The sequence below is a fragment of the Anoplopoma fimbria genome, chromosome 14 (assembly GCF_027596085.1).
Source record: "Anoplopoma fimbria isolate UVic2021 breed Golden Eagle Sablefish chromosome 14, Afim_UVic_2022, whole genome shotgun sequence".
Lineage (NCBI taxonomy): Eukaryota > Metazoa > Chordata > Actinopteri > Perciformes > Anoplopomatidae > Anoplopoma > Anoplopoma fimbria.
In genome coordinates, this window is record NC_072462.1 from 10,359,968 (window position 1) to 10,470,464 (window position 110,497).

Sequence of the window (110,497 nt, forward strand, 5' to 3'; positions counted from 1 at the left end):
TATAAAATTGCAAGTGAGGGATGACAAAATCCAGCTACATAGTAAAACTATGAATGCTTTCCTAAAAAAGAAAGTTGTAAGAAGTGATTTAGACATGCAAATGATTGGATGAATACTTTGGATAATATTTTACATATTACATGATTTATTATTTCAGAAAAAAAAATTTGGCTGCAGCAGCTGATAGGCTACTGGTATTTGTGTTTTTTAAAAGAGTGATTTTCTCTGTCTTTGTGTAAAAGAAATACTGCTTTCATTATAACCTGGAGGAATATATAGCTATTCACAGTAAAAGCCCATTCAGAGAAAAAAGTTCAGCAAAAAGTGCTTTGTCAGTCTCAGTATATCTGTTGAAACAAGTTAGAACTTTATCCTCTAAGCCTTTTTGATGTTAGCCATCTCATCAGCGTGCTTCATTTAAACAAGGACACTTTATAACTTTTATTTTTCTATTGCAACCTTTACTTTTTCTCAATAAGAATCTAAGTTTCAGCTTCTTCTGAAGGAACATCTCAGTGACAGTTACAGCAGCTTTCCCTCTGATACATTCTCTAGCTGAACTCCAGCACACAGACAGCAGCCCTCCCAGTTAACCGCCAGAATCCAGTCACTGTTATCAAACAGAGGAGGGCCGATGCTCAGCGCCCACCCACTCATTTCAGATGCAGCTGTCACATGACTTCATTTCCACATAAACACCGGACAAGTTGCCTAGAAATATCAGTCATACGGGAAGTATGGCGAGTTTGCCCCTTCAAAATAAAAAAACCCGCTCACGTTACACAACTTCTGTCACAGGCTCTTTTGTAAGAAAATTTGCTTTTCATTACGTATATTCAACAATGTATGTTAAAAAAAAAAGAATAAAGTAGGTCTGTGTTTGTTGTTTGCCCTGTACTCGTGGTATTTCATTGACTAAATGAGTCCACATTTTAGCCTGGAGACCTGTCCAGGGTGGACCCTGCCCACGTGACCTTGACCAGGATAAGCGTTCATTTTTCAATTCAGTTTATTTTGTATAGCCCAGAATCACAAATTACAAATTTGCCTCAGAGGGCTTTCCAATCTGTGCACATGCGACATCCTCTGTCCTTCCCTCACATCGGCACAGGAAAAACTCCCCTAAAAAACCCTTCAACAGGGAGAAAAAAGGAAGAAACCTATGGGAGAACGACAGAGGAGGGATCCTTCTCCCAGGATGGACAGAATGCAATAGATGTCATGTGTACAGAATGAACAGCATAACAGAGATACAACACATTCAATGTATATGACATAAATGATTCATATAATAATAATGCGGTTGGCAAAGTTTGTTCGCCTTTCTCAACACCAACATCAAGTCCAAGGATGGATGGATGGATGGATGGATGGTTGTACCTTCTAGACTTTACATTTTTTAATCCAATCACTTTTCTTTTTGCTGCTATAAATCAGTTCGTAACTTGTGTTGCGTTGTCTGTTATTACCATGGTGGATTAGATTTAAATATTATAATTATATTAATTTAATAAATGTATAATACCATATTGGAAAGTTTTAAGTTCAAGTCAAAGATACGGTCTCCCGATCACTGATACTGGCAACTCACCCACTCCCCTGCTCCCAATTTCCCCAATTAGTACTGCAGCATATATATATATATATATATATATATATATATATATATATATATATATATATATATATATATATATATATATATATATATATATAGGTCTCTCTCTGCCTGAACCCTCGCCTGAACCACTGCCTGGTAACATTTGTATTCTCAGACTGATCTCCTGGATTTGACCTTTGTCTGTTTTGGGAATTAACGCCCCAAAACTCTACTTGTTTGTTGTGTGTTTGTGTGTTTCCGTTTATGAGTATGTCTGTTGTTGTTGTTGTTGTTGTTGTTGTTATCATTTGCATCTTATTTGTAATTCTTTCATAATCTACATTATTTTGAAGGCGTATTTCTCATGTTCCGGTCACACGTTGTGTGATATAACGTTTCTGGGCTGGCCGCTGGCTTACATCACGACAGCAGCCCGTGTTTATCACCTGGAACAAGTAGCAGAGGATGAAGTGAGCGGAGCAGTGTCCCCTGCCGTCTCCACAGTGTGTGTCCCCCACCCCACCCCCCCACCACAGCCGCAGACATGGCTCTGTCTCTGGGATGGCTCTCGGCTCTGTTTGCAGGTGTTTTCTCCGCTCATGTGTTGCAGACGCTCTGCTTTCCTTACTTTTGGAGGGACCTCCTCTTTCTCCTGAAGGTGATCAGGTACGGCGTGAGGCTGGAGCTGTCCAAGCTGACGTCCAGCGTGCACACGGTGCTGGACCAGTTCGTCCTGCAGGCGCAGCGCATCCCAAACAAGCCGTTCGTCATCTACGAAGGACGCGTCCACACCTACCGGGACGTGGAGCTCCGCAGCAACAGGCTCGCCAACGTTTTCCTCGAGAGGGTCAAGTTGAGGAGAGGGGACTGCGTCGCCTTGCTCATGAACAACGAGCCCGACTTCCTGTGCGCCTGGTTCGGGTTGGCAAAGGTCGGCTGCTCGGTCGCATTCCTCAACACCAACATCAAGTCCAAGTCTCTGCTGCACTGCTTCAACTGCTGCGGAGCCAAGACTCTGGTTGTTGGTTCAGGTAAAGCTCTCACCTCCTCTTGGTATCACTGTGGGGTTCACGCGGGTCATCACTAGTTCTCCCCTAATGCTCCTTTTTAAAGCACATCATAACTTAGAAGTTTAACTTTTAACTTGATTATCTTCCCTCAAACTGGTTATTCATAATCATATACAGTACCAGTCAAAAAGTTTGGACACACCTTCTCATTCAACTACTTTGAAGAATGTAAAATATAAAACATATTCTGCTTTGTTGAGCATTTGTTTGTTTACCACATAATTCCATATGTGTTCCTTCATAGTTTGGATGTCTTCAATATTAATCTACAATGTAGGAAAAAAAACCCATTGAATGAGAAGTTGTGTCCAAACCTTTGACTGGTACTGTATATTTATTCATTATGTTTGTTTGGACTCCTCAGCTTCCCAGACTATCTCTGTTACCCATACACAGGTATTATGTGAGAGTATGTGGCTCTCACTTATGGCTGTTCTGACCAAATTGTATCATTGAGTATTGATTAACATTTCTTTTGGTGAGGGGGACACAACTGAGCCCTGCATGAAAATTTGTTAATCATTTCTCCACAGTTCAACAGCTCTGCACTGCAAAAAACCCCAAATCTTTCTGGCTTTTTATAATGTTGTCTGCAATGATAATTGTTACAAGCAGTGTTTTGATGTTGTAGCTGCTCAGGACAGAGCTAGTTTTAACTGATTATATTCAAAACTATTTGATCAGAGATGTCAAACATTGTGCTGTGGTGTCCGTTTGTCCGAGCGGAGGAGCTGTTTAACATCACTGTGAAGTCTTTGGCTTGTAGACTGTCTGACAGACCTTTTTGGATGTCACCTCGGACTGAGATACCATGATTTACTTTTTTTCACATTTTTCTGACTTTATAGGGAAATAGCAAAGCATTGATTTTAAATTGGATTATTATTTTTTAATTCATTATTTGTTTTAATTAAAAATCTGAAAAGTTTCAAGGATTCTTTATTGTCATTATGCAATACAGGGACACAATGGAATTCAGTTGTAGTCCATTTGTAACACAACAAACACATGACAATCAAAACAAAAACAGTACTACATTACTGTAGTGTATTTTTTTAATTTGCATCATAAGAAACTCCAGCTCCTCTGGTGCCACCGGAGTCCTGCTCTCTGTGCTGCTGTCTGTCCGTCAAGTGCAGCTTGATCCAGGATGAACTATGGATCCAGGCTGGTTGGTCGGCCGTGAACGGTGATCGTCTCAAAGTCTGCTGCACTTATCCCCATGTTTCCTTTTCAGATGTCGATGAATGCATTCTGTCATAGGCAATTAGTGATAAACAAGAAAAGAAACAACAAATAAAGACAAAAATGTAGCGAAATTCATGGGAGCTACCTACCGCAGCATGTACATGCGGCAACGTTGGTAGCTAAGCAGTAATCAAAGCCAGCCTATCAGATAACTATAGTGTAGTCAAAAGTGTTTCCATCGGAAATGTAGTGGAGTAGAAAGTAGAAAGTAGCATAAAATTAAAATACTCCGGTAAAGTACAACAATTGCACTTGTGTAAATGACCTGAATAAATGTACTTTGTTACTTTCATCCACTGGTTAATAGCCAACACTGTAACACACTGTACAACTGTAACAACACTGTATTAGTCCAGATTTCAATCCAAATTGCAGGATGTAATCCTTCAATTATCATTGAAGGAGCAATATACGACAATCAGATTATTACTATAGCAATAAATAACAGCTATGAGCATGTAAAAGTGGAGTAATGTCTACCAGAGCAGAGAATGAAGTGTGTGTGTGTGTGTGTGTGTGTGTGTGTGTGTGTGTGTGTGTGTGTGTGTGTGTGTGTGTGTGTGTGTGTGTGTGTGTGTGTGTGTGTGTGTGTGTGTGTGTGTGTGTTGTAATATGAACTTTTCCTTTCTTTGTTGACGGACTTTGTTGACACTAAAATACTTTTAGTTAAATTTCTGAAATTCAATTCCATTTTATTTGTATAGCCCGATATCAGAAATGATGAATAAGCCTCAGAGGGCTTTACAGCATACAACATCAACTTTGGCTGGGAGGTAGAGTGTGTCTTAGTGTGGCGGTTTAATCCCCGGCTCCTCCAGTCCATGTCACTGGAGGTCATCTTGCATGGTAGCCCATCAGTGTAGGAATGGATGTGAATAGGTGAATGGCATGTATGTACAGCACAGTGTTGCAAGACTAGAAAGGCGCTATACGGATGCAATTCCATTTAGCATATCCATCTTCTGTTCTTGGATCGGATAGGGAAACATTACCCAAAGAAAACCTTTTTTGGTGCGCTGTCGTGCATGGGGGCTCTAGTTCATGGCTCTCATGTGGGGGTTGCACGCTAACGAAGTACCCGCTCTCCAGGTTCCGTCTCAGGTCCCCTCTCAGGTTAACACTGTTATCTCTGTCAGCACTGTTAGCTGCGCGCCGTCGGCTCAGCTGACGTCATGTTGATAGTCATTAAAAGGCACAGAATGCCATTTGTATTTCCTTGTATGCATTTTTACTGTGTCATAGTAACTAAAACAATGTTAGTCATTAGGACACAATGTTTTATTTGTTGTTTTATTTCGCCATTTAAATCTTCTTGAGACACAAATATGTCTCTGGAGAGGGAAGTAGGTCCTACAAGCACACAAATGACAATCATGTCAGCCTACAGTCTGTTAGATAGAGCTGCAACCAACTGTTACTTTCCTTAGTGATTAGTCTGTTGGTCATTTTTTATGATTAAGTATTTACACATTACAATGTTAGAATATAGCCAAACTTGAATCATTATTTTGTAGAACCCAAAATAATCCATATATAAAATGACAGACTCACATTGGAGAAGTGAGGTCCAGCAAAACATTTTTTTAGAACTATAGAAGAAAAGCATTTTTCACTCACAGGCTCATTAGAATCTATGCAGCAGTCTGCACTGGCTTTGTTTGAAAAAAAATCTGTTGATTAATTGACTCATTAATGATTCAATTTATTGTTTTTAAATACTGATGTCAAAGCGTATTTTTGGACTTTGCAATCTAAAACATTATAGAGGCAAATAGTGTGCTTTGTCTGTGCTAAACATGATAGGGTCATTCAAAATAATGTATTTTAACGATACAGTACGCTCCTTTTATTGTGTTATCATCCAATAGTGAAGCTCATTCTCCAAATGTCAGGCCAGGTCACATTTGTTATTTTCAAACTAAGCTGTGTGATGACTGCTGCACACTGAAAACTTCCAAACTTGCACCCAGCTGTAACATGATTTCATTTGTAATATTTGCTGTGTGTTTTGATGACACAACAACTTGAACTTTTGTTGAATAATTTTCTGTTCCCAACCATGTTTTACTGGAAGAATCCTTTTTTTGCAGTTAATAGGACTCACCAGGCTGCAGCCATGTGACAGGATGACGGATGGTTGCTCAAACAAACAAGCATGATATTGGTCAGGGACGCTGTCCTCACTCCAACCCCAGTGAAACAGTAGAGGATTCATGGAATAGCTGGAACAGTCAGAACACTGAGAGGAGATGTGGGCCATATATTAGCACTGTTCCCATAGGAAGGGCTGTACCTCCTATCGAAGCCAAGATAGTACTTTCTTCCTCCTATACTTTTAAGCACTTCACTGAACGTTCTTGGTATCAATTGTACACGTTCACTTCATTTTGTCTATCCGGATCTGCTTCTTGAGCATGACGTCCTGGAGAGCCTTCATGGTGAGATGTGAAGTGCTGCACAGCTTGTCTCTTTTTAACTCCCTAAAGGTGCTCCATAGGGTCAAGGTCGGGTGACATACTTTCACCTTGTTCTTCCTCACAGTGAGAATGCAGTGGTGGCCTTGGAAGAAAGTTTTTGGGTCATTGTCATGTTGAAAAAGCGCGTGGAGAGAGGGTAGTATCTTCTCTATAAAGATTTTGCAGTACATCTGCAAATTCGTGATGCCATCAATGAAGTACAATTCCATTTCAACACCTTCAGCACTCCTACATCCCCATAAGATAACTTTATCAACCTCACTGTGGGAACCGTGCACTTTGTGCTGTACTCTTCCCCCTTGAAATGCCACACGTTTAGGATGTTATCCAGTCTAAAAGACTGACTTTGGTCTAATCAGACCAGAGTGTGGAATCCCAAAAGTCTTCATCTTTGTCAGTATGGGCCTTGGCAAAGGCCAAACATTTTTTTCAGTGCCTTCGCCTCAACTTTCTGCTTCTTCCAGCAAGGACGACAGCCATGCCTCTGTGTAGCCATTATCTTATATTTCCACTTTGAAGTGATAATCACTTGCTCCACTGGATCATATTGGTTCTGTATATACGGCTATATTGAGGTAATAACAACATAGGTTATCGGTTAAGCACTTGGCAAATGGGCATACCTCTCCAAATGTAACTTTATTTCTTATCTTAGTTTGAATTAATTTAATAATTTGAATTGTTTTCAGATAGCTGGAAAGTTTTCACATTTTAATTGGATATTAATTAATTAATAAATGCGAAGGTTCTTCTCTCCCCCCCCTAAAAAGACAAATATGTGTCTGTGCAGGCCTCTAAGAGTTAAATAAAAATTAAAAGCATATTCAAAGTATCCGTGTCATGAAATATGGCTTTGCTGTCTCCATCTCCCAGATTTAGTGGACTGTCTGGACGGCATCCTCAGCAGCCTGCTGGAGGACAACATTCAGGTGTGGGCCATGAAGAGCCAGAGCGAGCACCCGCAGGTGCACACTCTGCTGGATAAGATGGAGGCTTCCTCCGACCAGCCTGTACCAGCCGTGTTACGTGCCACCAGCTCCCTGAAATCCCCCACCCTCTACATCTTCACCTCTGGAACAACTGGTGAGTGTGTTGTTTCTACTGATGTTTGATATCATGGTTCTCTTGTTTTAGTTTTGCACCATCGTACTAACAATACAATATTACAGTATGCAGTGTTGCTTGCAGTGCATAATGTGTAATGGTAGCCACAGTGGTCTTGTAATAGAGGGATAATGTTTCCTTTTGACAGCACAGTGTCCTCCACAAATGTGTTATATTTAACAAACGCTGTGGGAGCGCTGCTGAACAACGGATTACAGACCTACCCTCCGACCGTTTGAGTGTTCCGTCCGTGGGCTGTTACCACGAGATGGCTAATAGCAAAAACATGGGCTGTACTCTCTTTATACTTTCATTTCAGGCGGCAACCTATGGTTCTGAAGAGTGAAGCCAATGTGGAAGTGTATTCTTATATACAGTCTATGGTTTATTTACATGTGAACACTGCTGATGTTAAACTAGATGTGAGTAGCTTTCGTGTTTAATTTTAAAAGCCATTTAATAGCTTTCCTGCTCATTTTTAGGTATTGTTTATTTTAGTGTTTTTTAAGCCTGTGAAGTTATGTGAATTATTTACATGTTATGAGGAGCTATTGACACTTTGTTTAAATGTGGAATTTGTATGATAGGACTTTGTAGCTGTCATTTCCATCATTTATGTCTGAGGACATGTTATGTTTTAAGTAGCATTCAGTTATTGGGGCTGTCCTTCTGTGACATTTCAGTTTACAAAAATCAGTAAAGAGCATTCAACTTTCCTCCAGGCTCCTGTTTGCTCTTAAAGCCTGTTAGCTATCTATCCATCTGTGATTGGACTCACACATCGGGGACAGAATAGTCATAGTGTGTTCACAGGGTGTTCCCAAAAAAACATAAATTATTATATAAGCCAATATGAAATGAATTCTTTGATTCATTAACCTTGATGGACACAAATGACCATAATTATGAATAATCCTTTGTGCACATTATTATATATTGTGGTTCATTTACTAAATATAACTTCTCTATTATTCAGGACACATTTAGCATTATTAATGCCATGTAACTAACTTTAGGCTGTTTCTTAGCTACAAATCAATCCATCCATCCAACCAACTAGCTGTTTTATAGCGTCCTGTATTTGTCATGGTTGTGTTGGTAACGGGTTCCCAGAGGCCTCCTCCAGCTTCTCCCCTGTGCACTGTGTTCAGTGTTTGGGGATCTTTGCTTCTTTGTTGTGTTTGATTTAATGCCAAGAACATGAACACAGCGATCGATCTGCTTGAACAGGGAAATTCTGATGATAGCATGATGATTATTTTTTACTATTGATTAACCTATTTTTTTTAACTAATCATTTAGTGTATAAATATAAAAATCACAATACATCCTGCCCGGTTCAAAGACATGCAGGCTAGGCGTAGGTCTGATGAGCCTGCCTTTTTCCCAGTGCATGCTGGGATAGATTTTGACAAGAGCATTCAGTAAATTAGTTCAAACTCAGGCCCAACATATTTGTGATTTATATTATTTTTATATTTATCTTATATTATATCATTTTTTTTATAAATTAGCCATATTTTTGCCATTTGCTATATTTTGACAAAGTATTACCTTTTAACTTTTAAAAAAGGTTTAGAATTAAGGTGAACGTGCAAGGAAATGAGAGGATTAATGTTAACAGCTGCTGAATACTTAATATGTCAATTTTAAACACCACTGAGTTCATAGCATGGAAGTATTTTACTTGAAAAAACGAGTATCTGTAACGTAACCACCAGTTTATTTGTTCTGAAATTTTCTCTTTGAAATTCAATTGTGAAAATTACTTTTCAAATTCAAAAGCTGAATTTAAATATATGTTTTTCCCTGTGTAGAAGTGCAGCAGGGTCTTTGTGTTTATCACATTCAGGCGCTCTTTGGACTCTTCAGGTGTGCTCTGTTTATTCATTCTTGTGAAGGGCTCATTGTGGGAGTGGAATATGGTCTCAAATTTTTTTTGTAAAACAAGTAATAATCCAAGGCCCACTATAGGGTTTGTGCAACATTAGAATGCCTTCATTTTAAAAGATCCCTGTTGGTCGAAAGGCAAATACATATTAAATGTACAATAAAGGTGTTTTAATTTTGTACAAACCCTACAGTGTGCCTTGAATTATTATTGCATTTCCTACTTTTTTGAGACCAGATTCCACCCATTGAATGAGAATATTATTTCAGTGTTTACAAAAATTCAGATTCAATTTGATGGTAAAATTGAGGTCCAAAATTTCAAGTTGAAAAATGTCAAACAGCAACAACCAGGTTACCCCAGGCATGGAAAGCAGTCAAGCCTGAATGCAGAGCACAGTGTGTCAGTCATGTGACCGAAGGAAGTGGCTCGAAAATGAAGTCGTAACCTGTCCTGTCCCGAGCAGACTGGATTGTGCTTTTTGACAGTTTAGACTTGAATTTTTGCATGTGAACTTTAGACCAATTCTATGTGAATGTTCTATTTTAATTTTGAAAAACAGTTAATTTCATATAAAGTACAATATTTCAATGCCATGAACTCAGGGGTGAATTTCAATATTAAGTATTAAGTGGCTGTTACAACTCAAATACTTGTGTCTCTCATTTGCTTTGGTAGTTTAAGAGCTGCAGGTGAACCAGCACATATCATAAAGATAAATGTTACCTTTGGAAACATGGGAAATCATTTATGATAGCACTAGATGGAACGTCTGGGTTGAACACAGCTAAACTCATCATGACCCTTAGCAGATTAACGTGCATTAGTGACATTTTGGGTTTGGATATTTGCGTCATGGTTTAAATGGTTAAATAGATGGCATTTATCTGTCTGAATTCACCGTGAGATCAGACTTTGCACAAAGACACTAAAAGCTTGTTTCCACTGGACGTCATTCGTCCGTCAGAACAGAACAGAACAGGTCAGAACAGGCTCTGACTTCTGCTAATTCTGCTTTTCTTACATCTCTGTCACATGCGCATCACTGTGACCTGAAGAGTGTCTTTAAAACAGGGCGAGGGGGGCAACACGGAGGGGGAGTGAGAGGAAACCCAGAGGCAGAGGTGGACAGGACTGGAAGGATTACCGTACATGACTACAATACAGTGTTCTTTAATCATTAACGGAGTCAGAAACCTTAACCACAGTTAAATGTGTTGTTTGTTGCGTCGTCATGCAGGTAGCACATGCCTATGTACTCCCTCCCCATGCTAACTTTAGTTTCAGCAGGGCAGCAACGCAGTTAAAATGTTTATTTTGCAATATCATCCAATGCATAATTATGTCTTTTTTCATCTTCCACAGGGCTCCCTAAGGCTGCAGTGATCACTCACCTCCAGAGCTTGAAGGCAGCAGCAGGGTTTTGGGCGTTCGGAGCAACTGAGGATGACGTGATGTACATCCCTCTGCCCCTCTACCACAGCGCCGCTTCTTTGATCGGTATAGGAGGAACCATAGAGCTGGGTAGGTCTCAGAATATGTCCTCATTCTTTTAGATTCACTGTACAGTATGTTGTAAGCGTTTCTTTTAAAGCAACGTATCAGATAAAAATCCAAACATCTAGCAAACAGCTAACTAGATCATAGGTTGTTTTTCTGACAAAATTGAGAAACTTTGGCCCTGTTTCTTTAGCCTTTTAATGAGCCATTTACATTTTGGCTCATTGCCACAATTACAAGTTTGCAGGATTATCAATAAGCAGTTCCTGTTTGTATGGATGTGCAGAGAACTTTGATACTGAAGAAAACTTGAAAACCTGAGGATTCTCAGGCAAGTTCTGAAGTATGAGGAGTGTTTGAATATAAATATGTTTTTTTATGTCCGTGTTCAGATTTTTCTGATCTATGACTCCCTCAAATTTTGAAAACCGCTGATCTCAATATATCATTGTAGCCACATTTGTTTAGAGAGCTTACATGCGTGGGCTAGTTAAATCCACTTAAAGGGCCCTGTCTTACAAAGCGGCACACAACACAGTGCAACTGTTTTGTTTTTTTCGCACCCATCTATGCACCCATGGGTGTGTTGGTATTACAATGAGGTGTGGCCAGACACACAGCTATCTTGATGCAGAAGAAAGTCATTGAGCCATTGACAAACCCAAAAATATTCTAAAGTCAATGATCCAGTAAAGTATTACATTACATTACAGTCATTTAGCAGACGCTTTTATCCAAAGCGACTTACAGGAAGTGTATTCAACATAGGCATTCAAGAGAACTACTAGTCACCAGAAGTCATAAGTGCATCTCCTTTCTTAAACAAGCATCTTAAAGCATAAACCAGAGCAAAAGTATAGTGCAGAGGCAATTTACTACGAAAACAATAATTGCAACAGACTAATACGAATATAATAAGTGCTACAAACTACTACGAATAGGATAAGTGCAGTAAACGAATACGAATTCAATAAGTGCAGCGAACTGATACGAATACAGTAAGTGCAACAACTAATACGAATGCAATAAGTGCTACGAGGAAGGCTCAGGGTAGAAGCAGAAGAACTTGTTTTTGAGATGTTACCCTGCACAATAACAGCTGTACTGAGACACATTATCAGAGAGAAGGTTATAGACTCAGTTTGATAGCTGATTGACTTTGCAAGATCACTCAAATTTGTTTAAGAGTTGATCGGTGAGTTGGAGCCCACAGCCTACTTTGCCAGAAGGAGAGGAGACCTTTGGGTTCTAGCCTATTTTCTATTTCTATTTTTTGGCAGCTAAAGCTGTCAGGGTTTGAAGGTTTTTCACTTAAAACTATACAGTTTCACATCAATTTTGACCAACAATATTACTATAGACAACACCAAAAACGTTTAAAGACAAAACTCATTATTTTATTATTTAGACATATAACAGCATTCAGCTCAGCAGGACGTGAACATTGTATAGATAAATTAAATCCCCCTTGTTATATATTGTAACAGCAATATTTAATCGGCATACTGGTGTCAAATTAGTCAAAAAGATCTTGAAGATGATATGAAAACAAAACAAATAGCCTTTTCATAGCAGCACTTTTTGAATGTTATGTGCATTATTGAGCTAACACTTTGCTGAGCCACAGTGAAAATAAAAAGAATGTATAAGCTAAGTAGGGCTACTTTATTAATACAAAATATGGGGTTCCTTAGGGCTGTATACATGCATATTCAGCCATAATCTTGCTACGTGACAGTTTCCATAGACAAATAATTATCTACCTTCACAAATCTAAAACGGCCCTGCACCAGAATTCCAGCACAGTGCCAGAGGGCATTAAGCCCAACAACATTTTGTCGGTCTTGGTTACATAATAGGGACAGGACTGCAGACAGTGTCCACTGAACACAGTGTTACTGCCAAACAACAGTGACCCCGTTGAGGACCCACTGTTTCACTTCAACTAGTGGCTTAATTAGATGCTTTGGAGCAGGAAGTGGACACAAAAGACTATTATGGAGAATACGATTGTTTTTGGTCATGGTTGCTGTGTTTTCCCTTTTCATATAATGGCCCACTTTGTGAACCTTCACATTTTGGTTTAGATAACATTACAGTATGGTAGAAAAGACTTGTTTCAGCAGCTGATTTAGAGCTTAAAGGTAATGTTGCAGTTACAAAATGTTTTTGGAAAAGCAACAAATTCTAATCAGCTATCCTATTGATGAATCATTGGCTTCTGCATTTGATCCAACTGCTACCAAAGTTTAGAGTTCAACGTCCTCCACTGGGAGAGATAAACATCCCGACCTTGTCAAGGCCGGTGTCCCGACAGATTTAGATGTTGAAATGGATGTAGACACGTGGGCTGGCATTGTCACACCAGGTCTACACCTGCCTGGACTCACAAGTCAGTCTCTATAACGCTTCACTCATCTAGACACTGAAGACAGTGGAAGTTATAATAGAGTTTAAAAAAAAATTGATAGCAGAACCAATAAAAAGTATTTAGGTCAATTTTGAGTGTTAAACTCTTAATAAATAATAACTTTGGAAATTTTGTTTCATAATTGGCCGGTGACATGCAAGAGTCGTGTTCTTGTAAACACTGTCGTAGCAGAAACGCATTCACAGTTACATGTTTGTTACAGATCACTGGCTGTAACTTCTCGCAACTATTTGGACGAAGATACTCATTCAGTTTGACTAGCTTAAAGTGATGAACCTCATATAATCATTAGCCTAACTTAAAAGTGATTGTTTTTGTACCAAACAGTGACTGGGCATTTTGTCCTCACTCTTTTACAGTGTTTGGCTCTACAAACGTCTCTTTAAATGATTGCAGGGACCATTATGGCTTGTTATTAGAACCCGATACTTTAAGGGTATCAACCGAAATAACCCAGTACCAATTATTATCAAAACTTCTGCAATCCATCTAAGTTTTGCTCACATCCAAACACCACAAGCGTTCTTCAACGTGTGATTGGCAAACTACCGCAGAAGCCGCAACCCTTATGGCCTTATTGCCTGCCTGCACACGGCTATGAACACAAAGATGTCAGCTAACAGTGCCAACAGCGCTAACAAGTGCAGCGGTGCTGAAAGAGCTAACGGTTTTAACCTGAGGGGGAACTGGAGCGTGGGCATTACGCTTCCACAACAACACGGTCCAGCCACCAGGGGTCAATTATCTGCAGTAACCGCTCTATGAGCTACGCAGTACAGCAGCGATTAGCTAGCCAATGGGACACACACACACAGCTTCCATTCACATGATGGGTGTCCAATAAAGCACTCTGTTGGTAGTGGTACTACTAAGGTTACTGATATTGGTGCTGGTATTGTCAATGTATTGTCCACTGAGCTAAAGATACATGTAGTATACAAAATATAAGTTGAAGAACAAGCTAGCTAATTTGTTAGTTAGCTTGTTCTATAACTTGTATTTTCTACCTCCAAATACAAGACTCCCTTTAACTTTATTAATAAAACACAAATTACAGTCAACACTGTTATTTTGGCGTGTTGGAGAGGAAGAATGCCCTCTTAACACTGAGGGGAGCTGGTAGGACTGCAAGTCAGCAAAATAACATCAAGCGGTCTGTGAACCTTTACCACAAGGTAACATTGGCAGACACTGTGTGTGTTATTTGCAATAGATTAGTTTAGTAAGCCAAAGAGAGAGCCTCACTGGATACTTTGAACCTCAGTTTCAAAAAGACATAAGTTGAGCATGATGTGTTCTGTTTGAGGTATCTGTTTGTGCTACGAGTTAAACTTTGATCACAGCAGTATAGATGTCCCAAGTCCAAGTTCCCAACGCAGACAGGCACAGATCACATCCAGGTCTCTACGATCTCATATTAGGACAATCAAATTACAGAAGAGGCAAAATCAGTATCTAATCTTAGTGCTTATAGCTAACACCAGATGACTCATTCAGGCTAATTAGACACTGACAATGTGATGAAATAAAATGCTGGTAAGCAGCTTTCTCCATTAAGCTGATGTCCTAACTTTATTGGCAGTGCAAACAACCATTTTGAACGTCATCATTCATTCAACCAATCTTTAATTAACCTCCATAGATCATTGGAGAATAGACAGCACATAGTAGAAACGGAGCAATACAAGAAAAATTAATGAAATTAACAATGTAAAAGCAACTACAGACTCGGGTGAAATGTTTAGTTATTAAGGATCTGAACTGACCAATGAATACTTATGTATTGAGTTTTAAAGTACACTGTAGGATGTTCCACTTGTAGGGAGCATAGAAGCAAAAAGCAGATTTCCCAAGTCCAACGCTAACTCTTGACGTTTTATGCAAAAGCCAATCATTGGAACAAGTATGATAAGGTTCAGAGCTTCAGACCAATGACAAGGTGATATAAGGCTGATCTCCAACAATGGTTTTATGAAGAAAGATAAGTGATAATAAATATGCTAGTGCATACCACCCCTCTCTGCCAGAGAGCACCACACAACATAGTAGTACAGGGTACAATGGTGAGTACCATAAGTACGATTGAATGGGCGTTATCAGCTGTTATCAATACCATACTGATGCTTCAGGAGGGTCAAACTGCACCTGCCAAGTTGTGAAAGTGAAACTTAAAGTTGTGATTTGAAAGAAAACAATTTTAGTTTAGGCAACAAAACAGCTTGGTGAGGTTTAGGAAAAGGTCATGGTTTGGTTTAAAATAAGTGTATGGAGTAAGATAAGTACGCAAGTTACGAAAAAAAAAAACAGTAAACTAGTCTGACTTTCTCACGGTCTCCTGCTTGAAAGTCCTGTGTTTGGGTGACCTGTCCATCCACCCCTACCACCTCCCTACGCCGACTGTGTCACTCCTTATACTAAGTCACCTGAGTTCCACCTTCCTCTTCCACTAGAGGCCTATGTTGTCTTCTTGTATTCATATCAGTGATCAACCATGTGAATGGATGATAACGGCCTTGTGAACATAGTAGGAGGTGTAGCAGTTCCCTTTTAACTTGCTGATAACTGCTGATGACATCCATTCAATCGACTGATAACATTCCAAGCAGGTGATCTAAAGGTGCAACCTGTTCTTTTGTAATCGTTTTTAGGATAGAGAAACCTGATTTGATTGGGTAGATTTCTCCTGGAGAACGTCGATTTCTACTCCATGGAGTCATTGCAGCAGTATAGCTCAGTCTGTGGGGACTTGGCTTGGAGGGTCACCAGTTCAAGACCCCACACGAACCAAATACGGAGTGTTGACTGATAGCTGTAGAGGTACCACTTAGCCTCGCTGCCGATGTACAATTGTCTGTGACAATAAAGTTGATTTACGTTTAATTAAAATGTACAAACAGGTAATCAGGTTTCTATTCAGCTTTTCCAGCGTGTATACGGTAACGGCCATAAACATTTTTACCTTTTAAACGTGTTCGGACCACACTATCAACTCTTTAACGTTGTGAGTGAATCTTCTTAGAACAAAGAGATTTAAACAGCACATGGACCTGCATAGTAACACAACACTCTACAACACTCTTGTTCAAGATACCTCTGTCAGCAAAATATTTCAAATATATGGTACATTATATATGGGAATTAAATGCCTCACGGTATGATTTAAGGTTCTTATTAGAGAAATAGATATAGCTGGTATTGACAATAGGAGAATATGTTTTTTTTTATTGTTGTCTTTTCTATCACAGGTGCGACCTGCGTGTTGAAGAAGAAGTTCTCAGCCTCCCAGTTCTGGAATGACTGTAGAAAACATGACGTTACTGTTTTCCAGTATATTGGTGAACTCTGCAGATACCTCTGCAACCAGCCCAAGGTAATCTGCTGTTTGGCAGTCAACGCAAAGGTGTTAATAACCTCTTTCAAAAATGATGTCGTGTCTGTCTCTGAACAGACACACACCAAAACGCTTCATTTCTGGTTAATTTGGGTTAAAAATTGTGTTACCCTCCTAAACTAAAATATACTCTGTGGAAAACGTTCTGGTCCGCTATGAAACAAAAAGTCACTTTAGTCGAGTACTCCTACTCTGGCCTTGTAATTCCCTTGTTTCTGTGTTATTGTTGAATATGTATTGTGCTTAGTCTTCTTTCTGATGGACCGACACCCAAACCAGGAATCTTTAAATGACCATAAAAGTTTTATTCTTTCCTATACTTTCTGATCTATACTTGCTGTTATTATCTCACATGTAATTTACATTTAACACCAGGTTTCATACAGATAGTAATCATACATTGCCACTAAATTAATAACAAAACAAGTGAGTTAGAGTAAAGCAACGGGCAAAAAAAAGCATCAATGCTTTACACTCATTACAATCACACAGCCACTTCTGAATCGGTCAAGTAAAATTGTGCACAACTGTTGCCGTCAGACAAGCAGGACCTTTGTTTGTAATGACATGCACGCACACACAGTTTGAGGGCAGAGCTCATCGCTTCTTGAGGCCGGACTCAAAGTCCCCTTTGTCCGCTCTCCTGTTATTCTGCTGCGTGGGTGGAAGGCTGGCCAGGACCGTCCCTCGCCGCTGATTGGCAAATTAAAGATGGGGACACGCATGGCACTCAAGCACCTTTCTCACAAGGTCAACGTGTGCACACAAGCATGAGTAGCAATTGCCGCCTGCATGCTGTCATTATGCACAGTAAGCAATGAGCAAACGTGACAGATACCATGACGTCTTAGTCCCCACCTACTGGAGATGCGAGGATAAAGGAGTCAAAGCCATTTAACCAAATGAGAAGTCCTCGCCTCTGAATTTAAAGAGTCGTCAAATAAATAAGACGTGATGCACAGCTGTTTTGTTTTCATGTATTAATTGATCTCTGAAAGATGAGCATTACAGTTTCCATGTCCAACTTATGTTTATACCATCCATCCATCCATCCATCTTCCGTTACCGCTTATCCAGTTAAGGGTCGCGGGGGTGCTGGAGCCGATCCCAGCTGTCAATGGGCGAAGGCAGGGTACACCCTGGACAGGTCGCCAGCCTATCACAGGGCAGACATATGTTTATACCATTAATTCTATTCACAACAAGGATGTTTGGATGTCATACATTTACACACCCACATGCAAATATAAAAGGGCTATAATAAATATATAATAAAGCTTTTATATGTTTTATTGTGTAAAGCACTACAAATGTTTGGTATGAAAAGTACCGTATGAAGGTGAATATTAAGATGAGTTTATAACAGAGCCTTATGAGGCGCTGCACAAACGATGAAGGGCAGAATGTTTGGTTAATAACAACAACTTATGAAAACAAATGGAACAGTTACATTTGTAGAGTCCTGCCATGGTTTGAGATTAAACCAGCTGTGTGTCTAGCAGATAAACTATTGTTGCTTTGAAGCCCCAAATTCGGCGATTTGGCCGTCACCATCTTGGCTTTTGAAATCTGGAATGGAAATTACCATATTTGGACTGAGGAGGAGTGACATAGAGACGCCGTATACGGTAGTGGCAGAGACCTGTCAATAACTGTGTTGCCCCGCCCTAAAGCATACCCTGCTTTATGGTGTATTTGACTCTAAATGGACCATAATTTACTAAATGAACATCATGCTGTATTGAAGAAGACTTGAAACTAGAGATTGAGACCATAAACTCATGTTTACAATGTTTACTGAGGGAATAAATCAAGAGAGAAGTAGAGTCATTTTATCATAGACTTCTATACAACCAAAGGAGTCGCCCCCTAAAGGGTCAGTGTAGAAGATGCAAGTTAAAGACAATTATGCATTGACTTCACTCAGCAGAATCAGAGGTTGCTGCCTGGTCATGCCTCTTGTATATTCACTTATAGCTCCTCCGGCAAGCCTCCTAGAGGAAGCGAGGGAGTAGAAAACTGGGAAAATAGAAAAAGCCCTTTGTCCGGCCGCGCTGTAAACAGATACATCAGTTCTTCTTCTCCTGTTGTATATCTGACAGAGTTGTTGCTCAAGGTGTGTTGGCCGCCCCCGGTGGTCAATACATGTTGGATTACCAACCAAGGAAAATCAGGCAACTGCACCACTGCTCCAGACCCTCAGGGGCCCCAAAGGCCCCATGCTGGTTGTCTTTCAGTTGTTATCAATTAATTGCAAATTTGTTCAATGTGCCTCTATAAGTTTGTGTGTAGAGGTGCAGTTTGAAAGATCGTTGCCTAACTTAATCGAGAAATCATCAGTTGTCACCCTTGACTTCTACTTTGCTAATATCTCCGCTTCCCTCTCCCTCTGTCAGAAAGCTGAGGATAAGGTTAACAAGGTGCGAATGGGAGTCGGGAACGGGCTGCGGCAGGACGTGTGGCGGGAGTTCCAGAGTCGCTTTGGAAACATTAAAATGTGCGAGGTGTACGGCTCCACAGAGGGAAACCTGTGCTTCATGAACCACGTCGGCAGGATTGGGACTGTGGGCCGCTCCAACTTCTTCTACAGGGTGAGTACATGGTGACCTCGGAGGAAAGCTTCGCCCACAAGCATGCACAAACTGCTATCAAAAAGTGACTATATATAGAGTTTACATGGAATAAAGTATGATTTGTCATGATTGAATAATCATAGGACATGAATGGGTTCAAGCATGTGTCCTTTTGACATGCACCCTACTGTTCACAGCTCACAGTGGACATGTATGTGTATGCAAATGCTATTATGAATTGTAAGTGATGTTTTTAGGTGGAAAAATGGTAAAAAGCACTTATACAATTTGACTATTTGTCATTCCTATTTCCCCTGAAGTTAAACACCGGTGATAATCCAACAGAACTCCTACAATTGCTGTTATACTGCTCAGTTACCCATTTGAATGCCATGTCAGTTTGGTTAGCTTTCCAAATTACCGCCATGTCCTGCTGCTTTTATGTTTGGTAATCCTCTCAGGAAGATTATTAAGATCCTGAGTGGCTGTTCTTGACCAGGAACCATCCCCTTCTTAGTGACTACTCTGACAGGCTAACATGGGCTCTTGATATCGCTTGCATAGGGCTGTCCACACATAGCTGCAACCAGCAACCCAGGATATTTTAATGTCATGCATTCATCCAGAATTGCATTCATTTCTATATTACTCAGTACCACTAAACCCACACTTTTCCAGCTTCCAGCAGGTGGGGACTTTGCCCCAAATGATACATCACCTCTATGCATTATTTCAAACGTGATGGCAACCCAGGTGTCCAGTATGGTTTTGTTTAAGAGGTGCTTACAACCCACATTCACTCACCAAGCATCTTTACTAATCTTGTGGCAGAGGGATTGTGCACAAGACCACTAAGATAGTGCACGTGGTGAGCTAAGTAAACTGTAGTGAGGGGGGGTAACCAGCTTAGAGGAGATCTGTCAGGTCCTGGTCGTCCTCCATCAGAGGTCTTTCAGGGGTCAATCTGCAGACTGTACTCTACATGGCGTGGACACCGTGTCATGAACACCTGTGGTTGTCCAATCAAACAATGACTGTCTTTCTGAAGCATGACACCTTCAGTTTAGTGTTGTGTATGATAAATAGTATAGAGAGTATGAAGATATTATTATTTCATGCACACAAATTAGTCCAGCCTGCATTTGCTGACAAAACAACACAATATAAACTAGATCGAGAATATTACGAGCGGACACATTTGTGTGATTTCTACAGTCAAAAATTAAAAACACCAACTCGCATATCTTACTGTAAATTTTCAGACGAGGTCTTCAACAATATCCATGAATTATTAACCTCTTCCACTCCATCTCTCTTTACCATAGACCCATTTATGTCCTTTTAAGGGCTGACAAAGGGTCTTTTGGAGGAGATAGCAGGTCAACAGTAGAACTGTAGTTCTAGTCTTAAATCAGAAATTAAAACATATGAATCCATTAAAATATATTTTGAAAGTGTAAAAGGGCTTAGAACTTTATGATGGATGTGTGTGATGGAGATTTAGTGATAAATTTAATTATTTTTACTACTTGATCATAATCAACAAAAATCCCTCCAAAATACAACATTAAGACACCAAGCCAGCGTTGAGACAAAGAGGTCGATAAAGCTTTGTAGCTTGTAACCTACAAGAGTAATCCAAGGGAAGACTAATGAATTAGTCCACCTTATCCTCTTCTCGGCTTTTGAGATAAAGGTAGAAAACTTATATCACAAATGAACAACAAATAGTATTTTTCTGTTTTTGGTCATCTGTATGTTTTTATAGTACATTCTTTGAAATACAGAAGAACATCTGACTAACTCTCGCCTTACACAAAAGTTATCCAGCTCACATCAGCCCATGTATATTTTAATAAATTGTATACAAAACCTACTACAACAGAAAATAACAGGTTTTTTGTGGTCAATATAACAATATTATACAATGCAATAGATTTAATATAATATAAAATATCATAAAATAAGTTAATATAATGACAATAAATTGTAGTACAATAGTCGGGTGTTGTTGATATTTTGTGGTGGAGAAAATAACAGAAACTCCCTCTCATATGGAATCAGTGTGTCGGGGCATTAACGGTATTATGTAGCTGAAACTTGGAGGAAAAGAAAGTCTTAGAAAGTTCTAGTGACTAAGCTGGCCTTCTGTTGGACCAGTCAGGGAGGACGACCAGGGAAGTGGCTCTTCCTGAGGCGGAGGGAGGAATTAGCCCCACTAATGCTTGTCTGTGGAGCAGTTCATCAGTTACAAAAGAGCGGTTACATGTGTTTAGCTTTAATCTCTGCTATTCTTAGATCTGGCTCACTGCTTTTCCTGCTGGCTCACAAACCGTTATAAAATATAGTTATAAAAGTAAAGTTATAAAACAACACACACACACACACACACACACACACACACACACACACACACACACACACCTACACCTTGGTGTCCTGTTTTGTTGCATTTGGACCTGGAATTAAAAAATATATATTTGGATTTCATGTAATGGACCTACACAAAATAATTCAAAATTGTTTAATTGAAATGATAAAAAATAAAACATGTTTTCAAAAAATCTTTAAAAAAATGAAAGGTGGTGTTGGCATTTCGATTCACCCCCTTATTATGAAGCCCCTAAAAAAGATCTGGAGCTACCAAATAATCTACAGAAGTCAGATAATTTGTGGCATAATGTCCACCTAGTATCAGAGTATCTGACCTGAGACCACTTTAAGCCGTACACTCCACAGAGCTGGGGTTTATCCAAGAGTGGACAGCAAATTAAACAATGACTTAAAGAAAATGATGAACACGTTTAAAGTCTCCAACATGTAGTCCAAAAGTAGTTTGGTAAAGAAAAAAAATATCTTCCACCACTATTTCTGGGCCTTTCAGATGCATCTCACATTCTATCTCCATGACAACTGAGCAAACACCACTCACTGATAAAGACCGTAAGACACAAGTAACCTATATAACAATGTCACTGAACCCACATCAGTGCCAAGTGGGAAGTATTCTACATGGATATGGATGTAATCTTTGTTATCATGTTTGTTATCAATAACTAACCAACCATCATGTTCTTAAATTATATTTTATAATATTCAGGAGGGCTAGCCAGCTCTCTCCATAATGTTTCCTCATATTACCAAGATGTAGTGCTATTCACCAAATTATTTATTTTATTTCATTTATTGGTTTATTGGGTAGAGACAGTGCACATTAATATAACATTTCTGTAAATGCACCAGAGTTTTTTCATCTGTAGTCCCTAGACACATGTTAAATTCTTAATGTCACTATAAATCTTGACCAAAATTAGAATATTTACACAATGACGTAAAGACCCCTCCTTCTTTTATAGGTTCCTGGATGAGATGTAGAAGTTTTATATCATTTTTCACAGCAGACATTTTTACATGCTACAGCAGGAAAGACACAGCTGTAAATAATCACTTAAAAATAAAGACTTATTTTCCAGTAAGTGTCAGAATGCTTGCTTTGACAAGCATCTGATTTTGAATCAAGGTATAGTTTATAGTTCCATTCATCACTTTAGATTTAAATGCCTTTGCGTAATGGAATGATATTTTCTCTTTAATTTGTGTGCAGCTCTTGTTCAAGTACGATCTGGTAAAGTACGACATGGTGAAAGATGAACCAGTGAAAGATCATTATGGCTTCTGTCAGCGAGTGGAAAAGGGTAAGAGTGCAACTTCACAAAAGTTCTGTCCTTTTAAGATTATTAATTCTTTGAAAGTTGACTTCACCTGAAAAAATACTTCCTAAATCATTTTGGACTTCTGTCCTGTTTCTAGGTGAGACGGGGCTTTTGCTGTCCAAGGTGAGCTCCATGAGCCCGTTCTTCGGCTACGCTGGAAGCAAGCAGCTGACCGAGAAGAAGCTGATGAGAAACGTGTTCATAAAGGGAGACGCCTACTTCAACACGGGCGACCTCATGGCTGAAGACCAGGAGGGCTTCATCTGCTTCAGGGACCGAGTGGGAGACACCTTCAGGTACAGTGGGACCACATGTTTTCAGATGTCTTTACTGCCGGTACGAATGGAACACAGAGAGCTTTTAAAGAGCGTTGATGTAGTCTTTCATTGACTTTAAATGGTAACTTCTGTATTTTTTTACCTCGATCCTATGTTTCCACAATTTTCTTTCTAAGTGACTAATGGGGACAACCATTTTTTAAACTGGCTGCAATGAACTCATTTAATACTTGACTTCTTTCTTTAAAGGTCTTGTATAAAAATGAGATATGAGTTTACAGTTACAATTACAATGCCCCATCAACACTCGGACTATGAGTTTTGGCGGTCACACTTGTTGTCTTCTTGCTTCTTCACAGTACATTTTGTAAATATGCCCTCTGTTGCCACGGTGCCACACCGATTATAAACAAAGCTGTAGTGTGTTCCTGCTTTATAGGGATTCACAGGAAGTGATGCAGCATGAACTAGATGTGATTTCCATACAAGCATGTCAGACGGTCCTGTTGTATGCCCTCTTTATCTGCCAGCAACAGAAACCATAGATGTTGCCAAATCTACCAGAGCTGGACTCTAAAGCGTTCTATTAACGCATTATAACAGTATTATAATATAAAAAAAAGGACATGGAATAATGATGAGACACTTATTAATGCAGGCTCTGTATCACCAGTGTGCTGTGATGTAAGGGTGGCTGTGGCTCAGGGGGTAGAGTGGGTCGTCCTTTAACCACTAGAATGATGGTTTGATCCCAGGCTCCCACAATGGCAAAAATTGAGTGTTCTTGAGGGAGATAGAACTGAATGTGATCCAAAGCGCACTATACTAGCATGAGAGGTTATTTATGTTTTTTTTATGTTGTCATTTCCAACTGTTTGACATAGGTTAAAAGTGATCCTACAATTTATTCAATTTAGTAGAATTAAATTAGAAATTGCATCCCTATTTCTGTAAATGCAGGCAATGGTTATGTTTTAAATGTGGACTCAAGAGGGACCCGCGTTCGATCCCCGGGCTTATTTGCATGTTCTCCACCTGTCAGCATAGGTTCCTCTGGGTTCTCCAGCTTCCTCCTGAAGTCCAAAGACATGCAGCTTAAGTGTATTGATTGATTGATTGATTGATTGATTGATTGATTGATTGATTGATTGATTGATTGATTGATTGATTGATTGATTGATTAATTGGCTGTAAAAATTGACTGGTTGTCTGTCTCTACATTTCAGCCATGCGATAGTCTGGCAGCCTGTCCAGACTGAACCCGCGTTTCGTCCAATAGCAGCTAGGGTCACCTCTAGCACCCTCCCACCCCACCCCACTTCTCTGTTGATTTATTCCCTCAGTAAACATTGTAAACATGAGTTTATGGTCTCAATCCCTAGTTTCAAGTCTTCTTCAATACAGCATAATGTTTAGTAAATTATGGTCCATTTAGAGTCAAATAGTATGTATTTAGTACATACTGCAGCTGCTCTCACTAAGCACGTAATGCAGTTACATGCAGTTAGCATGTAACTGAGATTCCTCATAACATGGCACCTCCTGCTCATATATCCGCTGCACAAAGGATTGTGGGTCAGGATAGCCGGAAAAGCATGCTGGCTTTCATAGTGCAAAATGGGACAGGATGCAGTAAAACATCCTGGTGTTTTTGTCATACTGCATTTGACATACTATGTATTGGGACATACTAAACCTTTTTTGGGCATTATGGGTATTGGAACAAACAGGTAGTTTCCCGGTTGCCGATAAGGCGTGCAGGCAGACTTCAGAGAGGGATCACATGCTGGTTTGTCTTTGTTGAATACAGAAATAAAGCTACGCTATATTTCTGGCTGTTTTTATAAACAATATATTTTACTTTCAAATTCTCAGTTTCATATGCAGGGTCTAATTTTAAATCATCCCGTTTCTCTGATTCCAGGTGGAAGGGTGAGAATGTAGCAACGACGGAGGTAACGGAGACTCTCGGGCAGGTGGATTTCATCCAGGAAGTCAATGCGTATGGAGTGGAAGTACAAGGTATGTTAAAGACATCTACCTCTGTCAGAACAGTGCCACATATAATACCTTCATACTGCAGTATTTCTAGAAAAGTGAGCCGGTCTGTTTCTAGAACCGGTCCTGATAATAATGACCAACACAGAGCTGGAGAGTGATGACATTGAACCGTGTTGTCCACACAGGGCACGAGGGAAGAGCAGGTATGGCCGCTGTGATTGTGAGACCGGGCCTCGTGTTCGATGGCAAGAAGCTGTTCGATCATGTGATGAAGGACATCCCGGCGTACGCTCGACCTCTGTTCATAAGGCTCCAGGTAAGGAGTTGTTCTTCATGACGGGGACTGTAGAGGAGTTTACCTTCATTCTGGAAGGAAGAGTTAAGAAGAGGCTCATTAGACACCATGATCTCAGGAAAGTCCTCTGTCAGGGGGGGTCGGAGGGTTCAGGTGACCCAGTAGTGGAGTAAACACTACTTTATTTCCCTCTGAATTGTAGTCGTGGAGTAAAAGTATAAAGTAGCACAAAAATGGAAATACTCAAATAAAGTACAAAAACACTAGAATCAAACACAACTAGATACACAGACACTGATGGTTTTAAGTATTATCAGAATGTTGAGCGGGTCGCCCTCAATAAGATGAACGGCGGTTTGATCCCCGGCTTTTCAGGGAACGAAGAAACTCACTTCTATTGGCTAGCACAGCTCAATCTACAGATCTTTCAATTTTTCACAAAAACAAAATCACAAACACATTCCCTTCATGATACGTATGTGTTAAACCCACCAACTCAGATATCTGATGAATTCTACCCTCACAACTTAAAAGTAAAGTGTCACCTGGGTTAAACTGCCTATATGAATGCAGTCTGTTTACTCTGCACACTGGCAGCAGTGTGACATGGGCTTGGTCAGTTTGTGTGTTCCGCCATCTAGTGTCCATTAGGTGCCACTGCAGGACCTTACTGTCCTGAAAAAGTATTGTGAATGAGACTTATTGAATGCAATGAACACTGCCAGGGGAGACAGAGAAGTTCTGACTAAACTGATTTTATTTTTTTATTGTTATTGAGCTCACCGTCATTTATCACAATCCTTGATTCACATTTGAGGACAACAAACATAACTAGTTTTTTAAATGATAGAAAAACTGTCCTCACATTAGCAATGTTCTCAGTCAATGTGTTCAAAAATTACTCATTGAAGCAAAAGCAATCAAGGTTCAAGTTAGTGAGATTTATAAGCAAGCCACAACATGGGCGGCCTTCTGATGGGGAGGAAAAGAACACGAGTGGCTCCTCAAGCAAACACATCCGTCAAATACAAAATATGAAGAAGCCGGTCTTTCTCCTAAGTTCATGAGGCAAGAGCACCCACATCTGATGTTATCAGCCAATTCAATTAGCTTTATAAACAGTTATTACTACCATTGTAATGCTTCACAGGCCAAGCTGCACCTCCAACATTGTGAAAATGAAACAAAACAACTTTAGCTTTAGCCGAGAAAAGGATTTGGTTATTTTTAGGAAAGGATCATGCTTCGGGTTGAAAGAAGTAAGTCACTGCTCTGTGAAGAGACCTCATTAAATATCATAACTGTTTGTCCTATCTTATATCCTTCTATGTTAGCTTAACTTCAGAAATAATAATTATAACTATAAATGTGATTCTTCAATCAGCACTCCTCCTGTCAGCTCTGTATCTATGTTCAGAATACACACTACACTGCCTGTGTCTTTGATGAGAAGGTACCACAGGTCCCTCAAGATGGAAAAGCCGATATATCAACGGCTCTCACTTGTCACTGACTAGTTAGCTTGCTGTCATGGACAAAAAAAGGCCCACGTACAGTTTTAGCTCCAAAAAAACCTTTATTTGAATTGTCACATGCATGAAGTTTCCTAACATTAGGAGCACTGAGCTGCTGGAAAGCACCCAGAGCAACATGGGGTTCAGTGTCTCACTTAAGGAAACTTTGACCTGCAGACAGGAGGAGCTGGGGAATCGAACTACCGACCCTTTGGTTTAGGGACCCCCCCTTTTTTTAACTTAACTTTTACGAGGAGTCGGAGGTACTAATGTGCCGTGAAACCCACTATTTTTATATGAATTAATTCTCTTGGCAGTCGATATATATATATACACAGGGAAATTGAAAGTCATCATACGGTTTGCGTAGCCTTTCAGTTTTTATATATATCGGTGTTCATGTTGTTCACAATCTTCATTGACATATCCATGGAGACCTATCAACTGTGCTGCTGCCATGTTTAGCAGTTTAAAAAAAAAAAGAAAGTAAGATTTGGAAATCCCAAAGTTAGGACGATTCAGTATCTATTTAATTTCTGTCCTAATTGCAATAAGGAAACATGTTTGTGTAATACCAAAAATCTTTAATGAAAATAAAAACATGTAGACGAAGTCTCTGTATTGAGGTCCCTGAACTTCATAGTTGATGTCTAGAGCTGCAACTGCTACAACTATTCACCTTTTATTATTTTCTCAATTAATGAATTAACTTCCTTTGTCCCAATGTCAACCAAAAGTCTATTGTTTTCAAGTTAGCTTAAAGAAGTAACCAGTTATAAGAATTGTTTCTGATTAATATTAACTTGATTATCTAGTAGTGCGCCCCTCGCGGTAAAATAAATCAGCATAGATAAATCACCCGTTGTATCACTTTAGGTCCCAATTTATATTCCAACCATTGGACAGTTCATGTTCAATATTTGTTGAAATGAGTCTGGTTGTTGTTGTTTTGTCCTCTCAGGAGGTCATGGAAATGACGAGCACCTTCAAGCAGCAGAAGTTCCAGCTGGTGCAGAGCGGCTTCAACCCCTCTACGATCTCTGACCTCCTCTACGTGCTGGACTACCAGCAGGAGAGCTACATACCTCTGACGGACAGCATCTACCAGAGCATCCTCTCCGGAGAACGCAAGCTGTAGAACTCTTAGTTCGGACACGATGACACAGCTGGAAGCGAAGCACGGAGAGAGACGGAAAAGCAGCTGTGCTTGTAGCAGAGCGCCGTGTCCAACGGGAACCAGTGAGCCCACAATCATCACCAGTGAAGTACTGAGGTCTGAAGACCATCGTCTAGTTAGTGAATGACAGAGGACCAGGATGAGTTGATCGCACATACTTTTTTAAACAAAACACCAGATAAACAGATGAACCTGAATGCATCACTGTAAAACAACAGAACTGAAACAATGTGTTGGTTATGGAAGCCCTTCATTTGACGAAAGCACTGAAAAAAAACACCATTATCTAAAAGTTAATTAATGAAGAATTTGCCCTTTATTTATATATTAATTAAAACATATTTCACACATTTCTTAATACTTAGTTTGAGTTGTTATCAAGGTTGGGATGTTGGTTTACATAATGGGTCTGAAGCATTTTCAGCTGTAAATGAATAATTCTTGTAAGGATTATTCTTCAGTATTCAAGTATTAAATATAGTTTAACTCAGATTTGGGCTAATTTAATTGCTAGATTTATTATAACAATAATAATAATACATTAATGAACTATAATATACATAGTTTCCAATGGTCTTTCTGCATGGATTAAGAGGGTAAATTGTCATTCAATAGTTTCCATAACATACATTTAAAGTGCCTTGATTACATCAGTACTAAAGGATACATTGATGGAATTTTGAGGTACAACATTTCACAAAGATTCAAACACTGAAATCTGTTGAATAGCTTAAAACTTCTTTGTGAACCTTTCCAACAAGATTAACATATTTATCCAGAGATATTTTGTTTTCACTGATGTTACTCATTTAGCAATCACCAGGTTCACCAATCACAGCAAAGAGTGTGTGTGTTTGTTCAATTCATATTATTTATGAAACAGAAGTTATTGTGTATTGTCTTGACTGAGGGAGATTTTGAATATGAAGAGCCCAGAAGTGCCCGGATATTTAACCATATAAATTTTTTAAATTGTTTTTAATTCTGTGAACATTTTGATTCCACAATTTATTTTTTTATTTTTATTTTTATTTCTTTCTTGTCTTTATTTAAAAAAAATTATATGTGCTGCTAAATGTATTTACAGACATCCATGCTTAGGATCTTTTCAAGGTCAAATGAGTGTGGTAACTGTTGGGTAAGAGGACAATTAACATAAATAAGGTCTTAACTGCACAGTACATATAGATGCAGGATCAGCGGAGGACTGGGATTTAAACCACTGACCACTACAAGCGAGAGTGTCTGCAATGTTCTGCAAACATATTTACATGATCAATATCAACAGCTAATTCTGTTAAATCACCACAGTTATAGAACTATAACTGAGATGAGAGACAATTTTTGTAATGTTCTAGTAAATAAACACATAACACTGAATGAATGAATGAACTTTATTTTTACAACACCTTTCATGCAGAGAATGCAACAAAAGTGATTAACAATTCAGCAGCAAATACATTTAACGCTAGGGTTTGCTGATCTGGAGAAACTAGCAAGAGTAGGCTAAATTTGAAAAATGATCCAACCGAAGAATACAGTGTTGACAAATATTTTCCAAGAAAGAAGCTAGCAGCATTAGCTCCAAAAGTTGCTAAATCTAGCAAGAAAGTCACCAAGTCGGCAACACTGACATCCCGTCCGCCCAAAGCTACGCCCCCCAAAATAATGATACCAAAGTTAACAACAAACATGACTATTGAGCTAGCAGTTTGTGAAAGAGCAATGAGTGCACGGAAGAATACGTGCAGCCAGACAGCAGGTAGACAGGCAGGTAGACAGGCAGGTAGGCAGCCCGTCCAATCATTGGGTTCAGGCCAAATACAATTATTGGCTGGGTTTATTACAGTCCTGAGACAGCCACAGATACTGGGATTTTGTTTGTGTCATTGATAATCAGGATTTGATGACAAATGAAAAATGTTTTAGAAGATTACCAACCCTTCTTTAAAACGGTTTAAAAGTAAAAAAAAAAAGAAAAACATTCACAAATGAAAATTAGTATTATCAAAAAATTAAAGAAAATATTCAAATATTAAAGACACTTAGCACGTCTAAAATTTTAAAGAATATTATGCAGCATTTTTCTTAAAAAACGAGTAGAGAGTGATAGAAAAATAATCGCTCTCAGTTATCCTTTATGACCTTCCTGCAGCCTGTATTTTCTCTTCTCTTCTTGTTTTCTTGTTCCTGGGGGTCAGCAAAGAGCTTTGGGTCCCACGTGGGGGTTTAACCTCCCGGCCAATAAGCAGGCTGTGCAGCCAGTTTTCATTCCTAGGTCAAATGCCTCTGATTGTCACAACCTTCAGCGTCTGATACTGATGCTCTAGGCACCCTGTAGCGTCTGATACAGAGCAGCCGTGGTACTTAAGAAGAGCTGCACAGTGAGTGCTCTAATTAGAGGGCAATAACCTTCTTTTTTTAAATATATTTATTCATTTTTTATTCATTTTTTAGAGTTAATTTAAAAGAACAGAGGGCGTGTAGATCCATCTTCAACAGATGAAATACAAATTTTTATAACGACATTGATGTGTTTCCTCACAGTACAGTCAGTTAACAGCTCAAAAACACATTTCAGTGTGCAGTTTCTTTGTGGTGACCTTAGGAACAGTTAAGGCGGCAGCGGTGGAGAAACTTTGGTTCTTGGAAGATCATAAAACAATATGGAGTCTGGGATATAAAAGGAGGCGTGGCCATTAACTGCCTTTTAAACTAAGAAGAGCACTTTAAAATCAATTTTAAAAGATACAGAGAGCCAGTGTGGGAGTTATGTCATCTCTCATTTGAGTTTTTGTTCAAATCCTGGCAGCAGCATTCTGGCTGGTCAGGCACCATGAACCTTTGAACAACATTTTTAGAATCCCCTCTGACATCAGTGTGCTTCAAAACCAAGTGTTAAAGATAAGGGAATGGATGGGTGGCTGATTGGTCAAACTAAACAGCAAAATGAGCAGATATTTCACAATAAAGAGCTGCAGGACAGTTTTTTTACAGTAAAGAAATTACCCTCCTAGCTTTAAGTCAATGTTTTTATGTTCTTGTTGTTTTAATGTTTTTCTGGTTAGATGCCTGAAATGAGGTCTGTGGTTAACATAATCTCAAGACATTTTTCATGTTTTGTTCTACAACATAAAATAAGTCAGTAATAGCTATTTACTTCTGCCGATTGCATCCACGATTCAAAAATCTTTAAAGTGGTGTTACTTTGTGAAGATGCTTAACAAAAAAATACACGTTTGTTTGCCAAAGAGCTTATTTTCTGCAATAATCCAAAACACAATGATAAAGTCCCCTTGTTTTTTTGTGGAGAGAACCAGGGGAGGCTAACTTCCAAAAATATGTTATCAGTCCTCTATTGTATAGACATGGAGTACAACTCTAAAATGACTCCGGCTGAGCCAAAAAAATCCAGACGGCCTTCATGACACCTGACTCGATAATTGAAGCCTTTATGTTGGATTTGAGGGATTTAGTAAAATACTTTACTCGTCAATTGTTAATAAGTAACCTGACAGGATAAATGTAGTGGTGTAGAAAGTACAATATTTCTCTCGGAGATGTTAAGGAGTAGAAGTATAAGCAGCAATAAGTGAGCAGCATGTTTGTTGTAGCAAGTTTAGTTGGGGCTAATTCATTCATTCATTTTATAACAATTCTAACAATATTTGATATGCTCATTATAGGTTTTTAGAATTTTAATCTCTGGAGTAACTACAGCAGCCAGATAAACGTAGTGGTAAAGTGGTGTACAAATAGCATAACTTTAAAAGATTACTTCAGAATTCTACTAAGTTAAAGTACTTAAGCAAATGTTATTTCCCCAGAGGTAATTGTAGCTTTACTTGTGATGTATTTTAATGTTTAGTTCTTGTAATAACATCCATAAACACTTAGATATTCAGATACCATATTTAGGTAAATATTAGAGTTCAGTTGTCATATTGATTTTAAACAGCAGATGGCACCAAAATTGACTTTAGTAAAGTACTATCACCACAATGTAAAAATACACCATTACAAGTAGAGAACTTCATAAAGTATTCTTAGCATTATCCACTGAATGTATCAAAAGTGAAAGTACTAATGACTGATATCTTATATGCAGCCTTTGTTTTCATCAGTGTGTGAGCAGCTTTCTACAGTTGTGCTGATGCTTTTTAAGGTGAATTAGTGTGAATATATTCAGCTCACCTAGTTCAGTCCAGTGGTTCCCAACGTAAGGCTCCGGCCCCCACGACGGGCCTCAAGATAAACCTGACACGGGAAATGATTAATGAGGTTGAAAAGAAGAAAAAATGTTCTGTTTTTTTTAATAATTTTTTTGCACTTGATTAAGATTTTGTGTGAAATTTCAGCCCCTTTGGACTTCAAACTTGTTAAGTGAAACCATCTGAGACGTTCATAGGAAAAAGTCTCTTTGGGAGAACTGCTAGCAAATCAAATGGAGATTTATTTATTTATATTTCCTGGTTGAAAACATGCACCTTGTGGAGGAAAAAACACTTATAAATATGTTATAATTATTATTTTATTATTTGTTTTATTCGTTTTTGGATGATAAAAATATGGCACAAAAATAGCATAATTTATGTTAAAAACAATGGTGACTGCAACATTAGAGGGAAAAATACATATTTCCAATACAATTCTTGAAAATATACTTTCATTTAAGGAAAAAAACACAGACACAGACAAAACAAACTATTTTTTCACTTTAGAAGCTGGAGTTATTGTTGAGCACGAGTGTGGGAGGAGAGTGGATGTTGATTAAAGAAACACAGAGTTCACAGACAGCCTGAGGGTAAAGTGGCTGACTTTAAAAGCTTCAAATGAGTCAGTCTGACTGTCTAAGTGACATTTGACTGATCTGAGAACAGCGTGTATAGAGCAGCTGACGGATTTGTGAGGTGCAGTCTCAGGATTTCCTGCTGCAGCTCCTCCTCACACTGAACGTTAGCTAACTTCCACTGCAGTGGAATATGCCTCCAGGAGCCTCTCTTGACATTTTAACATCCATAGAGCACCATCAATATTGACATCCATAATGTTTACTGTTAATTTAAAGTTCAGCTGCTGATATCAGTGCTCCATGCTCCGGCTGGAAGGATAAATGCAGGTCGTGCTGCCGTGTGTGTAAGCTGACAACAAGCAGCAGTGTGTACGGGGATATATCTAGAGGAAACTTTCCACTCCGCCGGTCGTCACGGTGACACTGACCCTTTGTGTGCCGATTTTGTTTGTCAATAATGTTCTGTGTCAATGTCTTGCAAACCCAGCTGAAAAAGCATCTGCTGCAGCATTTTGACAGAGGTCACATTCAGAAGGTGAGCTCGGTTTGAACACTGTGTACAAAGTGTAGTTCTCTGTCGTTCTGCTTTGTTTCATGTGAACATGATGCTAATGAAGCTTTTATCTGCAACAAGAACATTGTGTGTTGAATGTTGAAGGTTAAAGGGTCACTTCATCCAAATTACGGTGTCACCATAGACTGGATAGGGAGTGGACATAGTCACGTGACGTCTCCCACTGGTCTGTGGACACAAGTTCGACATTTTTGTCGTCACCCTCATGGTTTTGTGTGTAGCTGCTGGGTTTTATTTTTTTTGTTTAATATAAGCCCCCGCCCCCCTTTGGACAATCAGCCCATATTTTTCTGATCCTACTGCCTACACACGCTGAGCTAATTAAACAGGCTGAACCATCAGAAAAAATCTGTTAAAGTGTGGACAGATTAACCTACAGCTGCTCTGCAGGACTGTTTTGAATGTACTGACTGGCACATGTTCAGGGAAGCCGCAAGGAGAACAACATCAATCTGGAGGAAACACAATAAGATCATTCCCCAACAACAAAGCCTGGACGAATGGAGAGGTGATGGCACTATGCAAGGCCAAAAAAGCTGCCTGTCAGTTAGGTGACAAGGAAGCATACAGCATCACCAGAGCAAGACTGAAATCTGGCATCAAGGAGGAAAGAGGAGGCAGCAAGAGAGACTGGTGAGAGACCTCAAAACCAACAACACTAAAGATATGTGGCAGGAGATCCAGAATGTCACTGGCTATAAAGCAGGAGCCCCCATCATGTGGGAGGCCACAATGCCAGATAAGCTGAACACCTTTTAATGCTCACTTTGATCTCCTCGACAAAAAGTCAGCTGTCAAGTCTGCCTCGCCTCCAGAGGACCGGCCACTGTGAGTATCCACAGAGGACCGGCCACTGTCGGTATCCACAGAGGACCGGCCATTGTCAGTATCCACAGAGGACCGGCCACTGTGAGTATCCACAGAGGACCGGCCACTGTCGGTATCCACAGAGGGACGGCCATTGTCAGTATCCTCAGGGGCCGGCCACTGTAAGTATCCACAGAGGACCGGACATTGTCAGTATCTACAGAGGGCCGGCCACTGTTAGTATCCACAGAGGACCGGCCACTGTAAGTATCCACAGAGGACCGCACACTGTGAGTATCCACAGAGGACCGGCCACTGTGAGTATCCACAGAGGACCGGCCACTGTCGGTATCCACAGAGGACCGGCCACTGTAAGTATCCTCAGGGGCCGGCCACTGTAAGTATCCACAGAGGACCCACCATTGTCAGTATCTACAAAGGACCGGCAACTGTAAGTATCAACAGAGGACCGGACACTGTCAGTATCCTCAGAGGACCGGCCACTGTCAGTATCCACAGAGGATCAGCCACTGTCAGTATCCACAGAGGACGAGACACTATCAGTATCCACAGAGGATGTGAGGAAAACCCTGATGAGAGTGAATATGAGTAAAGCTGCTGGGCCTGATAACATCCCTGGTCATGTCTTAAGAACATGTACCAACCAGATAACTGATGTCATCACTGACATTTTTCAGGTGTTCCCGCCTGCTTTAAGACAGCCACCATCGTGCTGTACATATTCAGTCTGCAGTGTCCACTCTAAATGGCACTCACCCCCATTCTGATGAAGTGCTTTTAGAAACTGGTTCTCACATCAAAAACAACATCCCAGCCAGTCTGGACCCTCACCAGTTTGCATAGAGAGCCAACATATCCACAGAGGATGTCGTCTCCACTGCTCTCCACTCAGTCATCTCTCATATGGAAAATAACAACAGCTACATCATAATGTTGTTTGTTGATTTCAGCTTAGCATTCAACAAAATCTCCCCCATGAAACGGATTAGTAAACTAAGCACTCTGGGCTTGAGTACCTCACTCTGCAACTGGTTATTAGACTTCCTCAAATAATAGACCCCAGGCAGGACTGATTGAACACCGGAGCCCCCAGGGCTGTGTGCTCGGCCCCCTCCTGTTCACGCTATACACCCACAACTGCTACCCCAAACATGAAGAGAACTCTGTTGTCAGTTTGCAGATGACACCACCGTCATCGGCCGGATTTTAAACAACAATGAGACTTCATATAGAGGAAATCAACAATCTTCAGAGTGGTGCTCAGAGAACAACCTACTGCTCAACGTCAGTAAAACCAAGGAGATGAATGTTGATTTTAGAATAAAGGAGGCGAAGACACACTACTGTCTACATCAATGGAGCTGAGGTGGAGCAAGTTAACAGCTTTAAGTTCCTGGGAATCATCATCACAAACAACCTGACATGGTCCTCACACGTCTAAATTCCTCTGCCCAGTTCTTGTTAACTTTTACAGAGGAGCATTAGAAAGCATCCTGACTGTAAACATTACAAACTGGCCGCAGACAAACCTGCAGTAGCTTCAGGGAATGGGAGCTGCCTCCCTGGGTCAACTATGTGCTAATAGTCTTGCACCGTTCTGAGAGGTCGTAGTGACACTTGAGGCTGAAGCTTCTCTCCTCCAAACAGAAATAGTAAAGCTCTCTCTACTGCACTTTCTCCAACATGGTTTATAAAGTTTTAGGTCCCAGTTCATGTCAATGCAATTCACTGCTATACTGTCTTCTTGATTTGAATAGGTGTGAATGCTGTTTTTATGGTTTGGGTTTAAGGTCTGGATTAGGACCAGGATCTAACACCTAGATCTAACATACATATTTTTCATTCCTCTGACCCTTGACGGTCCCCGAGAATCAATTCTTGCTACATTCCAAAGCTATGAGTGCTTCACCTGTAAATGTTCTATTTCAATCCAATCAGAACAATTTTATGCACTCTGATGTCTTATCGCATAATGCGGTTTACTGTGTTTTTGCAACTGGTCAGAACCACCTAGTATGTATAAAAATATTTTCACCTTCATCCTGTTTGTGATGGCAACCCACTTGTTTTGTGTATGGCTGTGTATTTGCACAAAGAGAGAGGTGTGACCCGCTGCATTAATCAGCATAACGCAAGGCGTGATGTTCATGATACACTGGAAATAGGATTATTAGAGATGTATGAGAATTGGTGAATACATTTAAAGTAGAATAAGGGTGATTACAGATGCATCTTACTATCCACAAAAATACCAACTGACTTGACTATTTCACAAAAAAATACAACCCAACTTGTGCATTTCACCATTTTATTTTAGCAGCTTTGATTGAAAATTATCTTATAACATTTGCTTTTCCCACAGCAACTAAACACAACATGCATTTGTTGATCGGAGGATATTAAAAAGTATTAAATGTATCTATAATTTTTAGACCTATTTCTCATGATAGAAAGTCTGTTTAAATACCATAGATAGTTTTGTAAAGTTGTTCCATCTTGGGATCTATCTCTCCACAGCTCAACAGTCACCTTGCAGTGAATGAGCTGTGTTCAGATGTTGGTAGGTAGAGTCAAAGTCACAGTACCCTGTTAACTGAAAGGCCACAGATATGGTCAAAACAAACGAAACACTGATGATACATAAACTCCACCACACCACCATGCAACATAGCACTCTGCCGGGAAGTTATAATAACATCTGTCATTCATCCAACTGCTGGGCTGAAATTAATACTTTCATTTCAAAATATGCAATGCCTGTTTTTGTGGGAGGAAAAAAATTTAATCACAGACAACTCTACCCTCTAAAATTCTGCTTTTATTGAACTGTGTTACTGTCGCAGTATTTGACAATGACCTTTGTTTTGTCATCAAAGTGAATAACCACAGACAGATCTAAAATTACTTCAAGGAGACGCTACCACAGAGAGAGATGCAGAATGACTAGATGGAGAGGCTAAAGACCACAAAGGGATCCAAAACAACCAGGAAGATACCCAGAATAAGCGACCACAAACACATTACCAACGACCACAAAGAGACCTGAAATGACTAAGAGTATGATACTATGTGTAAAAGTTGATGTAAAGTGTTGGTCATGTGTTGGCTGTATATATATATATATACGTATACAGTACTACAGTATGTTTCAGAAATGAAAGGTGGATGGAAAAAACGGGGGCTGTTCTGTTTTTTTAAGCTTTGCTTGAAACATACCGCAGACATTCCCAGGTACTGTGGCAATTCAACATGTCTCTGCAGACTGACACTGAAGGTCAATACCTTCTGCATGGTATGGATGTCACAGCAGGGGTCCATCAGTAGACCTGTTGATTTAGACGTGGTCACAGCAGAAATAACCCTGGGGGTCAGAGCCTGTGGCACACTTCTCATCTTACTGTGAACGGAGAGAGGACAAAGAGGGATGAGGAAGAGGCTGGATTCTCTCTTATTATTTAACTGGATAAATGTATTTTTTTTTATTTCAACAATATTGGCACATATGTTGACCACCATTTAATACTAATGCCTCATGTATGATCTTTAGAGATTTTTTTCTCTAATTCCTGGGCCTTTCTTTTCATTTTGATCAGTTATGATAAAATTGCACTCTTCACTTTGTTGGTGAAATCTATGGGTGCAAGAACACTGGTAATCACAGTTTTACACAGCGTGTCACAGGTCAAGCAACAACAAAAAGTGAACTGCGTATTAAGAAATGAAAGTTGCGTCAGTCACTTTTTGTAACAGCTGGATTAAATCCAAAATCCAGTTAGGTGTCTCCATAAGAAGTAGATAGTAGAAGACGTAGTCCGTTGCCATAGCAAAGGGTGTACTTGACATTTGGGAGTTGAGGGTTCAGCGTGGTCCCTATGTGTGCACAACACTTATTGTGTACGCTCTCAGTGACATTGCAGCGAGGTGGTTTGTGCCACTGGACTACCAGGATGTCCTCTATTTGTTTAAACGGCCTGAATGTGGAATAGTCCTTAGGAGCTCTAACATAGTTGACCTTCTTTTTTGAAGGTTATATCTTGCTATGTAGCCAGCTTCTTTAAGATATTTGCCGGCTCCACTTCCTGTGGCTTGTTTTCTTCAGTTCATGAACAGGACTGATGATCTTGCTGATTGCGTGGCTCCAGAATAAGAGTTGTGATCATGAGGAAGAACAGGAGACCAGCTGAAGCTCTCACACTCTTCCTCGGCCCCAAAGGAGCTGATAGCATTTTCCTCAGCTCCCTTCTCCTCTGAGGCCAGTCTCATTACACATGTTTACATCAGTGCAATTATGTTCTGAGAACGTCACTTGGTATACAGTGTGACGTTTTGGGTGCATGGCTGTTGGACTTTTTAAATGTCACTGGCAGGTGGAATGTGTCAGTGTCGTGTTTCAGGCAGTGCAGCTGAGGGTCTGCAAGTGAGACCCTCCTGATAAAGTATTTTTCTGTTTGGCACATGATGTCATGATTGGATGGGTTTTTGGTATTCTGTCCTCCTGCTGTATGTCAGGAGGTGATTCATATTTAAGGACTATATTGGTGTTTCACCTTCTGGAGTACCTACAGTTCATTCAGTCTCGTGTTTTCCCCTCTCATAGTGTTTATTTCAGATTTTTTTATTAAAAAATGTTCTACTTTGTTTTACTCTTTTAAATTTTTCTTAGTATGTAGTTTATTTTATAATATCTGCTTATCTATTCACAATGTACATCAAGCGTCTTATTTTAGCTTAATAAAAGTCACTATGCTTTAAATTGCTGCTCATCTGTAGCATTAAGCTGTAGTTTTAAAGATTTTTTTACATATCATTCATATTTGTTTTCCAAAACCCTGAGGAGCATTGCAAGGCTCGTAACAAAAACCTCCTGAAGGTCAACCAAAAGTCCTTCTCCACATTCTCCTTCGAACTCCTCCCACACCATGTTTTTTCTTTGGCGACCTTCATAACCCCCAGGTATCTTCATAACCCCCAGGTATCTTCATAACCCCCAGGTATCTTCATAACCCCCAGGTACCTTCATAACCCCCAGGTACCTTCATAACCCCCAGGTATCTTCATAACCCCCAGGTACCTTCATAACCTGTCTGCCGCTTCAGGAGACCCCTGGGCAAACCAAGCACGAAAAACTCCTTCAGCTTGATGGCCTCATTGGGCTTTTGGGTTGCCACGATAAGCATCAATGACTCCTAACAGTCTTCTCTACGATGGAGGTTTTGAACATGGTTCACTCAGATTCCATTTCCTCAACCTCCTGCGAGATATTCTTCCAGAGGTGAGAGTTGAAGACCTGTTGAACAGGGGCCTCAGCCAGACATTCCCAGTATACGTTCAGGTATATCATCCAATATGGAGGAGATTAAAATGCAATGACATAGTTCAGTACCTAGTGACATCACTCGATCCTTCTGGATACTTCTGGATACAACTGTACTTTCTTTTTAGCTGATGTATTTTTATTCCCTTAGTATAACAATTAGCATTGCATAATTTCTTTTCATAATTTTCACTACCACAATTTGAATTTCTCACACTCAGACTTCCATAACACCTTAAGCTAAGAACACAAACTGCCATCCACATGGGGACCAATAACAGATTTTAACTGACACAAAGTTATCCAATGTACCAGATAAATAAAGTGTTGGTCAACTGAACACAAGTCTCAGGAACAGAACATGCAACACAAAATCAGTCTGGATGTGTTTTCACTCTGTTTTGTAACTGAATTTTGTGTAAATCCGGAGAGAAACTGGGTTGGTTGCTTTGAAAATGATGATGATGGTGAAGATTTTGTGAGCAGTGACAAGATGGTGGTGATGATGTTCATCAGCATTGATTAAGAACAGAATGCAGTAGAATGATGGTAACTCTTATTCTCAAAAGACAAGATAACACTTAACTAACATAAATTGTTTGGGAAATAAAAAAATAAGTCTCTTAATCACAGTTTGTGATTCTGCATTTGGGATGCCTCGTAGTGACCAAATAGAACAGATGTTAATGATCTTTTACAGATTAATTCAGAAAGTGTCCAAGTCAAGTGAGTCTTTATTGGAAGCCAAACTGCACCATTACATGTTACAGTGTAGAGGCAGTGAGAGCAGCAGAGGACTGAGTGAGTGTGTCATAGTAATGATATCCAGCATTAACTGGATTAGCAGTCCTCCCGGCTAATGAGCCCCCAGATTCTGGGAGGTCTGACCTTCCACACCGCTGTGAAATGATATTGCAAAGCCTGTCACAGTGTGATTATCAGCATGACACCCCGCTGCAGTACAGGCAGCCTGCCAGACCAGGCCCGGAAACCTGAGACCTGCTGGAGGACGTCAGGGAGCGTCATTAGCTTTACTTCAGTATACCTTACTGTTCTACCGGGGTGCCGATGAGCAAATGTTTCTAAAGGTTTCGGGTGTTAGGGTGCGGTTGGGGTGCGGTTGGGGTGCGGTTGCGCTTTCAACATGGTGGAGGCTACGGTGTTGGCAGGTCAGGGCGGGATTGCTTGAACCTAAACTCCCTACCAACCCGAAAAACACAAAACATACCAACAAAAAAAACAATGTCACTCCTCAGCAGTCAGACTCCGTCCAACATTGTCTGGGAGAGCGGTCCCGTCCAGGACAGGATCAGGACCTGCAATGGGCCAGCGCCCTCCCCTGGGTCCGGGGAGGAATAAATAATTTGCACCTAATTGCTATGTATGTAATCATAACTATAATAACTGTAATCTTATCTTATCTTATCTTATCTCTTCTCCTTGCACTCTAAAACAAATTCATTTAATATTTGTTAGTAAGTTATGTAAATCAAAACTCCCCTGAAATAACACATGATGATTTTAGTTCTATGCAAAGCAAGTGGTAGTGGTGCTCTTCAGCTTCTTGCAGTTCGAATTAGGATGACTCCAGATAGCATCAGTGTAGAGGACAGCTATTCCACAGTGGTGTTACAGATGGAATAAGCAGGGTTTGTGGATTTCCTGTTCTGGTTACAGTGGAACCTTCTGTGTCAGTGAAAGCCACGTACACCAAAAAGAAAAGACAAGATGGTAACAAAGAAATGCATTTGAGTTTGCTCTCAAATGCATTTCTTTGTTTCTATCTTGTCTTTTCTTTTTAAATGTGAATATGGATGACAGAATAAAGTGCATATGTATACGCATTTCTAAATATATTTAACTATATTTAGATATATTCGGGTTCACAACTTCAGAAAGAAAATTCAAGTGTGGATTGGTGAAAATTAGACACAGTCATTAACATAAACATTTTCAACTTCAACATCTGGGCTGCCAATGATTTAATCCAAGGGCAGAGTGGGAGTACAAGGATGTAAGTGACAATTTTACCATCATATTATTATAATTGTATAACATCACACTGCCATTTTTAAGAACCCCGGTTTTCATCTATTCCAGTATATCCCAACAGTCCTAGTCTGATACTGTGGTTCATGACTACATATTACAACTGATGGGCACAATAACAATGAGCCCTGCTCTGGATGACAATGAGCACCAGGTGATGAGTCTTTTTAGCGATCCCCTGATTTTTCTCAGGGCCACCAACATTTCACAATTTCCACTTGTATGCAAGAAATATCATTCGTTGGTTATACAGTATTAATTGACATGAAATGTACTGACAATGACTGTGTGTTGTTTATAACACTTCGGGGGTTTCAGTTTCATCAGTAGTTGTTACACCTCCACGCCCCTGTTGGGCCAGGCTGTTTGTGGCTCGTTAATGTAATAATACCATTATTCATGAGTCCCTATCTGATTGACTGGCAGCTCCTTCGACCACCTCTCCTTCCTTTATCAGAAACAATAGCTGCTTCACCAGAGAAAAGATGCTTGTGGGTGTACAAACAAAACAGAGTTATTTACATACTAAATAACATTGTTTGCTGTGACGCATGTGTAGGGGGCAGGATCATGTTCAGAGGGTGGAGAACTAGTTTCATACTTTAACAGCATCTCAGCTAACATCTCTGAAATCCCCCCAAAAAAGAGCACAAGAATGAGCACAAAGGCTTTTATTGGATATAACTCAGCACTGTGAGAAGTGAAAATAACCTTTATATATTTTCATGTCACACTGAGATTGTACAATGGTAGACAAAAGTTTGATCTGTCCACCGTGAACAAATAAGATAAGAGGAATATTCAATCAGATGGCAACGTAAATACCACCCAAATAAATCCTTCTTCAGTTCAAAAAGGTCTTTGATATCAGCTGTTGGTTCCTTGAGTTTTTTACATCTCTTATGTCACATTTTGTGTGACATTCTTGACTTTATTCAAATTTTCAAAGGCAAAAAAACAGGTAACATATTTAATGATTAATATAACTTTTAAATGGCCAACTTCGACTATACATACATGTAATAGCAACACATGTCCCGACCTCTTTCCAAAAAAATTTGATTAAAAGTGCTCTTACCTTTTGTTGTAGATTAATGTATATTAATGAATTTTTATTACACTCCTTTTGCTATGCACTGTGCTTGTCTTATATTGAGCTTGTTGGTTACATGTTCGTACCCACTGTTGGTATATTGTATGTATAATGCGTAATAATTTACTTTTTAAAAAGGCAGCCACCAGGCTCATCCAGTCCCATTCTGTTGCATTTTCAATGAGCAAATTCTTAAAACAAAAACACAGTGTCTTAATTTGAATTCCATTAGGTGTTATTACTGTGACACTAATCATACTTGTAGTGGCCAATTGTCCGCAAAATCCAAAACCAAACTTAAATCAAAGGGCCACTGACGCACCATGGGTTTGTGGTTTACACAGACAAAAGAGGTAATTATCCATACAGAATTCTGTGTTTCTCTTGATTTATTTGGTCAAACAAAACAAGCAAACAAATAAAAGAACAAAGGAAATCCTGTCGTTGACTCTCCTGCGCTGGTAAAAAACCATAGGCCCACCCCGGTGCATGCTGGTCCTATACCTGCCTACTCCTATATATAACCGCAGGTGCCCTCAGTGTTCAAAACATATTACCAATCCAAAAAACTAAGTATATGAAACAACAACACAAATATTATTAAACTAAACGAAGGACTATCAATAGAAAAGCTATCTTAATATATCAAATAATCTAACCTAAATTAGCAAACATCTAGAATAATTAAACAATTTTACTTGTGCATAAAATAACTAAATACTAATATCCTATAAATAGCTCCAACATTACTATCAGATGTCAGTGTGTACTACCACATTTCAATCACTCCTGCTGTATATACAGTACGACATCATAACTAATATGTTTACACAACATTTATTTGCTGGGAATGACCAGCAATGTCAAATCTGTCTTCTAACCCTAACCCCTTAAATGTCAACATCAGTGATGACAATATAGGTCTTTAGCAGTTATTCAGCCAGTAATCTGCTTTATTTTGACAAAAGCAATACTAAACCTTAAGTAAACTTTCTGGGTTTGGAATAAACACGTAATTCTGGGCTTGTTCAGGCTCAAAGTTTGCTTTTGGCCCTGAGAAGCTGCTATGGTCTTTCAGCTGCTCTCAGCCTAGTGTTCACCCTCTACCTTTACTAACTGAGGCACTCTGTAAGATAATAATAATAGGGGTGACAGAGGATTCAGCAAATGTGTACGTACCAAAGCTGTAAAAATGAGATCACTGAGATATCCCTGGTCTTATTGAGTTTACAACAAAAACCTGATTAAAGTGGATCAATGCTGTCTAACAAGGTCATTTTAAGGTCAGTGGGATCAATAGGTCAATGTTATTTAAAAGGGAATACTGGACCCAAAGTGGCCTGTTTGCATCTGGCGTCCGCTAATTGCCGCTTGCCCTATGATATTATGATAAAACAGTAACATAGGCTTTAAACTCACTGTTGAAGAGGGAGACATCTTGAAATACCAAGATGATGATGGAGAATTAAATGATAATGTAACAGGCTAGAGGTCCCAGAGCATAAACAAACTACAGTAAGCTTTAAGGTCAAAACTACAGTATTTAAGTGTCAGGTTGTCAGTAAATATTTAAACATCCTCCCCTCTTCTGTGTTCAAGCTTTCCACCAGATGTTGACCCCTGGCTGCTCCCATTAGAGTCCAGTTCACCCCAAAGGTTCTGGACAGGATTCAGTCAAGTTCGCCCACAGCAGACTGGGAAAACCATTTCTTTACAGACCTGGCTTTGTGGATGAGGGGATTAACATGTTCGAACAGGAAAGAGACAAACACAAACTGTTGCCACAGAGCTGGAAAACCACTGTTGTCTGAAATATTATTGTATGCTGTGGATTAAGATTTCACTTAATTAATGGGTCGCGTCCCTTTAGGCCTGGCCGACATAATATTACATAATAATATGACACTGGGGCTATTATTCTGCATAAATACTTTTGATACTCAAAGTACAATTTGTAAATATTACTTCCATACTTTTATTTAATAGTTTGAATGCAGGACTTTTACTTTTAAAGCATTAAGTATTTGAGTATTTTACAATATTGTATTGCTACTGTAACTTAAGTTAACAACAACAATGGTTAAGAATATATATGCTGAAGGATTATATATATATATTTGTGCTTTTCTACAAAAATCTATTGGAATTTAATACATTCTATGAAATGTACCCCTTTGAATCAAACCACCTGGCTAAATTATATATTCCTTCTTTTTTTCATTGATAGAGGTGTTTGTACTTCAGAATTGTACAACAGAATGTATAACAGAACTGTTAGCTAACTGGTTTGGGTAAGAGTCATTCCAGCTGTCATTCCAGTCAACTCAGCTGTAGACTTTTAGGCTGGTATGTTTTGTAATCTTTTTTTGTTTTTACATCTATTATGTCACTACTAATATTAAATATTAAATATCACTTAAAAAAGCACAAGACATGTATTGTGAAATGAGAGCCCTTGTGAAATGAGAGCCCTCACCCTAACCCTAACCCTTTTTAGAGGTTAGATTACTTAAATCCTGTGTGAGCACATATGCACTACAGTTTGTGTGACATGTGTTTAAGTGTGCTCTGCTGCAGAGGTGAACATATGTGCTGAGGGCCTGGGGCACAGGTTGGGAAAACCAATCAAATTAGTGTTTGGTTGCTAGAAGGCATGAGCCTACTTGGCTACGATACACTTGTATTGTAATCTGTCCTATAACTAAATCCCTTCAGTGAAAAACACCACGGTATTAAGTGTTAAGACCCCGCGGTTTGGCGCCAAGCACCCCAAACTCTCCACAGCCTGCCACTTCATGAAGCCACATAAGAAGCTTCCAGACAGAGAGTCAGACACACACACACACACACACACACACACACACACACACACACACACACACACACACACACACACACACACACACACACACACACACACACACACACACACACACACACACACACACACACAAAGCATTGGTAGGCCTGTTGGTGCAGTTTCACCCCCCCCCCCTCGTCCCCTTCGCTTCCCTCCCACAAATGTTCCCTCTAGCCTATTAACGTCACGCATACTGTGATGTCTTCTCGCGACATTTCCGACCCGATGGGAAAATAATAGATGCGATAGATGACATCTCGCGAGGTCCCCCTTCGCTGGGAGCCCACCCTTTAATGATGCCGACTGCAGTGTGTATAATAGCAGCGAGGGCAGCTCCGGGAGTCTAGGAGGAGCTGCAGCAAGGTCGACAACAGCATCCCACACCGAACGAGGGAAAGACCGGGCTGGACGGGATTTAGTCAAGTGGCCGAGCAAGTGAAAGTTACCGGGAGTATTTTGGGGGATTTACTTCCGCGGAAGAAGGAGGTAGAGAGTGGATAAAAGTTTCCTGCCCTGTAGCCTCATGTAACAAGGCAGCTAGCGAGCTAGTACCGCTGTCGGCGCGTCTCGGAGCAGGCAGATCAGCGTGTTCTTCCCCGTTGTACGTGTGTCACCGGGCGACTCCCGGGCTTCCACACTTCCTCCAGTTAGTTTGTGGGCCACAACGTGTCTCCCCCTCCTCTCCCCCCTACTGTCTCCACGTTTTTTGTGTGTTTTTTGTGCCATGTCAGCGCCATCCTCAACACCCTCCGCCGCGGCAGAGAGCGCCGCGCCGGAACATGATTTTCTAGCCCCAGATGCGGGGCCGAAGCCGCCCGGTCCGACGCCCAGCCAGAGCCGGTTCCAGGTGGACATTGTGGCCGAGGCAGCGGGCGCCACCGAGGATAAGTCCCCGAGCTCCGACGCCTCCACCACCGTCCCATCCAGCGACTCGGCCACTCCCGCCGCCGCCCCTTCAGATGGTCCGGGTGCGAATCCTGGAGCCGGCGGCGGAGAGGAAGCCAAAGGCCGGTTTCGCGTGGTGAACTTCGCGGATCCGAGCGGAGCGGAGAGCGGGGCCTCTCCGGAGGCGCCGGCCGAGGGGCTGCAGAACGGGGACACGGTGATGAGCGAGACCAGCTTGCATTCATCCACGGGGGGCCAGCATCACTACCACTACGACACCCACACCCACACATATTACATGAGGACTTTTGGCCACAACACCATCGATGCAGTGCCCAACATCGATTTCTACCGGCAGACAGCAGCACCGCTGGGGGAGAAACTCATCCGACCCACCCTGTCGGAGCTGCACGACGAGCTGGACAAGGTAAGCCCCCCACTGAGCCCGGCGAGCACAGCACTGAGGCGGGCATGGCCGTGGGTATACCGCTCGAGGTGATTGAATTATGACGGTTTATAAAGAAACGTTATGTCTTAATTAAAACGTGTGATGCGCATCATGACGTCCGTCTTCTTCAGAGGACGATCAAACCAAGTGCTCCCATCATTAGTTCATCCTGAAGTACTGCAGACCCTATCGTTACATATTCGCAGTCTGGGCACATGTGCAGACATAAATATCACGTGCTCTTCATTGAATGCTCCTTCTAGGTCACAGCAGGTCTGCACCAGTGCTTTTTATTTCGTTGTTGTGGAATTAACATATTCAGATTTTAGGACAAGCTATGGGCGACAGAGTAGGAGGATATGTCTTATCAAAATGACTGGAACCTGGTGACAGCAGATGTATTGATGGGTGTGCCTCTGTCCTTTTTATTTACTTTATGAACAATAAACTTCAATAAAGATCACAGCAGTTTTGATTGCCATCATCATGTTGAAACTTACCCAAACTGTTGCCACAAAGTTAAAAGAGCACCGTTGTCTAAAATATCATGATTAGCCTGAGCATGAGGGTTTCACTTCAGTGGAACCAGGGGAACCAAGGACAGGACAGGCCCCGGCCAACAGAATAGCATATTGGCCTTTATGTCCACATTCTTTTGGCCATATAAAGCATAACTGGTGACTTTTATGGGTGTTCTTCCAGCAAATTGCCTCAAACAAATGTATACATTTGAAAAGTATCCAAAAAGTCTTGGTTATATTACAAAAGCACCCATTATTAATCTTATCTCTCAGTTGGTTTATTAACTCACTCTGGTATCATGAGTATAAATCGTGTCCCATCATACAAATGACTTTCTGCTGGAGTGTGTTTATCTGACCCGGAGTCGCCTTTTTTAAATGGTCAAGGTTACATTTTGATAAACATCAAAGTGACTGTTGGCAGGAGTAGCCCGGCTAATGCATCACAGCCCTGATGAATTTGCACTGGTTACTCACTCTGGAATAGAGAGCTATTCCAAAGCATGGACTGTAAACATCTAGACTATGAATAGAAGACATTCATGAAAGGCAGTAAGTGAGCTGTAGCACCCTTTTTTTTAAAGAAAAAAAAAAATGTATACCCCCAAGTGCCCTTTCTGATTAAGAGATACAGTTCTTTGATGCAGCTCAAGCAGATAATTATGGTAAATGTGGACAACAGCATGAATCCGAGGGGCTTTGTGGGTGTTGCAGCTCTTTTTTTTTTTTTTTTTTTTTTTTTTTTTTACATAAATGAATGTATCCCTTTAGTTTGTGTGTTCAGTTCAGAGGTAGCTTTGAGACTTGTTTCAATTAGCTTAGCACCAACACTGTTAGCCTAGCAACATGACGGGCACCTTGGAACAACTGCTCAGATTGCATGTGGTGTGTGTGTGGTGTCTGACATCAGTTCTTTTTTGGCTAAGTATTTGCAGCACAGAGTTGTACAACATCTTGTGTTTAGACACCATTCAATAATTCGCAACTGGCCTCTTTTATTAGTCTTAACTAAAGAAAGGTATTGTGGAAACTTGAAAGGTATGTCTGAAAGGAAGGTATTAAAAAGTTTCTGTAATCCTCTATGACAGTAAACTGTATGTCTTTGAGTTGTGGGCAAAACCAGACATTTGAGGACGTAGTCTTGGGCTTTGGGAAACATCGATCTCCATATTTCACCACTTTACCATTAGCTTTGGCCCTCAGCCCTTGTTAGCCTGTCTAAGAGATCTGTGCCGGGAAGATTGTCTCTTTGCAACTTCTGAAAACGTTGCCTCTGTTCATGTGACCATGTTTGCAATGGTAGTTTAGGTTCACAATGACATTCATGCAAAAGCCCTGTGCTGCCTGGAGTTGAATAACTTCCTTTTGGCAAGTCTTCATGCCGCTACAAGTCGTATGACTGTAACGCATGAATACAATCCTGCTAAGGTGTAACTGGTATTTGCCCCTTCTTTGTGCCAGTTTTTTGGATTTAACATAACAAAGGAAGTAATAAAATGTATGAGACTGTTGCTTCTTCTCAACATGTCATGAGTGCTGTTTTCTGTCCAGAGCGTTTGTCTGGATGTTGAGGTGATTTAGAAGAGCGATTTCTAGCTAACGTGAGAAGCTATTATTGTTAGTACATCATGAGCAGTATATGTAGTTGTTAAGCAAGTAGTGATGAACCCACTGACTGTGTGTTGACTTTATCAAATTAGTGAGCTGAAATATCAGGCTGTTCAAGGGAAGGCCATCATGTGGAATTCCATGTTTGCAGTCCAGAGGGAGGTATGACACCGGGTGGGGGGTGCTGCATACAAAGTCATACAATTTAACCTCCGTTAGCATTAGCCGTTTAGCTCCGCGCTGTGTGCCAAATCTTTTGCCAAATTGTGCACTGTCTTCTCCCTGTGTGTGTGTGTGTGTGTGTGTGTGTGTGTGTGTGTGTGTGTGTGTGTGTGTGTGTGTGTGTGTGTGTGTGTGTGTGTGTGTGTGTGTGTGTGTGTGTGTGTGTGTGTGTGTGTGTGTGTGTGTGTGTGTGTGTGACATCTGTATCATTTTGTACTGTATCAGTTGGTAATTATTATTGTTTGATGTCAGAACAATTTCTCATTAGACTTCCCAGAAATGTACTATATCTTGATTTAAAAAAAAAAAAAAAAAGAAATGCCAGTGGTAGAAGGTTTTATCCATATTTCTCAAATCCTTTACAACCCTTTATAAGTTCATTGCTCTGCTGTAAAATATCCTGATTTCATATTTTCTTTCAAAAATCTCTCCAAACCAACCGGGCTCACAGATAATTTGTTCCTAAGAGTATTGCACCGATGTACACACTATGAAACAAAACGACTGGACCTCTGTGTTTGAGGTTGTTGCATCTCTATGCTATGTGGTGAATAGGTCCGTAGTAATGTTGACTGTTCACCGTCTGTATTGCACATGACGAATATGTGAAAGGATTAATAAACACCCATCTGTCTAAATCTAGAAACACATTTACTGCCCAGAGCCATTCTGTTACTACTGGAAATTGTATGACCATTTAGCCTATCAATACACAGGATGTGATGCAACACCAATGGATTATGCATGTTGTTGCTGTATTGACGGTAGTAAAACACCGGCAGCAGCACTAGTGAGTTCCTGTCTTATCCAGATAACTCGGCGAGCCAGCTCCCCGGAACAGGTTTTGATCTTGATGTCAAGGTCAGCCTCCTCCACAGCCTCTGATATGCTTTGTGTGGTTGTTTATGTGCATGATAAAGTCAATCCAACACTGTAGGTTCTGCTTATTTTCTGGTGCTAGCAAACTCCAAAAAGTTAGAACAAACACCGTTGATTCACGGTTCTACAGTCAGTCACAACTTTAAACAGAGACCCGACCCGGCCTTCCCCTGATATCCACTTATCTACTGTAGCTACTGTAAATTCTGTTAACCAGATAATCATGAAAAAGACCCGTCACGCTCTTTCACAGCATAGAAGTGAGAAATGAAGCCTGACTTCATGAAATGTAGGAATAATAATGTAAGAAAGAACAGACTTGCATAATGTCATTTTTCTTTTATTTTTTATTATGCTGAGGGAGCCTTATGCTTTATGCTAACCTTATTAAATATTGTTGTTTTCACTTAAATGAAAGTTCACCAAAACAATAGGTGCAATAAAACAAAGTAAACTAAAGTGATTCCAGTATGTTTTGGTGCCATTTTAAGAGTTTTTAGCATATTCTGATCATAATTGGGATATTATTGCGAGTAACAATTATTTTGGCCTAGATAATTGGGACATAACATTTTCATATCGTCCAGTCCCTGGCCCCTAACGGGATCGAACCCTGTATGTCCCGGGCTTCAGGTCAGTTTGGAAAGCTTGGGTCAACAACTGTCCCTAATTGGGCAGTAGGGTTCAGTCGGGACAGGTATTGAAGACGTGGGTATTGGCTGGGTTCTGGATCGACTAGAGGTTCTCTAGTGTGTCCCTCAACATTAGCAGGATGCTTCTCGGACGCGATAACTTCCTGCAGTCCGTTGCATAGTTTAATGAAAAATGGTGAAAAGCTATCTCCCTTTCCCCGTTCCTTAATCTCTGTAGCAGCTGATGAGCTGCCCTCATATCCAGTCCTCAAGTAGTTTGTGATGAAAAGCTGCTCTCATTACTTTTCTCAAGGTTGTGAAAGAGGGCTCCTATTGTGTTCCCTACAGTCAGAATACATCGGGCCTTCATGGCAAGTACGTGGTCCAGTATCAGGAGTCCAGCTGGTTTCATCACCACAAAATTACTGCGGCTAGCAGATACGCATGATCAACTGATAGACGGTGGGATTTAATTAGCCGCTGTCGCTGGCTCACATTCACAGAGGCAGCACTGTTTGGCTCAATATCTGGGAAATGGCTTTTGGACTATGAAATTGGGGAGGGGGGGGTTTGAAGGTCATGGTGACCCTGGTGTTTCCACTATACCCTCTCTAATGTTGAAGAGTCCCCCCCCCTTTATACTGCGCGTCCAGATCGAAATGTGCAATGGAAATTCCACTGTGCCAATTGACTGTTGCCCATGGCCTTTTTTTTTTTCTTTTCTTTTTTTTTTTTTTTTTTTACAGCAATCAATGAGTCAGTCAGTGTGCAGTGAGGGCAGTTAAAAAGACTGAGTGCCACTGCATTTCTCCAATGAGCCACAAACATTTCAGGTTCTTTCATGCAGCCCGATAGGGGCAGGGATGGTGAGCGCCACAAGTAGAAAATTGTGGATATTTGGTGAGATGGTACTTTAAAAGCAGAGACGGGCGGGAGTGTCTCGCTGGTGTAGCTGGCCCCCGATCAGGCAGCAGTAGCCAGCAGCAGTGTGCTGTAGGTCTATATTGACACGTCAAAAAGGGGAACAGTGACAGGGCAGATTTATTCAGTCTAGAGCGGCCAAGCAGAAACGCGTTGCTCTTAAATATTGATGCCACCCTCCAGTGCAGCAGCTCCACTGCGTCTGACTCTACGCTCTGCTACTGTCTTTTCTGGATACTTTGTTGAGCAATGTGAACCCCTCCCTCCCAGCCAGCCAACGGTCCAACATTTCCTTTATCTATTCAGTCTTTTCAACATTATCTCCAATTACATTAAGAAGAAAACCCCCAGATCTGTGGGGACACATCAGTCCCCTGGACTGACATACAAAGCTAGGGATAAAAGGCTAGAGCAGGGATACCCATATGCTTTAACCGGGGGCCACTTTTGCACTTTCGGTCCCAGTTAATAAACTCACACATTCAGGGTTTTTGAGGGGGGGGCGTTTAATGCACTCTGGCATCATATTAACATTCAAAGTATTAAAAAAAATACCATTGTAAAACAACTTGTTTTCATTGTGAATCAGAAAATGGTGGGCGGGCCATCCGGCACCCTGTGGCAGTAAGTTAAGTACCACTGGCCTGGAGTAACAGCTGGGGGCAGTAACAGTACTACGGTGCTACAGTCAGAATTCCTTTGAGATTGTCCATGACATGGACAATGTCCTGTCTACCTGGATGTTGATAGGAGCCGTTGTTTCTGGGTGCTCCTAATGTTTTTTTTATTTTCCATGACCAGTGGAATCAAAAGACACACACACACACACACACACACACACACACACACACACACACACACACACACACACACACATGTACAGTATGTACTCGGTCCCCCACAGTTGCGTTTGCGTCATGTGGTTACCTTTTTGAATGTGTCTCATTCATACATATGGGCCTCATGAGTTGATGAGTGGAGCTGCAGGCAGATCTGCTGGATGTGATGTGTGTTACTCTTAACTACATCACTGATGTTTGAGGTAACTGGCCGTGATCTAGTTCATTAGCCTTGATATGAATTTGTTTCTTTTTATGACAAGTGGTAGAGCTGTACTGAATGTTATTTGTTTTTGCATCAAAAGCTTCTGTTGAAGTTTTTGAATGAAGCTATGAATGTCTGTCGTCATATTTATACGGTCATCACTCTAATAGCAAGGAAAACATAAAGCTTTTGTTATTTTGGCTTTATACATGTCATTTATGTTACCGTTGGCTTGCTGTAAGGCTTCCCCACGTTAACAGAAGTGTGACTCTTCACTGACTGTTCAATTTGATTCAATTCCATTATCATGATTCGCCCGTCACCAATCTGAATGCAAAACGATTCTCGATGCAGCTCAACGTATCGCATCCACAATTTACTATATAACTGCACACCTCTACTTTTTCAAGAACTAATAAAAGCTGGACTCAATCTGGACTTTTTTTTATTTAGAAATTGCCTTCAAAAATGTACACAATTACAGGACAAACTGTAAGGAGAAGTGAAACTCCATTTTCATTTTCTGCACTGGTGTTTTCTGCACTGTTCAGTCCGATTGGTTCAATTGGCAAAAGAAAGTGCCTGATTCTAAAATAATCTGTAAAAACATGGAATACTGTCGATGCAGCTTTAATTTGAACCTGACTACTAACTATTAGCTGGATGAAGTACTATTATGAAGTTCATTGTGTCAGGCATGACTTGTATTGGTGTATTCAGGACGTTCTCTGCTGCTTTTTTGTGTACAATCTAATAAATACAAGGCGTATTTGAGTATGTGATTCTAGTTCTGGGAGGCTTACTGCTGAACAACATGTCCTGACATGTGTCTAGTGTACTGATTACATTTTCTCATGCAATTCAAGTTTAGGCTTACATCACCCAGTTAGTGAAATGAAAAAAAAATTAGGTAAAAAAAAGAGGAAACAGAGAAAAACAAGGTGCCAGCTGCTCTGAGTACATGTTGCCCGACTAACAGCGAGGTACAGCTGCTCAATGTTCTGCTGCTCCGTACAGGAGATGTTGTGCGCTTGCACAATGAACACGTTGTCCGACTGTTGCGTGTTAAGTATTTTTTTTTTATTTTTTTTTTGAGCAATCAACCCCCCCCACACACCCTTCTCCGCTGCTCCCCCTTCTCTTTGTTTTGCTGCACAGATTGTACACAGAAACAGGAAGCAGAGGACGCCCTGGGCTTCTGGTGTGGCCTTTGACAGGAGAGGGAGTCCTTTTGTCTCAGCATCAGCCATGGTGGCCTGATGGCCTTACAGCTGTTGTAACACCACACATGCACACACATGCATGCACACACACACAAGCTGTTTGGCATCAGCCCATAAACCTCTGTGTGGGTTAGTGTGCTTTTTGTCTGCAGAGGACCCGGCCTCTTTCTTATCCCTACATCCAATTGCGTCACCTGGATCCTGAGGTCAGAAATAGCCCAGCAACCTCCTGAGACCATTTGTACCAGCTTACATCTACAGTAATTAAACTGGGAGTAAATGGTTTGTTTTCCCCCCCTTGCTGTACAAAGTGTAGTCACAGTCATCCAGATTCAGTGAAAAGCAAGAAGAGCTTTCAGACACTAATGTTCATATAGCCAAAAAAGGGGAAACCTTTTAAAAGTATATGGCTGTACCTGAATCAGATTTTTTTTTTTGGATTCAAATATTTCTTCCTGGTGTAGTTTTTCCTCAGTGGCGGTGCTGACTGTACGCTTCCGTGCCCAAGGACTTGAGCTGCGAGCATGGAGAAAGGCATTTATGCTCTTCACGTTGTTCGTTTCAGTATTCTCTGAAACGCCAAGGGGGCCGTACAAACTAAATATTCAGCGAAGAAGCAGGAAGTAAACGATTGTTACCGCCATAGACCACACATGACTCCTCAATGACGGGGAGGAACTGTAAATAAGTGTAAACTTCTATGGCCTTTATAGAATCCCTGTAAGGAAAGGAGTCAACTGTTTTTGAATATAAATGTATGGTAATGAAATGAACGTTGAGTCTACCATGTGTGAATCCACTTTCAGTGATGAGAAGGATCATGATCCTCGCGCTTACTTTAAAAAAATTTTTGCAAGGTCGATGGATTTTAAGTGTTTTACCTTTTGCTTGTTGTTACTTGTTGTAGGTTAGGAGCCTTGCTCAAGGGCACCTCAGTGGCGGTAATGGGTGAGGGGCTAACGCTGCTCCTTCTTAGCCCTAAATACTAAGTAAGTTCAGTCACGCCTGTTGAATGAGCTAGAGATTTGTTTAATACTATCTAGAGACGAGAGGGTCAGATGGACTACATATCTTCCATGTGGCCCATTGCCACGTTGGGATTAGAACTAGCAGCCCAGAGTGTCCAGATGACATGTTTGAACCTGGAGAACCTCGCCGATATGAAGCAGCTTAGCTGACTTGTGGAATGCAGCTTTATTGCGTCACGCTGCTAAAAACATGATCATTTTTTTACAAAACACTGTGCAAAGTTTGGTGTTTGTAACCACTTCCTCAGTGCAGCTCAAAGGAAACTGGTGTCCTGTTCAGCCAGTTTGTCCATCACTGTGAGACAGTGGTGAGGGCAGAGACCATTGACGGCTGGCTTTCAGGTTAAACTGTATCTGTTAATGGTGTCAGTGCCTCAGACAGAGCAGAGGGTATAAGGTGCAGCAGTGAAAAGGGATCGGCTCCTGTCAGATGAACTTCTCTCTGCTAACACTGTGCTCGTATTGACTAAACCAGACATGCCAGGGATTAAAAAATAATGGTTGGCCTGAGGCCAGTTTAAAAGGCATACTGGGACAGTCAACTCAAGAGAAAAATGCATATTGATGTCTAGCCCACATTAATGTCACCTCCTAACCAGACCCCGGCACCTGACACCCAACTCCCCATGTAAGACAACAGTGATGCAGAAAATAAGAAATGAATTGGTAACAATCAATGGGAAGCTGTCAGTATTCAGCCCCACAGGCTTTGGTTCGGCCCTTTATGAGTGTTACAGTGGAAAAGTTCCTTTGAGGAGTTCTTTTCACTGCTAAACATTTGATGTATGCAAGATCCAAATGAAACACTTGGGTTAAACATCTGGAAAACGTTTTGTTCCGCAGGAAAAAAAAGCGTGTTACAATAATATTTTCCAACATGGAAAAACACACATGCGCACACACACGCACCAAAATTCCGTCCTCTGCCTTCTCTGGAATTTTGTCCCCTTCTAGGAACACAACGGCGACGACCTTCATAGTCACATTTCCTGTGTCATGCAGCCCGCTGCACGGACCGATTCACCGCACGCTCCCAGCTCTGCTAAGCTCAGCACTTCACAAAAGCACATGCGCTATTTCCACTTCGGTGCCTAGTCGGTCTCAGTGTGTGTGTTTGTGTGTGTGTGTGTGTGTGGGGGGGTGAATGTTAATGTTGACATCACTTCCTCACATGATAGCACCCCTCCTACCCCGTAGAGCGGCGTATCAAACTGGCTGCGGCTGCTATGAATGGCTAGGACGGTGATACTGGAAGAAAACAAAGAAGTACAGCAAAAACAAAAAAAAAGCATAACAACTGTGGAGCCGACAGAACTGACTGACGTCCGCACAACTTACTGGAACAAAGAGTGAGCCGTGGGCATAAAAATGATAAGAGTAATAATAATAATCTTTATGTCTAAAGCCCATTACATAGAGACTATTAAAAATAAAATATATAAAAACAGAAAGCCTTCCTTTTTACAGATAATGTAAATAAGTGATAGGTAGTAGCATTGCATTTACATTTTAAGTGTAATTAGTAAAATTTCAACAGAAGAATACATTTAAATGACAAGAAACTTTAAAAAACGTGTTTAAATACATAAAAGATCATTTTGAAAGACAGATCTGGGTTTAAACAGAGAGGCTTGGCGAAATAGATACGTTTTTAAGTGATGCTTGAAAACATATCTATATTTTATAATGTTTTTGGGTCGGCTGTTCCACAGTTTGGGAGCATAAGTGATGATGGATGTGGTCTAAAAATGCCTCAGAGCAATCATGCTGAATATAGCAAAGTAGCAGAGGATTGCTCAAATTTGTAGTTTTTACCCATTCTTTGATCTGAAAGTTTCTGATTCAAATCACAAGTTTGTCTGTTTTTAAACTGTACTTTATTCAGGAGAAGAACTCTGGTTCTTCTGCTCCATCGACAAAGGTATTGAAAAAGATATCTGTTTGTGTACCACAACCCGTATGTCGTACTGACACCAGTTCCAAAAGCTTTCATTATATTTCTACACTAAATAATCAAAACGCACAGGAAAAGACAGTGTTTACACTTTTTAGGAGCATACTTCCCTTTAAGTTAGCCTGGCCACTAAAAAGGGAAATGAGTGTTAAGTTCTTAAAAATACAGTCGAGCTTCCCAGCTCCTAATTGTTCACCTTGAACTGAGGACGCTTAGACAATGAGAGCGTCTGTCTGTATTTACATTCCACATGTCTGCAGAGTGGACCGGCACACGTTGTACGGAAGGAAACCGTTTGACAACCCCCCCATGCTTATTGAAGCAGCCTGTTTCGTGGGGAGTGAGTTGAAATAAACTTCCCGTGAGTGCGTACGTGGCATCATGGAAAATTGTCAGACATCCTTTTATGTGTACATGTTTACAAGCTGCCACATGTGTGCTTGCGTGAACACATGCGAGCCGCACGGCAGGATGTGCCCACAGATCCGCTCAATTTCCACTCAATGGCAAAGTGAAGTTCTTCTTGGTGGCCCGCTTCTACAAAGCACATGTGACGGAGCGTTGTAAATTAACAGGGCATATGAGCAAATGTTGCTGGGCGGGCAGTGCTAATGGTTTGTAGGAGCTCAGTGTAACCATAACCATGGACAATCAACTCTATTATTTTACCCACCAATATGAGCGGTTGTGAAAAAGAAGTTGCATTGACCCTGTGCTGTATTTAAAGACCTTTCAGCTCTAGTAGTATTGTTTTAAAGTAACTTTAAAACAATGTGATATCACCGTTTACCTTAATGCTTTTGGCTCGAAAATCAGACACTGTCACATTACTACAGCCATAACGGGACCAATCCCCACTCAGACTCCCCGCCAACGCCCAGCATGCTCCATTCCACCCCCACTACAACCAGTCACCGTTCCCAAACCTCCCTCCACCCAGCTCCACTCACATGCTGCTATCTTGCCGAGCTACAAAGCTCCTCACTGTTTTCCCGGTACCTCACTCTTCGCCTCTTTCACACTCACGGCAGTGTCAGATAGTAACTGGACACAATTCATAAACAGAAATCTCTGCAGTGTCGGGCCGGGCCTTTTTTGGTTCTATCAACAGGCCTCAGTGGGCTGCAGGGAATCCATCTCTGGGAGAGTTTCAGTGCAGTAAAAGAATAATGAACGGAGTGGTGGGAGGTTTTTTCAAACAATGGTGAGATGTCTGAGACGGTGGACATCTGATCGTTCCTCTTGGTCACTGACGGAGCCACGCAGAGAGGACGGGTGACTGAAATGGGTATCTGAGAACCCATCAGCATCAGCCCGGCTCAAAAGATGCTTACCGCTGCAATGTAAGCTAATACGTACATCGGACATAATGTGCCGAGGGACGGTGCTATGGAGATATTAACAAATACTAAAAGTCTAGCAAGCCATGCTAACAGCCCACAGAGACTTCTAAAGCCAACCCCCCCAATATAATCCTCGGGACTGTCGAAATTTTGTAACGTTGGTGAAAAAAATGTATATATAGTCTGCCTGTATGCACTCTTGAATCAATAAGAGGAGTCCATAAGAGAATAACATTGATAAAATCTAATTTTTTGTTTCCCATCCTCGGCTGCAACAACAGAATGTTTTTTGTTTTTTTTTGCTTTCTCAATAACTCAAACAATGAATCAATTATTAAAATAGCTGATGTCTAATTTCCTGTACATCAAGTAGTCAGTTGTTGGACAAAGCTTTTAAGCACTACAAACACAGTGTTGTTGCTCACTTTTACTGGGCTCTGCTGAAAATGATCTTTATACTGCCCCCCCTTCTTATTTAAAGTGCCTGCTCTTCCAGTTTCCATGTCATCATAAACCTTGGCAAACATGTTTCGAGGAGTATTGAAATGTCAAATTAATAATAAATAATAATTTCTCAATGGCACAGCTGTGGCTCAGAGGGTGGAATGGGTCAGCCTTTAACCATAACATTGGCGGTTCATTCCCCGAAACCCAGCAGCCCTTTGTTAATAATGCTTAGGATGGGTTAAAGCAGAGGTCAAATGTCATGCATGTACTTGTATATACTATTCTTTAATGGGGTTTCCCATCTCCTTGCTTTAAATGTGGGGTAAGTAACTTCCAGCATGTGACTTTTATTTCAGAAATGTCCAGCTCTTACACAACCCAACGTAATCCACTCCTCAGTAAAACTAAATGGCTGCAGTGATGTCTGTTTTCCGTTTAATGGGGCTGCAGCGGGCAGTTCCAGCCTTGCTGACTCAACAGGAGCCTTATTTGTTTTTTGATTAGGGTGTTTTGCGTCAGTCCTGATAATTTATGATTATTCATTAGTACGCATTGGGCAGAACATGCCAGCGTTTCCACTAAATGTTCTGTCCTTCTCTGAAATGTTGTTGTCAAGTTGCACAGGATGTGTAGTAAGTCTTGGGAAGTTACTCAAAACCTCACTTGACTTCGAGACGTTCTTTGTCCAAGGTAGAAGTTTGTGAAATCCAATTGCATCATGAGGTTGTTGTTTTTTTTTTTTTTTTTTTTTTGTAAAGACGCCCGGGGCCAGTCACGGTACAGTTTGCACTTAGCGTGCTCAGCTCTGGATGCTCTGTCATTGTTGTGCAAAGCCGGCCTTTGTGTTGCTTCAGCCATGTAGATGATGTTCACCGGCTCATCCTGTGTCGTCTGCACTGTTCTCTGATCTGTGCTCTCAGCAGGGAGGGCTCTCAGCCACACCAGATACAGCTATCGAGTCAAGGTCAGAATCTCCTCTTGATACCTGCTAGGTGGCATGTAGAGCATGTATAATACGCTCCAGAAACGTCATCCATTTAGTGTCCACTGAGGCAGGGAGACATCCTTTCTAACAGAATGATGTAAATGTAAATCAAATCAAGACCTTCTCCACACTAAGGATGTCACCCAAACAGAGGCAAAGCTACATTTTCAGGCTTTTTCTGTCTTCATAAACAGCTTGTTACTTTTTATTTCACCCTGCAGCTCTGTGATCTTCTCTTTGGCTCTACGGACTGAGGAAAACAAATCAATTTTTAGCCGTAGCTCAGAGATACTAGAGAAAGCTGTCTTTAATCATTCAGCATTGATTTGTGAAACTCCTTAAATGTAAACCAAAGGGGTTCCATGAGCAGGGTGGTGTCCACAGATTGTATATCAGATGTCTATTTAGTCGTCGTGACCTCACCCATTGTTTTTCTAGACTACCGTTTGAAGTCTCAAGTTCAGCGATTAGGCCATCGCCATGTAGTTTTTTTGGGGTTTTTTTTGCAGCCAATGAACAGAAGTTGCCATATTTGGAATAAAGTGGAGTGATGTTTACTGAGGGAATAAATCAAGAGAGAAGTAGAGTAATTTTCTCATAGACTTCTATACAACCAGAGGAGTCGCCCCCTGATGGTCAGCAGAGAGAATTCAAGTTTTAAGACAGGTCTGCATTGGCTTCACTCAGCAGAACTGGCGGTTGCCCCCTGGTTTTGTCCCAGTAAAAAAGTGGCATGTATTTTTAATTACAAACACATTTACAAGGTTCACAAAGAAAAGAGCGCTAGAGCAGAGCCTGCAGTGTTTAGAAATAAAACTTGAATGTGTCTGTTTGAATATATAGAGGATTATAGATTATAGAGCTCGTCATGTAAGGAACACATGTTTGTCGCCATTAGAGATGGCATGAAGAAACGGAAGCAGGCTGGCATCAAGTCTGACCCCCTTCTGCAAGTGAACCAAACAGATGCTCCCTTGTCGTCAGTGTCCCTTGCCACACAAGGAAAGCAGACCTTGATTTCAGCGTTGCATAATGATCAGTGGCATGACCTGACATCACTCTTGGATAAGCATGTGTCCCGTTGCCCAGCTGTTTAATAACTCATGCCAGAAGCTAATTTAATTATCTTTCAAAATTGTCAAGTCAACCAACATAAAAAGTATGCTGGTGTTCAGTTTGCTTTTCAATCCGTTAAAAAAAAAACCAGACATTTTTGATGAAGTCCATCAAATCAGCCATGACCAAACCAGGCCTGGTTATCATTTAGGGCTTGATGTGGAAACTTTGTTTTTTTTTGGTACCAAAAACAGTCAAGTATCAAAAGGCCTGGCAGATTTATGACCGTATTTGCTTGTTCTTTCATCAGGAAGTTCCTGATAAAAATCAATTTATCCAATTTTATTAAGTGTTTGTACATCTGGTACTTATTAACAGGCATCTAATGAAGTCTCAGTCCAGTTAAAAAGAACATTCTGGATTTCATAAACTGGGTCTAATCCAAAATCATTGGGAGACGCTCATGTGTTAGGGTTAGGGGTTAGGGTTACAGGCATGTAAGAACTCGTCATTTAAGGTTATCCGACCAAGCGACCAACCTTCAAAGAGCCACAGTTTCCATAAATTGTACTGGTCAGTGCCACTACGTCAGGTAAAATATATTCAGAGTTATTTCTACTTATATCGTCTCTGTCTGGGGCAATCTCTGGTTCTGTCAAGGTCTATGAGAAAATGACTTTTCTCTTGATTTATTCCATCAGTAAACATTGTAAACATGAGTTAATGGTCTCAATCTCTAGTTTCAAGTCTTCTTCAATACATCAGAATGTTCATTTAGTAAATTATGATCCATTTAGAATCAAATGGACCATAAAGCAGGGTATGCTAAAAAAATGCCAAGATGATGACGGCTATATTCAAAGGTGGCGACGGCCAAATTGCCGCCCTCAAGGCTTCATAACGGAAGTCCGTAAACCAACGGGTGATGTCACTTCTTACAAGAACAATGTGTTAGACAGCAAATACTTCAATTTAAAGGGCCGGGCTGTGAGTCATGTAGAGTCTGGAGACTCGCAGTGAGAGCACACTGTCTGTGTCATTGGCTAGAGAAAGGCATTAGGCTATTGTTTTAATTTCCTGCTTTGTCCAGAGGGTCTGTGTAGAATGGCTATCTTTTGGACTGATCCCAAGAGTTTTTGTTTTTTTACACTGTTTGCACAGTTGGTGTACCTTAGGGCTAGGTGGTAGTGTATATCCTCCTATTGTCTGATGGTCTCTATTAGTCACCGTCCCAGGAGGCTGGGATGGTGCTGACTAATGCAGGTACCACATATAATCTGTAAAAATATTCACTATCCCCTCTAACACATGAATGCACTCCATTACCACAACAGAGTCTCTGCCTGGATTTACTTCTAAAAGGTTTTCTGCTAAGAAGTAGGCTGCTATAACCGGGTTTGTCAAGCATCTCTCTTTATTAATTCACTTCTTTTCTTCATGCCATTAAGCCACCCAAGAACCTTTTTAAAAATGCATTTACTAATTATTATTCAGGAAATATCTTATCAGAAAAATGAATACAGAAGGCTTAAATGCTTACCAAGCATTTACTCCAATGTCCAGTACTTAATGATACTGTGTGATTACTTATTTATAATACTTGTTTTGATCTCGTTTTTACTATGTCTCTTGTTTGCACTATCCTCTCTGCTGCTGTAATCCTGCAAATGTCCCCGCTGCGGGACTGATAAAGGATTATCTTACTTTATCTTATCTTATACTCATTGCCACAGGCAAGTTCAATATTCAGCCTTAATTGGAATCAGAAGAGCCATACGTTGGGTAATGAGAGCGATGTCCTGTCCCACTCACACTAGCTTCTGCTCCACTAGCCTCCACAATGTATTTATTAGTACTATTTATTAATTTTATTAATAGCTTTTCTTTTAATGTATCATTCTGAGACTAAATGAAATTTATGGTTTATGCTAATAATAGTCAGAAAAAAGACTGTGAAATGCCTTTCACTCATAACAATGCAGCTATATCGAGACACCATGGTCACTTAAATGTTGATAAAATAAAAGCTAGATCTTTGTTCTGAGTTCAATTGTTTTCCCTTAAACTGAACAGAGTGCTCTGACATTTTGTTGTGACTTTTGAGAAGACTGATGAGTAAAACCTCTGAAGGTGTACAAAGCCCGTTGGAACAGAAGCCTAACCTGACGTGGAGAGGATTGTGGCTCTCTACAGCCCTTCGAGCTGCCATGGCCAGATTGCAGCAGTGTTGCTGAGTCATTGAGGGGACACAGGCATGGTGTTCATGTTGACAGATGGCCCAGGTGAAGTGATGATGGGTGATGCTTAAAGCCCTCCCTCCCTCCCTCCCACGGCTCAGCACATGCCAGGGGCCTGGCACTCTTGGATAATTAATTACATCTATTTATATGCCAATTGTAACAGAAACCTCTGTGCTGAGAGAAGTTCATTCACATTTGTTTTCATGTTACCTCTCTTTATCTTACCATTCAAATGTATTGCAGATAGCAGTCAAAATTAGAAAAAAACAGCAAAAGAAATGTCAAAATGAAAGCTCATTTCCTTCCACTATCATTGTAGATAATTAGGAGTTAGTTCATGGAGATATGCACCAGTTCTGCAGTGAAAACCATTCTACCATCGGGGAAGAATAGGACGCAGAAGATGACAAAATTTAGTGTGTGCGTCAGTTGGAAAAAACAAAACTGTAAAAACTGGATGAAAAATCTGCCATTGCTGTTAGTTTCATGATACTGTGAGGAAGGTTACATCAGATCTTCGTGGAGCATTGGATTTCTTTGAGAAATCTTTTTTTTTTTGCACTTTGTTCACTTTTTGCTTCTTTTTGCCGTACCCAGTTTTCTTTAAGCGCAATTTGATAATGGGTGCAAGCCAGCCAGCCCACCCGTTGAGAAGTGAAACATTATTCTGGGTTCATTATGGAACTGTGGTGGGACAAATAGACCATGGAGGGCCGCCAGAGTCTGGGTAATTAATATGCATCAATGAAAAGTGTCAATTTGTACAATTAGTCGGTGTTTGCCACTATTAGGATATGCACATTACTGTCCTCATCAGAGGACATGTGTCCTGAGGCCATGCGCACATCCCAGCTGATCAATGTTCCGCACAGCAGGCCAGAACTTTATCACTGCACTTCCTCTCCACTGCTGTAAAATGACAGAGCTCCCACTGGATCCATAAGACCAAGGTCATCCATATCCAAAGAAAACGGTCTGATTATGAAACCACACCAATATGAAAAAGGACACATTTTCAAATAGAAATTTAAGTATACATTCACAGTATATCGAACAAGAACTATACGTCTTTATTAACACTAAAGACTCGGACTAAGAAAGCTGATGTCTGCCAGTATTCATCACTGATATCCATTATTAACTTTGGCTCACACAAACAGCTTCCTCTGACATGATGGGTATGGAATGATAAGGGGTATCACTTTTAGGGTACTGGTGTCGTAATGTTTTTAGGCGTTGCCCAGCACTAACTATGGAGCTGTTTTTTAAAGAGCGTTTTGTTTTTCTCGTGTACGGTCATGAGGACGCCCGTGCACCCTCCACCATTTGTGTCGCACTATTCCACTGATCTACAGGTGGTGGCATCCCACAGAGAAACGCTGCAATGTGCCAGCAGAGACGGGGAGGAAGAATGCACAATGGTAACCGTGGAAATAAACAATGCTGGATTTAAAATGCATGAAAAATGAAAAGATTTTATGAGAAACAAAAAGCACTCAACATGTTTTTAAGACCTCAAGGAAATACTTTGTGTTTTGGTGAGTAACACTGATTTTTTTTTTTTATTCTAAAATTATCAGTGGGTGTTCATTGTCCCCAAGGGGGAACCATATGTTGCTTTGGTTTCCTTAACTCCACCCTTTAAACCCAACTTGCACAAGTATATTGTATAACATCATAGACTGATTGATTGCCTTGAGATTTGCTCAACACAATCGTGGACCTCAGAGGATAAAAAGTGGGGTTAAACTTGTTTTATCTTTCTAAGCAGCAAGCCTCTGAGGACAGTAAAGCTGCCGGTGTTCTTTGTTCGAACCCTCACTTCTATTGTGGCTTGAAATAAGCATAGCAGCAGGCTATTTAACGGCTGTGGAAATGATGGGAATGACTCACTGTTGTTCAGCTGCTTCGCACCTTTTTTTTTTTTTTTTTTTTTTTGTAAATGTACAATCTTCCTGGTCATTGGGGGGAGGAAATGCTGTGAAATCGTCAGAATAAGTACAGAGGATCAGTGTTCAGATGTCCTACGTTTGTCCTGAGCTCGTTACGAGTGCTGTAAATGCAGGAAGGACGGCCGGCTGTAAACCCAAAGTCACGGCATTGTCTGTGCGCAGGAGGGAGGCTTCCTGTGTTTGAGCTGCTGGTAGTAACACAAGGACGGACATGTTCTATCACCCGGTCGGGTTTTTAAAGAGCCAGTGTCGTTGATCTGTCAGCCAGTCGGTTTCCTCACAGTCACATTATGTGATTCATTTGCCTCTTAAAGTCCTTTTAGTCATTTTGTGATGTTTATTGAAAGTCACCCAGCTATACTTTGTCCTAAATTGCCTTTTAAAGAGCAGTCGTTTCAGCACTACACAGGGCAGTCTTCATTCTGGTACAAGGTCAGATTTTAACCTTGAAAATACACTTGTGAGTGGGTTTTTTTTTTTTTTTTTTTTTTTTTTTTTTTTTTTTTTTTCCTCAGCATGAACAGATAAACCAAACTCTAAACCAGCCCTAATCTGACTTGCAGCCTAAATGATTGAAGTATTCATGTTTTAAAGAGCGTTTCTATAATTTGTAGTCTATTTAGAATTTATTTTTACTCTTACTTAGTTGGTTTCACTCAATGGTCAATTTAAGGAGATGTAAAGGGAGAAAAGAGAAGAGCGTTTGGGGCCGTTTGCATGGTTTACATTGGTCTCAGCTCATCATACCTAACTGTTGGGATTGCTTCCTTGTCCCACCAGAGCCACGACCAGGATTCACGCCCAGAGCTCTGGCTCTCAGGCTACCATGAGTAGTAATGCGTCTCATCAGCAAGCGTTGGATGACCACAGCAATGTCTCTCCACACATTAACATATTTATTTTTCTGTTGTGTTTTTAGGAGCCCTTTGAGGATGGGTTTGCCAACGGGGATGAGCTCACCCCTCCAGAGGAGGCCGCTGCTAAGGAGGCAGCCGAGTCCAAAGGAGTGGTCAAGTTCGGCTGGGTTAAGGGGGTGCTGGTGAGTCAACTATAGAATGCAATTAATTATTTCAAAGCCTGCTCTCCTTTGTTGTCATTAAATATTTTCTATTTCAACATATCAAGACTTACTAATAGTCCAAAGATGTCCTCTCTAACTCTAACTCTGAGATATTTGCTAAAGTCAAACCCAGGTCCATAGCGTAAGTGTAAAATGGCAAAACTGAGTTACAGAATATTTGCACTAAGAAGGCTGCAAAACTCAAACTAATTACTTTAAACTTAGCAGCTTGCCTACTGAAAGAGAACTATCTTTACTGTTTGTCCACTTCAACAACAACAGTTCCATTTGAACTCAATGAAGTGGATCACAGGTGATAAGTGTGCCACTTTATCATTTGAACTGAGTGTGAAGTAGACGACACTCTGCTGATGATTTTGGATTATGAGTGTGAATGACTTGTGGCACAGACACTGGTTGGCTGGTTGGTTGGTGGTTAAACCACAGAGGAAGGTTCTCCCAACGCCTGAGAGATGGGGTTCACGTTGAGGTCAGTTTGACACGGGTTTAATTTTATTTAAAGTACAGTCAGCAGTCTGGATATTATCATCCTGCTTTTATTTTGACATGAGAAGTACTAACTTCCTCTCTAATACAAACCTCGCACTAATCCTCATGTCTCTTGGTTTATAAAGGCTTTTATTAAGGAGTGTAGGACATTTTGAACACAATCCCTGATGTAGTTTAGTTCAGAAATTATTTTGTTTCCATTCCTGTTCATTTAAGTTTGGTTCTATCAAAAAAGTGGGAGGCCTTGGGTCAGGAGCATAAAGTCATAACTCAATATGATAAAAGTCACAGAAATAAAATTCTGATTCTTTGGATCAGAAATTTTACTTTTTTGAAGGTCAAAAATCAATATTATGATGAGAGATAATTTAAATTCTTTTCAGTCTTTGTAAACACAATTCTGCTAATTTTGGGACTTTTCACTTGATTCTGATATTTGTTTTGTTTTCATTCCAACTTATATATTTACTTATAAGATATTTGTCAAACTATGACTTTATTCTCATAACAGTGCAACTTTTATCACATAGAAATTCAGAATTTACCTCCTAAATTGTTCATATTTCCCCGTCCGTGGCTTTAACTCTAAATTGAGGTTAGATCGATGCTGCAGCACAATAAAGTCACATTCAGCCACTTGAGAAGTCAAATAGGATGCAAGCCCACACACTAGGTGATGCATCAGAATCACTGCATCTTTACCCTGCACTGTGGTAGGGAACTAAGAACGCTTTAAAAAAAAAAAAAGAAAGCTGCATTGAGACAAATCTGTACACAACAGCTTTCCACCTTTTCCTCTCATCTGTTTTAGTATGCTTTCATCACTACGGACAATGACCTTACAGGACATCGAGTTGGTGAATTAGTTGTATTTAGGGCAGCTGAATCTCACTGACATGAGCCACGTGCAGCTTTAATTTGGTTCTCAACACTTTCTCAATCTTTCTCAGAATATATGTAGAAATGGTGCATTTAAAGTTCATCCAGATATACTCTTTATCAAATAACTCACAAATGGAAACCCAGCAGCTGGCATCACGTCATGCACTTGCAGTAACAGCCCCTCCTCTCTGCAGGTCCGCTGCATGCTGAACATTTGGGGTGTGATGCTCTTCATCCGCATGTCATGGATCGTGGGTCAGGCTGGAATTGGTAAGCACAGACTATGACTATCACCTGGTTAGAATCCTTTTCAGCCCCTTTGTGAGTTTGCACAAACACACCTTCCAAAGTCCAAAACACAATGTGCCTGTGGCTGAATGCATGAGAACAAAGAAAAAACAGATGGTGTTACGACTGGACATTTTATTATTTCCCCTATTACTGCCTATGCATGATTTCCAAAAAGCACACAAACGTCCAACATCATATTAACGGTTATGTAATCTTTAACCCTTAGACAACTAAAAAAATGATAAAGGTTGTTCATTGTAATAAAAGCAGTGCGTCTGAATCTGCAGACACATTTGAATGTTTTGAGATGAAAGAATGCTTTTAAAAGTATGTACATATATATTGTTCTATCCACATAGATATACTATCTGCATGGAAATATACTGCTGGAGAGAAATTAGGAATAATGTTTGGGTCCAATCAATTACTCTCCCTGTGTTACCTTGAAATCTAGATTTCTTTTATTTTAATGATGCCACATTGGAGGCATGTGAGAAAAATGAAGTGTTCTTCCAGAATTCAACGGAACACTGGGTAATTGCTAAACAACCGGTCATTTTGAAGGTGAAGTTTTATTTTTTGGCCCATTTATTTTCCTTTTTGTAACTCATTTGATACTGCCCTTTTCACTTATGTTAATCCAGGCTACAGAGAACCAGCAGTCGGCGGGTCAGGAGCCCGTTTGATACACAGCCAATGTTTTTGCTTTGATGTGACAGAGACCGCACATAACCTTCTGATTCAAATATCGTCGTGCTGAAAAGTTAGCGAGCAAGTGTGGCAAGCAGCTCATATTTATTGACATTTCACCGCTCTGTGGGTGTCCATTTTTGTCCCTGTGTTCAACACTCCGTGTCAGTTATTTTCTCGCTTCACACACACAACACAACCCCCCCCCCAACACTTGTGGATAATTCTCTGCTTTGATGTGAAATACCACCACAAGTGACACATGTGGCCGACTCCGCTGCAGTAGCTCACCTTCGTGGCCGTGCCGATACTTTTCACGGTGCTCTCAGAGTTATGGGAGGCCGGCTAGAAAACTGTTAACAGTGTTGCACATTCTTTTCATTCGAGACATTCATGCAGTTCATTCCATGTTTTTTTCTGGGTTTTTTTTTCTTCAGCTCTGGCCTGTTTGATCGTCGCCATGGCCACCGTGGTGACAACCATCACCGGCCTCTCCACATCGGCCATCGCCACCAACGGATTCGTACGAGGAGGTACGTGTTGCTCTCTGAAAAGAATGATTATAAAAGCAGGAAACAACAGACACTGACTTCAATCTCTGTGTGCTGCTTGGTGGGAAAGCAGGTGTGGGTTTAAACGAGAACGGGCAGCTGTCAGTCATCCATCACAGTGTAGCATTGTCCACTGAAAGAGCTGAAAGACAGGTTAAACACCCAGTTGTCTCATTAAACCAGTTTCCAGATTGCAGCACTGAATGGAAGCGGTGGTCTGACTGGGTGGTCCAATGTGGATATCCACACAATCCTCACTCTCTGAATTAAGCACAATAGGCTCACAATCTTTTTTATTTTTTCTTAAATCACTTTGTTCCGTGTATGAGGCAGACAGAAAGTATTGTAAATTACTTTACCCTCAACACTGTTTAGTTACAGTGAGGCCTCATGGGATAGAACTGGTCCATCTAGAGCCAGTGATATGCTAATGAGGGCTATTTAAACTTTCATAAACCTTTTTGATTCTGATGAAGGCGCTCAACCATAGACTGTATATAGAAGTGGATGTAGTCACCCTTTTGGTTTGTGGACTGCTGTTTTGAAGCCTCGAGTTTGGAACATTGGCCGCCACCATCTTATTTTTTTTTCCAAAGCCAGAAGTGACCATATTTGGACAATTTGGAGGAGCTGGGAGAGAGCAAAGCCTGACGGGGCCAGGTACTGTTAGCATAGCAACAATTCTACCAGCTAACGCTAGCTAGCCATCTTGGTTAGCAAGGTGCATCTGTTATTCCCGTTGACAGAGATATTAATCAGGATGCTAATTTGGAGTTGCAAAAAATGGGCTTCAAACTAAATGTACTTAACAAAATAAGAACAGTCTATTCCTTACGTGGTCTGTTAGAACAACTTGAATGCCAGGCAGTTTATAAATCTGAGAAAGTTATTGGGCTGGCAATTATTTTATCATATGCCTTGATGATTGAGGTAAATGGTAGAATTAGTCTGGTCGATCTGCAAAGTGATCTACCAGCATTGGCAGCTTGCACACATTTTATTGGCCATCACAGTGCCTTGCTGGATTACGTCATGTTGCTTTACAGCCAAAGTTGAGCGGGGTTCATCTTTTTTCTTGGCCCCTGCTTTTGTTTTGATGCAGTGATCACATTTTAATGAAGAAAGGGAGCTGTGTTATCTAAACTGCATTATGCTAGCTACTCATTATTCACACATTTACCAAGTTGGCGCCCGTTTTCCGCTATCTTTCCTGCCATTATCATCACATTTTTCTTCTCTTGCATGCGTCCAAATTTGTGTACGGCTTAAAGGTATAGCTTGGATTTGTCCTGACAATTTAGGTATGGGTTACTCACTATAATCTCATAACATAATGATGGGGGTCTTCTGAGCAGAGATTTCTAACCCCTTGGTCAGACCAAATTGAGCTCCATTTGTGCATGGGGATATTAAACTAATTATTCAACATTAGTGTAACATAAACAACCATCTACAACACAGTGCAGCTTTTTGTGGGCTTCTGAATTTTCCATCCAGGCCTCTTGGTAACGCTAAGCTCTTTGTTGCAGCAGGTAGCGTGCCCAGCCAGACACGCTCCCTCAAACAGTAGATTGGCAGTGTGATATGTGATCCTAGAGCTAAAATAACCTTGAAGAGGAGTATGTGCTGCCACAGAGACCTCTCCCAACGTGGGCTTTGTGTTGCCGTGGTGTTCCACTCGCTGAGAGGATGGGGCATAACTGGCCGTTGATAATTGTGCTAATGGAAGCCTCTGAGACAACAGACAGGTCTGAGGAGAGTGTGTTAGTAGATGAATCGGGCTCTAACTGGAGTACCCCACTGGGCCCTGATCTCAGGTGGGGTTTGGGTAGGCCTGTTATGATAATTACATAATTGACATATGCTATAAATACATGTCCTCGATCATTTTAGATTATCAATTTATTGTAAAATAAATAGACATGACTTCAATTGTTTTCGCGTTATAGACTTATTCTTTGATTTATGGACATAACATGGATAGTGTTGCGTAATCTTTGCACTGCACATTTTTGTAAACATAACCCTTGAGTAAATTGCAGTTATAGTTTTGATAGTGTGGTTTTATTTTGCGTATGTTTATTTATTATATGTAAATATTATTTTCCACATTCCATTTCCAATGTCGTGTGAGTTCTTAATAAGTAAAAGTGCATTGCTCTTTGAGCACTAATGAACTTGCACTATCATGCTATTATATAATCATTATGTCAGTGGCATAAAATGAGCTAAAAATGGCAATACAGTTTATTGCAATTATTTCTGGGACAATATATCACCCAACACAACTGGTTATGGTGACAGGCCTATCGGTGGGGGGGCTGACAATTAATCCCTAGTGCAATACTTTCTGATGCAAACATTGGGATAACATCTTACTACATAAACAATACAGTTTACAGTCAGTAATACAGTATAATATAGTCAATAAAATGATATTTCTATCAATCTATCTATCTTTAATTAGAAAATTAAAAAAATACATTTTGTTCCAACTTTTCAAAACCGTTTACTTTGACTAACGTCTTGTCCACTACCTTCTATTTCCAGGTGGAGCATATTACTTGATTTCGAGGAGTCTTGGCCCAGAGTTCGGAGGTTCTATTGGTCTGATTTTTGCCTTTGCCAATGCAGTGGCTGTAGCCATGTATGTGGTGGGCTTTGCCGAAACTGTCGTGGAACTTCTTGCCGTAAGTCTCTTTGTGCCTTGGGGTGCTTTCACACACTTGGTTATTGCTACTTGTTTGAAGGTGTTTTTGTACAAAAGGAAGACTGAGGACAAACGGCAGTAATGATAAGAGCTAGCAAAATCTGTCTGTGTTCAATGGTCACCTGACTGTTGTTTAAGACGGACTCTATTGTATTGAGTCCCTTGTAACATCCAGTGAACCTTGCAGAGAAGTCCAGTGGTCGCACTTTAGGTACTTCATTGTTTTACTAGAATCAGAAACAGTCTATTAAAAAACTGTTTTTAAGGTCTTGGTCATGATGGGCCGCAGCCCTCAAACAGTTTGGTTCCACGGTGAGAGGGGTCGGCTACAGTCTTTCTTGCCGGCCTAAGGGTCCTGGAGGAGAACAAGTCCTGGAGTGACCGCGGATTGCAGCCAATCACTCCCTCAGCAGACCAAATGATACTCTGCAGTCTGCCTTTGTCCTTGGCAGTGGCAGCAGCGTACCTGATGGTGATGGAGGAGGAGAGGATGGACTCAATTTATATAACTATATAACAACTCCTTGTATTGTCTCTCAGGGTGTAGATGCCATTATGACCGATGAACTCAACGATATCCGCATCATCGGCACCATCACAGTTATCCTTCTCCTGGGCATCTCCGTGGCAGGAATGGAATGGGAGGCCAAGGTACGAGCATGATCCCCCTTTCTTTGATACACCGCTAACACAAACTGCATAGAAGTTAGAAGTGCTCAAGCCTGATGAAAATTACCATAACAGGCTTTATGAAAACCCTATCAGACTCAGGACACACACACACAGACACACAATGGTTGATTTATGCATTGGTTAAGGAGATCCATTGTGACTAATGACTTGGTCATTTTTTCTTCCCTGTAGGCCCAGATATTCTTGCTCATTGTCCTCATCACAGCCATCATCAACTACTTCATCGGAACTTTCATTCCTGTCAAGGCGAAGGAATCTTTGGGCTTCTTCGGCTACGACGGTACGACCACATGCTGATTTCTGAAGTGAAATAACATCTGTACCACCTCAGAACTAGGGCTGTCCTCCACCAAATAAATTCATAGTCAACTCACAGACTAATTGCTTACTTGATTTAATCAGATCTGTAAAAATGAGTTTCTACCAAAAGAAACACAAAAGCACCACTTTAAATATTTTGTATACCACAGATGTGTTCATGTGTTTCTTGAAAATAACTTATTCATCATGAAAAAAAAGCATTAAAAACGACTAAAGCTTTGGTTAATCTCGCGCTTGGCGCCTCCGCAGATAAGCGTGTGTGCTTATTCGTTTATACTCTATAGGCTGTGCTCTGCATTATTCTCTGAAACGCCAGAGAGCGACTAAACAAATCTTAGTCGACTAAGACCAAAACGACAGATTAGTAGACTAATGGATGAAGAGGGGGCAGCTCTACTCATAACCCTGAGGGCTGTTAGCTTTATGTCTTCATCAGCTGCCGTTTTTGGTGTTTAAAACTCTTATTCCCCATCAGGTGCAATCATGTGGGAAAACATGGGCCCCGACTTCCGGGGCGAGACGTTCTTCTCTGTCTTCGCCATCTTCTTCCCTGCCGCCACTGGTATTCTGGCTGGAGCCAACATTTCAGGAGACCTCGCTGTAAGTCCACTGTAATCATGAATAGAACAAAATACTCCCACACGCTGTCTTCTTCACTTGCATTCAGAGATATTTAGTGTCAACGTTTGGGTACATGGACCTCTATCAGGTTACTTTACAAAACAATGACAGAGCATGTCTTCAAAAGGTTGGTAGACCCCACATGGACCAATCAGGTCAACCGACACAATGACATCACTTAATCAACCACGAATCATTAACATTACATCATGGCACCAAAGGCCTACAATATCAGCAAGAAATAATTCACATCGTTTCAAATCAAAAGAGGGTCTTGAAAATAGATTTGTTCCTGACTTTTAAGAACAAAACGACTAAAGCCATCAAACCAAGAAAGCTCGTCGTCTGTGTAGATTCTACCGCACAGGCGAATATGAGTGGTGCTTTCGTTGTCTAACTGTTGGAAAATAGCGACCCAATCAACGGTGACACAGTGATTGAGCCGGTGACCTTCAGTACGGCAGTAAGAGGATCGATGACATCACCTAAAAGCCCTTTATTGATACGGATTAAAAGGTTTGTGATGGACGGATTGCTTGTTATCTTGAGTCTGAGTTGTGGTTGTTTGTTGCAGGACCCACAGCTGGCCATTCCCAGAGGAACCCTGCTGGCCATATTGATCACAGGAATAGTCTACCTGGGTGTCGCTGTTTCGACAGGTGCAGTGCTTTTACGTGACATTCTGCGTAGTTCTGTAGAAGTGAATCACATTTCTTAAATACGTTTTCACCGGTGTACTCGTTTCACACCAGGCTCCTGCATCGTGAGAGACGCCACCGGGAACATGAACGACACAGTCAGTTCTCAGTTCATGATGAACTGCACCGACGCAGCCTGCAAGTTCGGCTACGATTTCTCCACATGCAGGACCGAAAAAGACAGCTGCCGCCACGGCCTGCAGAACGACTTCCAGGTACGAAGCAGCTCCATGACGAGATGGGGTTTGATGGTTATTAGGAGCCTCAGGAAAAAAATGAAAGCAAATGCTCTACAGCATTGCACTACTGTTTTGGTTCTGTTTTGTTTGTCCTGTTTTTTTCTTGTGTTGCAAATGGGCTACAACTGTATTTTTTTTTGTTGCATAATGACAATAAGTGATGTATGAATCCTTTCAGAGACAGAGATTGAAATAAGAAAAAGTGTTAGTTGTTGGGTGCAAAAGTCAAACCTTTCCACTTGCCTTTAATCTTTTGTTCAGGTGATGAGCATGGTTTCTGGTTTTGGGCCACTTATCACTGCTGGAATCTTCTCTGCCACTCTGTCCTCAGCGCTGGCCTCCCTAGTCAGTGCACCTAAAGTTTTTCAGGTAAGAACTGACCAAACGGCTAAAACTGTAAATTTGTAGTTTTTGATTAACTTCAACTATCATGTTACATGATGTTTACTGTTTCCATTAAGGCTGCGTATTGGCAAAAATCTGGCGATATGATGTTTTTCACGATAAAGGGGTTACGACTCAATATATTACATTTTTTTTATAAAATCCAACTTTAGAAAAACGTTCATCGTATATAGAACACACTGCTGCTATATGCATACAATCTGTGTTAAAACGGCTAACTTTTTTCCTGCAATCAGATCAGTAAGCTCTGCATTTGCATTCATCACAGTCCCTGTAACATCAAACATACCACTACTTTTTGTCCGATCTGCCACCAATCCTGGCATTTTTTACTTTTCATTCAAAATCAATATTGATTTTAAGAATCAATAAAGTCCTGCATAACGTAATATCGTGATACTCTGGCGTATAGATATATTTCTGACACCCTTAATCTTCCACAGGCTTTATGTAAGGACAACATCTACCCCGGCCTGGGCATGTTCGCCAAAGGCTACGGCAAGAACAACGAGCCCCTCCGAGGCTACATCCTGACCTTCGGCATCGCTCTGGCCTTCATCCTCATCGGTACAGCTGCACACAACACTCACTTGTACTTTGACAATAAACCTTTGTTATTGAATGAGATCACAATAAATGTAAGTTACACTCAAAGCCTTGAGGCTGCAGTATTCATTGAAAAAAAAAAAAAACAACCACAAAATTGAGATTTTATTAAATAAAGCATCGTTGATTTTGCTGTTCTTAGAGACCTTACCGTTTAGCAGACTTCTAACGCAACTCGGTGGGGTCATAAAGGGACATTAGGATTCACCTTGAGGTGACCTTGGATATCAAGGGCAAATTGATCACTGCTGTATAGAGAAAAGATTAGGGTACAATAATTATTAGGACGCATACTCTGGGGACTGGGAATATCTCTACCAAATCTGATGCCAATGTTATTGCTTGATATGACATTTGGCACAAGGAATGGATTGACTGCACTGCTATTGATGTCAGCAGAGTAAACTGTGTCATTTCCAGTCTAAACTCCACTAAGAATCCTCTTCATGGTCTTGCTGAAAGGACTAGAGGACCTGACATTTGAGTTCTGGCCCACCCTAAGTTGACTGTTTTTATGTTTTCTTCTTGCAGCTAAGTTGAACATAATTGCCCCCATCATCTCCAACTTCTTCTTGGCGTCCTACGCCTTGATCAACTTTTCTGTGTTCCACGCCTCACTGGCTAACTCACCAGGTAAGATTAAAAAAAAATAATAATTCAAATGTGCTTATCCGGAAGTTTAAGGCTAAGGTGGACCTTATTATAAGAGACGTCCCATGTCATAACGAGCAGCTCATCAGCCACGATTACAGAGTCACGGGTTATCCGGTGTTTTGGAAGGAATTACTGTGAGGCCCTCTGCAGCTAAGGACACGTCTAACTGCTCTAGAAATTTAGAGCTACAACTCACAAGACCGTTCCTATTATAAGCCCCTTTCACACATGCACTGCAACCCTGAACTTATGTAGAAATCAGCCAGAGGCGCTGTATGTGAGTAAATCACCGAATCCGTTTGGACCCAACATTAAACAGACTTTACCCTGCCATCAGCAGGTGTGTAAGATGGCAACAAAAAACGCGTAGAGACAACGAGAATGAGGGGCTTTTGACGGTACGGGCCAACGCCGAAATAGTCAGACTAATTCAATGGTCAGGAGACTTGACGGTTAACTGGATAATCCGTTAACAGTTTACTCAATAGACGTACCTGCTGCTAGGCTGTAATGGCTTCTCCGGTTTTAGATTCTCTGGCCTTTAGGTAGCTCAGAGATCAGCAATGTGAAGACACTCTACTATTCTTCAACAGAGTAAATTTGCACGTCAAAGTTCACTTAACTAAGTTAAGTCAGTGTTAAAGATTGACATGGATTCACCCAGTGAGCCCATCCAGTGATTGTGGTCATTTCATTCAAATCAGTGGGTCTTGAACAAAAATTCAGATTTTGTAGTTTTTAGAAAGCTGACAATATGAGACAATCCTGTCCGCTTGCTTGTTCCATAAACCACGTTTTTTTCAAGTGGTTTAAAAATGTTTCCAAAATCAGAGCTCAAAAATGCTAATTCTTGATGGTACACAAGCCTTGTTAAGAGTCGAATACATCAGTTTGAGGAGGAATTAATGAATTTTAGCTAGATAATGCAGTCTAGCGTAATATTCTTAGAACATGATGTGAAATCTAAGTGCTATGATCAACTGTTAGTCATATCTTAATGAAAGGTTTATCAAGTTCCTATTGATACAGTTTCTTCCCTGGTGCTTCTTAGCAGCCCACTGCTGCACTGCAGAAGGGAAATTTCATGTATATTTTTTATGTATGTTCATGACCATTAAAGCTGATGCTTATCAAGATGGTGTTTCCCATATGCCCCAACCGTTCCTCCAATCATGGAAATATGTGCATACAGCAGTGTGGGTCACTGTGACCGAGACTCTGCCACATCAGAGCAGTCCTTTTAACGTGATGGGGTGGGTAATGATTATGAGGGAGAGTGGTGGGCCTTTTTTAGATGTAGAGTACAACATTTCAGTGTTTGTCTGGCCATGCTGTTTAATGACCAATGCATTGGAACAGTTTGTCAGGAGGTGTAATGCTTCTGGGACAATCCAGTAGCATCACTTGTCTCTTGGCTGGACAAACTGGGTAGGTGAGAGCCTGATCTCTGCTCTCTTAGCGTTGCATAGAAATATCTGAATGTGTCGGTAGCTTTTTTTCAGAGGTGATGTTGTACAGGTTCACTAGGGATTTGCTATTTGCTATATTTGCTGTTGTTCTTAAACTTCGGTATTTTCTCTACTCTGTTTTCCCATGTTTTTGTGTATAAGTGAGTAATGGGGAAAACTTTTTTTTAAATAAATCCAGTATTGAAAGAGAACGCTGCAGATTTGTAGGAGCACTCTATCCATAATTAAAGACCTCATCCACTTTGTCTAAAGCTATGACATTGAAAATCTTTTAGATAAAGCTAAGCTGTCTGTTCTCCAACACAGCAAACTTTTTGCACAATCGTCTCCTGGCGAGGTGTCACCTTACGAGATTTCAGAACGAGACTTCTCCTTGAGCGAGACTATTTCCATAACGTTACCAGAATCTGGTTTTAATAACAATCAGAGCCTGTCAGTGGCAAAAACAAGCCCTTTTAGTGGACATACATTGGCTGTGCCAATTTGTTCTGATATGATTACATAGCGGAGACACAAAAACGTGGGAAATGGGGTGCTGGATGAAAAATACCAAAGTTACCATTTAAAGGGCGAGTTCACCAAAATTTACAGAAAAGTATTTTCAGGTACTACCAATGGTATTCTTCGTTGCAGATAGCTTTGGTTTTTATTTGCCCAGGTTTTGAGATATCGGTCTTTGCCTCCAATCTAGTCCAGTTGAATTTACTTTGTGATGCATTCAAGATTGGAAATATAACACGTTTTCCCAGAAACAGTGTTACTCTGTGTTAATAGCAAATAGCAAATAGAAATGTACAAAACAATGAGGCAACGTTAGCTGGCTTCTCATTTGCAGCAGTGAAAGGATTAGCTTTGTTCCCACAAGTCACTTGACAAAAGTCACAATGAAACTTTGCTGTTGTCTCGTTGATGTGCTCTCTGCAAGCTGGGATCTGTGAGGATCATGTGAGGGATTAGAAGCATGAGTATCTAATGGCCCTCTAAGATCGTGAAGGGACTGTGTGTTTTTGCAGTCCCAGCAAGACCAGCAAAGCCCGAATCTGCCAGTTTCATGTAAATCATATAAATACTTGATAGTAATGAATCAGGGCCTGCAGTGTTTGGATCAAGTAGCCGTTGAAAGAAAAGGTAAGCAAGTTGGCAGGTTACAACTCTTATTTCAGTGTGACAATACCTGACATCCTCTGCTTTTGTAGCTACAGGTCGTCAACATTAATGACATCCCAACTCAAAGCTGTTTCTGGCTTGTAAGAAGCGGATCTTAATTAAACTGTTGAGCATAAGTTTATCATACATTTAGTTACTAAGAAATATTAACAGCTTGATCGAAGAAAGGATCAGAGCCTAGTTCTTGAGTGGCTTATACGAGTGATTAAGGGGAAATTGCCGCATTCACCGGTTTTCTCTTATTTTAAATTCTCTCTGAGCACACAATATACAAGTGGTCAAGACCTGTCGGAGGAGTCGTATGCAGTTAGCCTGTTGATATCCAAAAGTAGTTTCTCATTCATGGATTCTATCATAAATTACTTTGAAGGAAGTTTGAAAGCCCATATACTACACTTCACAGTTATGTTGACATTTTCCTGTTTGACTCTGCAATTTCAATTATAGACCAATATAATTCCAAATGTATTCAAATTTCCTAATGATTTCAATATCCATTTAAATCGACTATTAATGCTATTGTATAAAACTAGTATATATCAATATGAACATCTCAACCTGCAAAATGACTTCAGTGATTTGACCCCCACCCGTTTCAGTCATCTATCGTTTTGCGAGACGTTTTATTTCAGAAACAGTTTGACCCTCAGGTGACGGAGAGTTTACAGAACTCATCATTTGTCCCCATTACTGATCTTTAGCAGGTCCAATTATTCTTCTGCTGACGATGCTAAAAATGAGACTTACCTAAACGGATCTCCAAAAGCATGACTTCAACATATGACATATGGGACAGGACGCATAGCCTTATATGGTGTTAATGTCATTTACTATCTTATGAAAGTGCGCTCATGGATGCACAGCTGGAATTCATCATGTTTACGCTGATCAGTTACACAGTTATTTAAAGTTAGAAGCGATGCTGAATCTGATGTGGCACTTTTGTACCAGCGTAGGAGATAAGTAAGGAAGTTAAGATTAAAAATACCAAAATGTTATTGCATGAGGTCAAATGTTTCTGGAAAGAGATTGGGATTCCATTCACCTCCATTGAATCATGGTTAAGCTGAAATCTCAGGCGCAGATGTCTCAAAACCTGAAACACAAACTATCTGCATGGTTAGATACCACTGAATGTAGGTGAGATGGTATTTACATTTCTTGTAGTTTGGGTTAGCTGTCTATTTTAGACTGTGGCTGAATGAAATGCATATACAACAGCTGATCTTTTTTATATTGAGTTCTGTGCTTTTTCCCCCTTTCATTACCAAAGCTCTAGCAGAACTCCAGGTACAGATTCTCAGTCTGCTTCTCATTCCTCCAAGCAGGTCATATAATTACACGGACTTAAATGGTACATGACTGAATTAGAGGCAAGCAGTAATACAGAATGTGATGTATTTTACTGCCTCTGCAACCACAAACTATTCCGTCCCCCATTTGGTGTTGTGGCCTCTTCAGGGCCAATCTCTCCCCACTCTCTGGGACACATAAAACCCCTGAATGGGCCTGCGAGGACCAGCACGTCAATGTACCCTTTATGTCCTGTGGTTTGTTTTAGACGCTGTCATTGTGTAACCACACACAGTCTGACTGAATCCCATCACTAAAATCCTACTAGTCTAGTTTCTGTGGTACCCAGTAAACAAACATGGTCTCTAATAGCTGGTATAACCTTCTGGTCTCCAGTCTAACAGGCTGCTAACTCCCATTCTTTAACCCAAGCACATATCCAACTTCAACTTTAACGTTATCCATCCTATTTAACAGCAACATTTGCTACTTTAAGACCATGTTATTGATGAAAAGTATTGTAAAAAATGTTCATGGAGGATGATTTTAGTGTTTGGAATAGCAGGTCTGACTTAATTTGGTCCCAGTTTAAGGAGTCTTTAACAAATCTGACTTAGACCCAACCTTAACATGAAGTGCATTTCCTCAGTTTACCATAAATATTAATTTAGCAAACATTGTAATACAGATATGTGACAAGCAGTTTGAGTCTTTTTTTATGTTTTTGAATATCGTTCCCCTTTTGTTGCAATGTGATGACTCGTTTTTCATCGGTGCTGTAGGATGGCGTCCCAGCTTCAAATACTACAACATGTGGGTTTCACTCGCTGGAGCGATACTGTGCTGCGTGGTGATGTTCGTCATCAACTGGTGGGCTGCTCTCATGACCAACGTCATCGTTCTGGGTCTTTTTATCTACGTCAGCTACAAGAAGCCAGGTGAGTCACTGAGTCCTAGTCATTTTCTACACATTGGTGCAAACAAACATCTCACAGAATGATTTTATTTTTTTTAAATGCTGTAATTATAATGACGGGATACAATAGTGGCGTTAATATGACAATATATGATAGTTGACTAAGATAATTCAAATAATTTCCCATTTTAAAAAAAAAAAAATCCTGTTTCGGTTATTTTGCTCAATAACCTGAACTAATTTTAAGAGGTGGGGGTGAAACTGCTAGCCTAGCATAGCTTAACCTCAAGTGAAAAACATTCACTGAGCGACAAGCTGTCTGATTATCATGACTTCATGAACAAGAATATGCAGATTCATTTATTGTGGTTTTATAAAGATCTTTATGGTTTAAGCTGTTTTTAGGTAATTAACCATTTATTAATAGGCCCAGCAAGAAATATTTTGATAATAAGCTAAATGACTCTATGTGGTTTATACTCTCAGTACTACGTCAAAGTAAGCTGGGGTTAGCTAGCTTTTAACTGAACAATTCTAACCCAAGGAAGTAGTGAGTCTAGCTTGGCAAACTACCATTTTATTTTTTCAGAACAAAAACTTTTAAAAAGTAAAGCAAATGTTCGATACTCTCATGTAACTGAACTACAACGTCAAAATATTATGCTGAAGGGGTGTTATACTTTGTTTTTATTATTTCAGTCCAACAATCTGCAGTGTGTTGTCACGGTAGTTGTTCATTGCCATGAAATCCCAATAACTTGTTATTGCTACATATGTTAATTGACATATAGAATGCACCCATAACATACTAACCATGACCTGGACAATCTGTTGTTGCATTTCCAAACATTTAAGACTGTTACCTTTACAAAAGTCAAAATTGTAAGCAAAGTTTGAATGAATAAATCTCCCTGCTACACGACACTGAGCCGTCAAGTTGTTCCATCCCCCCTACACACATCTGTGCACCTCCTCAAACACAAGGCTGGCCTTGCAGCTCTGAACACACACACCTGTGTGCACACTCAGTTTGACATGCAGCTACACACACATACGAGGCCTTCCCATTGCCTGTAACACCACATGGGTCAGCCAGCCTTTGGTCTGGCAGGACGACCCGTAAACACACTTCCCAACTTCACTGTTTGTTTCTGCCTGCATGCGTCCTGCCCACCAGATGTGAACTGGGGCTCGTCGACCCAGGCTCTGACCTACCACCAGGCCCTGACCCACACTCTGCACCTCAGCGGAGTTGAGGACCACATCAAGAACTTCAGGTACTAAACACAAAGAAGCACCCTTACTAAACACGCCTGTAGTTACTAACACTAAACCTGGACCAGGCAGTATCTTAACAGAATGTGTGGTAGTGCGATATGGACAAAGTTTTCTATGCCGATACAGCTCATCTGATATAGACGATTTTCTAGTAATTCAATAAATAAATGGACTATATGAAATAACCATGTAGTTTTGTACACTCTTAACTCATAAGCTACTCCCATCATCAGCTCCATTAAACACAATCGTTGTGTCCGATTTAGCTATTAGAATCAGTATCGATGGACAAATAATGTATCTCTCATTTAATAACGTTCATTGTCATCAATTCTGTTGATGATCCATGAACTTGAAATACACCACAAGTACCTAAAGCAGGTATTATTACTATTCTATATCCATCATACAACATGTGTTCCTTCTCTGAATGATGCACATGTGGTGTGTTTGAGGACATATTAGTGCTAACGTACCGTTGGGCTGTTCCCATGGCAGCAAACCAAGCAGGAGATTAAAAGGCATCTGATGGCATCTTCAGCTCCGTCTTGTCTCCTCTCCCCGCCTCTATTAAATCCCTTGGTGCTTAACATATTTGCTTTGAAGTGCGCTACTCTGCTCCTGTTTTTCTTATTTTCTTTTTTGTCCTGTGCTAAGACGGCTAGAGGCCACTGTGAAGGTCAGAAGAAAAAGGGTCTGAAGATTTTAACGCTAGTAATGCTGTAAATGCCATGTGAAAAATGAAAACTATGAAAGTATTGTATTAAATATGTGTATGTGTGTGTGTGTGTGTGTGTGTGTATATATATATATATATATATATATATATATATATTTATTTATTTTAATTTGAATGTTTTCTTGGATGTGTCTGCCTTTAGACCCCAGTGTTTGGTGATGACTGGTTACCCCAACTCCCGTCCAGCTCTTCTGGATCTGGTCCACTCCTTCACCAAGAACGTAGGCCTGATGATGTGTGGTCACATTCGCACAGTGAGTAGATACTTTATTGTTATTATTTTGCTTCTTTTGTAAAACATTTTTAATATTCAACATACTACGGATGGTTTTAAATTGCCTCAAAGATCACATTGCTCCCGATTCTTATAGATGAAAGCATTAAATGAAATACTGCAGATAACACAGACAAAAGTAATCATCCTTATCCTTGGGAATCATAAAAAATCATAAATTGGAACTAAAGAAACTGTCTCTCCCACAAAGACATCATAGGCCAGCAGGCAAACTGAAAGAGTGGCTCAGCTAGGGATGTAAAGGCTTTGCATATTTCCAAGAGAAGTTAAGCTTGGCATTTTTGGAAATTGTCCACAATTTCAATTAAAAACACTTCAATAGTGTACTTATTTTAGTAAAATACACATAAAGAACAATTTGGTCTGACATGTTTAAGTTGAAGGTATACCCCTTTCATTGGATGGTAACCATGCACTGCATTCAACAGAACTTTTCCATCACATGTACAGATTGTTTACCAGCATCCCATTTAATAGGAATTCAGAAAAATGACAACCCTCTGCATGCACAGTATGCTCTCCCATCACCATGTGCAGCCCACACTGCTGCACCGTCTGAGCCAAAGCTTGACATGATTTTGATCATATCGCTGAAGTGTTTTGTATGATATTTCAGTTAACCTGCCTAAAGCAAAGTACACAGTGCAAGTTTTGGGTAGCTAGCTATTAGCATGAGGGAAGTGGCTTGATTGCGCATGCTAAATCAAGCCACTTTAATGAATGTCTTTCTGTTCATTTTTTATTTTAAAACATCTCTTTTAAAAATAATTAGTTCACTTTAAACCCTAAATTTGCACACAGCCCAGACTGTCAGTTCTATTTTTTCTAGTACCTTTCCCCATTAGTTCTTTGCAGGCTAGCCAAGTCAACCTATGGCACATTTCACATGGTATGTTTTTGACAAGTTAATGAATTTATTTGGCAGATGAATAATGTCTGCTTATGACCTGGTGAAAGTTAAATTTATATCTGCATATAGCATGGTAGATACAGCCTGAGCAGATAACTCCTATATTTCCATTTTAATGCTCTTCTACTGATCAAAATGTTCTTGCTCTATGTAAATTCATTGTTTATTCATTTTCCCTCAAAAACATCATCATCATCACGGTCGTGTGATTTCTTACCTGTCCTTGCTCTGCATACCTCTCTCTGAGTCACCTTAGAGCTCAGAAATGAGCTCATCAGCGACGATACAAGTGACATGCTTGTTCCACTCCTGTATCCACGGCGTAAAAAGCCTTCTAACAAATCCCCTGCCAGGCATTACTGCCTCACAATGGAAGGGACATTTTGAGTGGATGAATGCAGGCTCTGTGCAGTCCAACAGCTCTCTGGCTCCGTAGAACACACACACCTCCACAAGGGGCCTCTGAACCCCCCCCCCCCCCCATGCCCCATCCCGCAGGCTTCTATTGCTTCCAAGTTAAATGATGTAAACACTCTCAGCTAATGGCACTACATCCAGTTTCCTGGCTGGAGAGCAGCTTTTCTTTGGAAATAAACAAAGTGCCTGATGAGGAGATTCAGGGCGGCACTTTGTTCTACAGGTTGAATTCTCCCATCTGTGATCTGATTAAATGAACCGTTCTGTGACGTCTGTCCTCGGTAATGTGGACCTGTAGTGCTTTGGGGTTGGTTTCATTCACTGTGTGTGTGTGTGTGTGTCCACAGGGCTACAGAAGGCCAAACTTCAAAGAACTGGCCACAGACCAGGCCCGGTACCAGCGTTGGCTACTGAAGAACGAGACCAAGGCCTTCTACTCACCGGTGTTCGCTGAGGACATGAGGCAGGGTACACAGTACTTGCTCCAGGTATGAAAAACCCAGCCTCTGTTGCTCTGGAGGATGTCGCTGATTAAAGGGCTCTGCCCATATCCGTCTACACTTTACCCAGGGCGCATTGTTCAAGCCTCAAGCTCAGCAATGCCAACATCTAACAACAGGCAGCCGTGTTGGCTCAGTGTGTTCTGACTTTTGGTGTTCACAAGCACATGCTTCTAACGGCACGTTTTTCACAGTTGTTAAAAAATGTTGCCAACAAGAAACATTCAAAATTGTATTCATTGTGTAAGAGGCCATAAACTTTATTGAGTCCTTAAACTGTCTCAAATGATCTACATTTTCTCTAATCAATATACTGTTTTAAAAAAAGAAGCCAGTATCACACACATGGCCTCATTAGGCTGCCTGGGAACATATAAGAAAGAAATTAAAATAAAAGATAAAGTATAAATTTAATTTATAAATATTTTTACGACTGCACACAGTTCTTGCTCTCAGCTCCAAGCCCCTTTCTTACTGAAGATATAAATCTTCAGCATTTTTTTTTATCAAACATCACACAAACAGGAGGAAATAGTGCTAAAAAAGTATCACAAGAATTATTCTTAGTCCTAAATATGGTGTTTAACATTTTACATTTAAACTAGTTTTAGAACTTTAGAACAAATTGTCCTGGTGCGCTGTTCTTTTTGTGAGAAATTAAACCATTTTGCAGAAAGTTTCTTTCGTTTTCTGATAATTTTTTGAAACAAAAAGAAGGGGAAACTTAAATGAACCTCTATAATAGAGGTATAACTCATAGTACTAACAGAGGTGAGTCATACTCGGGGCTGCCAGTTTCCATCTCAAATGTTAAAAACTGGGAGTGATCTAGTAAGAACTGGCAACAGTAACAGGCTGAACAGTCCACCAGAATGCCTTCACCTTTCATTTCCTGCTCTATACAATGATCACTTTGAGTGAATTTGTTTTCAATCCTTCCCCCTCTCAAGGCGGCCGGCCTGGGTCGACTAAAGCCAAACACCCTGGTGCTGGGCTTCAAGAACGACTGGAGGGACGGAGACATGATGAATGTGGAGACTTACATCAGTATGATCCAGTAAGTGAGCTCCTTCAAAGAGACCGACTTCATGCAATGTCTTTACAACACAGCCGGAGGAGCTCTTCCAGATGCTGTGACATTGAAATAGTCTGGTGCATGAATACTGAAGGAATACTTATTCCTTCAGGACATTTTCTTAGAGAATTCAACCCATTCAGTCACACCAGAACCATGGATGTGTCGCAGCTCAGACTTTAAAAAGCAATGTAATAGAAAAAGAGGTAATCTGTTCAGACACACCCACCCACACAGGCCCATAGACATGTCTCCTCATACTACTCTATGTTATAGTATGTATTGGTTCTGCTTCCTTGATCTCGATGTTAGGCGGTTAAAGGGTTGTTTAAAATTTGCTGCTATTTAAATTCCTGACATTCAGCATGATGGCAGCTTGTGTCATTTGTTCTAAAATAGGCCTGCAGCTATTGATTAGTGTAGTAATCCACTGTTCTCCCAATCATTCCATTGCTAAATCATAAATAGACTGTACTTGTAAAGCGCTTTAATGGTCTTCCCACCCCTCAAAGCGCTTTAACACTACATGTCATTGACTCCTTCACACCCATTAACAGCCATCCATACACTGATGACAGGGGCTACCATGGAAGCTGCCACCTGCCCATCAGGACCATCTAACATTCACACCCATTAATACACCTCAGGAGCAATTTTAAGTGTGACGACATTGGCCTAGTGGAGCCTGGGATCGAACTGCTGATCCCCTCATTGAAGGATGGCCCGCTGTACACTGAGCCACAGTCGCCCAATAATCACACTTCCATCGATTAATGCAGTAATTGTTAAAAAATAATTTTACCTTATTAAGGAGCAATACACTCTAGAAGGAAAATAAGAAGGAACAACTAAATGGCATATTTTCTTTTTTGAAAACTGAACATGTTTATTGCTTAAATTGCATTCAGTAATATCATCTGTCAAAATTATAATATCCGTCAAAAACTAAACCCCGGGCTCCATAGCTCGAAAGTCAGTGAAAACCGTTAAGCATTTGTGAACTATAGTGGTTATCTGCAAAATACAAATGTTTAGGAAATACATTATTTATATATTGTATTAATGTTAATGTCTTTGTTTATTAAATATTAGCTTTTATTAAAAATCAATCATGGCATGAGTGGTTTTAATGATGTATTTTTAGCTGCTTTTGAGCTAGTGTTAGGAACTCAAACAGGTTATAATTCCCTCTCTGATATATATTTTATATTAATGGGAAAACATCTCTTTCAAACAACTGGATTTGTTCAGGTTCCTCACAGCCTCTTTCATTTTAGTTCACAATAAACTTTATATGTGCAGGAATAACACAAAAACATTTTCAACTAATTACTTGATTCATTAAAATGGATTACCACAAGCTAATTGGTTAAATCCTGAAGCCATCATGCCCCATGAGGGTCCGGGGCCCTGGGCACAGACTATGCAACCAGTATCCTCACCCAAAACCCAGAACGTAGTACTAGAAGTATTCCTGGTAGTACTACATACACTCAGGAGAGCAGTGATGGGGAAAATCTTGTTTCAAGTCATGTGAGACTGAGTGAAGGACTTAAGCTGAATGAGTTCCTGATTGTAAAGTGTGGGGATTATGTTATTAGAGCTGAAGGTCAGAGATGGTTCAGCCCGACGATATTAAAATCACAGCTAATACGCTCAGCAATGCGCCTTAACTTTCCATCCAGCGAGTAGCCGCGGCCGGGTACAACCTTCACATGCTTGAACCTGCTGTTTGCCGTTAGCAGTCCTCTCTGCTGTGCTTTGTTGTCTTCTCTTTAACATTTATTTTTTCTGGTGTCTATTTAGTTGAGCATGTCCGGCTTCATTCTGTCCAATGTTGATATTAATCTTTTTCTTCTGTGTTTTTTTTCCTTCTCAGCGATTCCTTTGACTTCCAGTTCGGTGCTGTCATTCTGCGACTGAAAGAGGGACTGGATGTGTCCCACATCCAGGGACAAGGTATCTAACACATGTACACTACACCGCTCCAGAGAGGGGGTTGTGAGTTTTGCCAGATGTCTCTGAAATCACATAGGAAAGAATCAAATTAATAATCAACACAGTGTTTAATGATGCCATGAACATCTGAACAAACACACGTCAGCTGTTTAGTGTCACACGTCCATGAAGGTTGGGAAGTCATGAGTGATGGGTTAAAAAAAAAAGAATGGTGAAAAATCAAAACAGCAGAGGTCGGTAGGGGTCAAGCTCCAAAAGTGCTGGATCCTACGTTTCCCATTATGCAACTTGACAGTATCTTTTGTTGATTTCATCAGTGTACGCTCAGTTCAGGCTTGGAAACACATGTATAACAAACAGCCTGTGTGAACCTATCTTTATGTCGCACAGGCTTTAAAAAAATCTGTCAGTGCGTTGAAGGAAATACCGCTGCAGCATCCATTTAGTGAGACAGTGCAGGTCGCACAAACAGCAAAAAATATTTTAAAAAAGATAGTCTTTGAGTACATGGACTGCAAGGAGGAGAAAATCACTTCTCTCACTCCCTCCCTCCCTCTCCCGGGAGAAGAACAGTACGTATAAACATTGATAAATGATCACACTAAATTAAACATCCTGTTGAACAACCCACAAGTGTCAGTGTACAGCAGCAGTTCCAGCAGGTACATGGTGATCTGTAACTGGATGTCTCTCTCCAGGGCTCTGTCTCACAGTCTGTGGGACACTAGAAGAACTTCTACTAACACCTCAGTGTTTTGTTTGTGAGTCTGCATCTCATGGAATCTAAGCGTGGACTAATGGCCTACAATAAACGGATAAAAAAAAAAAAAAAACCCCACTGTATTTTAACACTAACGTTAAACCTTTTAACCAATTAAAAACGCAACCCTATTTCTCACATCCATGCTATATGCCTAAATAATAATTTATATAAACATGTTTTTAAAACGTACAAGTACAATATACCTTTTAAGGTTGTAAAGGTCAATCTGGGTATATGTTAATTATGGTTAAAAAAAATGTCTATCAAAATCCAATCCTTTCTTTACTGTACTATACTACTCAACCTGCTAGTGAGGCAGCGATGCTTCTCTACCCCACTGTGGGCATCATGTGTGAATGTGAAACGTGATTTGGACCACTGTTAAGCCCCTCAAAACACCTGGATTCACTCAACTTCCACACTAATTATCATTAGCGAAGAGCAACGTAGAAAAATGATGCAGGCGAGCAGCTGACCGTCACTTTGACCTTTGACTTTGTTAGAATGACTTTGCTCTGTTACCAGTGAGCATCTTGATGAGAAACCAAATTACATTTCTTTTGTTGTTGTTTGGTTAAAGAAATACTTCACCCCCAAAATGATAATTTGTACATCAATGACTCACCCTGTGTTACCTTGAATTCCTGAAGAAAACTTCTTTCTCTCCACGGTGAACGAAGAATAACATTTTTATTTAATATTATTTAACAAACTCTCACAAAACTTATACAGTAAAATCCAAGTCTCATTAATAGAGTCGCGTGCACGCTCCTTCACAAACACATGCATTGTCAAATAAACCTTCTTATTTAAAACACGTGAATATTTAACAAACATTTAGGTAAATAGAGCTATCAGATCAGACATCGGCAGATATCCAATATAAAAGGAATCAGATAGGGGTCAAACAAATTGATTGGGACATCCCTAATTGAGTTGCGTTTTGGGAAAAGTTGGATCCAGCAGTATTTGAGTTCTCGAGACTTTATAAGTGAAATGTTAAATCACTGGAGTTAACCTTTAATTCAATTGAAATGCTGTTTATATCTGTCACTTAAGTGTTTCCTTTGTGCTGATCGCCTCTCTACATGTATTGATATATTATTGTTTGCTTGTTCTATTTTTCTCACCCCTATACTCCTTCAATCTACTCCTCGACTTCTTATTTTCCTTCTCCTCGTCTTGTTTCTTACCCTTCCTCCCCATCTCTCCACTTCCTCCCAGATGAGCTGCTGTCATCCCAGGAGAAGTCCTCCGGGATGAAAGATGTGATCGTGTCCATAGATACCAGCAAAGACTCTGACGCAGACTCCTCCAAGCTGTCGTCCAAGGCCACCAGCCTCCAGAACAGTCCGGCTATGCAGAAAGGTCAGCCTGCAGCAGTGTACACACACACATAAATACATCATACAATTTATATATAATATCATTTTTAATATAATAAAGCACTCGTATACAGTGTGTTTATGTCGCTCAAACACCGGTTCAGGTCATGACAAAGGAAGTAGAGTTGGCCGATATGGTAAAACTTTGGTTAATCTTTCCATTGTTTCCACAACAATCATCCACTGTGGTTTTGTCAACAACAACAACAACAAAATAACCCTTATTCACAGAGTTAGATGTGTAAATATGCTGACTACACCTTTTCTTTCCCTGATTTCTTTCCGTCTCTCTGCCGTCTGAGCAGTGGCTGAGCTGCTCTCGTTCTTCGAAGGCAGACCATTAAATTAGCAAAATAAAATGACAAATATCGCCCTAAAAAACTCCCAGGAAACCCTACCGGCTATGAACTGAACCAATCGCCAATGGCAGATATTCATCCAATTGGCCAATCCTAAAAGGAAGGCTTATCATCCAGGAAATCAGTTTAACACCATTCTCAGAGCTCCCTCTTAATCCATCAATGGCTTCCTTTATTGTGCTTCTACACACAACCCCACACACAACCACAGTACCCTGACAGGAAGTCGCCTCAGTGACCCATGACTCCAGTCGTCCCACTGGGACCAGTTTATTAGTCCACAGACAGAGAGGGAGAGAGACGCACAACTCTGAGCAAGCAAACAAAGAAAGTGTTCCCAGATTGGAGCACCAGGCCTCATCCGGTCTGGTTTGAGTGTTTGGTGTTGATATTTATAGTTTCTAAAGCTTTTCACGTGTGAACAACAAAGCCCGTACTACTGCATGCTTAGTTTATTGTCTTATTGAGGGATGAGCTTCGTTGACACAGGCCCAAATGAAACCATTACAGTTTAGGTGACCATATTAAACCTGTAAAACAAACCACCCCTACCGATAACCCTCCTGTGCACATGTCGCCCAGTTCTACATCTCAGTTGTTACCATCATTACCATCACTCTACTCCTCAAAGTAACAGCTGGGACTTGTTTTTATAATAGAGCCTCTTTTCTGTTTACCTCCAGTTCTTCCATGTTTACTTGTTGTGTTGATAAATTGTTTTCCACAGCAGCCATCCCATTAATACAAAAACATGGCTGTGTCATTTGAACAGAAATACCCATTCTAATTGCTTCTGCATGTTATCATTTTTTATGATGTTACCGTCATGCTGAACCAGCTGAATACTGTGATACAGGAATAGGAATGTGTGTGTTGGTAGTGGTCATTAATGAAGGGGCCACACACATTGTGAACATGCCGGTCTGGTGAAGGTACAAGAGGCAGCAGAGTGAAGATGGATGCCTTGGTTTGGGTAATCCTCTTAGTCCCAGTTGAGCTCCTACTGTACCTGAGCAGTCATTAAAGTCCCCCCTCCTCCTTCTGCCTCTCCTTACTGTGTGGGATTTTCATTTTGACCTAAGCACAGTGTCAGCTTTGAGAATTAGAATTGATTCATGCAGATTTGAGACCCTTCACATGTCTGTGAGTGCTTACTAAGCGGCCAGTTTGATTCATCTAGAGCAGGGGTGTCCAAACTACGGTCCATTTTTAATTGGCCCGCTACAAATTCTAAAAACATAACGGAATATGGCCCGCACATGAAACTTGCACTTAATGCTGCGTTCACACCAAAAGCGAAGCGAATATTTCTCGCGTCTAGTTTACATGTAAAGTCAATGCACAGACAGTAGACGCGAACTCGAGTCTGGCGGCGCGAATCAGGTGGAATATTCTCGGGACGCTGTGTTGCGACAGCCAATCAGCGTTGAGCTTCTCCTCCTGTCACTCTGTCATCGATCAGCCAATCAGCTGAAAAAAGTTTGGACACCCCTGATCTAGAGGCTCCAGAAACATTAGAGAACGAGTTGAACTCGTTGTTAAAGTCCCTGCAGGTGGACAAGCTTCAGCAAAGCTTCATGTGTTCCTTAAACCTCTGTCTGTTAGCATGAAGCATTAGAACTGTAAACTTTCTGCTGTGCTCAACTTCCTGTGGATCCATGTCTGAGAAACCTTGGTTGTCAACTGATGGATCATCAAATCAACATTACACCTCAATTCTACGTTTTTTTCTTTTGTCTCATGTTTCCCAGATGATGAGGAGGACAGCAAAGCTACGACTCGGCCCCTGTTGAAAAAAGGCAGGAGATCCACTTTATTGCGTTGCCTTAAAACCTCTCTCTTTCTCTCTTTACCAGCTTTGTTTTTTATCTTTATCCCCAACCATCCGTCTTTCTATCACCTCATTTCTCACTGTATATATTGATTCCTCTTGTATTAACACACCTCCCCGCTCCCTGCTGTCTCATCTCGTATATATCTCCTGGTCTGGTCCATATCTCTGGCCCGCTAGCTTGGTTGGCTTTGGGGAATAACATTTTGTCTCTTCCTCTCTTTCTCCCGCTTTCCTGTTAACAGCCGGCAGCTTGTAGCTCAAGCCCAGTCTCTGAAGCTGTACTCTGTGATAGTGCCTTTAACTCAATCCAAGTCTTGAGTATTTAATGTTGTAAGTGTGTGCCAACATTTCAGTTTCCTCCTCCTGTCTTCAGTCGCTCTCGTCTGCTGCTGCTGCTTCTCCTCTCTGGAGGTGACAGTTTGTCTGTGGCTTTCTTTTCCAGGATGAAAACTGCTCTCCTGTTTTCATGTCTCCAGCCCCGTCCAGCTAACCCCTGAGCTCCCTCTTTTCTATTGATGGTGTTTCCCTTGTATTCATTAAGACAAACTAAAATACATTATCCATTCTTCAGAAGAACAGTTTCCAATATAAAAACTGTGTTACTTTAAAATTAAGGCCTTTTACACCCCGAGGGCATGACAAATAAACAACACGAAAATACGAAATACTCTCCTGCGGATAATATATATCTAGGGCTTTTATTGTGAAAGGTAACAACGGAGAAAGTGGATCTGGTCTGGGCTGCCTTTGTCATGGTTGAAAGCCAGCCTAGACTATATAAGACGTGGACGTAGTCATCACCATATCACCCATTGGTTTGTGGACTGACGTTATAAAGCCTTCAGTTCGGCAATGGTTACAATGTTGTTTTTTTTGTCATTGTAAATCCAATCCATCCCTCGTTTTGAGCTGTGGAAAATTGTGATGGGAATCTTCCAACTGCTTTCAGACCTTTTTTGTATTTCATTAAGTTCATAAATGACAGTAAACCAGTGATTAAAACCAGTGACCAGTCTATAACTGATCAACTCTCAGAAAAATGCAATGCTAAAATCCGACTTGTTTTTGGTACTGGCTGGAAGGTGGAGAATCATTCTAAAAAACCTCCTCTAATGAAATATTTTTTTACTGATTCATAAAACTGAAAACGAACAAAACGATTGCCTCAGAACTCTGAATCTGGGACTTCCCCCCTCCTTACCCTGATGCTTTGGAAAATGTGACGTGTTGTGCCGAAACAAGCAAAAGTCCTGGTAATGGATAATGTGTTTAACTCCCAAATTTGTTGTTGGAACTAACAACTCCAAAATCCATACATAAAAATACAGATCTACAGGGGAAACACCAATCACAACTGTAGCGCTGAGGTTTGATGACTTGCCTTTTTAGTTTTAGTAACATTGTGTGTTATGTTGTAAGTTCACACCATCACACCCTTTTCAAAACCACAATAGTCATACTAGTCATTCAAACACAAGGCAACGTAATCTTACAGACACACTGACCAGTTCTAATAATACTTCCATGCTACTGACAGTTTGTCCTCTTGGATGTTGCCTACTGTCCCTCTCTCAGGACTCCTTAACAGGCCAGTCAGTAGAGTCACTACAGCTGTCTGTTGCCATCTAAATGTGCCCTTTGCTGTGTTGGTGTCGTTTGTGTGCGCAGACAAGAAGAGCCCAACTCTCCCCCTGAATGTGTCCGACCAGAGGCTGCTGGAGGCCAGCCAGCAGTTCCAGAAGAAACAAGGGAAGGGCACCGTGGATGTCTGGTGGCTGTTTGACGACGGAGGTGAGTCTGGGAGATTCGTCCCATGGCGAGGCTCATCAAGTCCATCCAATTAGATCCAGTAAATCAATAAAATAAGTGTATATACAATGAGTCAAATATGGCTGAAAGGATCTGTGTGTATGTGATTAGACCAAATGATAATCTATATTGCTGTTGAAGACTCTAAGAAATGGCACCTTGAGACAGTGAGAGATTGGGTTGCCAGGCAACAGCTTAAGCCAAAAATGCATACTTTTATGTTTTAGATGTTTAATATCTAAATATAAACATCTCCAATGCGGTATATAAAAACGCTATCAGTCAAGCTCTATTTGGACGGTCGCTGTCAACACAGAGGCATGGAGCTTTTTATGCTGTGAAGACAGCAAATCAATCCCCAGCTGTTAAGAGGATGAAATCCATTAGTGAGGTGTGGATTGGTGGAGCTGACGGAGCCAATATGTTGACATGACTCATTCTTTACTGGCAGAGTGATTCTGGGCGTCTGTTGGCCCAGCGTGGTGTAAAGATGTGAACAAGACCAGAGGCATGACTCATGTGTGTCATGTGACACTTCAAATCTGGCTCATCGCTGTCATGTCAGCCGTTCACTATGACAGCAGAGACTCCCGACACTCTTATGCTCAGGCTAAGCAGCTGTTGTTTTGGAGGCCTATGATGTCACTCTGGAGAACAACTTCTATATCCTCTACCTTTTGACTTCCACTAAGTGAGAGCCATCAGGTGTTTAGTGACATGACAGAAGCTCCATGCTGAGAAGCTGTTGTGATGTGTCCCGTCCAGGTCTGACCCTGCTGATCCCCTACCTGCTGACCAACAAGAAGAGGTGGAAGGACTGCAAGATCCGCGTCTTCATCGGAGGCAAGATCAACAGGATCGATCACGACCGCCGAGCGTAAGTACCACGACTCCTCCCCAAGGCCGAAGGTTAACATGAGTGGATAATATGATATTATAGGACATTTCCCAACATAACTGCTGGCAAAGATTAACCATTTTATTGAGTCTTTGTAGATTATAACATAAACCCTTTTGATCACTGCAAAAAATAAGAAAATCAGCTTCCACTGCTACCACATAAATTATTAATTATAATAATAAGGATAATGATATTTATGATAATTAAAATATAACTAATGGTAATAATAACAATAATAAATGATCATGATAAATATTACTATTATTGTGATTTATGTTAGACCTGTGTATTTTTGTTATTTTTATTGTAGTGATTGTTATAATTATAATAAAAGTTAAAGATAATATTTAAGGCTATACATAAAAATAAATGGTTCATGGCATACCCTATGACTGTCCTGGTGCGTAATGATGATAGATTACTGCCGTCACTTACATTCATTCTGCCCATCATGAACATCATCATGCTTTCCTCTCAGCAGCACACGTCTGTTCACATGTCGGGAATAAGAACTACAACATGTGTAAGATGAACTCGAAACACAAATCCTGACTGTGTCCTGTGAATGCACTTTTTGAAGATCACTCGTATTACATTCTTACATTCTGTTAAGAGGCAAATATGTTTTATTGCATCACAAATAGGATAAACATCTCTTTCAATCATACTATTAAGTTAAAAACAAACACGCAATCTTAAATTAGGTAAAAATGAACTGAGACTTCTTGTCTGCAGTTCACAATAATTGTAGAAAACCTACCAGTATGTTTAAAGGAGGCTGCCAAATAGAGAAACTAAGTAGTGGAGCCATCTGTTTGGACCAACGGCACATGAAGTGAACATCCTGTCTGTTTTGTGGTTGTATCCCCTCTGGATTATGTCCTCATCAGAAGATGGTGTGTGTGACCACAGCTTGACATTTCCTTGTTATTGTAGGGAGAAGCTTTTCCCATCAAATCTCATTACTGTAAATTATGTCAATTAGCTGATGTGACGGCATGTAGAGTTGTCCAACACAACTTTATTCAGACAGAGTTTTTATGTTTATTGATGTTACAGTAAAAGTTAAAGCTTTTAGAAATGGCTTTCCTTCCTACACTGAATAAGAATATTGATATCAATCTTACGTCATTAATAAAGTGGTACACTTATCTGAGCATAAAGACTGGAAGTAGAGGTTAAAGTAAAACAATGAACCCTACCAACACTGCTAAAGCTCACTGATTAACATGCAGTATCTTGTTTGTTTAATCTGTGAACCAGCACAAACCTGGCTGTTGTATGCCAAGAAATAGGTCTATCAAAAAGCACTAATGATAGATAGTCAGTCGGCTTCAGAGGAGATGATAGGTATCTAACTATGAAGCTAGGAGTCCTTCATGTCCGTCTGTCTGTCTGCATGTGGGTGTGTCCCTGCCGTAGCTCAAGAACCGCTCAAAAAAAAAAATTATATATATATATATTTTTTTTTTTTTGAGACCAATAACAAGATGGACTTCCACATTTAAATAACAGTAAGCAGAGTTGTCTTTCAGTGAAAGGGGAAAGCACACAGATATGATGGGTTATAGTGAGACGTGCCATGCCCAGCTCACTAACTCCTGTAGAACTTGTACCAAAGTCTGGCAATTTAACGCTGTCACGATGACTTAATGACCCTTCTTTCTTATACACGTTATTTTTGGCAAAGACATCGGCCACGTATTTATTTATTTATTTATTTATTTATTAACTGGATCCCCATTAGCTGACGCCTTGGCAAATAAGCCTATTCCCAAAATGTTCACCTATTCCTTGGATGGAGTAGGATGAGCCATTTCCAATGGGCATGTCTCACCCTCTCCACCTCTCTGGGTCTCTCATTGTCCCCTACAGCTGCCTCCTACCTCCTGTTGTTGGATAAAATTAGCTTGGTGCTAGCAGCCAAGCCTTTTATCTCTGTGAGCGAGCACACAGCTCTACGTGCACTCTGACATCTTTGTGTTTGTGCACTATGAATCTACAAATTGACAATTTCAACCAATAAATTACACTCCAATGTTACCCCCTGTCAAACTAGAAGGTTCTCCCATTGCACTCAAGTAGTTGCGGTATATCTTTGTTAAAAATCCATTTTTATTTTACCCCTCGTGATTTTTATCTGTACAGGTGCCTGTACTTATTTTTACCTTTGAACTGTTTCCTGCTCTCTTTTAGTTCATTCACTTCAAAGGGTCAGTTCACTCAAATATCACTCCAGAAAATATATTTTTTGGGGGGCTGAAAATCCCACATTTGATGTTATAGAACAAGCGTGTGTTATCAGCTTCTTTGAAGTGGAAGCTAAAGGAAATGAATCACATACAAAGAATGTCCCAGTAAAGCCCGTCTCACCTGCCTCCCCCCTCCCAGAAACTCACGTGTTCAAACAGAGTTCTTTAAAGCAGCTTCCCCTGGCCTTCAGAATGACTCAGTGCTGTTATATCTGTCCACAGCACCTGGGATTGAAAATGTCTTCCAGCTGGTATTGCAGCATTTTTCTCAAAGCTCTTTTTTTTTTTTTTTCTCTGTGCAGGATGGCCACTCTGCTGAGCAAGTTTAGGATAGACTTCTCAGACATCAACGTGCTGGGAGACATAAACACCAAGCCCAAGAAGGAGCAGTAAGTCTTCCTCCATCTTCACAATCATTCCAAAAACTGCAGAGTAGAATCTACTGAAATCATTAGTGAATACAATCAGAACTTCTTTAAGAGAAGGGAAAGAGAAGAGAGTATGACATGTATCTTTAGCGCTGTGGACCTGAACATTTTATTATGAATAATTTAAGTGTATCAAGGCAACAGGTAAGCATGGAAGAAGTGTTGAGTTTGCATTATTCCGGGAGCAGGGGACATTAGTGATGAAGACCTATCTCCAGTAAAGACCTCTTCTCTCTGCTGTTGACCCCGATCTCTAGAACAAAACTTACTCGACTTACACAACCTGAAAACGTACCTTAAATGTCCATTTAAATTTTCCATCACGTTGTAAAATTGTGTGTATGCACATCTACATTAAGCATGGGAGGTCAAAGTTGAACGTGGAAGTAGCTGTTGAAGATTTAATGGGTGTCTACAGGAGACAGTTTGGTATTCACTTCCATAAAAAAGTTATAACACGGTTAATACTGTTTTTTTTGTTGTTGTTTTTTTAAAGCTTCTTTGACATTAGCTGTATTACCATTTGCATATTTTTGAGTATTTTGAATATTGCATTACAACCTTAATGTAACATATGTAGCCTATAGTGCCAACTTGGACCGAACTAGCTCTTTCAGTCTGACTTATTAATGAAGGTGTTTAGAGAGGCTGTAGACTTGTTTGTGTTTCTTGACCTGACAGATGTGTTAGTATTGATATTGTCGTCATGATTGATAAAACGAAGGCCAAAACTACAGAAATTAGACTCAAGTTACTGAGTTATGCTTTTTAATAATAAATTGAAATAATAACACCACTGAACTCTGTTTGGTTGTATCTCCATCTACTGTTGTCACATGAACTAACCATGAATCTGTGGCTGTGCAGCGTGTCGGCCTTCGAGGAGATGATCGAGCCGTATCGGCTGAAGGAAGACGACATGGAGCAGGAGGCGGCCGAGAGGCTGAAGGACAGCGAGCCCTGGAGGATCACCGACAACGAGCTGGAGCTCTACCGCGCCAAGGTCAGCACGCAGCCAAACGCTTTAACTCACCGTTTGCTATATCGCTCTGTTTCTGGTCATTTCAGGAGACTCAAGACTTTGTCGATAATGAACAAAGTTGCGTATGATTACATGATCTCACAAAATAAACAGTCAGCGGAATAAGAAACCTCAGGTTCATTTTAGGTTCTGACTTTGATTTTAATTAATTGACCATTTCATGCAATGAGGATGCAGAAAAACTTGTTCGTGCTTTTGTTTCTGGTCGTCTTCACTACTGTAACACTTTGTTTTATGTCCTACCAAAGCTACAGACCAGTCAGAATGCTGCTCAATTAGAGTAATATAGCTCCCGTTTTATGCAACCTACACCGGCTCCCAGTGTCTCTTAGACTTGATTTTAGAAGTCCATTTCTTAGTTTTTAATGCCCTAAATGGCCGCGCCCCCTTTGATATGGCAGACTCCCCATCGTTTTATGATCCTCCACAAACCCTGAGATCTTCACAGCTCCCCTTCAAACTGTTCCAAAGTTCACCACAAACACCTTTGGGGATGCTACTTCTAGTCATTACGCCTAAAATATGCAAACACTTTAAATAGACTTTCTGACTCACTGGATGGTTTATACAAACAAATCTAAATGTTTTGTTTTAATATTGCCTATAAATAGCAGCTGTCTGTTTTCAATCTTGTATACATATTTTGGTCATTTAAGATAAAAGGACCACAAATTTTCTCCCGTCCTCTTAGTCTATGCTTTTTAAACTTGTGTTTTTGCTGCTGAATTGTAAACCTTTTGTCCTGCATCCTTTGCCTGAAGGTGCCATATACATCAAATTCATTCATACCGATGTGACCGTCTCTATAAACAGAGTAGAGACAGTCCAGTGTGGCTCTGTGAGCTGTGCTGCTGGCTCAGAGTCAGTGCTTAGGATGGTTATCTGGTAAGATGATACCTGAATGTTTCAACCTGTTTCTCTGTTTGTTTTGCTCCTCAGACTAATCGTCAGATCAGACTCAACGAGCTGCTGCAGGAGCATTCCAGCACAGCCAACCTCATCGTCATGTAAGCTGCTGCTCTGTCTGTGTCTGCGTGTGTGTATGACAGGTGGCCTTAGTTATAATTTCCATGACAGTAGTTGTGCTCTGCTGACATTTCATTTCTTTAATATCAATTAGTCACCTTAGGAATGCAACTTCACATTTGCAAGTGTTTTCGTTTTCACTTATACATGTGGATTAACCCACTAAGCTTTTGAGGTACTTATGTTGTCTTTTGACTGGGGATTTGATTCATGAGTGTGACGCCATGAATGACCTCCAGGATAGACTGTCTGAAAGCCTCCAACACCATCCCCACAATAACTATTAATGTGCTTTGCTTCAGTCCCCCCTCCAGTGTGGCAGCGTGTGGCAGACAGCTTTGCCTTGCACACTACAGTCCCCTCAATCCTTTCAGTGACACCACTGCATTGGCACAAAAGGCCAGAGTACCAGAGCCGTAAAATCCTGTCTTGTGATTAAAAACTCCCTTTAGAGTACTGGGTACAGTAAAATCAGGGTTATAATAAGATATTTTATATGAAAGTGTGCTCTCACACCTGGACCACTTTCCTATTACAACCCTCATTGTGGTGAAAGGGTGTTTGTAGTAAAATCTGTTCATCAGGATTTAAGAACTCTGCTGCCACCTTCTGTCCACAGTTAGCCATTGCACCCAGCACTTTAACAGTCACAACATCACTCTTAATAACCCGGCAGCAATCCTGTCAAATGAGACCAGAGACATCTTTGGGTTCATCTGGGCTGGACCAAGAGGAAGAAAAGTATACATTGTTGCATTCTAGTTCTGGTCCAGTTCCTGTTCACACTGACTTCAAACGCACCAAGAGGAGTAAACTCGATGTGAAAGCACCCTAAGAAAAAGTGACAGCCCCAGTGCCATCTGAACAGCTCTGGGTATCAAGAACCGTCATGTGTTGAAGAATAAAATGAGATGTCAGGTTGGAATCATAACCTTTGAACAGATAAGACCTGACTGTTATTTTGTCCATTTTCAGCTTTCAGTTTTTAAATAGTTTTTTAAAGCCATAATTTGAGGTGAGTGATCTTAAGTAGACATGGCTTCATTTCAAGGGGTCTTAAGCCAAAGGGTTGGGGACAACCTTCTCTTTAAAACATTCTCTCAAAACTAGTTTGTTGGAATATGTAGAAGATGTCTGTGTCTTGATGGTTAGCCACATGTTAGGAGAACCATTGGAGGTCAATGCCTAACCTGAACCATTAGAGGTCTATGCCTAACCTCCACCATTGGCGGTCAATGTCAAACCTCCACCATTGAAGGTCAATGTCAAACCTCCACCATTGAAGGTCAATGCCAAACCTCCACCATTGGAGGTCAATGCCAAACCGCCACCATTGAAGGTCAATGCCAAACCTCCACCATTGGAGGTCAATGCCAAACCTCAACTATTAGTACTAGTACCAATGAATTAAAACAAAAGCAGTCCTGCTAACAATGTCCTCTCTTTGTCTTGCAGGAGTCTGCCACTGGCCAGGAAGGGCGCGGTGTCCAGCGCTCTGTACATGGCCTGGCTGGAGGTGTTGTCCAAGGACCTGCCTCCCATCCTCCTGGTGCGCGGCAACCACCAGAGCGTCCTCACCTTCTACTCTTAAATACACACGGGAGAACAGAAGTTTTTAAGTCTCACATCCACTTCTGCCTCTGGGAGCAGACCACACACACACACACACACACACACACACACACACACACACACACACACACACACACACACACACACATCCCAGCTCCAGTCCAGACCTAAGGTGCACTACATACACTCCAGAGACGGTAGAAAACACAGCCACTGATGGAAACAACGCTGGTAATGTGAATAAAGATGAAGGAAGTGATACTGGTTGAGATGTGTAAAAGCCTTCAAGTGATAGAGGAATGTGGGGGGGGGTGGGGGGTTGTAAGGTTGCCCACTCTGCTCTTTTCTCTCTATTTATTCCAAGATGTCCGGGTTTTTTTTCTCTTGTAGCTCTAGTTTCTTCTAATTTCCTCATGACATTTTTTTCATATTTGTCAAAGTTGATTGCTCTCAGGCTCCAAAGCAGTCGCGCACAATGTTCTCATTGTCGTTCTCACAATCTGGAGTATCTTGATGTCATACTCGTCACGTTAATTGGACCATTTTTTTGTTTGTGATGCAGCAATAATCACCCTGTTGTTATCCTTAAACTTTGGGAGAGAACCATGCAGAATGCTTTGCAACACTCTCTAAAGCCTTATGGATGTGCCTTCCAGTTGAATCAGATGAAATAATTATAATCTATCCAGATTGACAATATTACCTATTATATTAGTGGATACTAGTTAGTTTTATTGAGTTTTAAATGTGATTCCTTCTTAGTTGGAGCATTGTATTTATGCGAGTGGGTTGCATGGATTTAATGAAGGGTGTCCACTTGGTTGCATGAAGACTTTCTGTCATTTCTCTTTCTTTCCCTTTTTACCCCCAATCAACATGTTTATTTATGGCCATAGCATTTTTTTTAAATTCACCTTTTTAGTTTTCCTTTTAAAGCTGTTGAATATTTACGATAGCCTCAGCTATTCGACACATGACGCAGTTTAATCTTTTAGGCCCTGTGCCTAAAAATGTTTTTATGGGTCTTAAATTTAAGATCTTATGTTTGTCAGAAAAGATGTGAACGTAGTTTTTCCACTCGCCTCGGCAGGTGGAGAGACTATGCCGATTGACTAAATGAAGTCTTTCTTTTAACAACTTCTGTGTTTCTGTGTCCACATGTATGGTTCTTCCCCTGAGAAAGACACTGCTCTACCCAATAAGCTAGCTAAAACCTTGCCTTAACACTAGAACTAACGATTGTCACGAGTTCCTTTTCTCTTATAAGCCATAGTGGCTGGACAGTCTGTGGGTAAATGCAGATAGCGACCTGCTGGTTACATGTCATGAGAAGTGTTTCAGCACAATTGTTCTTCTTTACTGTATATGCATCCTTATTTTTTTCCCATAGTCCACCTGCATTAGTCTGTTACATTGCTTTCTGTGTGCTGCCGGCGAAGCGGTCAATCAACGGATAGTAACGGCAGCACTTTGGTGCCACAGTAGACTTGTTGCTCGTTTGCCATCCGCTGGTCTCCCGTTCCTACGAAGCCTGTGATGGGCAGAGAGAGCGACCCACACACGAGCTTCACACTGGAAGACTTGCTGGCAGGAAGAATGTGACTTTAGAATGTGTCATGGCTAAGTGAACATATACTTCTATGCATATGAGCTTGTGTTGCGAAAGTACTTGTAATAAAAGTCCATGTCCATGTGAACGGATCTACTCGCCTCAGTTCATGTCAGGCAGCGGCTTGTAGCCTTTTTGTGAGGGCGCCATGGCTCCAAGAAAAGCCATGTGTCGACCATTTCCCTATTTTAAATAGGTCACATGTATCTCCCTGTTCTGCTCTGACGTCGTCGGCCCAAATTAAAACTGGTTTCTGCTGTTACAAAACGACAACTTCCTTTTTTGGAGCGCCATGATGAATTTATTCCCAAGGTGCGTTCAGAATGAATGCAAAGTGAAATTTAGATGTCTCACCATTGCCTTTTAAAATTTGTGTAAAGGAGTACCAGAGCCTTATACGGCGTCTTTATGTCACTCTCCTCAGCCCGAAGTCCAAATATGGTCACTTCGACTAACTGGTTGCAAAAAAAACCAAGATGGTGACGGCCAAAATGCCAACCTCAAGGCTTCAAACCCCCTAGTCCACAAACCAATGAACAAGGTCAAGACAACTTCGTCCACTTCTTATATAGTCTATGGCAAAGATGCATAGGAGTGAAAAAAAATGCATGCTTATTCCAAAGAGTTTCAATTCATAAAAATAGAGACAAATAAAAATAAAAAAAACAAGTTGAGTCTTTAGAAAATAAAGAATGAACAGGAAGTTGATGTTTTGCTCTGAAATCAGATTTCACAGCTAGCTCACACTGAATGGCTGTGCAGTCACTAAAGACCAGTAAACAGATAACTGAACCAGTTAAGCGATATAATGTGTGTTTAACAATTTGTTTTCAGTCTGAACACACCTTAAGTCACCTTCAGTGGGGCACACATAAGTGTTTCATATGAGTGCATTGCCCTGAAAAATGAATAATTTCATTTGATTCTGGATAACATAAGTCTTTGGGTTAATCAGGAAAATGTTTTGCTAAATGCAGTTTTTAAAAGAAAGAGAAAATAACTGCACAGCTCATTGTCGTTAGCATAGAGTGGAACGGTTCCACCATATGCTAATGACAGCAGCTAACTGGAGAGGAAACTCGGACCTAAACTGCAACACAATTCAGAAGATAAGCTCTATCCTGGTTCTAGGTTAGAAACTGCCACAAAATTTACGGAATAAAACAGGGTTCTATTTACTTCTAATGTAGCATGTAATTTTAGCATTTAGCTTGTTTCTTTCATGTACTCTCTCCTTTACTGTATGCAAATCAAAAGAGAAGTGTGAACACAATGCTTAGGTTAGCTGAATGTACTGTATAATATTGAACACTACCGCTCGGAGTTATCATTCTAATCTCCTGTTTCTCATCCTGTATATTTCCTGCATCGGTTGCAGTAAGCGCCCAGAGGTACACCGTGTGTCGGCTTCATTGTGCTGTTAGCCTTCATGCAGCTGCATCCCATCATCCCTCTGTGCTTCACCTGCAGAATGTGTAGGCCGGGAATATGTCATGCATACATACATACGTATGCATGTGTGTGATGGTTAGTAGTACTTAAACACTAACTATATGTCATGCTCATCATTGTATTGAAGACAGCCTTTAATACTTTTCCAGGTATGTGAAAAGCATGTACTGGGTGAGGAACTCTAAACCTTTGATTGAAGGCACAGTCAGAGACGACCCCTGCTTGAGTTATAGCATGCAATAGCATCCCCCAAAACATCCTCACAGCTCACTGTTGGTGTTAGTAGAGGTCTTTGGATCGGGGTTTTGACCGGATTTATATCGGACTTGTGAAAAAACCCTTCTGAAGACCAGAGGATACTTTAATGTGGTCGCCCCAGACTGTCCAATCAGATCTATTCGGGTATTACACATGTTGATAAAACAGATTGGGATACTGCCCGACCCTATTCGAATTAATCAAATTAAATTGTTTTGGCCCGTACATGTATCTGTGTATGTGTTTTAAACTGTAAAAATGAAAAAGTCAACACATCTCTACCTCTGCTGCTTTGATTTTGTCCATTTTTGTAAAATTTCTTACAATTGGCCCGACTTTATAAAAAAAGCAGCATTAAATCCCTGAAGGGCAACTCTGATTGGCACAGTTGAGCGATTGACCTTTGCCAATAATGCATCATTTCCGGTGCTACAAAATGGTGAAGTCCATTGATCTCTTGTGTGGAAGTAATTAAAACAAGATTCTGACCTTTGGGGGCGCTATTATTCGCTATGACAAAGTCCAGGAGTGTCTTTAACTCCATTCATTTCAGTCCTGCTGTGAAGCACTCACTCTCCCTTACTGTTACATAGCAACAATATTACAAACAACACGGGTTACTCTATATTTGTACATTAAAGAATCTCTCTCTCTCTATATATATATACATATACATATGCCTATATATACACATATAAATGTTTTAGCCTGCCCTGGAGGGATTTTTGATATGTCATTAAATGAAACAAAAAGACCTCCTGTCCACATTTTACAACCAAATAATAAGTGTTTGTGTGTGACTTCGTTTATCTCCCGATAGATTTTGAAACCTGTCTGACGGTACTGCTGTTCTACTGAACAAACCCAATGTGTCCTGTACTCATATTGTCAGCCACCATGTCATCATTTGATATCTCCTGATCATCCGATGTATTTTTCTGCCAAAGCCCCCCCCTTCCCTCTCTGGTCCCTATCAGTGGTGTGTCGAGCCATGATATTGGATGATGTTGTTCACGCTGCGAGCATTAACTATCCTGTAAATAAACTTCGTAGTCTAATGGTATAAACAAAGAGAATGGAATAATTATTTCAAAATGGAGAAAGATATTTATTTTAGTTCAGGATTTTCTCCACATTCTTTTTTTCTTTTTGCTATATATTTGGTTTTGGTTGTAAGTTAATTTGCATGTTGATTTCTTTTTCGTTTATCATTTTGTTGCCTTTTGATTTTAGCAAATTTTGTCTGTGTATTTCTGTCTTTCAATGCCTTTTGAAGAAAAGACATCACTTAAAAAGAAAAAAGCAGATCAAACCTGTTTTCACCTGCTTTCACACAAACATGGATGGAATCGACCCAGCCGGTTGAAGCAGTAATGTTTTGATACACTGTACTGTTAACAGTCACAGCAATGCTTTTTCTAACATTTTAACATTTATGATTACCAATACTTTGTACATCTTTTATTGCAATAAATAAATCAAATGAAATCAGATACATTTTCATTGTCCTTTTGTGCTCTGTGTTATTTCTACTAGGAAAGAGTACAGGGCTGGGGTCACAAGATGTTTAAAGCATTGTTTCGCCTCCTAAAACAATTGCTAATTTGTTTTATGTAAGGTGCAAACATTTAAAGCAATTAAAACAAAAGGTAGGATACCTCAAATAATGATGAAAAATAAACATAGACACAGATTAACATACATTTACAAAAATATTTTGCATCTTTGGTGGTGCCTTAGTGGTTGTTGTGATTACAGCATAATGAAAACCTAGTTAGAAATATATTCCACTTCTGCCAATAGAGCCCCTTAAATCCTGCACACTGTACCTTTAAGGCTTAAAGATGACTTTGCATTTATTTATATCTGCAGTCAGTTACTGGCTATTTTAGCCAATGAACAATCTACATTTGTATTTGTTAACACATTTATCTTCTTATATTATCCATCAGATCAGAGTTTTCCCTGACATGGGAGTCAGTGGAGCGGGTCAAATTTTACGGTCAAAAGAAAAGTTCCTTATTGGTTTAAACGGCCTTCAACAGCAACCTGTTTTCTCCAATGGTTGTCTGTCTGTACTTCCAAGATGCTGGTGCAGAGCTAGATGTTCCAGCTGATACCTGCCAAGCTATCGTAGAATTTGCAGTGGGGAATTCATGGTCCCCAGCTGTGTAGCCAAAATATTTTTGTCCATTATGACTTTTCTAGTCCTCTGTCAGAATCTAATGAGAACAGAAAGATATATTACCACCGCTTTACAAAGAAGTGGTGGTAATAGTTGCACTATACTGTACAATGGCCACGTCCTCATCGATCAGTTTTTATTCTGTAGAACCACTACTGGCACTATGATTACAATAAGTAGGGCACAAACGCACAAAACAATTAAAGACATGATTTTACAAAGTCTTTTTCTCTTGTGTTCCGCTTCTTTCTTCTTCAGTAAAGAGTCAAAACCCGGTGTGTAGAGATCCTCGAGCCAAAAGTCCAGATCTCTAGGAGTCTTCTCTTCCTCCTGCAATGAAAATGAAGATAGGCATCACCATATGTTGTTCATAGCTACACTGAGGTGTGTTGCTCAGGGCTTCTGGGGCCTGGGGGTCAGTTGGTGTGAAGTAGCACCATGAACAATATGAAATGAATCAAACGATCTTCAAAGTGTATCCCTTTATGTACTCAGCTGTCCTCCATCCTGACTTTTTTATTTTTGCACCAATCCCTCCCCCAAACACCCATCCGTCCTGTCAATCATCCACAGCCCCTCCTCCTCTCCACAAATCACCTTTAAATAATCGGCGAGGTTCCCGTGGACTGTCTGTGTGTCGTACTCCCTGACGGTCCAGGAGGGCTTGGACTTCTTGTTGTCCACCACTTCCATCGCTCTCGTGTCCATGAACAGAGGGTTCCTTTTAATGTTGGACTTCAGAGTGACCGGTGTGATGTGCCTCTCCAGGTATCTGTCCTCAAACGCCACGGGACTGGCCTCTGGAGAGGGAGGAGACCAGCTTTCAGTCTTTACCCTTTGCCCCCTCTGTGGAGACAATGAGGCAGCTTTTTCAATTCCTAACATCCACCACACTTTCTATAGACGAAGAAGAAACACTTATCTTTTACTTATATATTAGTTTTCCAGTGTATCACATATTCACATGGATGGATTACAGGACGTGCCTACTGGGTACAGGACCAGGGGCCGCAAGTGTCAGAGCCCCCCAGTCTTCACCTTCAAAATGTCACTCAAAGAGACAAATACCAACCAGGAGAAAACTCAAAGTGACCACAAAGAAACAAAAACGACGATTAAAGAGTAACAAAAAGACACCGAGACCCAAAAAATAACTATAACATGACAAGAATACATCTGCAAAGAGACACAAAAAGCCATAACAACGACTACAAAAAGAGACAAAACAACCACAAAGACACACACAGCTACATAGAGACTCAAAATGTAAATAATGAGAAACAAAGATTACGAAGATACACAAAGCAACTACAAAGAGACACACAATGACCACAAAGAGAGGCTAAACAACTATAAACCCTGTGAGTCTTCCTGTAGGAGAGGTGGTAGGTCCTTTTGCATGTCCGTGCCCAGGGGCCCGGTGACTGATAATCCGCCCATGCATATTCAAAATAGTTTGTAGACTTCTTTGTAGCCTTACTGTTAATATTTCTAAATGACTTCCAGTCTCTAGTTTCTTGTCCTATTCTAGATGTGGGATTATATTATTTACGTTTCACCTCATTGAATGTCACTTATTGTTTTTGCAATTATCTCATTTTCCAGCAGATATCACCATTCAGTCTCATCTCATATTAGACCATCATTTATGGTTCTGATAATAAAACATGAAAGCACTCGTAGCCAGATTCATAAACCCAGAGTTAGCAGTCAGTTGATAACCAGCTTCATGATAGCGGTTATCCATGATCTCTGATCTTAGCATAACTAGCTATCGGTTGAAATTCCCTTACACACATGCACTAAATCGTATGACCAGGGTTGAAGGATAGATGGTGTGGTATGTTGTACGGAAAAACCTTGAGAGTTTGGACTCCCCCTCCCTTCATTTTACAGCTCTGAGAGCGACCCTCCTTCTGTTTCCTGTTCACAAAGTGTCTGGATTTTTCATCAAACATTAGCTAACGCTCCTGTCCTCTGAATCCTCTGGATAAATACTGAATGCAGCATTGTCCTGTTCTCTTATCTTAAACCCACTATCTCACCTCAGCTCCAGGTAGTGATCATGATCCCTGCTAGGAAATCATTCATGAGGACTAAACGCACGTCATGAATCAGGTCTTTGTGTTGGGTTGTCATGTGGAATTGTTTTTTTTAAGGAACCAAATACATCTATCCATGTCAAAGGGGAGAAACAAGACAAACAAGCATACAGAGAGATGACGCTGTGACATTTAGTCCTCACCTGGGAGTAGACTCTGTTCTGCCAGTGTTTCTGACTGGACAGGACCGACCCGACCTGGAACATTCCGTGCGTGGCCGGCAGCATCCCAACGTCCAGCTGGAGGAACTTCCCCGGGTGGTTGTTGTTGGGCAGAACGGAGATGTCCATCCCGGCTGTGTTGCTGCCTCCACACTGAACGCTTCACCTGGCTGGTGAGCACATGCTCACTACAACTTGCGAGCTCTGTAATAATTCATGAAGAGCAAGATATTCATGAGCCAGTATCACTTGCAGGTGTGTGTAACCCAAGAGCCTGACGCTGAGGACAGCCAGTGTCAGTGGACAGAGAGAGAGAGAGAGAGAGGGAGGCCCAGAGCCTTAGTTTACATGAGCTACATATTCAATTCAATTCAGTTTATTTTGTATAGCCCAGAATCACAAATTACAAATTTGCCTCAGAGGGCTTTACAATCTGTGCACATGCGACATCCTCTGTCCTTCCCTCACATCGGCACAGGAAAAACTCCCCTAAAAAACCCCTTTAACAGGGAGAAAAAAGGAAGAAACCTATGGGAGAACGACAGAGGAGGGATCCTTCTCCCAGGATGGACAGAATGCAATAGATGTCATGTGTACAGAATGAACAGCATAACAGAGATACAACACATTCAATGTATATGACATAAATGATTCATATAATAAGACTACTTATAATAACAGCAGCAATTATTACAGTAGAATTATAGTTATGAAAATAGGGATAGTAATGTGATTAATAATAATAATCAAAGTAGCAGTGGGTGTCAGTCGGCTCACAGCAGGAGGCACGACTACGGTCCAGGTACCACAACGATTCATGGAAACCTGCAGAATGAGAAAGCAAAAGGGCTTCAGGGTGGAAGTAAAGCTAAAATGCTTAATGGTACAGGTAATAGTAATAGTAATGTGACTAGTAATAATAATGGTGGTAGCAGTCGGTGTCAGCAGGGCCGTAGCAGGATGCACGACCACGGTACAGGTACAGCCACGATTTATAGAAGCCTGCGAAGCGAGAAAGCACAAAGACTCCAGGGTACAAGCAAGTCAATAAGCGTAATAGTACAGGCAATAGTAATAGTAATGTGACTAATAATGATAGTGGTAGTAGTAGTGGGTGTCAGCAGGGCCTCAGTAGGTGGCACGATGACAGTCCAAATATAACCCCGATTCCTGGGAACCTGCGAGGCGAGAAAGCACAAGAACTCCGGGGAAGAAGCAAAATCAGTAATGTGCATAAATAGGAGATTAA

General features: G+C 40.7%; 3 protein-coding genes across 3 annotated transcripts; 2 read left to right on the plus strand and 1 right to left on the minus strand.

The window, feature by feature from the left end:
- The first annotated feature begins 2,061 nt into the window (after positions 1–2,061).
- Positions 2,062–29,647, plus strand: slc27a6 (solute carrier family 27 member 6). The gene is made up of 10 exons (XM_054611957.1): positions 2,062–2,631; positions 7,269–7,478; positions 10,756–10,914; positions 16,567–16,691; positions 19,109–19,303; positions 22,890–22,980; positions 23,096–23,294; positions 25,201–25,298; positions 25,463–25,593; positions 28,048–29,647. The coding sequence occupies exons 1-10, from the start codon at positions 2,145–2,147 to the stop codon at positions 28,222–28,224; spliced, it is 1,872 nt and encodes a 623-aa protein (XP_054467932.1). The 5' UTR covers positions 2,062–2,144; the 3' UTR covers positions 28,225–29,647.
- A 16,405-nt stretch (positions 29,648–46,052) lies between these two features.
- Positions 46,053–106,284, plus strand: slc12a2 (solute carrier family 12 member 2). The gene is made up of 27 exons (XM_054612941.1): positions 46,053–47,085; positions 66,081–66,200; positions 67,808–67,883; positions 69,032–69,127; positions 71,696–71,835; positions 72,396–72,506; positions 72,720–72,828; positions 73,345–73,469; positions 74,065–74,149; positions 74,243–74,403; positions 74,689–74,796; positions 75,276–75,399; positions 75,970–76,071; positions 80,804–80,959; positions 82,115–82,214; positions 83,097–83,208; positions 84,924–85,064; positions 86,027–86,133; positions 88,031–88,110; positions 90,098–90,241; positions 92,369–92,416; positions 94,120–94,242; positions 95,026–95,137; positions 97,716–97,802; positions 98,709–98,844; positions 99,823–99,890; positions 101,365–106,284. The coding sequence occupies exons 1-27, from the start codon at positions 46,498–46,500 to the stop codon at positions 101,498–101,500; spliced, it is 3,495 nt and encodes a 1,164-aa protein (XP_054468916.1). The 5' UTR covers positions 46,053–46,497; the 3' UTR covers positions 101,501–106,284.
- Positions 102,924–109,377, minus strand: LOC129102780 (major intrinsically disordered NOTCH2-binding receptor 1-like). Its single transcript, XM_054613050.1, has 4 exons — positions 109,231–109,377; positions 107,583–107,831; positions 107,179–107,315; positions 102,924–103,065 (listed from the first exon to the last, which is right to left on the minus strand). The coding sequence occupies exons 1-4, from the start codon at positions 109,375–109,377 to the stop codon at positions 102,924–102,926; spliced, it is 675 nt and encodes a 224-aa protein (XP_054469025.1).
- Positions 109,378–110,497: the final 1,120 nt, after the last annotated feature.

What these genes read in the sequence shown, in the direction of transcription:
- slc27a6 (XM_054611957.1), top strand. Translation starts at nt 2,145, where the DNA reads ATGGCTCTGTCTCTGGGATGGCTCTCGGCTCTGTTTGCAGGTGTTTTC. An exon ending in GACTCTGGTTGTTGGTTCAG is followed by an intron (nt 2,632 to 7,268) that starts GTAAAGCTCTCA and finishes TCCATCTCCCAG; the next exon opens with ATTTAGTGGACTGTCTGGAC. An exon ending in AGGAGGAACCATAGAGCTGG is followed by an intron (nt 10,915 to 16,566) that starts GTAGGTCTCAGA and finishes TTTCTATCACAG; the next exon opens with GTGCGACCTGCGTGTTGAAG.
- slc12a2 (XM_054612941.1), top strand. Translation starts at nt 46,498, where the DNA reads ATGTCAGCGCCATCCTCAACACCCTCCGCCGCGGCAGAGAGCGCCGCG. An exon ending in GTGCACCTAAAGTTTTTCAG is followed by an intron (nt 74,797 to 75,275) that starts GTAAGAACTGAC and finishes AATCTTCCACAG; the next exon opens with GCTTTATGTAAGGACAACAT. An exon ending in CGTCAGCTACAAGAAGCCAG is followed by an intron (nt 80,960 to 82,114) that starts GTGAGTCACTGA and finishes CCTGCCCACCAG; the next exon opens with ATGTGAACTGGGGCTCGTCG.
- LOC129102780 (XM_054613050.1), bottom strand. Translation starts at nt 109,377, where the DNA reads ATGGACATCTCCGTTCTGCCCAACAACAACCACCCGGGGAAGTTCCTC. An exon ending in AGAACAGAGTCTACTCCCAG is followed by an intron (nt 107,832 to 109,230) that starts GTGAGGACTAAA and finishes TTGTCTCCACAG; the next exon opens with AGGGGGCAAAGGGTAAAGAC. An exon ending in ACCTCGCCGATTATTTAAAG is followed by an intron (nt 107,316 to 107,582) that starts GTGATTTGTGGA and finishes TTTTCATTGCAG; the next exon opens with GAGGAAGAGAAGACTCCTAG.